Raw genomic sequence first — 144,179 nt, 5'->3', positions numbered from 1 at the left:
AAAAAATAGCTTGTACTAGCCCGTTACATGCTCGCCTTAGATAGCTAGGAGGGAGAAGCCGAGGTGGAGCCGTTCGACCGAAGTGTAGCTCACCTGACTTAATTCCTTCCAAGTGTTTACTTAGGCAAGGCCGAGGAGGCCTGTCGAGTTGTGGGGGAGTGGCTGAGAGGGGCCCAAGCAGAGGTGTAGCTTGCTTGGCTCCCTTCCTCCCAAGTGGTTGCTTAGGCAAGGTCGAGTCAACACTCCAAGGAGGTCGGGGTCTTGGGTCATGTCAAACCGCAAAGTTAGTCAGGGTTGACACCTTTACTCAATCGTGCTAAGTGTATAAGACCAAGAGGACATCCGCCACCGAGGCGGGTAGTGAGGTGTGCGATGCCTCGATCGTCTTGGTGTATTTTTGTTTGGCGAGGTGTTAATTTTGGGTGTTCTCCACTGGCCATGTGCCCTGGCGTCGGTCTAGCACGAACCCAGTTCTCGGGGGAAGCTACGCGCTTCGGCCAATCGCGAAGCCAAGGGGTCCTAGGAACTTAGTGAGAACACACGCTAAGCATTGAGCTGAAGAAGAACTTTTCTTTATTCATTCATCACTTGTCTATCAGAAAATATATTCACTGGTAGTACATCTGAAGGTTTTCTGAGTTCCACGTCCGAGGGATGGGTCTTCCACTTAGGTGTTTGAGGAGAAAGGTGTTGGGGCCAACGACTTGCTTGATTTTGTAGGGGTCTTCCCAGTTGGGACAAAGTTTACCCACACCTGACTCGGGGACCATGACTTTCCTGAGGACGCAGTCTCCCTCTTTGTAGTGCCTCTCTTTTACCCTCGAGTTGTTGTAACGGGCTACCCGTTGTTGATAGGCAGCCACCATTACTTGCGCTTGCTCCCGGGCTTCTTCTAGCAAGTCTAGGTTTACTCTAAGTGCTTCACTATTATCGGCCTCGTCCTACGCTTCAATTTGGAGCATCAGCTGGCCGATTTCTACTGGGATAACGACTTACGTACCGTAGGTTAGGCTGAACGGGGTTTCTCCCGTGGTTGTTCGAGGTGTGGCCCAATATGCCCAAAGTACACTACTTAGTTCGTTAGCCCATAGGTCCTTAACTCAGTCGAGCTTGGTCTTGAGTCCATCTAGTATAGTTCTGTTGGTGACCTCGGCTAGGCCATTTATTTAGGGGTAACCTATCGAGGTGTATTGCTGCTTGATGCCGAGGGAGGTGCACCACTCCTGGAACTTGGCGTCGTCAAATTGCTTTCCGTTGTCAGTTACTAGCATGTGGGAGAGGGCGAAGTGGCAAATAATGGTCTTCCAAAAGAAGCTTTAAATTACTTGAGTTGTGATGGTAGCCAGGGGTTCAACTTCTACCCACTTGGTGAAGTAGTCCACGATGACGACGAGGTACTTCCTGGCCCCCGTTGACTAAGGAAAAGGGGTGAGGAGGTCCATTCCCCATTTGGCGAAAGGCCAGGGGCTGTTGAGAGCTGAGAGGGTTGCGGCCGACCGATGGCATAAGTTGGCATGTCTCTGGCATTGGTTTCAGCTCCGTATCAACTCGGTTGCATCCTTTTGGAGCGTCAGCCAAAAACACCCTTGCTTTAGTGCTTTCTGAGCTAGGGCTCGCTTGCCAAGGTGGTTACTGCAAATGCCTTCATGAAATTTTCGGAACACATACTCGCTCTCCTCCTGGCGGAGGTAAGGCAAGGTGAATGACCTTCTGTACAACTTTACTTCCAGCAAGGTGTAGTGGGCTGCCTGACATCGGAGTTGCCTTGCTTCATTCCTATCGCCAAGTAGTCACTTTGTCAGTAAGAAGTTGATGATGGGGTCCATCTATGACGGTTCAGCCTCTATTGGAAGTACTTGGGCTTCTTCAATAGAGGGCCGAGGTATCTTCTCCACGCAGACAGTGCGGCAGAGGGCTACGTTCGAGGTGCTTGCCAACTTAGAAAGGGCGTTGGCTCCTGTGTTCTCGGCTCGCGAGACTTGCTATAGGGAGAAGCGCTGAAAGTGACGGGCTAGCTCTTGAACTTTGGTGAGGTATTTGGACATGCTTTACTCTCTGGCCTTGTACTTGTCGTTGACATGGTTCACCACCAATTGTGAGTCGCTGAAGTCTTTGACATGTAGGGAGCCGAGGTCCTTGGCAAGCTGCAAGCCAATGAGGAGGGCCTCATACTCGTTTTTGTTATTGGACGTCGAGAAGTCGAAACTTAGCACATACTCTATGACTACATTATCTGGGGTGAGGAGGATAAGGCATGCTCCGCTTCCCTTAGCGTTGGATGAACCATCAACAAAGAGTTTCCATTTGGGGTGGTTCTCATCCGTCGAGCGGTCTCCTTCAACATCTTTGGGGGCTTAGCGGAGGGCCTGGCTAAAGGTGCACTCTGCTACGAAGTCTGCTAGGACTTGTGCTTTGATGGTAGGCCTCGATCGGTACTATATGTCAAATTTGGAGAGCTAGATGGTCCATTTGGTCAAGCGTCCCAAGGTCTCGGGTTTGGTGAGTACAACCCTAAGGGGTTGGTTCGTTAGGACCGCTATAGTGTGAACTTGAAAATACGGCTTGAGATTTCTAGCCGAGACCATGAAGGCGAAGGCCAGTTTCTACACCTTGGGATACATGGTTTCTGTGTCACAGAGGACCTTATTGATGTAGTATATCGGCTTCTGCATGCTGTCTTCTTTTATCATAACTGAGTTGACTGCTTCGTCACTAGCCGACAAGTATAGATACAAGGTTTCTCCTACAGCTGGCCGAGCGAGGAGGGGAGGTGAGGCAAAGAAGGGCAAACAATGGTCAGCCGACTTCGACATGAAGCGGTTGAGGGCAGCCATTCAGCCAGTGAGCCTCTGAGTCTCCTTCATCGACTGAAGGGGTGCTATGTTCAGTATGGCTTGTATCTTCTTAGGGTTGGCCTCAATGTCTCTTTGAGTAATGATGAAGCCCAAAAACTTGCCCAAGGTGATGCCGAAGGCACACTTGTTGGGGTTGAGTTTCATGTTGAACCTTCGCAAAGTATCGAAGGTTTCGGCTAGGTCCGAGGTGTGTGCTTTGGCTTTCAGGCTCTTCACCACCATATCATTCATGTAGGCTTCGACATTTCTCCCCATCTGACTTTTAAACACCTTGTTGACAGGCGTTGGTAGGTGGCCCTTGCATTCTTGAGACCGAAGGGCATCACTTTGTAGTAGTAAGTGTTGTGCACAATGATGAATGAGGTTTTCTCCTTGTCATCTCGGTGCATATTTATCTGATTCTATCCGGAGAAGTGGTGTGTCTGGAAGCACGTCGTTAAACACTCCAGAACACTAGTTTAAATATTCATAATTTTTACAGTTTCTCAAACAACCACGAATGCAGTAAAGTGATGAGAACGGATAGTATCCATAGGGAAGCGAGTGAAAAGTCGTTATTTTCTTAAATCCGAGAGAGAGAATACAATTGGAAATTGCAGAAAATAAAAAAAAAATTATTAACACTAAAATTAAAGGTTCGAAATTCAAACAAGATAATAACTGAAATTTAGAAATTAACAGAGTATTGAAATTAATAAAAGAAAATAAAGAAAAAGTAATATGAAATTCATTTCCAGTGGCGGTAGCAGCAGATTGGCCAGACAGCTTGCAGAAACCCTCCTGACAATAACCGGACGTTTGTCCTTTCTACAACCATCAAGACACCTTAGCCTTGAACTGGGCAAATTCAAATCTGTAAAACAAAGAAACAAATAGGAATTAAATCTAACAAAATGATGAAATAAAAACAATAGAAAAGAAATAAAGAAAAAAAAAAGGAATTGTTGATTAGATCTAGTGGCGGTAGCTGCAGAATGGTAGAACAGCTTGTAGAAATCCCTCCTGACAAAAATTGGGCATCCTCCCCTTCTACAACCCTTGAACTCCTCAAGAAATCTTAGCCTTGTTAACTAGGTGAATTGACCAACACCTTCTATAGGGCTCTTGGGACCCTTTTTATAGAGAATGGTGGACACTATTGGAAATAGGGAAAAAGATGGGGGCGACAGCTGGGATTTAGCAAAGTTAGGGATGCCATGGGGTTTCTAATCGATGGCTAAGATGGTTTTGGGGTGATCCTATGGCTGAAAATAAAAGGAGAGGGCGCCCAATATTATGTAGGGCTAATATTTGGGTGCCCAGAAATGGAGGGTGTAGATTAAAACATCTAGGGTTGAGGGATTAAGATTAAAAGAATAGGTGGTGCCCTAGATTGAATGGTTGGGATATAGGATGGAGGAAGTGGCTGAGATTTGGAAGTGAGGGGCTGAATGGTGAGGATTAGCAGAATAGGTGGCACCCTAAGGTTTAAAAGCTATAAAGGAGAGCCCTAAAATGAGTGGTTGAGATTAAAAGAGGTGGAGGGTGGAGATTAAACATTTAGGGGCGAGTAGGGTTTGCTAAGAGTGAAAAAATTAGGTTAAAAAGGTTCCCTAGGGTTTGCTAAGGAGAGGTCTAATGCCAAAAATACCCCTAATAAAATAACCACTTTTGAAATACTCTTTATTGATAAAATAAGATGCCACTTGTTTGAGGAGAAGCTCTTTAGTCTAAGGAATACTCATTCCCCTTCTGTGGTTCTTCAAATCCAGATGGCTACTCACAATTTTTGAGACTAAAGGTGATTTGAATGGATTTCTATTGCATTGCCTATGCCAAGTTGAATAGTATCATAGATTAAGAGTGCATTTCAGTCTAACACGCCGACACTCAAGAAAATGGTTTAATCTTTTATCAGGATTCTTTCTTTATATTGTGCCACCTAGCCCAAAACCAATACTATATATATATATGTATTAACACTTTGAACCTTGGTTGGAGCTTGACATTTATTTTTTGGGTCATTAACCATCACCATTCAAGCCTTATCTTATATGGGGTTTTCTACATGAATCTTATTTCAGCATTCCATTTGTTAATTACCGTATCCATTGTTAAATTATTTTCTTACTACTTTGACACATGAATCCTTCATATAAACTCTTGATAGAATTATAATAATTGCATTGTTTAACTCATGTATAAAAAAAAAAAGTCCATTAAAAAAAGAAAAAAGAGGAGAACTATTCATTTCATGCACTAAAAAACCATCCTAGCTAGATAGGGCATAATTTTAACTACCCCACACTGATATGACCTTTTTTTGGTGTTTCCTAGCCAGCAGCCCTTAGTTGTTAGGTAATGTAGATATGACATGAACAGATGACTATATGAATCATAGAACTTGTGCTCTCAATCTCTTCATACTTTTCTAAAGGTGGGAAACAAGAAAAGCAAGAGTTTGTTGTCACCTATGCTATATCCACATGAAATGGCCATACGAGTCATAGTCCAATTAGTTGTAAAGCTATCCATGAGTTGCTTTGGAATCTATCTATATCTATATTATATGGAAGGAAAAGAGGGTGGCCAAGGGCCCTCTCACCTCAATGCTCACCTTAATCTCCCTCTTCTTCCATTCTTCACACATGTGGTTATTTATTTTTCTACCTAAATTATTAGTAGGGTAAATTTTTTAATCCTCCTCTCAAGTTTCGAACTATTGCTAAAACTTCCTTTCAATTTTGGTAAGTTCAATCACCTCCCCTATACTTTTTGAAACAGCTGCAAGTAGACCCCCTCTGTTAGAATCCTCTAATAAGAGGCATGACAATATCCAAAATACCCTTGCAATTACTATTGAGACTGGTTTGTACAGAAAAAATGCAATACAAGCTTTATGGACAACAAAAAAAGAGAATTTAAAGTTACAACTTTACCTTGAGCAATTGATATGAAGGGCGAGTTTGAAAAGTAAGTCAATTTCAGAAAAGAAATCGAAGGGTTTGGGGTAACAATTCATGTGAAGAGAAAACTTGGAAAATAAACATTTTGGTTAAAAGTAAATGCATAGATATTGAACATTTTCGTGCTCTTTTTAAAGTAAATGCATAGATATTGTGACTTCAAGGGAGGTGATTGCAATTTCCAAACTTTAGAGGAGATTTCAGCAACAACAACCAAAAACTTTAGGGGAGGTTTCAACAATTTATCCTTACTAAAAATATATGAAGTCACAATAAATCCCACTCAAGTCTTGATTTTTTCTAATAAAATCCATTGTTATATCTCTTTGAGCCCCTTTTGACTCTCTATATGATAAAGCAGGGGTATAAATGAGATGGATTGGATTGGATTAAAGGCCAACCTAAAACCAACCCCTGAATATGAACCACAGCCAGGACCCAAACCAATTTCAAAACCCACCAAATTTCTATTTAATCCCATTCATCATATGGGTTTAATTGCTAATTTATTAGACATTGTGGTAATAATTTTTAAATGCTTCAAGAACTAACCATTATGGTCCAAATTCCACAAGGCTGCCTTTGGTTGTGTCCAAAAACTTTGATAGAATGAAGAAATCTTAATAAAATCTTGAAGCAAACGTTTGGTTGGCTTAAGAAAGTGGGGTGAAAACGGTGAAACCTATAGCAGAATTTTCCTGATTTCAAAAGTTTCTTTGAAATGATAGTTTTTTTTTTCCCCTTTGGAAGACAATCTGAAAATGCAAAAAAAAAGTGAATGAAAAGTACAAAATTGGTGGATGGGGCTCACTTTCACTCTTTTTTCAGATAAAGCAACTATCACTTCTTTTCTAAAAGTAAAAAATCTTCTTTGTTCATTGGGAATCAAACACCCCTAAGAAAACTAAACCCAGGAATAGAATAAAGATAGTTTTGGGTCTTCTCAGCTACAGATTTCAGACCTTTATATAGAACCACTTTCCCCCACCTCTACCAGAAAAAAAGGGAAAAAGTGGCCTCATTTGTTGAGAGGCAACATCACTCAACACTGTCGTGCACTTATAGAATGACTTTACACTTGGCGGGTGGATTGGTGGGGCGAAAGGTTCATCCAACATCTCAGCCCCTCTTCATCTGCCATGTTACACCAAATGGATGATTTGTCGGGCTAAATGCCACCTCCTGCCTAAAAATTTTCATAGCTTCCATCCATAGAGTTAAATGCCAGAGTTAAACACAGTAGAGGCTACGGTTGACATTAGGGATGCAATTTGGGCCGGGTTATCCTCAACCCATTTCCAAAAAGTTGGTTGGGTTGGGTCAGGATGATATTCGGATCTGTCCCAGACACATTACGTTAATTGAATCGTGGTGGTTGAGTAACGAGAAAAATCAAAAAACCAAACCAAACGGAAAATTTTGATTAATTGAATTAGTCGGTTCAGATTTGGTTAATCAATATATATTTTATATTATTTATATATTATAAATTAATAAATATGTATTTTATATATTTATAATATAATATATTATTTATTATTTAAAATATAATATTATATGTATATATATTTCTAGTTTTTTATTATATGTTTATTTATAATATATATTATAAATATAAAAAACCAAAAAAAAAACGACGAATGAACTTCAACTTGATTTTGGATACCAGTTTTCAGGAACCGATAATACCGGTTCAATTTCAAAATTAAGCCCACAAACCATGAACACCCCTATGGTTGAGCACACGTGTTCAGGAGAAGCAACTCAGATTAGCGTCATAATTCAGTCACGGTTTTGACGTCATATAATTAACCAAGTGCATAGGAATCTCTTATTATATTATATTGTATCCCTATACTATCTAAGAAGTTGTAAGTTTGCTGCCCATATTCTAGCTTACTGCATTTGCCATTCCTTATTTTAATGACTTATTTTCTTTTTGTAGTTAAAGTTCTATTTGGAAAGAGTATAAACACAAGTATCTAAAGTGCAAAATCTTGTATATTATATTATTTTATATACATTTGTATTTTATATATTTGTATTTGTACTCCTTCCAAACTGAGCCTAAAAATTCAGTATTCATAGGGTATTTTAACTACAAAATGGAGATGAATCCTTAAAATAAGGAAGGCCAAATGCAGCCTAAGTGTGGTTCAATTAAGGGTATGTTCAGTTATCATTGTCTAGGTCTTACCCCAATCATATGGGACCGATAATATGAATCTTATTTTGCCATTCTCCATTTTCTTTTAACATTCCAAATCTGTTATCTATACCCACAGAACACCACTGTTGTATATTGGGAACATCTCTCTATAAATGAAAAATGAGATATTCCTAACGTGCAACTGTAATCTCCTGTGGATAGAAATGTGAGAACAACTTGTGGGTGGCAGATCCGAGCCCTCTGTTTAATGCCATCATCTATTGTTAAATTATGGGCACTTAAATCATTTATAGGTTACTTTGGCCATATTCTTTTTAGTCTCTTCTAGCCCTTCTAGTCCCTTCAACTCGCAATCACTTTCTTTTACATATGTTGTTGGTGGTTTTTTATGCATGTGGCCAAATCATCTTTATCCACTTTCTTTGATTTTATCACCTATTCAAAATATTCCTAAAATCTTTCAAGTGACTTGTGCTACCTCTTGCTTTGTAATCTTAAGTGCATTTTCATTTGCACTCCTAAATTATTAGTGGTTTTTAAACTGCTTGTTTTTAGAGTATTTATCCATAAAATGCAATTTTGCATTTAATCATTCATTGCTTTCATGAATTTCATGAATTAAAACAGCGTCATTAGCAAACAACATGCACCATATTCGATAGCTTAGTATCAAAAAGTGTTGTTAGTTATAACTTCTAAACTACCGATCCCCACATTGGTATGTTTGAAATTGTAAGTTGTAGAACACACCATACCCTTGTTATCAGGGGCAGAGCTAGGAATTTTTTTATTAAGGGGACCAAAATCTAAAGTTGATTGGAAGAGGGGGTAATAAATATCAAGGTTTTAAAAATCGACCTGGAAATGGAACCATTTTAGGTACCGGTTTCTGGGTCAGTGGTTCAACCATCCAAGTCGAACAATTCAGACGGTTTATATATTAGGGTTAGGGCAAATATTTTATATGAGATTTGAGAAAAGAGAACTGGAGTGGAGAAGAGATATCGACTGAGAAAGAAAAAAAAAAGAAAGAAGAAAAGAAAGAAAAAAATGAAGGAAAAAGGAAAAAAAAAAAGAAAATAAGAGAAAGGAAATGAAGGAGGGAAGAAGAACGAAGAGGGGGAGGATGGTTCGACATCACCGGCGACGATAATTGCGATGGTGATGGCGAAGCGGTGACAATAGATACAGATCTGAGATTCTATGCAACATCTTCTTCTTCTTCTTCTTCTTCTTCTTCTTCTTCCACAGATCTCAGACATGTTTCTATCTGCATCTTTATACTATGAACCGCTGTCAAACGAGTCAACGGTTCGACCGCCCGGGTCTGTAATTTTTTAACAAAGTCAATGGTTTTTGACCTAAGAAAAGGTTAGGGGTAAAACGGAACTGATTGTTTGGATGGTTTCTGGGCCGAATGGTCCGATCATCCAGGTCAACGATGGTTCAAAAACATTGATAAATATAAATGGGGCCACAGGGGGCAACCATTGGATGGAGAGTAGGGGAGGGGAAATTTTTACAAAAAAGACTATTACAAATGGAGATTTCCGGACCATAGGGGGGTCATGGCCCCTTGGTGGCTCCACCCCTGCTTGTTACGTTCTGTACCTTGGTGGCGTGCTGTATTCCAACAATTGAAAATAAGTGCAGTCTGTTCTGAAATATGAGAAATAAATTTATTTTAAAAAATTATAATATTAGTTTTGAAAATAGAACAAAAACGAAACCATTTTGACCACCAGTTGCTAAGTCAAATGGTCCAATCATCCAGTTCAAACTTAGGCCAAATGATTTTATTTCCAAAACCGGACCCGAACCCATGACCAATTCCTGGGTCAATCGGTCTGACTGTCCGGTCTGATCCAGTTTTTAAAATCATGTTTTGCATTTTAAAACGAACTATAACTTTATTCTAAAACATGTCATGGCTTCGAAGAATGTGTGACCTCTGCGGTGCATATTGGAAAATAAAAATTATAATGTCGCATAATTATGTATTTCCTAAATAACCATATAATTTCGTCCTTATACATATGCCAAGAAAATTAATGAACACAGATTCATTAATCTTTAAGTGTAAGACAATGTTTTAAAATCCAACCGGAGGCCAAACTTCTTTTTCCTCTGGATTAAATGGAGGTATGTATAAATATGTATTTTATTAATAAAAAATGTATAATTATTTTTTAGATATAATATATGTATATATAAATTTTATTTTTTATATTTATTTCATATTTTTTAATTCAGTTATAATTTCTTTTTATTTGTAAAAGTGCTGAAAATTATAATTTGAGGCTCAAAAGAGGGTTTTTTTTTTTACAAAAATAGAAAGATTCAAGGTGCCTTTGGCTCTTTGGGATGCAAAAACAAAAAAAAATCACCCCGATCAAAATCAGAATGCAAAGTTATAGCCTCCAAAAATTTACACATATATTGAATGTACAATTCAATTCAGTGATCCAGTCAAATAGGTCAATAGTTGAACCACCCACATTGAATAGTTTTTTACCAGATCAACATTCTTTGATCAATTAATAGGTTTCAACAGAACTAAACCCAAAATAAAGACTAAATGATAATTCAAACAATTCAACCAATTGAGTCAATGGCAAATTAAAAACATTGGTATGAAAAATTAGAACATTTTTAACAAAATAATATAACTTCAACCTGACCTAACTTGATCCTACTTGCACCCCTAATTAATTTATATGGACGGACGTGACATCTCCGCCAGCCTAAATGCCTAATCCACAGACCACAGGAATATTTCCATGGAGACAGAGGGCTGAGGTTGGAAATATCAGTCATCAACATCCCCACTACGGTACCATGAAATTTGAAATTTCAAACCACATGGCCCACAACACGTAATATTTGAACTCTTACGCAATCAAAGCATGGAGCGCTCACATTAAGTTTTGGAATGTTGGTTGATGACGAGGAGGAGCGTTTGGTGTGGAATCCACACCAAAGGACGTACGCTTAGAATGGATTTGGAGGTGCTTGCTTCATGTCTAAGAGCATCCAGACATGTTGCTGAGTAGGTCCCATCAAGAAGATTAGGTACACCAAAGTTCATCAATACATTTCCTAAATATATAAGGCTGTGTTTGGTTGCAATGCAAATAAATTTGAAGTGATGCAAAATTATGGTAGTGCAAATGATTTGAATGTAAAACTAATATATATGTATTTCAAATTTTAGCTTATTTTGTTTGGTTGCAGTATAAATGAAATAAATTAAGACATGAAGAAGAATAAAGTAAAATCCAATACAAAATTAAATAAAAATTTGCATTTTTTATATTTGCACTTAGAGGTGTAAATTATGTTGTGGGTGGCATGGCCGGCATGGCATGACGATTCGCAAGCGGTGCTAGGCCTGACAAGATCATGTGGGCCATGCTGGGCCTAGGGTTTTAGGTCCACTGGTCAGGTTGGCATGGCACGACCGAGCAAGTCGTGCCGCCCACGGCCCGTAACCCGGCCTATATATATATATATATTATTTGTATATATTTTATATATTTAAAATAGCTTTGGTCCGATGCATGGCCCAACCTAACCCAAGGCTCGGCCCACGGGCTAGCCCCTGTAACACAACATGGGCCTGCATTTGCACTCCCATGCATTTATTCTAATGCAAATAAAATGTTGCACTGCAACCAAACACAGCCTAAGTAACTAAACTGGATTCACCCAACCATGCACTGATTGTTTGTGTGGTCATATCAAGGTTTTAAATTTTAGTTACGTTAGATCACTTTTTTTTTTAATTTGGAATTTTGGGTTTTTTTTGTTGAAGTTTGATTTTAATATTAGAGGCTTTTATTAATTCTTTTATCTCATAAATTTTTCTTAGTTTGTATAATTAAAAATAATGACAAATAGAAGAATTTATCAAAATACAAGGAAGATACTGTATCATATGAGTTTGGTAAATAAGACCAAAAGACCAATAAAAATCTATAAAGTGGGGCAAACCATTAATTTCCCTTGATGTTATTCTATTATATTTTTAAATTATATTATTAGTTTTTATTAATTATTATGATAGTATATGTGAACTTTTACCAAAATTTTTTATTTCCTGTTTCATTTCGGTGGCTTTGTTTGAAATTGGATTTTAAATAAAACTATAAAACTTCACTAGACTCTAAAAACCATGGGCCATAGCAATATTGTAATCTAAACAAATGAGACAGGGAGAGCTTGAAGCCTTAAATGAAAGCATTATAGAAAGTTTCATTTGTAAGTCAGAAATAAAGGCATTATGGAGGGAAGAGAAGCAAGAATTTGTTGGTTTGATTTTAGTTGGATGACTTGTTTAAAGCAGCACCTCCAAGGAAGCTTCACTAATTTGTAGTCCAGTGCCAAATCCATTTAAACAAGCAATGGTTGATGAATCCAGTTTAGTTATATCTGGCTATTTTGGACTTCAGATTTGTTAAAATTTGGCATTATTTTGTAATATTTTAAATAATATATTATTAATTCTGATATTATATTTTGATTTTTTTTCAAAATAAATACATCCAAATTTTTGTATATTTCATTTTGGTGGCTATATTCAAAATTGGAATTTAAATAAAACTTTACAAAATTTAAAACATGGGCTATATGAGGCAGAGAGCTCATATGGAAGCATTATAGAAAACTTGATTTGTAAGTAAGTTTCAAAATATCACAACGTATTGATCGATAACATCAGTTTTCAGAGTCGCCGATACGCTAGATACAAGAAGATAGGACATCTGGCTACTATTGAAGATTAATACACTTAATAGAGATGTCCTAGTTCACTTGAAACTTGATTATTTCTGCATCTCTGTATTATTCATAGTTTTCCAACCGTTGTTGATCCAGATGGTTGGACTGTTCAGTTTAGGAACCGTTTAGGTAACTGGTTTCATTTTACTCCAAATCCGGTCTTTGGCCAAAAATTATTGAAACTGTCAATGACCCGTTGATTCAGGCAGTTGACCCATCGACCCATTCAACAGTTTTGACTATTTTTATTTTTAATTATTATTTTTTAAAATTTTTGTTGTCAAAACAAACTATCCATTCGAACGGACAATCGAACTGTCGACCCAAAAACCAATGGCCAAAACGATTCCATTTCTGGGCCATTTTTTAAAACCATGTATCATCTATTTGAATCACTTGATACATAAGTTTTGCATATTACGAATACTTTAAATCTTGTTTGTAAGTCAGAAACAAAGGTGTAGTGGAGAGAAAAAAACAAGGATTTGCTTGTTTGAATCATACTGAGATGACTTGTTTGAAGAAGCAGCTCTAAAGAAGCTTCATTAATTTGTATCCTAGTGCCATATCCACTTCAAACAGGAATTTATCAATACAGTGTACTGCCTTGCTTTACAGGATGGCTGGACTCACAAGGAAGTTGCTTCATTCAAAGGTAGATGTGCAAAAAGAGAGAAAGGCTATGATTTCTGGTGGTAAAGCTCAAAAAGAGAGAAAGACTAAATATTCTTTAAATAAAAAAAAAAAGAAAAAGAAAGAGTGAATATACATGCCTATATGGAATCATTCTATCACTTATAATAATTGGGACTCTTTTCTAGGGTATTTTGTCCCAAGTTATACCTAAATCAGTGATTTTTCCATGAAGTGAGTGGTGCAAATTATGAGATTGATTTGTTTTCTTTGATTGAAAACCTGTTCATCTTGAGCTTCTTCAGTGTTGGGTAAATCTACTGATTTGTACAGCTTAGACCAATGTGTTTTGATCTGTGAAAGTGATGGCTAATGATTTCCAAAAATCTGGAGATTAATATCTTGAAATAATAACTGAGTGGGGCATGAGCAGGAGCCTGAACAAGGATTCAATTATATTGCAGTTGAACTGATACGTGAATGGCTACATTCATAAGGAAAAATAATTACATACATATATACACATATATACATATATACATAAATAAACAAATGCTGACTTCAATAATTTGTTGATGCCATATACCCAATAAAGTAGAAAGGTGGACTCTCCTAATAATATCTTCTCTTTAATGATGATGGTGATGGTGATGATAATAACATGATATGTTTGGCCTATCCAGAAGAAAAAGAAAGAAAACTTGAGGGGATTTTAGCTCAGCGAATGTTTTAGATTGGTTGAAACCTTGTGAACCAAATTATCCATTAACATTGTTCTTGTTGGGAGATATTCCCAATACACGATTGGGATGTGCTGTAGAGCGCAGATGTTAATTCTGAACAGAAATGATGATAGAGGTGATTGTGGTAGCTTGAGCTTATTTCTTTTGAATGTATTTATCATCACATTTCTATAGTTTGCGTGCTTAGTGTGTTTTCAGGGGTTTGTTTTTTTAGCCAGGTTGCTAAATAGAAAGAAACTGAGGCTCAGTTTGGAAAGAGCATAAATATAAATACATACAAAATAAAATAAATGGTTTTACACTCTACATATTTATTTGTATTTGTACTTTTTCCAAACAGAACCTAAGGCTCAGTTTGGAAAGAGTATCTACACATTTGTATTTGTACTCCTTCCAAACAATCTATAAATTTTGTCTATACCAAAACTTGTTTTGGGGATAAAAGGGCCTCACATTTCTCTCTCCCATAAATTTTTAGACTTCTGATCTCCTACACAATTTAGGATTTGGGCTAAATTGTACACCAACCAATGAGAATTCATCAAAATTCAACCACAAACAGGGGGTTTGATTGGTCAAACTCTGAAATGTGAGATTGGATGGGTATGATACTAGTCATTAAATCTGTGAAAACCTTGGCTGTCCATGTTTGATAGCCTGTGCTGTGTATAGGCTCTCCATAGGTGACATTTACTGTTGCATGGAGCTCATATGGACTATTGTATCAATCATCGGATTTCCTGTTCACTATTCTCTACCCGCCTTGAATTGCAGCCGTACATCCTCACCTTGTATTGTAATATGTGTGGCTGCAGTGTACTGTGGGTAGAGAAAGTTATAGGAAATCCGAGTTCAATGTATCACATATCGCCATGCCTGTCTTCTTTTTAGGCAAAAATTAGATCAGACCAAATGATCTATGCAAAAGCCCTGATCTATTGTGTGAAACACGCTATACATAACCAATGTTCACGAGCAACAAACATGTCATTATTCCATACACATGTTGATAAGGGGTGATTTGGCCCACTAATCATGAAGCACCACATGGCAAGTTCGAATTGTTTGATGACACTTTGGTGCCATGTGGAGTAAGTTGGGTGAAGCCGGGATGGCCTAGACTGACCACCTGACTTACATCCCAACTTGAGAGAGACTAGCAACTAGTTCCACGATAGAGTGGCATATATCACCTCGGAGGCCGACACAATCTCCCCGACTTGGGTAGACAAGGACTTGAGTAGCTAGTAGACTTTCAGGTACCGACCCACCAACCTACGTGGCGGGTTGTCCTTATCCGGAGTGGCACGCTTATCGGTTCCGAGTTAAGCGATAGAATGTCACCTATCTGGCATAGATGACCCTGGTTCCTACACAATTCAAAGAGTCCAGACATGAATCACCGCCAACGTGGGATGAATGCACCTCGAAGATAATGGACTGATAAGACCCACCGCTCCCGGATATCTCAGACACGAAACACGAACCCCAACACCTATAAAAGGATCTCACCATTCCTTCACAATGTATGTATGATTAGTACAATTAACTCTCTTGTCCTCTCAAGCTCTCTGCTATTAATACTTTCATCGCTAGCTTAAACATCGGAGTGTCCAGTCTGAATTAATCACCTCAAATACTTTGATCTTTTAGCCTTCTTACAGCTCAATGTACCGACCCCATCAGCCCGTTCGTTGGAGCTGTACTCCAACAAGGCATTTGGTGAATTTGTGCAGCATCACGTCTAAACATGTTCACTTATGATTGATTACATAACCCACTACACAACGTGGCAAACAACTAAACATCAAATACAAGATCACTTATTATATAGGGTTGGCATGTATTCACAGAGTGTTCAATATCAAGTTTCCAACTTAATGAACAATTTGGATTGGCCAGAGTTCTTCAATATGTAGAAACAGATCAATTCATATCTGTTTCTAAATAACAAACAATGCTAGGCACATTATAATTTAAATCTTATGCCACTTGTCCTCAACATTTGGTGGCACAAATCTATGACATGCCTAGCGTTGCTTGTTCGTAGCAGATGGTGTACACACTATTGATGTCATTTGTTTGTCATTAGTTGAACTTGGCATTGGAATAAGTGTGATGACCACATGATTAGAAGTCGATTAGCATCACTTGGACAAATCATAAATACAAATACAAGGTGGCTTACTATAGGGTTGGCATGTATTATCGGAGTGTCCATTCTCCATTCTCAAAAGTTCCCCATGTGTACAGTTTGGATTGGTCATAGGTTTCTTCCACATGGTAGAAATGGATCACTCCTACTAACAAACAACACTAAGCACACTTATTCTCAACACTTAAATCATGGTTTTTAAAACCGATCTGAAGACCTTGGTCAGGGGTCCGTTATCAGGTCGGACAGTCCTGCAGTCCAACCGTTTAAACCGAATTTATTTTGATAAAAATTAAAAAAATAAAACAGTCAAAATCATGCGAATGGTTAGTTGTCCGGTTCAACGATTTACTGACCAAAATCAATAATTTTTTAAGAAAAACTGATTTTGAAGAAAAACGGAACCGATTACCTGACTATTTCCCAGTTTTCTCGATCCGATTATTCGGTCTGATCTGATTTTGAAAACCATAACTTAAATCTTGAGGACAAGGCACAAATCTATTATATGCTTAGCATTGTTTGTTACTAGCATATTGTGTACACGTGGTTTTTGAATTATCGTTGACATAAACGGTTAGATCATTCAGCCCGGAAACCATTCAGCAATCAGTTCTAATTCACCCCAAACTCGATTGTCAAATCATCAACCGTTCAACCTGATGAGCGGTCCATTTTCTGCTTCAATTATTTTTTATATTTTTTTTAAATTGTGACGGATTGTCCATTCGGACCAGACAATTAACTGACCTATAAATCGGTGGCCAAAATGATTCGTTGCGGATCAGTTCTAAAAATATTGGTGTATACACGCCATTGAAACCATTTACTTGTCATGAGTTGAACTTGACACTTGCAACATTGGAATAAGTGTGACGGTCGTCGCAGCTAGAAATGGATTAGCATCACCTGTAGCATTAGGTTTGTGCCATTTGTTCTCAAAATTAAGACAAATGGCACAAATCTATTATATCCCTAGCATTGTTTGTTACTAGCAGATGGTGTGTACAGCATTGAAATCATCTGTTTGTCATGAGCTGAACTTGACACCTGCAGCAGTCGAACAAATGTGGCGAGCACACAATAGAAGTGAATCAATGTCACTTGGACAAACTCAAATACAAGGTGGCATATTATAGGGTTGACATGTACAATTATAGTGAACACAAGGCTATTCTCAAATTGTCTCCTAGTTGATGGGCGGTTCGGATTGACAATAAAATTTTCCACGTGGCAAAAACCGGTATTGCTGTCTTACCCAGTATTTAGCTTACTTGGCAATTGAAGTCATTCTCGTCTTGAGTTGAGCTCAGCATCTCCGGCATCTAGGTTAGTGCCACAGCCACGTGGCCAAAGGTGGCATATTATACGGTTGACGTGTATTGCCAAAGGGGAGCCTGGGTCTAATCTCAACCTAATGAGCGGTTTGGAATGACTATAGCCTATACGGTTCTTCCAATCGGTAGAAATTGGTGGCATATTATAGGGCTGACGTGACTTCTGATTGGATTTTGTAGCCCCTATTACTCATCTTAGGAGATCCAGAATCTTCTATCTCACCCAATTAGGATTTTTTTTACTAATTTTTTATGTAGATTCTAAATATTTATTAATTTACCTAATTAGATTTTTTTTCTTCTTCTGAGTTATCAAATACTAGATTTCATCTTCGGTGGGCTTAATTCTAATTTTTTTGGTAAATTATTAGTTTTTGGTAACTCAAAATTAAAAAATAAAAAAAAGTTATACTAAAAATCATTTTCTCTGGTAAAGGAAAAAAATCATTGTTACGATGACGTGTCATTTAGTTATCCATACACATGGCCTCCACACATTTATTTCCCATTGTTGACGTGGTGTAAAGTGTAAACGATGCGTTGTATGTGGGTCCTACGTGACTCTCAGAATATCCCAGATCAACAGTACCGAACACGTATGGGTGGAAGTCACGTGCATTAATTATGCGCCTCCTTGATCTAAATTGTAAAGGTAACTCACGTGTCCCCAAGCCGTTAGATCCCGCGGTTCACGCCTTGGAAGGATCGCAGCCGTTATCATGATCATGACTCCATTGATTATTCAAAGATTTTCGGAACCTGATTGATCTCGAGTTGCTGGTTTTTCTCTACAATGACTTTTGAGTTTTGACCTTACGAGTCGGGTACGGGTATCCGTATTCATATATTCACCACGCAAAAAAAAAAAAGATGGTTGACTCAAAGTTTTTGTTATATCGGATCTGACATATATGGGTTATAGTTGGACTCGAACCCGATCCGTTGACCCCACTAGTTACGGGCCTTACGGCTGAGGCAGCTATAATTATGTCTTTTTTAACTTTTAAGAAACCGAACAAGGACAAAACTCGGACTTCTGGTGCGGTTCGGTTGCTACGACAAATAACCAACCCACCACGTCATCTTTTCAGCTTTAATTGTCAATAAAGTGATAAACTAATACCCCTGATTTACATGAGTGATAACTACAATCGCATTTGTGCAACTCTTGGATTCTTCGCCCCATATAAACCGAGTTACTTTTAAATTATAAAATTGCCTTTTTGACAAAATAATTACATATAAAACTTGTAATTTATATTATTTCAAAATCTTTTATTTTTTTATTTTGTTTTACAAAATCTCACTTAGTCTTGAATTGTGTTAAATTTCCCCGTCTCTCACCTATCACTGTTATAAATAGTGATAAATTTAAGAAATGAGAAATCAATAATTTGTCCTAAATTTTGAAATCTAAAAAAAAGTTATTATTAAAATAAAAGTAAAGACTAAAAACTTATAAAGACAAGTTAATTGATATTATCATATAAATATTTTCTTATCATATATATATATATATATATGAATAAATATTATATATAAACTTAGATAAACTTGCAGCTTCATGAGCCAAATTTCATGTTAATTGATCTCAGCTTAATTAACAACTGAGCTTATATACTGGGCTCAATCGTCAATTCGAAGCTTGATTCAATTTGTTTTCATAATTTTTTCATCAAAAACAATCTAAAATGGTTTTCTAGTAAATTTTAGAAATTTCAAAAGCAAATTTTGTTGCCCTGCTAAGAAAAATATTTTTAATGACCTGGCATGATTACCTGGGAGGGTTAAATTAAGCGTTGCCAGGTAAGAAGCTTTTAGGTTAAATTTAAAAAATAATAATAATAATAATAAATATTTTGGTTATTAAGCGGGGGGAAAGAGAAATAAAACTTAGTTAACATCGCGTCCGAGTCCGACAAACTCGAACCAGTCAAAAGACAGAACAAATCCGAGCCCTTCTCTTTCTGTTTCTACCAATTTAGAACATTTTCGGGGGCCGAACCGAACACCAGCTCTTCTTTCTCTCTCTTCTTGAAGAAAAAACAAACAAAAACAAACAAATCTAGGGTTTCAAAATTTCATTCGGTCCCTTCCTCTACCCTCCATTTTTTTTTTGCTCTCTCCCACCCTCCTCAAACGCCATTCCTGCGATTTCCCTCCGCGGTTTCAATCAAGAAAAGAGCGAGGGATCGTTGAGGTCTGATCGTTTGAAGGTCTGCAAATCCGAAATATACGAAATCATCTGCAATCCGAGTTTCTATTCCACATCCTTTGGTTTTGGATTCTTTTGGTTCTTCCAAGGTAAGTTAATTATGTGATTTCTCTGTTTTTTTTTTGTGGTAGATATTTCTGTCCTCTGGTGATAATGGCGCAATGCTTCGGGGGTTCGTCATTGTTTCTGTTTCAGGTAATCATTGGACCAGAAGAAGGGTGGGAGAGAGAGGGGAGGAGAAAATAATGGAGAGAATGATAGATAGGTTGACTGTTTTATTGCTTTGAATTTTTCTTGATAGGTAGGGTTTCATTTTCCTTCTGAGCGGAGAGCTTCTTGTTGGGTTGGAGGAAGGGAATACATTAAAAGATTCTGTTACTGTTAAGGAGGGATCCAAATTGAGTTTCCGGAGAAGGTCTTATTTTTTTCTGGGTTACTTTGTTAGGTGAGCTGTTGGTGATTGGATTGGGTTGTTTTCAGTTGGATGCTTGAATGTTTATGGATACCGAAATCCTGCCACATTCTACAGATTTTCTTAAATGCTGTAACTGTGGCTGTAGTTGCACATTGATCAGCAGCACCTGGCACCGCTCGGTGAAAAGGAAGTTTGAAGAATTTGAAGCCAGTAGTCGAAATGTTCCAACGGACTACTTATCTGTTGCTCGAGTTGAAGTTGAAAATGAATGCATTGCCCTACGAGAGGCCCTCAGCAGCCAGCAACAGACAATACAGGAACTGTACACTGAGCTGGAAGAAGAGAGAAATGCATCTGCTTCGGCCGCAAATGAGGCCATGTCGATGATATTGAGGTTGCAAAGGGAAAAGGCTGAGATCCAGATGGAAGCCCGACAGTTCAAACGATTTGCAGAGGAGAAAATGGCTCATGATCAACAAGAACTTCTTGCACTGGAAGACTTGTTGTATAAGAGAGAACAGGTCATCCAATCTCTAACATGTGAAGTCCAGGCATACAAACACAGGATGTTGAGTTATGGGCTTACTGAGGCTGAGGTAGAGGGCGGGAATGATGGATGTATTCATACTAACAGCATGGTTGAGAATCCTGAAACTCAGTTTGAATTTCCCCCATGTAACTACCCTCCTCTGAAATGCAATCTGAATGAGATGCATAGCCATCATGATCATGAAAATGATGTAGCAGATCTTGACAAATATGCTTTTGGTGAAACCCCTCGTGCTTTTCGTGAAACCCCTTGTTCTGTTCATGAAACCCCCCGTGCTCGGGAATTGCAGAATTTGGAGTACAGAATCTCTCAGTTGGAAAGAAATCCTAGTTGCAGTCATATTAATGGGGAATTTTCTGGCACAAGGAACATTCTCGAAAAGGTAGTGGTGGGTCAATCTCCCAGACGGCCAAGACATGCTGGGAGATTGTCTGTGGAAAGCTCAAATTCATTCTTTGGTTTGGTAAAGGAAACAGGACCGGATGGTGCTACAGAAATTCCACAGTTTGGTGAGAAGCATTGTTTACATACAGATGACTCCTTTAATATGAGAAAGGTTGATAATGCATCAGACCTTGGAGATGACATGAGTGACAGAATATATACCATTGATTCTATTCATCATGGAGTGTCTTACAATAGTGGTCCAGAGCCCAAAGTTGCCATTGGGATCTCTGAAGATTACATTACCACTCCGAGGGAATCATCATATTGGGCTGATGTAGGGGATTCAAACCTTAAGAATCTCTACATGCGGGTTCAAGCACTTGAAGCAGAAAGGGAAGCAGAGAGGGAAATGTCAATGCACGGAATGTACGATAAAGCACAAATGATATTAATCAGGGAAATTGCTGAACGTTTCTGTAAAGAAATGACATCAGAAAGAAGGGCAGTTGTACCTGTGAAGAAGCCATCTATCATTAGTAGCTTTTCCTTCATGTCGGTACTGAAGGTAATTTTGGGTGTCCTTGCCCATAATTGGTTCTACTTTTGCATGCTACAAATATTATTTCATGTTTATTTCATATCTCAGAAATGGATTCTTTTATCTTTATTGAATTTGTTTCTTTATCTAGCATGTAACTTTTATTCTTCTAAGAAGCCAATATCTAAGAAATCCCCATTTTTTTGGTACTAGGTTTCATCATTATTTGTTACACTTTCATGAGTTCATATGTTATTGCTTGCCTAGTAAAGATTTCATATTTAGATGATTATATTTAAGGCTAATAACTATGTTGTGTGTGTCCAAAATGGTAGATGAAGAACATAAAGCTGTTTATTTTGATACTTTTCTTTAAAACCACAATTCTTTTTTATTTTTTATTTTTTTTTGGGGGGGGGGGGTAAGAAAATGGGCTACACAATGGGGGACAGCCCCCCTCCCCCAAACCCTTTGACATACCTCCAACCCTGGGTGGAGGTGTGATCAATCCCAAGTCCCCACTACGATCATCCAGATGTATTTTAATGTCAATATTTCTGTGTATCTGTTTGGTCTTTTTGGGGGGTTAATTGGAAAGGAATTCTTGTTGGATTTTAAATTGATTAACGGAAACCTAAAGAGACAGATAGCACAGAGAAACTCGATCATATATTTTCCCTCAACAAGACTTATAAATCTCTCTCAGCAGTGTGGCTGTAAACAGATCACATGTACCTCCTCTGAGTTCAATCCAATTAAACAAATGTAACATCCAACTTTGATCTGAAATCTGATTGGATCTATGCATTCTCAAATTGAATCTGAATCCGTCAGATATGCCAGATTATTGGGTTCCATCCAAATTCAATAAACGAAACTTAAATAGATCAGCAACTTGAGAATGTTGAGTAAGAACATGAAATAAACTGAATAAAAAAAGAACACAAAGGAAAAAGAAAGCAAGGGAAAGATAACTACTTTCATTGAATGAAACCAAGGGAGATAGATAAAGAAAACTAGAGGAATAACAACAAACCATGAAGGACTTTGATAGAGGTGGTGATTCCTGTTATTTAGAAGGTAGAATAGAGGTGGATTCAAGGGTAGAGGAAGTTACTGAATTCATTGCTGTTGGCATTGAGGAGAGAAGGGAGGGTGCAGCAGAGATTGAAGATGCAGTAATGCCGTAATGGAATGTTTAAGGGGAGACAAAGATGGAGAGAAACACGGTGTTTAAGGATTTGATTAGATAGGAGCTTAATACATTTACAAAGGAGAGAACCAAAGTCATTGCACATCAAGCAGTCCCTAGTTTCAGCTTGAAGGCAAAAAAATTGAACCAAAACCCTATTTTCAGATTGGGAAAAAAAACAGCTCTACACATAAAAAGACACTAATGGAAATTTAAAAGACAGAAAAATGTGATCATCCAGGCTTACCTTTGATTGCGGATATCTAATGTCTTCTCTCAGCAACAATCTTCTATCCTCAACTCTCAAGCATAGGGTATTCAGACTTGTTCATGCCTTGCAGTAGTAACAGAGAATCAATGGTACCTTCTCTGGCTCATAAATCATAAGAGGTTAGCATTTGAACTTTCAACAACCTTCTTCAATCCTCAACTATTCAGTGTTACTTGTGCAGTCATAAAGAATCAACTGTTCCTTCTAGGGTTTGTAATTCATAAGAGGTTAGGGTTTGAACTTTCAATTGATTGGGTTGTAAAGGTAATAGCAAATGGTTGTTTACCCCTAATAATCTGAATGAGTATTATTAGGACAGTGGTTTGTGGAACTTTAACAATGAGAAAAAACAGTTCTTATGGCTGGGAAGGGACATAGAGATTCAGTACAGCTGGGTGAAGAGGAGTGCCAACTCATTTGCGGATGGGTTGGCCAAGCAAGGAGTGAATAGGGAGGCTGTTTTTTGGGCTAGTTTTTTATTTTCTTTGCTTTCCCTGTGCTTTCTGTTTTTTGGGGGAGCTAAGTTATTTTATCTTCTTTGTATTCTTTTCCCTCTATTCTCTTAATTTAATGAAATTGATGTTATTGATAAAAAAAAAAAAAATCTGAATGAGTATTAAATGCATTGTAGTGGTGTTTCTGTAAACTTGTAAGACCATTATATTACACATTTATAACATTATATTTTATTGGACTCATACTTTAATCGGATCATATTGGTTTACATCCAAATTCGATCCAATAATTAAATGGATCCTATTCACTGCATCCAAGTCTAATTCAGCCATATGTCTAGACTATCCGAGTCGAGATAATTGGATCAGGTGTCCAATCAGGCCGTGATTTTCTCCATTGATAGTCCTACTAAGCAGATATAGTTTCTATGGTTGTTTTCTCATCAGGGAGGAAAGAATTGGGGGTTGAAATGAAACTTATACCCCACAGTTATCCAGGAATTCATTTAATTGAACCTTGATAGACTCCAAAAGAACAAAACAGCTTCTTACCATATGACGGGTTGGTTACTTTGGGGGTGATATCTTATCACCTGTCTGTACCCTTATTTTCCATGATGTTTGCTGCATAAGTGAAATCTTTTTTTTTTTTTTGATATTTTATACTTACTAAGAACCCCATATTTCAATTTCATATTCACGTTTCTTTTTGTTGTTGTTGTTGTTATTCCCATCATGTTGGATATTTTCTTATCTTTTCAAACTTTGGTTTCAGTGGGTTGTCTCCGTTGTTTTCTGGAGAAGGAAAGCACGTAAAAGCAAGTAAGCAGAATATTATTTTGTTAGACTTGTGTTTTGTCTTCTTGAAATCATGCTTCTAGACAAACATGAATCCAGGCAGCATGTTTTTCGGCATTCCATGGAAAGCCATAAGCCAAAAGTTTTACAAGGTCAATAACAATAACCATCTGTTCAAGAACCAAAACTTGAACAGCAATGAAATGTTATGATTATGTCATTAAAACATACATTCTAGGATGGGTAAGAATCATCCATTTGGCTTAGTTTCTGAGTTCTGATCCAAGTAACAAGGTAAATGACATATCTTGGTGTCCAAAACTGGTGCGATTTGCTTGACATGGCAACTTGGTGAACTGAAATAGATCAGTTTTTCTGTCAGTACGTGTCAGATATGTAAACAAGGCAGTCTGGCAGGGCAGAGTTTCAGAAAAATTTGTGCCCTTGTTACATAGGACATGACTAAGCTTTTAAAGTGGAATACCAATTGATGGTCAAGTCTGGGTCAATGTGGAGGTGGTTCCATTGCATGCATGGGGCTAAACTAAATTGTTTCTTTTTAACTTTTGCAAATAGGTATACGTTTGGGTTGCCAGAGAACAAAGCGGGCTTGCTGATGCTTCTAGAAAAGGGACCTCGCATGAAGCAGTTTAGATGTCTTTCAAGGGCACCAATGTGAACAGGGCTCTGAACTGCCTTCATCTCCAGGCAAATCTACAAGACCCATGCTCATCTATGCAACACAAATGGGCAACAATTACAATAGTACACTTAAGAAATTGCTTTCTCATCTGGATTCTGATCGACTCCAGATTTGAAAATTTGATTAGATGTGCAATGTTCTTGATTCCTGCTTTATAGGTTTGGCGAATATGTTGTGGGGTTGATCAGTAGAGCATGGATAAAGTGTAGGTTGGGTTGCTTGCTTCATTTATAGACATAACTGGAGGTGTGCATGTGTGAGATACAACTCCTTGTACATTACAGCTTCATGTATGATTCTCCATTTGATCACGCTTGTATTTCTTCTTATTGAACCACAGCTTGAGCTTCATAACGGTTGATGCAGATTTGACTTTTCTCCGTTATTCTACGTGTTATTTAAAGTTTTTATTTAACATTAACATGGTATGGCAGAAGTTGGAAGAAGAGGAACAAGGGGCTCTTTGGGTTATTGTAACAAAGCTTTTGCCACGCTACCCAACCACAATACAAAATTGCTCCCCTGAAGACCTAGGAAAACAGGGTGCCGTAGCAAAATTTTGCTCCATCAAATGTTAACGAAGAAAAGCAAATCTTTTATCTGATGTCAAATTTGGGGTACGCAGCAGCAGTACAAGTGGACTTTTCAAAAGCTTAACGGATTAAGTGGAAATCCATTTTGCATTGTGAGGGTCCACGGTCCACCACGCCCACGCGTGATTACAATTGATTCCACCTGCTAACTTGCAAATGTGGCCTAGTACCATATTTTTCTTTGTTATTATTTTTTAATAAATACCAGCTACTTTTCTATGATTATATTGTGGTTTTGCCTCTTTTTTTCGACTAAGGCAGACTTGGTCAGAGTCAGATTCGTCATAGCTGAATGGGCTAATTTTTTACTCAACCCATCAACGGTCAAAAAGTTTGTTCTGTTTTTTCTTTTTTTGGGGTCATTTATACACTCCCTATAAAAACGGTAAAACCTACCCTATGGTTTGCACTTTATTAAAACACCCTTTTTTAGATCTATTTGGCGTGTCTTTCCGTGCGGTCTTTCGGCAGTTTACAAGGTGGGAAGATCGATTTTCGGTCTATTCCTGTTTGGTTCGTGAAAGATTTAGCCACCAAAAGACGGTGCATCGAAAAGATGCAAGAAGCCCATTTTGGGTTGATTTCGGAAAGCTTCAAATGAAGCTTCCCGTGTTTTTCACGTTTTAATCTCGTTCGAAAAGACACGAACAAACACATGGAAAGATGTGCATATGTCAAATTGTCTTTAGATTGTCCAGATCTTATGTTAAAAGCTCAATGCATCTTTTGACTGTCAGAGCTACAAGAAGATCTTCTAAAAAAGACACGTCAAATGGGCCCTTACTTAATCGACATTTCATCAAAAACTATTTGATTTCCATCTAAAAATAGTAACATGATCACCTAAACTAAGTGGAAAATGTTCAAGGGCATGAACCCATGGTTGTATAGAGAAAAATAGAGTGGTTGTACGTGTTTTAATAGGAGTAAATTATATTTTTGTTTTCAGTTTCTTTTGATTAAGTATGTGTTTTGAACTATGAACTTATTTACTAAATGTTTTATACTTGATTTGTTTGGAAAACCGAGAAAAGTAAGAATGAACTCGTTTATTGACACTTAGGCACCACATCAGCAAAATAGTGAATAAACGCCTACCTATTGGGAGAAGCGCTAAAATGAAGCTTCCCCCAATGGAAGGCTTGCATATAACCAAAGCCTACTTTTGCAAGTCCCTATGCAAACAGATTCACATAATGGGGGAAATGTTGAAGTGGCGCCTATGTGGTAGGGTTAAAACTGCCATTTTCCACTTTCAACTAATGGAAGGTTGATTAAGGCAATGTTCGGTTTGGTGTTCATGTCGTGGATGGGACCATTCTGGTTTGGTTCACGGCATGAACACCTGTTCGGCTGGCTCACAACCCAATTTAACAACAACGACAAAATATCGTGGTTAGGGCTCGTCCACAGGTAATTCTTTGATCCCCTTGCTTTCACACTCTCCCTGAAACCCTATTCTACTTCACATTTTACCATTGGAGGTCTCCACCACCCGTTGAAGCTCTCCACCGCTGCAACTCTCCTCCACCGGTCCAGCTTCCAAGGCTCCATCTTGAAGAAACTCACGATGTAAGTTTCTCTCTTTCTCTCTGTGTGTGTGTGTGTGTGTGTGTGTGTGTGTGTGTGTTCAGTTTTGTTTCAAGTGTTGTTCTTGACAAATGTTAGTTATGATCCGAAAATCCTATGTACTATGTTTTTCTCTTGATGCAATCCTTCTTTATTGTGCAAATAGTATTGTGTTTCCCTCTTAGTTGTTGAATGATGCTAAATCCTAAATAGCCGATCGTTTGTTTTTGCGTTCTTGATGCATCCATCCGGTTTGTAATTATTTTACTTATTTTTTATTTTTTTTTATTTTTAATAAAATATTAATTTTAAATATTTTTGTCAATAAAATATTAATTATTTCACTTAATTTTTAATGTTTTTATCAATAAAATAATATTTTTAAATATTTAAAATATTTAAAATATATTTTAAATTTTTAAATTAATTTACTATTGTTTATAAAAATTATATATTTATTGGTTAATATTAATTCATTGATGCCTTTTTTAATATATTTATCATATAAAATGCAAAAATTAGATATTTATGATTAAATGTGTAGATCATTCATGATGTATATGAGATACATGGAATCAAAAAGTGTGGTGTGGACCACCACACCTACAAAACGCCACTGTGAGTGTGGACTAGTTCAGTCTATACAGTTTGTCCACAGTTCAGAACAACTATGGACTATGGTGTGGTGTGGATTGGTCCCTACCACAAGGTGTGGTATGAACTAGTCCACACCCACCAACTTCTCATCCACACTACAGAACATCCCCTAAGTAAATTGATTGTAAACTGGGGATGTTTTAGTAAAACACAAACTATAGGGTATGTTTTAATAAATTCATGAAATTATAGGGATGTTTTAGTTAATGGCCCTTTTTTATTATGAGTAAATTGCTAAGTTTTTGACCGTGGTTGAAACTTTTCTTGAAGTTTGGCAATTGCAACCACCTTCCCTGGACTTTATATAGTTGCAAGTAGACCGTTCTATTAGAATCCCCTAAGAAGAGGCATGAAAATATCCAAAGTACCCATGCAGTTACCATTGAGGTAAGTTTCTAAAAAAAATACAAATTTATAAATAACAAAAAAAATAGAGAATTTAAATTGAAACTTTATCTTTGAGCAAGATATGAAAAGCAAATTTGAAAAAAAAAATCAATTTCATAAAAGAGGTTGGAAGGGTTTGGACTAGCAATTCATATGAAGAGAAAATTTGGAAAATAAACATTTTGATCAAAAGTAACTTGATAGGTATTTTGGACGTTTCATGCCACTTTTTAGATAATTCTAACCATGGGGATCTACTTGCAACTATGTCAGGAAGTTTAGGGGAGATGATTTCAATTACCATACTTTTGGGGAGGTTTTGAGCAACAACCAAAAACTTAAGAGGAGATTTAAGCAATTTTCCCTTTTTTATTTAATCATTCATGGCTTGTAGGCAACTCTGTCAAATTCAAACTGGACCAAAATGGTTGAACCAGTGTTGGATAAGATTCCTTGGTCCACCCTGGTCATCTAAACATTTTTAGTTTTTATTTGTTGAACAATCTATGAAATAAACAGTTAATCGGTGAGAAGAGTATGAATGGTAATGAGGTGGGGTGGGGTTGGGTTTTGCCTACCTTATCCCTGACCCCAAACTCAAATTCCCCGCCCTAGTTGGGGCGGGTTCGGGGTTGAGGTTGGGGCGGGGTGGACAAATACCATCCCTGCTCCATCCCCAATCCCTAAAGTTTTGGGTTTCCTTGAACCCCGATCAATGGTCAAAAAACTTACCTGAATCGGGGCAAGGCCCCATGGGGACAGATTAAATTGCCATCTCTAGAGATGGGGTCAGCTTTGTAGTTTTATGTTCAATCTGAGCCTAAAAAACATTGCTTGTTGCCTTGCTGGCACTTAACCCAATGGTGTAGTTCCACAAAAAAGAAAGATAATAGACTAGATGTTTTGAAGCATATGTTGATGCTGTTGATATCGATTTTAGATGCCGCAAGAAGTAGAGCTAACAGGGCAAAAGTAGTTGTTGATACCACTCAATGGTGGAGCTCTGTGGAGAAGAAATATAGGAGGAAGAGCACAAAGAAGCTTTCTATTTCCATTGGTTACCTTAAAAAAGGGAAAATTTCACTTTAATAATACCCTTGAACTTTGGGGATAGTGTCAAGTTAGTGTCCAAACTTTAAAATATGTCACTGCAATATTTAAACTTTCGGAAACTATCAATTCGGTCCCTGCCATTAGTATTTCGTTGGGTTGTCAGTCATGTGGTGACATGTGATCAACTTAAAATTTTTAATATGTTTGAAATACTCTTTAAGCATAATTGAGGACCATTTTACCCTTTTGAAATCAGTTTAATATTTCCCCAAAATATACGGTTGCCCCGCCGCCATCACCATAGTAGAAGTTGTGGACTTTCAATGGCCCAGTAGAGAGTATCACCTCCCCTCCACTACAAATCATGGCATGGTGGTGCTGCCAATTTTTATGCCGATAAATTTGGAAAGAGTACAAATGCAAATTTGTAGAGTGTGAAACCTTTTATTTTGTATTATTTTGTATGTATTTGCATTGTACATATTTGTATTTGTACTTCATCAAAACTGAGCCTCGAAAAAATTAGATAGAGTGCGCCTGCGAGAAAACCAGAGAGAGAATCTCACCTTTGTTTTTCCCACGCGGTAGTGGTATTTGGTCGATTGTCTACCATCTTCATCTTTTTGGCTATTTCTCGCCATTTTCTAAGATCATTCCATCCTCCATCACCACACACCAACCCCCCTGTTCTCAGTCTTATGCATCGGTTGAACAAAAATGACAACAATAGCCATTGGTTGAGGCTGCACTCTTCTTGGCCTCAGACAAAACTTCTATCCAGCATTTAATACAAACCTTTATTTCCTCTCACTTCGTCTTCTTTCCTTCCCTCTAGCTTTTCATCATCATCCACCATTCTTGATAGGTAATGATGAGGGCAGATTTGGCCCTCCAGTCACATCGTGACACATGGCATCTTGGAACAGCTGGATGATACATGGACACCACTTAAGCGATGATTTGGAGTCCCAGATCGTGGTTCGTCTTCACTCCGACTTAGTGTCTTCAACCACAACTTAGGTCGGCTAGGAGCACCTCGTCTAGGGCCAACCTGCAGCACCTTGTCACTGGCTGATGTGACATTGACACGAAGAGCGACCTCCCTCGAGGGCTTGCCGACCTGACTGAGGTCCAGGAGGCGACCTGCAAGTTGTGTTCGCCGACAAATTTGGTATGCATATCCCGACACTCCCAAGTTTCTCGAAAGTTGGCCCATGTACCGAGTGTTCCGGAGGATGGTCAATGTGCGTGGCAATTACCTCCGGGGATCTCAGACCGGTTAGGCAACCTCCCAAAAATCTCAGATGCGATACGTGAAGCCCATGCCAAACAAAGCCTATATAAAGGCACCAACCCAAATGACACAAAAAAGGTACGCATAATATCATCTGCACACTAGCACTCTAGCTCATTTTTAGCTCGCAATCTACCACAAGAATACTAACTTAAGCATTGGAAAGACCTCATCGGGTTAACTACCCCGGGTTCTCTAAGCTCACTGTTTTGCAAAACAACTAGTTCGTCACACTGCGAAGCTCCAAGTCATCCTCTAGAAGGGAGCATCCAATTCGTGTTCCATCAATTGGCACCGTTTGTGGTAAATGCTACAAGAAGCTAAGTTCTCACCTTCTAAAAGGTTAAGTCCTCATCTTCCATAAAACTAAAGATCTCACCTTTTAGAAATTAAAGATCTCACTTTCTAATTTCCATTTCTATGAACTCAAAGGAATTTTTGAGTAGCATCAACACCCAAAATGAATACCAATTAATGGGGGGCAAAAACATCTATGATGAACCTAAAGAATTCCCCTGTAACAATCAAACAAGTTCACGCCGAATATAGCATCCCCATTGCCCCAAATAAATGCCCCGCTACCGCATGTGAACACCCCTCTCCCCGCGGTAGAGCCATCAACAGTTCCCACTGGGATCGAAGCGCGACAGTTCCATGAGATGAAGCATGAATTTCTAGATGTGAGAATGGAAGCAGCTTGACGTATTCATGTCGATGCAGAATAGGCAACAGTAGAACGACCTTAACAACCAACAGTCTAGTGACAGGCACCTCGGAGTAAGGCTGTCCCCCCAGGTCGAGCCAGTCATGGTTCCCACAAGAAGTTGATGGCCAACAGACTAAGCGGATCTGCCGACTTTATTTTACCCTGGATAAGCCTCACTAGTCCTCTTTGCGAGGTCTCCCCTACAAATTGAACCCTTCGCAGCTCCTGTGGGAGTTAGTGGCCTACAAACTATGTGAATGCCCTTGCAGGTCGAGCCCCTCAAGGCTCCCGAGTGAGTTGGCGACCTATAGTTAGTACAATTGGCCCCGAAGGTCGAGCTCCCTATGGCTTCTTGTAGGAGTGGACGATCGACGTCATTATGAGGCTGATGTAGCACAGCCGTGGCCCCAAACTTCCGACTCACACCGACAACAACATTATGCCCTCACAAGGGGGGGGGCAAAACATGTACGCCGTGGTCTTGCAAGCACTCATCCAGGAATATAATTCCATGGGATGACGTAGAAGCAGTCATATGAGAAGTTACTATAAAATGACCACCCACTTTGGCAGAAAGGTCAAGCCCCACGTCGGCTAAATAACGATAAGGAGAGTGGACTGCGAGTCACTTCCAAAACTTAAGGGTTAAAGTGTCGAGCTAATAAAAGACATCGGCACCACATGAGACTCGATCGCTTCTTCGGCGTGGGCAAGACCAAGGATAAGGAGAGAGGACTATAAGTCACTTCCTGAGCCTAAGGGCTATGGTGTCGAGCTAACAAAAGATCTCGGCACAATACAAGACGCAGTCGCCTCTTCGGCATGGGTAGATAAGTCCTAGTCACCTCTTCAGCATAGGTGTGCTAAGTCCCAACTGCCTCTTCGGCATGGGCAAATAAGTCCTAATCGCCTCTTCGGCATAGGCGTGCTAAGATCTAGCCGCCTCTTCGGCATGGGCAAAATCAATGATAAGGAGAGTGGACCACGAATCACTCCAGAGCCTAAGGGCTAAGGTGCCGAGTTGATAAAATACCTCGGCACCACATAAGACCCAATCACATCTTTTGCATGGGCAAAATAAAAAACAGTTCGCATTCAACACAAGAAAGAGAACAAAGGAAAGACTAGTTCGTTTTCAGCACCATGACAGACACAAACTTAGTCGATCTCTTCACAGTAGACCTCCACCTCGGTTTCAAGCTCCACATCGAACTCATTGGCTACTCTTTTGAGAACCAGCTCTAAGGACGTTGCATCGAAGTTTACCTAGGTGGAGCAACCTGATAAAAGAGTCACACGGACCCATGATAAACTTCACTCTTGAGGTAATGATTGGATTGCAGAACCCTTTGAAGGTTCCATCCCTAATAAAGTAGATGTCCTCGAGGTACCTACTCCACCTCTCATCGAGTGGATGAATTCGCTCTCATGCCCTAATAATGAAGACGGCGAGTTCCTGCGTAAGGCTGCAAACACTTGGACTCTTCCGACCTGAGAAGCAAATTGGGTTGATGCTTACAACTACAAGCTTATCGAATCAATCATTCTGGACCAAAAGGAGCGATCTACTCCCTTCACCGAGCTACTTTTAGATCGGGAGTGGGGGGCAATTGATGAGGGCGGAAGGGAGCATCCAATTTGTGCTCCAAGTCATCCTCTAGAAGGGAAAATCCAATTCGTGCTCCATCAGGTAACATCACAACTCATAACCAGCTTCGACATAGGATGAATAGAAGACCCAATTGTATCATTGTCGATTTTATATCTAACTGAGCAGGGCAGTAATTGACAACGACCATACTTGGAGTTAAACCTTGGCTTTTAGTTAAATAGTGGGAATAGCGTAGTCTAGTAAATCTGCGACACTATGTCTTTGGCCGGAGTTGTCAAAGGTGGAAGTGTGGAACCACTGATTTTGTTCCAATGATTGGGTGTTGTATCTGCACTGGCGCTGTGTCTCTACATCGATATGTCTCTGGTGGGGCATTATGCCTCTGCTTGGCTGTAGAAGCCGACGTTAATGGCACTGCTCCCCCAATAACTCTGCCTTTGGCATTAGGCACACCGTCTTCAGAAGTGAAAGTCTGAACAGGGGATTCGTGGACGTTGACCTGGGCGAGTGCGGACAAGAACCCTTCTTGGGTCATTAGGTTTGGGGCTCCATAGCTATGCCCCCTCGTTCCAGTAACAAGACTTTGTACTTTTCTGATAAAATGGACCGCTGGCCGACAGAGAATACATTACGGGTTTAAAAAGGGTAATTTCTCTCCGATAATGATTTCCAAGATGAACTCATCGGCAAAGAACGTTGCAACTTTGAATATGACCTTTGGTGTTTGTTGTTAATAGAGGTTCTCGGTCTAAATCAATAAGGGTTTAAAATGGGTAATTTCGGCACTTAAAAAGTTTGAGTACTGCAGTGATACATTGTAAAGTTCGGGTACTAACTTGACACTACCCTAAAAGTTTAGGTACAAACTGATAAGGTTGCATGTTTTCCTTCATTTTTAGGGTTTTTGCAAACTCCTATCCTTTGATAGGAAAAGTGAGATGAAGTGCATGTATGCATCAAATCACGTTTTGCACCCTTCCTTAAGAACTTTTCCTCAACTTCTTATTTATTTTATTTTCTATGAAATCAAACATAACCTTAAGATAAGGGCAGGGCCATTACATAACGACTGAAGTTGCTGAATTGAAACACTTAGGGGGCGTTATTTTTTCGGATTTTGAGAGGGGGGAATGTTGATCAATAGGATTTTGGTTCCCACTGACCAAAAATCCCATGTTCTTTTTTCATATTTATGTGGGGACTAGGGAAAGTTTATTTTCCTGGGTATCACCCATCTCGTAGGTGGGTAAATAACTTTCCCACCTAGGGGAAAGTTGTCAACACTTGAATGAGACAAAAATGCCCCTTTTAATAAGGGGTCTTTATGGATAAAATGGTCATATTCTTATTTACATGAGAAATAAAAGAACATGGGTAAATGCAATTACCCAGGTAAGTGTTTCCTAGGAAAAACTTACCCAAGTTACCTGGGTAAGTAACTTACCGAAAAGCGAACTGGCCTTATTACTTTGTTTGTTAGTTGGTAAAATAATTAAATAATAATTTTTTTAAAAGTATAATGATTTAACCAACTTTACTTCCAGCCATTAAGGCTTAGTTTGAAAAGAATACAAATACAAATATATACAATATAAATACATACAAAATAATATAAAATACAAGATTATTTAACCAAAATAATATACAATATTATTTTATTTTATAATATAAAATAATATAAAATACAAATACAATATTTGTATTTGTACTCCTTCCAAACTGAGACTAAGGAACCTAATGCAACAAGCTTTTCAATTCAACAACTTATCCGTTACAAACGGTCCTTTACTGGACCAACCACTAGACTGAAAAGTGAATTTGAATAAAATAGCGTCAAGTGTGTCGAGTTCGGCACGGCTTATTGTTGTCATTAAGCCCATATTATGTTTGGACTTTGGCCTTTGGACTAAGCATCAAATATGCCGAGTTGGGCCTAGCCCAACTACATCTCGGTCCAATTCCAGCGCGTACAAAACATGTCTCCTGTTCGAAGTTCGAAGATCGAACTCTAAACAATGATGCTGTCGTTCCATGTTTTTCCTCTGCACGAACTGCAGCGGTCTCGAACAAAGAACTGAAGAAGAAGCGAGCGAAGCTGTGCTTAGGGTTTTGAGATGTCCCCGGTCATGGCGGTCACGGAAAATACGAAATGGTTAAGAGTTGCATTCGCCATTGTAGCTACAGCGTTTTCGGCTTCCGCAACTATTTCTGGTAACCCCCCTTTCCTTTTTGGGGTTAATGCTTTTCTTCGTCTGTTAAGCTCAGTCTTATCATTAGCTCCTTATGCATCAGTAATAATGCATAAACCTTGTATTGTCTCCTGGTATCGCAAGTCTTGCTTTTCAGGAGGAAATCGAGAGATTTGAATCGCAGAATTAGAGAGCTTGAGGCTTCTCTGAAGGCTTCATTGGAGAAATGTGCCGCCGAGAGGCAGGGCAGAACTAGGGCTCAACAGGTGTGTTTTCTATCTTCAATGAAAGAAACGTGTTTGACAATAGAAGGCACTGTTTACCTCTTTTTGCTTTCTGATTGGTGTGTAAAGAATAATAGTCTATAGAGAATCTATCAGAGACTTATTCATCTGTAAATTGTATGTCTGTGTTTATATAAAAGTTTAAACTCACCATATTAGAGATGAGAACCAAGTTTTCATTGCATCTCTTTTTTCTTGTTTGCTTTCGTTACCTACCTAGTAGTTAGTGGATTAGTGGGTTAATGTGAAGTTACGTTTATTAGACTATTAGTGGATTAAGGGTGTAAGTTAGTTGTTTAGCTTCTTGGATACTGTAAATTGATTGTATAGTTAAGTACTTAAGTTCATATTTTTCAAGACACCAGGGCGAGACTAGGCAACAGGGAGTGCCTAGCATCACCTAGGCAATGGATTTTTTTTTTAATAAAAATTATAAATCCTAGGGTAATTCCCTAGGTTCCATAACAACCAGTAACTACGTTTTACTAGTAATTATCTGTAGTCTTCGTAAAAATGATGAACTTCACATTAAAACATAGAGAACTAACATATTCATGAGAATAAAAAGAAGAAAGAATAGAAAAATCAGAAAATATAGGAGCATGCTTCTCCTTTTATCCTAAGAAAAGAAGAAAAGAAGGGTTGGAAGAAGAAGAAGAATACGTGATTTATCAAAAGAAAAAAAGAAGAATATGTATTGATTGGAGAAAATTTTAAGTTCTTCCTTGGTTATCAGTTAGGTTTTGAAGCCTTCAAGGGTTCCAGACTGCATATACTAACATTTTTGTTGATTGAGTCCTAACAAATACCAATACCAAAATAACAGTGGTTTAAAAAGGCGTGCCTAGGCACATAGGTGAGACACATTTTGGGGTATGTGAACTGGAGCAGAGTAGAACCCCCTATTTGCTAATGTTGTTCATTCATTCATTGCAATAAAATATCTTCTTAAAAGGCAATGAAAGTTATAAAATCATTATTTTTTATGTGAGAAATAAGAATTTCGGACCCTAACATGGACTTGTTCGGGCTTGCCTCGAGGGGTGTGGTTCAAAGGCGACTCATAGAATCAAGAATGCAATATGTTTTACATCACATTAGCTACTTGAAGCAATGCAATTAAGAAAAAAAGAGATTGTGGGTTTTATATGCTTGAAAATGCTTTATATGTTTGTTTATATTTTTAAATTTTCATTTGAATACGCTTTACATGTTATGTTTATGTATTTTAATTTTAGATAATAGGTTTTTTAAAACATTTATTTTAAAATTTAAGTTTATATTTTTTATGAACATTATGTTTAATACTTTTTTATTTTTTTGCATTTTTTTTTTAAATTTTGGCATTTTTTTGAAATTTCTGACTTTTTTTTTTTATTTTTTAGCTTTATTTTTTTTTGTAATTTTGTGCCTTACTTAAAAGGCATGTGCCTCAGGCGCAAATTGACCCTTGCGTTTTTTTTTGCACCTTGTGCTTTTAAAACACTGCAAAATAATAATATAAAGGAATTTTTGTTAGTAGCCTACTTATATAGGCCCTTTATAATCTTTTTCTCTTTTATTATTAAGTGTAATGCCCTTTTTGTTTATCTTTAAGTTGTGTGTTCCATACTTAATTAGGGGCACTTTAGTATTTGTACCCAACATTAGTAAATCTAGAAATATGGGTTGGCTGGGCTAAAGTTGGATTTTATTTTCTCTGATTGTTTGGATCCTTTTTCTTCTCTCCTTGCTCTTCTTCTTCTACTTCTCTTCTCATTGCCTAATCCTAATGCTACAACCTACAAGCTCTTCTTTTAAGTCTGAACCACTATTTCATATATAAATCCACAAAATGAATAATTTAGTTTAATAATGTCTATTTTATTATTTTTAATCAGCAACAGAAATTTTATTGCTTAAAAACAGAATTTACATAGGTCATGTACAAGCAGTACATAATATGATTTTATACAATGATAAATGGCACCACCCCAGTTCATACTACCTTACTAATATCCTTTTATGTACAATCATTCATCAAAAAGGACTGAGTGAATGTTCTGAAAATCATAATCGTATTGTAAATCCTAAGATTTTTTTTCTCATTTTTCTAAAAATTGTCAAAAATCCCTAAACCTCTCAAAAAATAGAAAAAATGACTTTGTACTAATTTTCAGCCTATAGACATAATATAAATAGGTAGTGGTAATAGTGAGTCTAGCAATTACAGTGCTTTCATACTATAATTGAAATTCATAATTTAATGTTGGTCCGTTGGATGAATTGCCCCAGTGGTGGTGTGGTTCCGAATCCCGCTATTATCAAAGAAAAGAGCTGTTGATTTGATGTTGTACTGTTCACTTAAAAGAGTAAAGGGGTGTCAGGTAGTGATTAATATAAAAAAAATGCCATAGTATGATCAAGTTCAACTTCAATTTGAGCAATAAAAAAACCAGATCTTTCATTGTATTGCTATTTGATATGATCATATAATATGGGCTCTACATGGCTTTATGTTCATATCTTCATGGCCTCAAGGCTCAACAAAAAAGACAACTTTGGGGCAACATAATATCCTATTTAGTTCCCTTATACAAAGTATACAAAAAGATAGCCAATAGCACCGTATAAATATATCATATGCCCCTAGTAAATCTCCTTTGTAATCAAAATGTGAAAAAAAAAAACTTAGCTATCATCTATCAAAATATATCATCATCATCATCAAGCTAAATGTTGTCTTCATCTTCTTGCTCCTTCATCTGGTGAAGAAACACGTTCTTCCTCTTCTTCATCTTGAAGTTAGGTTGTCCCTTTTTCTTATCCTCTTGTGTAGATCCCTAGGACCTAAAGGTAAAATAAATTATAATTATTTAAATAAAACATAAAGTTATAAATTATAAAGGTAATAAAATGAAACCTACCATGCTTCATTTATTTATAATTCCTTCAACTTTAGTAAAGCACTCTCCCATGTCCATCCATGTGGAATCATCAGAAAGGGAATGATCCTCCTTTTCAGTATCATCATCTAACTCCATGTCTCATCGGCAAATTGGATCAAGCTCTCATGACAGATTTGAAGTTAGTGATTGTATTTAACAAATACTAAATCTCTCAGCCTCTTTTCTTCCAAATGATTTCTCCTTTTTGAATGTATCTAAAAACATTTAAAATCAAGAATTATATAAATTCTTATCTACTCCCTAACATAAAATCCAATCTACTAAATAATAATAGAAATTAAGAATAGGCACATTACTTGCTTAAGTGTAGTCCAATTCTGTTCACAAGCCCTAGAATTCCATGTCAAACTAAGAATATGGATTGCCAATTTCTTTTAACTTTGACATGCAATCTCCATAATTATCCCACCATATAGCTGTTTTACAAAATTCTAATATGTAAATAACATAGCTGTTAAAATATTCAAGTTTAAAACATTAAAGTGGGCCACACCCACTATCAAATCAACATAGTGGGCCCCACTTATCAGTGGGTCTCACTGTTAAAATAATCAAGTTTAAAATACCAAAGTGGGCCATGCCACTATCAAATACCCATAGTGGGTCCCATTTATTAGTAGGGCCCACTGTTAAAATAATTAAGTTTAAAATATCAAAGTGGGCCTGGGCAATGTGCACTATCTAGTTAGTATAGTGGGTCCCACTTATCAGCAAGGCCACTATTAAATCAACATAGTGGGTCCCATTGATTGGAACCCACTATTAAGATAGGCAAGTTTAAAATACATAAATACCCAATATATAACCCCATAGTGGTTGGGTCCCATGACATATCCATTGATTGTGGGGCCCACTCATTGGTATAACCTATTGAGAGCCCAAGTTGATGGGCCTGCTTATACTTGTCATTGGGTCTAACCCTTGCAAAATATTTCTTTCACATAAAATTGAAATCAAAGGGTATTTCCTCTAAGGAATGTAATTAAGGGGTTTTAGTAAACATAGTTTATATTCTTATATAGGGAAACCCATACTTTGTTCAAGCTTGTTTTCTTTATCAAATAGTTTAGAGTGAGTTCATACAACATCCCAAGGAGAGGTGCGAGCTGCAGCCCCTCCTTGAATCTTACAAGTAAACTAGGAAAGAAAAGCAAGAATCACAACTGAGCCCAAAACAATTCTTCCCTATTTACCCCTTGCTTAGCTAACACATCTGATAAAGTATTTGCTGATCTCCCCATCCACTTTACAGTGACCAACATATTCCTTGTCAACCAACTAAATTTCTTTATTTCCTTCTTATAACGCCACATAGCCTCTTCAGGATTTTTCAACCAACCCACCACCACTTTGGAATCCCCCTCGATTGTTAGGTGTTGTACCCCCATCTGATTTGCAAATTGCACCCCTTGTATAGCAGCTAAAAGTTCTGCCCTGATGGAGTCCCCAATTCCCAAGGGACCTGAGTAGAGCAACAAAATCTCTCCCTTCTCATTTCTCAAAACACCCCCCGTTCCGGATAATCCTGGATTACCCATGCTACTTCCGTCAAAGTTCAACTTCAGTGAGTTTTCGGATGGAGGAGACCAGCTTGTAATTGATTTGTCCTTTAGGGATGAACACCTCGCTACTGCTGACCAACTTCTCCAAAAGTCATTAAAGGAGAATTGATTAAAGATTTCCAAGGTCTTCAGCCAAGGTATTGCCCTATTTAACACACAGTCTTTCAATTCCTGACTGCTCCTTTCCTTTTTTGAAAAATTCTAACATTCCTTTCTTCCCAAAGAGTCCAAATCAAGGTAACACGAGCACATCTCCACATAATTCTCCCTATTTTTGTAGGCCAATAAAAGGTAGAATGGTTGAAGAACTTGTGAACTTCTACTGGTAGACTCCAACTACTCCCAAACAACGAAAGTAGCCAAGCCCAAAGGTCTGCAGAAAAGGGACAAGATATTAATAGGTGGTAACAATCCTCACCGTGAGCTCTATAGAGGATACACCAATTAGGAGAAATACAGAGGAAAGGTCTTCTCTTTTGTAGGTTATCTAGAGTGTTTCCTTTCCCATGGAATACTTCCCAACAAAACACCATAATTTTTTGGGGAACTGGCCTGCACCAAATTTCTTTTGACGGAAAGGGTTGGTGAGTAGAAAGTTGAGAGATGGACTTGAAGAAAGAAGCACAAGTGAAGGTTCCATTGGGTCTAGGAGTCCAAACCCTCTTATCTGGCTTGAAGGGATCCAAACAAACCTGATTAAGACAACCGAGCATAGCAGAAAGAGAATCAATTTCATCATCCCTAAGTCCTCTACGAAACCCAAAATCCCAAGTAGGATCTAAGGGTGTTCCCATAGGTGAGACAAATTTTGAGACAACCTCTTTTTTGTACAAAGAAACAGAAAATAGCGAATGGAACAAATCCTTTAAAGGTGTGTCTCTTACCCAAATATCCTCCCAAAAATGAACAGTGTTGCCAGAACAAACTTCATACCTGATAAAATTGAGGAATTGAGGAAGGGTGTTGTGAATGGCCTTCCAAGGTGCTACTAGGTTAGTTTGCCTTGATACACCAGCATCCCATCCATTCTCTAACCTCCCATGAATGCTTTCCACCACCTCATGCCACAATCTCTCTCTTTCCAATGGCCATCGCCAACCATTTCCCTAACATAGTTTGATTTTTTCTAGTTACCCTCCCAAGTCCCAAACCCCCCTCTTCTTTATTTCTGCACACAATTTCCCAATTAACCAAGTGATCATTTTTTTCTTGTCCTGGCTCCTATAAGAAATCTCTCATCAACTTCTCCAGTTTCCTAACTTCCCTAACTGGTATCCTAAAAACAGACAAAAAAAAAGGTAGGTAAGTTAGCCAAGGTAGCTCTTATTAGGGTAATTCTCCCTCCTAAAGATACATAATTTCTCTTCCATGAGGCTAATCTCTTCTCAAACTTTTCTATCACTAGGGTCCAAAATCTACTCTCCCTAGGATTTGCCCCTAAAGGAAGCCCTAAGTATGACATAGGCTAAGCAGAGGTGGAACACTCGACACTCCGCGATAGCCTCGACCTCCCCTATCTCCAAATTTATACCCGCTATGCAGCTCTTCTCCAAATTTATTCTCAAATTAGAAATACTTTCAAATTCCTTGATTAGCTCCTTTAGGTTTGCTACCTTTTCGCTAAAACCTCCTTCACAAAAGATCATTAGGTCATCTGCAAATTGAAGGTGGGTGACGGGGACTTGGTGTCTCTCTATTCTCCAACCCCTAATGGCATCTTCACTGTCAGCCTTAGTAATGACCCTACTAATCACCTCAGCTACTAAGGTAAAAAGGAAGGGTGAGAGTGGATCCCCTTGCCTGACACCCCTGCAAGCTGGAAAAAAATCCCTCACCATACTATTTACTAGAATAGAGTAGTGACAAGTATTGATACACCAAAAAATCCAACTACACCACTTGTCCCCAAATCTACAGTTTCACATAACCTCTAATAGAAACTCCCAGTCCACCAAATTATAGGCCTTTTCAAGATCCAATTTACAAATGAAACCTCTCTTCCTAGACCATTTCATTTCCTCCACACACTCATTCGCAATTAAGATCTGATCTGTTATTTGTTGCCCTTGAATGAAAGCCCCCTGGGTTTCACTAATGATAGAAGGGAGGACTGTTTTGATCCTCAACGAGAGCACTTTAGCCAGAATTTTATAGATGCTTGTTACCAGACTAATAGGCTTATAATCTTTTGGGTAGTTGGCATCATTCTTCTTAGGTATCAAGGCCAAAAAGGTGGCATTAATTCCAGGGCTTATAATGTGATTGCCTGCAAACTCCTTAAAGACTTCAACTAAATCCTCTTTCAACACCTCCATACAGTCTTGATAAAAACCCTTTGTAAAGTCATCTGGATGTGGAGCCTTGGATCTATCCATTAGAAAGACACAACTTTCTTAATCTCTTCTTCCTCAAAATCCCTTTCCAGCCACTTTGCCACTCCATCATCAATTCTTGGCCATTCCACCCCTTCCACGACTGGTCTCTCACTCAAAGGTCTTCTATAAATCGATTTGAAGTGGTCCACAAATTTTCTGGCTATGTCATCCTGGTTGGTAATCACCTCCTCTCCTATCTCTAGCTTGGTCACAAGATCCTGGTTGGTAATCACCTTCCACGACAAGATTCTTTCTTTGTCTCCAACTGATTTCTTCCTTCAGTAACACCTCTTCCAAATACTTTTTCAATTGTCTCCTTAACACTCTGTCCTCCTCGGTCAACCCATTTTGCAGTTCCTTTACATCCATGTTTTCTATTCGAGAGATTAGGTACAATTTTTTCTCTTCAATTCTACCAAAATGATTTCTATTCCACTCTTTTATTTTGGCTCTCAACCTTTTTAATTTCTTATGAAACGTTTTTCACAAAATCTGGATGGGTGAGCCACATATTTTCGAATTTAAAAGGTTTGGGTCCTATAGAAAATGACTCAGTACCTATCTGGATAGGACAGTGATCGGAGGTGACTCTGGGTAATGCTCTAGCAACCAAGTTTTGCAAACTATTCTCCTAGACAAGGTTAAATAAGAATCTGTCCAGCTTCGAACACAAAGGAGTTACCTGAAGGTTGGACCAAGTGTAACTGGCTTGCAGCAGAGGTATTTCCTTTAGCTTTGAACACAAAGGAGTTACCTGAAGGTTGGACCAAGTGTAACTGGCTTGCAGCAGAGGTATTTCCTTCACTTCACATTCTTCAATAAAACCATTAAATTTCCTCATGCTTGTTGAAATTACCTGTTGGGGATTACTGGTTTCATCAGAGAATCTAATGACATTAAAATCCCCGCCCAGGCACCAAGGACCATACCATAGCCCCTTGATTGCATACAGTTCCTCCCACATCTCATTCCTCTCTCTATAGGAATTAGGGCCATAAACATTGGTTAAGACCCATACACACCCATTCTCTACATTCTTACACTTAATGGAAACTGAGAATATGCCTATCAATTCTTCCACTACTTCCACCACATCCTCCCTCCACAGTGTTACGATCCCCCCCGAGGCTCCCCAAGAAGGAGACGAGCTCCAACCTAATCCTCTAGACCTCCAAAAACTCCTCACCCATCTCCCATCTAATTCCATCATTTTGGATTCTTGTAACAGCACAATATCGGGTTTTTCCCTTTGGAGTAGGTCTTTGATCACCCTTCTCTTTCTTGCACTCCCTAACCCTCTTACATTCTAGCTAATAATTTTCTTCGAGACAAAATAGCAAAAACACCCATGAAAAGGCCATAATCTCCTCATTTTAGGCCCTTCCTCCTATCTCCTCTACCACTAAATTCTAAATCTCCCTCAATGTATGGGATTATCCTTTCCACTTTAGATCTTTTTTTCTTATTTGTTCTTCTTTCCCCCCCCTTTCCCAATTTCTCCATCCTTTCTAGCCAATGTTTGAGAAAGAATTTTACCCTTCTCACACTTATTTTGGCTACAACATCTTTCTATGAGTCCTTCCTTTTTATTTTGTTCCTCCATCATTGTACAGATCATCTCCCAAATTCTATCCGCCTCCCCCTTACTGCTTCCTTCCAACACCCTCTCTCCTCCTTTCACTATCACCCTCTCTCTTGCATCAGAAACTCCTGGATGGGAAGCTGGGATATCTGTCACAGGCATAGCAAACAAGTCGGTACCTAAAACAGAATTGACACCCATACCTGAAAGAACGGGGGTAGGACTAGAATCACTGGAAATGACTTGCTGACAGTCGACAAATGGTTTTAAAGCCGTTCCCCTTTTTGGACAAGGTTGTGAAGTAGACATGGTGAAAGAATCACTTCCTGACGACCTACCCACTTGGAATACCTTTCTCTGTGTTTCCGACACTGGAGTACCCGCATCCATCCTCACGGCCGATTCTTGTCCCTCTCCACTCGATTGGGCCCATTTTCTAAGTCTTTTCCTCCCACGTGACCTCTTAACAAGTCACACCCCGCTGTTTTAATGGTCGAACCAGCAACCCTCCCTGTCTGAGGTTGCTGGTTCAGCCCTCTCCCATTAGACACTGGTATATTTTTGTCTATTTCCCCTGACACCACCTGCGCAAAAGATCTGCCATTTGTCATAGCCTTTTCTTGCTTTCTACAGGTTTGACCTTCCATCTGCCCCAAAGCTTTTTGGCTTCCCAGAATTTGTTGGCCCTTTTTAGTGAAACATTCCTTCCCATTTGAATTAACCAATCTCACAAGTCCACGTAATGCTTCTTCTTCCTCCTTCTCCCCTCCTACCATACGAGCCTCCTTCCACAACCCTGCTTCAATAGAGGATGCTAGCCACACAGAGACAAAACTCTCATATGTTCGTACCTTTTCCTTTCGTGGAATGTCTTCTGGCTTCACACCACTTAGCAGGATTGCTACTGAATAAAGATCACCCCAGAAAGCTCCTTTCAAGATTCCTCCACACAATACTGCTATAGACTCTGCTACTTCTTATTTCCACAGATGAAATGGCAAGCCTATTACACGCACCACCACACCATCTTCGACAAATAAATCCTTGGAGTTGGATGTTGGATTCCATTTAGACTGTGAATGGTCCGAAATCAGCCTGAATATTGATAACTGATATTTCCAATTCATTCTCTACTGGATCTAGAAGGGCTTTACAGTTATCGAAGGGGGTTACTATGAAAACACTCTTCAGCTTCAACCTGGTTGCCAGTAAGTCAGCTACCCTCCTCTAATCATTAACCTTTTCCTTGGCTTGTATCACAAACTTACTATCCCACTCTTCTCTCTCTAGACCTCCCACCATTCTGCATTGGCCTTTTGTTTTTGCCATGACCACTGGCCCTTGTTCTACCCTGCTGTTGTTGAGATATGCCTTCTCCTCCCTTATGGAGGCTTTTTTATCATTTGCTACTCTTTTGCAACCAGTCAACTTCCCCCCATCCTTGGCTCTGTTTTCCTACTGGTAGACACACCAATTGCCTTCGTCCCTTACCAAAAAATTCAGCCAAAGCTATGAAGAAGCCTTTTCTATTCCTCTTACATTCAACAACATATCTTCTCCCTTCTAATGTACTAAAATCCTGCCAGTTTATCTACTTACCTTTTGAACAGGCTCCAGCTATGAACTCTCTTAGCCACTCGATCACTTCTAATCCTTCCAACAATATTGTACCCTTTTTCGCTTCCCTTACCTTCAGGCTTACCTTCCCCTTGATTCTCATCTCTTCGAACAGGAATTTTTTTGCTTCTATCTTCAAGGATCTCCTCCACTGACCTGCTTGCATGAACTCTATTCCCTTTTGATTCTCCTATCACAAGGATCTCTTTCAGCAATATTCCAGGGTCTCTTTATGAAAATAGTTGTATTGGGTTCATTTGTAATTTTTGTGCTGTTTTTTCTTAAAAGAGTGAGGCTGCACCTCACGCTTCCTTATGGGATTCTTGTAATAGTCATTTGTCCTTATTGTTTTCAATGAAATTTTATTGAACGTTTTGCTAATGAATATATATATATATATATATATATATATTTGATGAATAATAATAAATTTATTAATTCATAAGCTGATTTAGAGTTGTGAATTCATACAACATCTCAGGGAGAGGCGCAAGCTGCAGCCCCTCCTTGAATCTTACAAGTAAACTAGGAAAGAAATACAAGAATCACAACTGGGCCCAAAACAATTCTTCCCTATTTACCCCTTGCTTGGCTAACACATCTGACAAAATATTTGCTGATCTCCCCATTCATTGTACAGTGACCAACATATTCCTTGTCAACCAACTAAATTTCTTCATTTCATTCTTGTAGCGCCATATAGCATCTTCAGGATTTTTCGGTCAACCCACCACCACTTTGGAATCCCCTTCAATTATTAGTTGCTGTACCCTCAACTCCTAAGGGACCTGAGTAGAGCAATAGAATCTCTTCCTTCTCATTTCTCAAAGCACCCCCCATTCTGGATAATCCTGGATTACCCATGCTACTTCCATCAAAGTTCAGCTTCAATGAGCCTTCAAATGGAGGAGCCCAACTTGTAATTGATTTGTCCTTTAGGGGTGAACACCTCGCTACTGCTGACCAATTTCTCCAAAGGTCATTAAAAGAGAATTGATGAAAGATTCCCAAAGTCTTCAGTCAAGGTATTGCCCTATTCAACACACAGTCTTTCAATTCCTGACTGCTCCTTTACTTTTCTTGAAAAATTCCAGCATTCCTTTCTTCCCAAGGAGTCCAAATCAAGGTAGCGCGAGCACATCTCCACATAAGTCTCCCTCTTTTTGTAGGCCAAAAGAAAGTAGAATGGTTGAAGAGCATGCGAACTTCTGTTGGTAGACTCCAACTACTCCCAAACAACGAAAGTAGCCAAGCCCAAAGGTCTGTAGAAAAGGGACAAGATATTAGTAGGTGGTAACAATCCTCACCGTGAGCTCTACAGAGGATACACCATTTGGGAGAAATACAGAGGAAAGGTCTTCTCTTTTGTAGGTTATCTAGAGCGTTTACTTTCCCATGGAATACTTCCCAACAAAACGCCATAATCTTTAGGGGAATTGGCCTGCACCAAATTTCCTTTGACAGAAAGGGTTGTTGGGTAGAATGTTGAGAGATGGACTTGAAGAAAGAAGCACAAGTAAAGGTTCCATTGGGTCTAGGAGTCCACAATCTTTTATCTGGCTTGGAGGGATCCAAGCAAACTTGATTAAGACAACATAGCAAGACAGAGAGAGGTTCAATTTCATCATCCCTTAGTCCTCTACGAAACCCAAAATCCCAATTAGGAGCTAAGGGTGTTCTAGTGGTGAGACAAATTTTGAGACCACCTCCTTTTTATACAAAGAAACAGAAAATAGCAAAGAGAAGAGGTCCTTTAAAGGGGTGTCTCCTACCTAGATATCCTCCCCAAAACGAATAGCGTTGCTAGAACAAACTTCATACCTAATAAATTTGAGGAATTGAGGGTGTCGTGAATGGCCTTCCAAGGTGCTGCTAGGTTAGCCTGCCTTGATACACCAGCATCCCATCCATTCTCTGAACTCCCATGAGTGCTTCCCATCACCTCATGCCACAACCTCTCACTTTCCAATGGCCATCGCCACAACCATTTCCCTAACAGAGCTTGATTTTTTCCAGTCACCCTCCCAAGTCCCAAACCCCCTCTTCTTTACTTCCGCACACAATTTCCCAATTAACCAAGTGATCATTTTTTTCTTGTCCCGGCTCCCATAAGAAATCTCTCATCACATTCTCCAGCTTCCTAGCTTCCCTAACTGGTATCCTAAAGACAGACAAAACATAGGTAGGTAAGAGTGCTAGAGTGCTAGACACTTAAAGCGAGGTGATCCTCCATTGGTGTCTTGTCTCCCAGCCGTTGCCATGACAACTATGGTTGAGTTATGAATGAAGAAGGATTCTGTTTAGGAGGCCATAATTTTTGGTTAGCTAAAAAAACTATGTATCAGATGGCAACAGGATGGATGGTGTTTGATGGTAAAAGAGAAGATCAACTTTTTTGTTTTATTTTTATCAGTAAATAAAGATTCTATTAACTTCAATTGAGGTATTACAACAAGGTGGAAACTTCTCCACCAATAGATAACTTAAGAGTTTTGCCCAAAATAATTGTTGTCTAGATCCATGGGATTACAACAATGTGTCCGCCATCCCATTTGTTCTTCTCACCAAGTCACCCATCTAAAAACAACATTCATCTCCCTTGTTAAACTTTCTATTTCTTGGATTGTGTGCCTATAGATCCATGGGATTTGGGTACTACTTGTCCACGAAATGACCACTTATGAGTCCCCTGCCACCTCCAGGTTATGAAAACCGAATTGCTTAGCAAATTTTAATCCCTGAAGTATAGCTCTATTGCCAATGCATCATCACTATCCAAAGGTCCTGAGTATAAAGCCAACACACCCTTCCTTCTGAATCTCTAGAGACCCCTCCCACCCCAGTTCTTGTCTAATTGCCTATATAACTCCTATCAAAATTAAGTTTAACAAAGTTGGTTGCTGGTTGTCTCCACGCCATAATTACTCTTTCCTTGTTTTGAGCCAACAATGCCACTTCCTTCCACTTCCTCAAAATATCATTTAGAGAGAATTTGGAAGTCCTCCATAGTCTTTATCCAATGTGCAACTTTTGTTTTTATTCTGTCCAAGAGTTCCATTTCTATCCTACTCATCCTTGAAGATCCTCCCACTTCTTTCTTCCCAAATAGTCCATATCAAGGCGGCTTGCACAGCTTTCCACATCATCCTCGCTCTTTTATATGGCTGTCTCAAGAAGTTTGGATCAAAGAGACCCACGACATCCTAAGGAGGAGTCCACTTGCACCCATGGAGAGAACATAGATGCTCCCAAATACAAAGCACAAAAGGACACAACAAAAAGACATGGGGAATAGTTTTTTTTTTTTCTTCCTTCTCTTTTGTTTTCCTTCCTTGTCCCAACCAATCCCTCAGCAACCCTCTCCCCCACTTTCCCTCCTAGAGGAGAGGAGCTTCGACACTCACCAACCCTCACAGGATCTTTCTTTCTTTCTTTTTTTTTTCTTTTTTCATTCTTTCTTTTGCATATCCATAACTTTTTTATATGTAACAAAAGAAAGCAACACATGTGAGGAGAAGAAAACATATTTGGCCTTCTTTTCTACAAAATGTCATTGGTATTAATCTTTCAAAGGAAACTTCTCAGCAAAGGGCCTTGGTTTTGGGATGGATTGGCTTGCTCCACACTTCTTTCACCGGGAATGACACCCCCGAGGTAGATGGCTGAATTAAGAAATTAAAGGAGGCATAAGTAAAAAAAAATCCATTTTAAGAGATAAAGCACACCCTATTATCCTCTACATAACGATCCAAAAAAATAGTGTTAAGCTTGGCCAAGAGGGGGATGAGAGATTCACACTGCAATTCCCTTAGACTCCTTTTAAAACCAAAATCCCAATTTAAACTCGAGGTAGGGAATTTCACAAACTTAGAAATGGGTTCACATTTGTAATTGGAGAGTGCATAAAGCTCAGAAAATTGGACCTTTACTGGTTAAATTCCAATCCAAAGGTCCTCCCAAAATTTACTTTTAATCCATTGCCCACTTCATACTAGATGAGGTTAATAAAAAAAAGGATATACCTCAGAAATTGCTTTCCACGGAGCAGAAGGATTTGCATTTGGGGCTACCTTTGCATCCCAACCATTATCCAACCAGCCATGTATGCTTTCAATAACCTTGTGCCAGAGCTTGTTTCTTTCTAGGGGAAACCTCCACAAGCACTTTCCTTAGAGAGCTAAATTGTTTTGGATTATGTTACCTAACCCCAGCCCACCCTTCTTTTTAGGTCTACTAACATGTTCTCATTTTACCAAGTGATCTTTCTTTCTGTCTCCCAATTCCCACAAGAAATCCCACATTAGCTTCTCTATTTGCCCAACAATTTTAATAGGAATACGAAAAGTAGATAAGAAGTAGATGGGGAGATTGTCCAAAGTGGCTTTGATCAAAATAATCCTTCCACCCAAAGAAATGTAGTCCCTCTTCCAAAGTGCCAATTTTTTAGTGAATCTTTCTAGTACAAGCTTCCAAGGTTTCCACCCAAGGGGAATCCTAGATATTCCAAAGGGCAATTCTTGACTTCCCAACCTAAGACCTCCACTATACTAAGGACTTCCTCTTCTTGCAAGTTTAGCCCCACCAGACAACTTTTTTCCCAACCTAATTTCTCAAAGGATCTTACAGATCTTTAAGATTCCTAAGGATCTCAAGATTTGTTTTTGAAGGAATGGTAGGATCCATCTAATGGACGCCAAAAAGGTTGCGGAATGGGTGGGCGAATTTCAAAAATTTTCCTACCTTCTTCCAACTGGGAATCGTATTTCCTAAATTTAGAATACCATATTCAAGGATCTTACTTGAACCATAATCAAACCAGATCTGAACCAAAAGGTAAAAGGGAGGAATATACCTGATCCGGAGAAGCAGTATCTCCCAAAGTTGGTGTTCACGCCCAAAGAAGAAACCAAGATCCGCTCCTGCTGAAGATGACACACTTGTGGATGGAACGGAACCAGCAAGGTGCGTCCTACACACTGGATCCTTTGCAAAAATCCTCTGGAAACTCTAAACACCGAATCTTCTTCAGTCTTTCCTGCAAGACTGATGTCAAGAACTGATTTCTTGACTTCCTATTGCTGCAAAGATCGAATCTTGCAAGAGGGAATGGTGGCGGCAGGAGGAGAAATCCAGGGAGGAAGATGGCTGAACTGCTTCTCTTCTCTCTGGAGTATGAATGAGATCTAATCTCAATTCGCAGGGAGTTTTCTTTCACACAAACCCTGGTTTGAATTCTGATATGTTTATGTTGGGTTTCTCCTCTTTTCTTCTTGATTAAGAAACCTCCTAATTAGGAGTTATCCCAATCCAAATCTGTATTTGGATAGGGGATTATCTTAATCTATCTGCAACTTAAGTTAGTTTACTCCTAATCTTATCAGGAGGTTACCAGATTCAAATCTAATTTGAATTTGGTCTCCTGGAGTGGACAAGGTTAAAGGCCCAATCCTTTTACTAACATTAATCTTAGATTCGCCCCATAGATGGGTGATCATATCAGCCCAGCTCGAAATGGGCTTTTGGCCCATTATATGTTCAGTGTTTAACTAGTTTCCAATCTGCTGCCCAGTTGGGCTTCTTTGTATGGCGTGGGACCCAAGCATTGATCTACACACCAGCCACATGGGTTCGGCCCAACCTTTAATATAAGGCCCAACAGAATTCACTGAAAAACTCAGTAAACCCCTGAGCCCATCATATGGACCCTATGGACCCAACACTTACATTAAGTGGTCCCTGGGCCAAGCCATCTTATAAAAACCTAGGGACTGTGGGCAGGTGCAAGATTAGCCCATCAGGTACTATCCTAAATGGTCTTACACTTAACCTCTCAGCCCTTAATGATCAAGCACTGCCCGACAAGAGAGGACCTCTCCCTCGGCTGCAAGGAACAGTGCCGCACTCTCCACTCACATGGATCCTGGGAATTAAAACCATTTGCAAACAATTCGAAACCGTACATATATATATAAATATATTAATTTTGCAAAACAAAATTCCAACGATTGAAATCAACTGCCGACAATTTGGTTTACATCAGAGAGAGTGCATTCTCGATCATTACCCTTTGTCCGACAAAGGGGCTGATCCTGTCACTATGATCACCCACTCAGATGAATTCTCAGACTGTCCCAACATACCCAGGTTTTGATCCCCATCTAAGGATCTCACTAATTGACATATCAAAGACAACCCGATCCGACACCTAGTGAAATGTCATAATCGAGTCTAGGGGTCATGTGTAACTTTCCAATTTTGCCCATATGTCTCCAAGGTCCAGGGCAATACTGGAAATCTGGTCCGGTTCAAGGATTCAAGTAATCCCATACTACATGTGCCTCTGGTCTTACCCTGGTGGCTGAGACAGGCCATCCCAACACTTGGTGGCACACCAGTATCAGCCTTGGCAGGATAAATCTCCCCAGACTTATCCAACGGCTGTGAATATTTAAAACTAACACGAGTCTATAAGTGTCCAGTTTTAGGGTCTTACACAGAATTAAACCAAACAACATGAATCAAACATGCAATTTTATTTATTTCCACTAAATAACAAAAGTACATCAAATCGGATTGAAGCTAAGGGCATACAAAACTGTCTAACAGTTTCTTCACAAAATAGGATTGTGTCGTCTGCAAATTGCAAATGGGTAACTACAATCTCATTCCCTCCCACCCTCCAACCTCTAATTAAACCATTCAAATCCACCTTTGTGATCATTCTACTCAGAACCTCTGCAATCAAGGTGATAGGGAGTTGAGATGGTCTCTGAAGAAGGAGCTAGGGGAAACTTTGTTAAGAGAGGAAATAAGTTGGAAGCAGAAATCAAGGGAGAGGTGGATCAAGGAAGGGAATGGTAATACAAAATTTTTCCATGCCATTGCAATTGGAAGGAGAAGGAAGAGCTTGATTAGCTCACTAATGATGGGGGAGAGTGAGGTTACAGAGCAGATAGAGATTGTAGTGGTTTTCTCGGAGCATTTCAGATCTATCTATAGAATGCCTTTAAATGAAAAGTGGTTGGTTGAAGGTTCAGAGTGAAGACTTTGGGGAGGATTAAATGCATTTTTTGGAGAGAAGGTTTGAAGAATAAGAGATCAAGGAAGCAATTTTCTCTATGAATAGATCAAAAGCCCCTTGGGCCTGATGGATTCACCATGGCGTTCTATCAAGATTGTTGGGATATAATCAAAGATGATCTTTTTTAGAGTCTTCTGTGAATTCCATAGAAGGAGGGTAATCAATGCGGGGATGAACTCTACTTTTTTAGCGTTGATTCCAAAGAAGAAAAATGCTATATGGTCCGGAGACTTCAGACCTATTAGCTTAGTCACAAGCATTTATAAGGTTATAGCAGAAGTGTTGTCTTTGAGGATCAAGAAAGTGATCCCCCCACTGATTTCGCAGTCTCAACTCTTAAGGGGCCTTTGTGCAGGACAAGCAGATCATTGACCAAATTTTTATTGCTGATGAATGTATGGAGGCTCAAAAACGATTAAAGAGAAGGGGAGTGGCTGTCAAATTGGATTTGGAAAAAAGCCTATGATTTGGTGGACTGGAACTTCTTAATTGGTATTACAAGGAGATGTGGATTTGGAGATTGTGGTGTAAATGGATTAAGGGTTGCCTACTGCAGTCTACTCACTACTAAATTATTATTGATGGGACGGTGTATGATTTCTTTGAGGGCTTTAGGGGACTTAGACAAGGTGACCCTCTCTCTCCTTTTCTATTCACTTTGGTAGCTGAAGTACTAAGCAAACTGATCTCAAGAGAAAATTGCCTGCAATTGTTTAGGGGTTGGTCTGTATGGAGAGATAATATTTTGGTCACTCATTTGCAGTTTGCAGACGATATTCTGATATTTTGTGATGGAGATTGTAGAGAGGGGGTGGAAAATTTGAAGTTGGTGGTGAAGCTTTTTGAGAGAATGTCTAACTTAAGGATTAACTGGTTGAAGAGCTTAATGGTTGGAACCAATATTGATGAGGAACTTTTGAGGAGCTTGGTAGACTCCTTAGGTTGTGAGAAAGGTGAATGACCTATGAAATACTTAGGCTTACCTCTTGGAGATAACCCTAGATCAGCTAGTTTTTGGGCCCTAGTGGTGGAAAGGGTTGAGAAGAGATTAGTTGGGTGGAAGAGGAACTACATCTCAATGGGGGGGTGGAGGCTAACCCTTATCAAGTCTACCTTTAGCAAACCTTCTAGTGTACTACATGTCAGTGTTTAGGATGCCACAGGAGGTTGTGAGGAAAATGGAAAAACTTATTAGAGATTTTCTCTAGGAGCTAGGGGAAAAAAGAAGGACCACTTGGTCAAATGGGAAAAAGTGGTGAACTTGAAAACATAAGGTGAGTTGGAAATTGGTAATATTAAGATGAAGAATCAAGCTTTACTCAGCAAATGGTTATGGAGGTTTCCTAATGAAAATGAGAAGTTATGGCACAAGGTTGTGGCCGGTATTCATGGCATATCAAGCAATGGGTGGGATGCTAGATGTTTTTGTAGAGCTACCTTGGCTGCTCCATGGAAGGCCATCCATGATTTTCTTCCTACCTTCTTACTTCAAGTAGAAGTTCAGGACTGTTATCAGTCTTGAACCCTAATGGATTTCAGGTTCGAAAATAAGAAGAAAGGTAAAGAGAAGAGAGGAGGAAGAGGGAGGAGAAGCAGTAGAACACAAGAGTTGAAAGGAGGAGCAGAAGCTTAATATTCTGCCGCCGCCACTTTAATTAATATTTATAGGTTATGCTCATTACATGGAAAGGACAGATCTGCCCTTAGTCTTTAAATAACATAATAGAGCAAAATAAGACTGAAATAAATAGCAACTGAAACAACTAAATGACCAATAGCTAACCCTAGGAAGACTAGAACACCTTCTACCCTACGAACACAGTGGGACCGTAGCTATGGGGCCCACATCAGTGTTCTCTACACTCCCCCTCAAGTTGGGAATAAATGTTTATCATTCCCAACTTGGATAGATCCGCCTCTAGCTTTTTCCGTGGTACAACTCTGGTGAGGATATCTGCTAGCTGCATGTTGGAGGTGATGTACGGGAGACACACTTCTTGTGATGAGACCCTCTCTCGTACAAAGTGTCGATCAACTTCAATATGTTTAGTTCTGTCATGTTGCATCGGGTTGTGTGCTATATTAATAGCTGCTTGATTATCACAATACAACATCAGGGGCTTCTCATACTCAATACCCAACTCCTCAAGTAGTGATCTCAGCTACTCCGTTAGCCATTGACCTGTATAGACCTCTACCTTCATGTGGCCATTGTTCTTGAACAGTATACCTCTACCCAGGCATCTCTTCAAGTATGCTAGTATTCTTTCTGCTGCTAGAAGGTGCGTGGTTCTAGGAGAATGCATGTACTGACTGACAACACTAACTACTGGAACATAACCTTGTCTTCAAGTAGCTCCCCACTCTCTGCACCAATCCTGTGGTTCTGTTCAATGGGTGTATCCGCAGGTTTGACACCCAGCTTTCCAGTTTCTGCCAATAGATCTAGAACATATTTCCTCTGAGAGACAAAGATCCCCTGTTTAGATCTAGCAACCTCAATACCCAAAAAATACCGTAGTGTACCCAGATCTTTCACCTCAAACTCTCGATGAAGGAGCTGTTTGAGGGACTTAATCTCATGGTTGTCATTTCCTGTCACCACAATATCATCAACATATACTGCAAGTAGTCAGAGAGGACTCCACCCTCTTGATGAACAGTGTATGATCTGACTGGGCCTGTACATAACCGAACTTCCCAAGGGCTAGTCTAAATCTGTTGAACCAAGCTCTAGGTGACTGCTTCAAACCATACAATGCCTTATTGAGCCGGCAGACCTTCTTACTTGCCTCTGTATCATTGAATCCAGGAGGCAACTGCATGTAAACCTCTTCCTGCAAGTCCCCATTCAGGAAGACATTTTTAACATCCATTTGGTACAAAGGCCAAGTGTGGCTTGCTGCAAGAGATAATAGAACCCGAATGGTGGCCATCTTGGCTACCGGGGCAAATGTCTCCAAGTAATCTATACCATAAGTCTAAGTGAACCCTTTTGCAACTAGTCGAGCTTTGTACCCCTCAATGGAGCCATCCGCATTGTGCTTCACAGTAAATACCCATCTGCATCCAACTAGTTTCTTTCCTTGGGGCAAGTCAACTAGCTCCTAGGTATTATTTTTCAATAGGGCATCAATTTCAACTTGCATTGCACCTCTCCACTTCGGGACTGATAGGGCTTCTTGCACTGTTCTTGGAATAGGGACATTAGCAACGGAAGTGAGATAGGACATGTAGGAGGGAGATAGGCGATCATAGGACAAAAACTGAGATGCAGTGGGCTGTAGATGTGGTGCAATGCTGTTTTCCTTTACGGATGGCAATGGGAAGGTCAAGGTCATCTGCTGGGGGTGAGGTAGCAACAATGGAAGGAGTCTCTGTGGGCCCTGGGACTGTAATATCTGGACTTGGAGCCGCAGAAGAGGCTGGAGCTGGCCGAGACTGCTTATGACCGGGATCAACCTGCCTGCATCTCCTGTGGTAGATTCTCAACTCCCGATCCCCCTGGCCACCCTCGCTACTACAACCCTCATCACCCAATGGAATAGGTAAAGGAACAACCCCAAAAGTATTAACCCTGCCCTCATTGCACTCCCCTTGAAGAAAATGACCCAAATCTCCACGCTCACTACTCTCCCTCTGAGGAGAGACCCGAGAATAGTAGGGTGTCTCCTCAAAGAAAGTGACATCCATGGATACAAACTTCTTCCTTGAGACAGGATCATAGCAGCAATAACCCTTTTGAGTTTGTGCATAACCAAGAAAGATGCATTTGGAGGCCTTGGGTTCGAACTTGGAAGGATTGGGACCGAGAAGCTGAACAAAACAGGTACAACCAAATGTTTTGAGGGGAATAGTAAACAACTCCTCATTGGGGTATAGAAGTGAAAAAGGAGGTTTCATATCAAGAACCCGGGAAGGAACCCGATTAATAAGATATACCGCCGTAAGGATAGCATCACCCCAGAAGCGAATAGGGACATTGGAGGTAAACATAATACTTATAGCCACCTCCAAGATGTGCCTATTCTTCCTTTCTGCAACCCCATTCTGTTGAGGTGTATGAGGGCAAGTTCTCTGGTGGATAACCCCATGATTAAGAAGGTACGATGCCAATGGCTTAGCAAAGTATTCCTTTGCATTATCAGATCTAAGAACTTTCATCCTGGCATCAAACTGGGTTAGGATCATTTGGTGGAAGTTTTGAGTCAGGGTAGGAACCTCATATTGTGAACGCATAAGATAAACCCAAGAAAACCGAGTGTGGTCATCAACAAATAACAAAAAATATCTGTACCCACCCATAGAAGGAATGTGATATGGCCCCCAAACATCAGTATGCACAATATCAAAAGAACTATTACTCCTTTTATTACTCAATGAATAAGAGTTTCCACAATGTTTATCAAACTCACAACTTTCACATTTCTACTGAGACGACTCAACAGACACAAACAAAGTAGGAAACAGACTCTTTAAGGACCGAAAAGACAAATAACCCAATCGGTTATGCTTTGGCATAACCGGACTCACAACCTGAGAAACAAGTAACTTCTTATCCACTGACTCCTCCCGACAAGAACTGTCCCTGAGCAAATAGATCCCATTCGTCTCACGGCCAGTCCCAATCACCTTTTTCGTCTCCAGGTCCTGAAAAACACATTGGTCGGGGAAGAAAGTTACTGAGCAGTTCATATGTTTGGTAATACTACTAACGGAAAGAAGGTTAGTATCAAGTTTAGGAACATGCAAGACAGAAGACAAGGAGATAGTATTCGACAGTTTGATGTCACCCTTGCCAGAAATAGGGACAACAGAGCCATCAACAATAGATACTTTATCCCACTAGAAGATAAGTGATTAGTAGTAAACAATGATGGCAAGCTAGTCATATGGTCAGATGCACCTGAATCTATTACCCAATAGGGTTCAATAGTACCTGGAGCGGAGGCATGGTAGGCTGAGGCTCGAGTACCTGAATGTGCAAAGGCTGATGAGGCAGGGACTGATGATGACTGCGGTGACTGAGCTGAACTGCCAACTTCCTTTTCCAACTGTATTAGAGCAGCCCGAATTGCAGTTAAGGTCTCTAAGGGTGTGCCTCTTGTACTAGACGAGGATGCTGAATTAGTAGTCACAGCCACATGAGCATTACCCTTTTTGTTTCTCAACTTTGCCGGGACCAAATGTGGATGCAGCTTCCAACATGTTTCTTTTGTGTGTTTAGGTTTCTTACAATGCTCACACACCACATCCCTTTTATCTTCCTTCTTTCTGTCCCTCTCTGAATCACCCCCTGTTTTGGGTTTGACAGCTACCAAGGCAGGTGTAAGCGACTGAGGTTGCATCATGACTTTCCTCCTTGTCTCTTCACTGTGCACTAAGGAGTATGCCTGAGAGAGGGTCACACTATCTCTGGTCAAAATCTGCTGCCTCACAATATCATATTCTGAATTCAGTCCTGCCAGAAACTCAAGCACTCTGTTTGTCTTGATGTGCTTTCTATGGGTCTGAGCATCTTTGGGACTCTCCTACTCAAGAGTCTCTAAGTGATCAATCTCATGCCATAGGGACTTCAAGGTAGAGAAGTAGACCGAAACCGGTTTCTCTCCTTGTTTAAGGGTATTCACCTCACATTTCAATTCATATGCTCTGGCAACATAAAGGGATTGGGAGTAAGTTTCTTTCATCACATCCCATATCTCCTTGGCTGTCTTTGTCCATAAGTAATTTCGGCTGATATGATGCTGCATAGAATTACACAGCCGTGTCATAACCAAGTAGTTTTCTTGGACCCACTTGGTATACATAGGGTCTCCCTTGGAAGGTTCTGTCACATCTCCCAAGAGATACCCTACTTTGCCCCTTCCCCCAATAGCCATCATGGCTGATTGGGCCCATTCCAAATAGTTTGATCCATCAAATCTTACGGTTGTAATCTGAAAACCTGTCACAGAACCACCACCATAACTGCTGTTCCCAAAACTGCCTTCTGCCTGATTCTTAAACTCCATTTCGGTCAAGAAACAGAAGTCTCAAAATTAGGGTTACTACAGTCAAAACAGCACTTGGACTATCAACCACAATCACAAAATCAGTATAGAACCAATCTGTACTCACAGTAGATGTGCATGAAACAGGTATAAAACTGATCTGAAACCAATACCCACACACAACAGCAACAGTCCAAACTGTTTCCACGCCCTTAGAAGAGTTCGAAAACCCCAAAAGAAAACTGAAAAACAGTTTGAAGAACAATCTGATATGCTGAAGCCGAATTGAGGTTTTAATCAGTCTTAAAAGCAAATTCTCAGCCGTACACTCCAGACAGTACCGTACGGATAAGGCTTGTAGTAGGGTTAATATGAAACCCTAAAACTGATCAATGTTGAGGTGAGAACTATTAGGGTTTGCCACAGGGTTAAGACAACCCTAGAGAATAGAAAGATAAAACCCTAGAGTGGTTCGGCCGCCCTTGCTAGATAGGTCCAACTTATCTTCTCTGATATTACTTCTCTCAGAAAATAAAAAACTTACAATAGGATGTTGTTCGCTGCCTTCCAAGGTTACCCGAACCCTAGCCTTCTCTGATTCTTCCTGATCACCAACACGCTGCAACTGTGGCAATTCTTCAAACAACTGCTAAACCCTCTGGAGATCTCCAAGAACCAGTCAACGAACTCTATTTTCTCAGCTTCCAGCCTTAGATGGTTCTCATGTGATCGGCTAGACTAGACTCATATGAGAAACCCTAGCTCTAATACCAAGTAGAAGTTCGAGACTGTTATCAGTCTTGAACCCTAATGGATTTCAGGTTCGAAAATAAGAAGAAGGGTAAAGAGAAGAGAGGAGGAAGAGGGAGGAGAAGCAGTAGAACACAAGAGTTGAAAGGAGGAGCAGAAGCTTAATATTCTGCCGCCACCACTTTAATTAATATGTATAGTTTATGCTCATTACATGGAAATGACAGATCTGCCCTTAGTCTTTACATAACATAATAGAGCAAAATAAGACTGAAATAAATAGCAATTGAAACAACTAAATGGCCAACAGCTAACCCTAGGAAGACAAGAACACCTTCTAGCCTACGAACACAGTGGGACCGTAGCTGTGGGGCCCACATCAGTGTTCTCTACACTTCACATTAGGTATGACTTGGGCTCTGGTCAAAAAATCAGGTTTTGGGAGGATGTGTGGATTGGGGATACCCCTTTGGGTATTAAATTCCCTTCTCTCTTTGATATTTCCCGGTTTAAGGGTAGGCCCATTTCCAATTTCTTTACTCAGCATCACTTTTCTACAGGATTGGATTGGAATTTTGGCTTCACTAGAAACCTTAGATAATCTGAACTTTCCATGATGACTGATCTTTTGAGCTTGTTGAATTCAGTTTTCTTGTGTGAAGGTGGCTTGGTCCTAATTCTGTTGGGGAGTTCTCTTGCAAATCCTTTTGTTCTCTGGTTGCCTCCTCTTCTTCCTATTCTTTCCCAGTCGAGGAAGTCTTGTGTTCTCCCATTCCCCCTAAAATTAGTGCCTTCTGCTGGGAAGTGTTTTATGGAAGCATTAATACGTTTGATTTACTTCAAAGGAAGAGACCAAACTGGTGTTTGTCCCCCAACTAGTGTGTTCTTTGCATGTTGAATGGTGAGACTGCAATTCATCTTCTTATCTCTTGCCTGTTTATTAGCCATCTTTGGGATTGGTTTACTTCTCTCTTTGGATGGAGTTGGTCTTCTCCTGATAGGTTGGAGGGTTTGTGTAGCCCTACTAGCATTAGCTGTACAAAAAAGAGGGGTAGGACCTTGTGGAGATGTACTAGAGCAGCACTATTTTGGACTGTGTGGGAGGAAAGAAATGCAAGAATATTTGAAGAGAAGGAACGAAGCAAGGAAGCCTTGGTTGAAACTATAACATTGAGGGTAGCTCATTGGGCAAAAAGTTTGGAGCTGCTTTCAAATTTCAAAATTGAAGATTTCTTCAGAGCTTGGGGTACCATCACTGCATCCTCAACTACAAGACAAAGATCTGTTGAAGTTTGGTCTCCTGCAATAAATGGTTGGAAGAAGCTGAATTTTGATGGGAGATGTTTGGATAACCCAGGCCCCTCAGGTATTGGGGGAGTCATTAGGGATGAAGAGGGGAATATAATTGCTTTATACACTGGCCCTGTGGAGCAGGGTGATGTGGCAAGATCAGAGTTTTTGGCTGCAGTTTTTGGGGTTGAGAAGGCAAAAGAACTGGGTATTAGGAGGCTGATTATTGAGGGAGATTCTAAAACTGTGGTTAAGTGGCGGGTTAAAGGGGAAGGGGTGGCATGGCACTTGAGGAATGAATACAGATTTGGGACATAGAACACATGTTTTGGGCTCAAATGTGGTACTGATTTGAGACAGCTTCTATAGCTGGTTCCTTTCACAACTTCTTGTTGTAATCATGTTTCTTTCATAATTAATGAAAATTTTGCTCTTTTGCTGATAAAAAAAGTGAGATCTCCCCTTTCTGATGAAATTCATCGAACACCTCTTTCAAATCCTTTCCCAAGACCTCCCAACAGTCTTGAAAGAAAGCCATAGAAAAGCCATCTGGCTCAGGTGCTTTTGATCTTTCCATGAAAAACAGCCTCTCTAATTTTCTCAATACCAAAACCAAGTTACTCTATTGGCATAGTCCAGTCCAATTGCCACGAGAAGACTAGATTAAGTGGTTTAGAACTACCAAGTATAGATACCAATACCATATATGAGGTCATAGAAGTTGCATTGAAGTTGTTGATGCATTGGTTGAATAAGATGTGATTGGGAAATCCACATGCATTTCAAAGTAATTTTAAGCTTCCTTGGGACATTTAGATTACCTCTTACTTGTTATACATTGAAGACCAAGAAAAGAAGAGGAGGAAGAAAAGAAGTCCAATTAGAAAATATTGCATTTGCTTGGTTTTCCACTCCCACATATTCTGTCTTACCAGGGCAGTACTCCTCTACCTCTTAGCAGAAGGGTTATTGCTATTCATGACTGCCTCCTTGCCAGACCCTAAGCTTGTTGACACACATTACTGTCCATGATGATAAAAAGGATATTATAGAGCCAATCATGGGACTGTGTCTTCAGATTAAGGGAAGCTAGCAACTGCAATGAATTTCCTTAGTATGCTCAAAGAAGATTTTGGTGCCTTGCTTGTTTACATTTGAGAGAGTTAGATTGTGCCATCTTCAAATTCATATCCTTATACCATTATTTTTTTTAAGAAAAGTAATTTATTATTGTTTGACTATTATTTGTGTACCAAGAAACTATTCATTTCTTGTTTATGTATCATATTATTAATTTAAATAATATGATAAAATGATACTTTTTGTTTTGACACTGTAGGCTTTGAGGAAAGCATTGACAGAAAATAACTCTGATAAGTTTGAGACAACCTTTTATCCCATGACACCCATTGCGGTTGTGCAATCATGCTTCTCTACCAGGTATTTTGTTAATGAAGTTCTAGTAATACTTGTAAATTTCTTTTTTATCTGTCGTTTGACTCTTTTCAATATTAATTTCCAAATTTTTTCTATCAAGTCTATATACAGATATGAAGTTATACATATAGAAGCAAAAGAAATCATGAGGTAACGTTTTGGATAAAATGTTGGAATTGATAAATTATTCAGAAGATCAAAACCCATATTAGATTGGTCTGTCCCCTTAAATAAGTCTTAGGAAATAAACTTGCAATCCAAGGAAGTTAGTCATGTTTTTTTAGTTGTATTATTGGTATAAACAAATATGCAGCAGACTTCTGGGGAGTGGGAAAGTATAAGAAACCATCAAATTCCACTGGTATTCACCATAAGAAACCATCAGACTTATGGGGAGTAGCGAAATAGCTCTGCTACCCTCCCATGACGAAGTAATTGTGATTGTGAATGCGAATGACAGTGTTTTTGGTCTTTGAAATTGCTGGAAAGATGTTTGGTCGAGTGTTTTGTTAATTTTAATCCTAACGAGGAGTTTGTAAGAGCTAGGCTGACTGATGTATGGTGACCAAACTCATCTTTTCAGGTTAGAAAACTGAACACAGGCTTGTTGTTTATATTTGATAATATTGATGAAGCGAACGAGACTTTCGATCGAAAACAAAATCTGTTTTGCTCTCCCGAACTGAGCCTTGAGAAATGGAGCCCTTTAGTTGGAACAGTCAGATTTTGATTCATCGAGTTTGGTTTGGATCAACTTCTACGGCATTCCATTGCATGCTTAGAGTTTTCAAATGTTCAAAGCAGTGGGAGATGCTTGTGGGAGTTTCAGATTTGTTGATCGTAGAACGACTTCCTGGAGAAACCTCTCGGCGACTTGTATCTTGGTCAAGGTGTGTGAGATTCATTTGGTTCCTTCGTTTTTGACCCTCCGATATGCTGGAGAGAGCTGCGAGTTGAGATTGGTTATTGAAGGTTCCTATACACAGAGGTGGTTGAGTCTCTGTTACTACAAAAGAAGTTTAGGGAGATAGCTGAGTCAAGTGGAAAGATGAACAATTACTTCAATAAGGGAGACTCAAAGGTTGAAGATGGTCATTTTTGGTATTTCAGGCAAAGTTTTTTGTTTTGAGAATGGTGAAGCGGGTCCCAATGACATTAGATTTTGGGGGGAGGGAAGAGTTATGATTTAAGTAAGGCCTCTGATTATCGATTCTGTTTTAAGGGTGGTCCCACAGTTATTGAAGGTGGGCTCTTTTGGAGTGGAAAAGGACGCAACGGGACACGTGTACTATCAGTTGGATAAGAGGGAGGCTGTGGTCAAGGAAAGTGAGACACATGCAGGTCCTGAATCTGAAGGGGCGTTTTGGAGGATGAGGGTGTGTGGAGTTTCAAGCGAGAAGTTTTTAAGAAAAGCAAAGCCAGAAAGGTCAGTGGAGGAGATCCTTGAAGATAGAAGCAAAAAATCTCCTGTTCGAAGAGATGCGAATCAAGGGGAAGGTAAGCCTGAAGGTAAGGGAAGCGAAAAAGGGTACAATATTGCTGGAAGGACTAGAAGTGATCGAGTGGATAAGAAAGTTCATAGCTGGAGCCTGTTCAAAAGGTAAGCAGATAAACTGGCAGGATTTTAGTACACTAGAAGGGAGAAGATATGTGGTTGAATGTAAGAGGAATAGAAAGGGGTTCTTCATAGCTTTGGCTGAATTTTTTGGTAAGGGACAAAGGCAACTGGTGTGTCTACCAGCTGGAAAACAGAACCAAGGCTGGGGGGAAGTTGACTGGTTGCTCAAAGAGTTCTTAGCTCAAAGAGTAGCAAATGAGAAAAAAGCCTCCATAAGGGAGGAGAAGGCTTATCTCAGTAACAGCAGGATACAACAAGGGCCAGTGGTCATTGCAAAAACAAAAGGCCTTTGCAGAATGTTGGGAGGTCTAGAGAGGGAGGAGTGGGATAGTAAGTTTGTGATACAAGCCAAGGAAAAGGTTAATGATTGGAGGAGGGTAGCTGACTTACTGGCAACCAGGTTGAAGTTGAAGAGTGTTTTCATAGTAACCCCCTTCGATAACTGTAAAGCCATCCTAGATCCATTAGAAAATGATTTGAAAATATTAGCTATCAATGTTCAGGCTGAGTTCGGATCATTCACGTCTTCAAATGGAATCCAACATCCAACTCCAAGGATTTTTTTGTTGAAGATGGTGTGGTGGTGCGTGTAATAGGCCTGCCATTCCATCTATGGAAACAAGAAATAGCAGAGTCTATAGCTGTGTTGTGTGGAGGAATCTTGAAAGGTGCTTTCTGGGGCGATCTCTATTCAGTAGCAATCCTGCTAAGTGGTGTGAAGCCAGAAGAAATTCCACGAAAGGTAGAGGTACGAACAGAGGGGAGCTTTGTCTCTGTGTGGTTAGCTTCTTCCATTGAAGCAGGGCTGTGGAAGGAGGCTCGTTTGGTAGGAGGGGAGGAGGAAGAAGAAGCACTACGTGGCCTTGTGAGATTGGGTAATTCAAATGGGAAGGGATGTTTCACTAAAAAGGGCCAACAAATTCTGGGAAGTCAAAAAGTTTTGGGGCAGTTGGAAGGTCAAACCTGGAGAAAGCAAGAAGAGGTTATGACAAAGGGCAGATCATTTGCGCAGGTGGTGTCAGGGGAAAAAGACAAAAAGCTTCTAGTGTTGAAATGGAGAAGGCTGAACCAGCAATTTCAAACAGGGAAGGTTGCTGGTTCGACCATTAAAACAGGGAGGCGTGACTCTTTAAGTGGTCACGTGGGACGAAAAGAAGGGCCCAATCGAGTGGATCCCAAGGCCCATTATAAGACAGATGGGCCGAGGGTCACGTTAAGTAAACACGTGACTGGGAGGAGGGATGAGTTAATAGACGAGATAAAGCGTCTATCTTCTTCAACCCCTAACCCTTCCTCTCGACCGAACAGATCAGGTGCAAAAAAGTCTGAAGACTCGCAGTCTCGAGGCTCTGTACAGTGGGTCCCTTCCAACCTGGCGAACCGTCTCTCACCAGATAGGCGCAACCCGAGATACCTGAAGCCCAGTGATGAGAACAGAACAGGGCTTGAAGATTGGTTGAGTGAACAAAACAGCAATGACGATTCTGATAGAGACGAAACGCTAAGTCTGGGAAGTTTGTCTTCGAAAAGCAACAAGGATCTTCTTGAAACAGAAAGTTTGTATACAGAGTTGTTTTTAGAGGAAGAGACTGAAGAGACAGGTGGCGGAAAGACTAGGATTAGTGAAGAAATTGGTTCTAAAGCTGTGAAAACTCCTCCTCCCTTCGTCGAGGGAGCTGACCCTGAGTCTAATGAATTACAGGATGTTGGTGGAGAGGGACAAGAATCGGCCGTGAGGATGGATGCGGGTACTCTAGTGTCGGAAACACAGAGAAAGGTATTCCAAGTGGGTAGGTCGTCAGGAAGTGATTCTTTCATCATGTCTACTTCACAACCTTGTCCAAAAAGGGGAACGACTTTAAAACCATTTGCCGACTGTCAGCAAGTCATTTCCAGTGATTCTAGTCCTACCCCCGTTCTTTTAGGTATGGGTGTCAATTCTGTTTTAAGTACCGACTTGTTTGCTATGCCTGTGACAGATATCGCAGCTTCCCATCCAGGAGTTTCTGATGCAAGAGAGAGGGTGATAGTGGAAGGAGGAGAGAGGGTGTTGGAAGGAAGCAGTAAGGGGGAGGCGGATAGAATTTGGGAGATGATCTGTACAATGATGGAGGAACAAAATAAAAAGGAAGGACTCGTAGAAAGATGCTGTAGCCAAAATAAGTGTGAGAAGGGTAAAATTCTTTCTCAAACATTGGCTGGAAAGGATGGAGAAATTGGGAAGGGGGGGGGGGAAGAGGAACAAATAAGAAAAAAAGATCTGAAGCGGAAAGGATAATCCTAGACATTGAGGGAGATTTAGAATTTAGTGGTAGAGGAGATAGGAGGAAGGGCCTAAAATGAGGAGATTATGGCCTTTTCATGGGTGTTTTTGCTATTTTGTCTCGAAGAAAATTATTAGCTAGAATGTAAGAGGGTTAGGGAGTGCAAGAAAGAGAAGGGTGATCAAAGACCTACTCCAAAGGGAAAAACCCGATATTGTGCTGTTACAAGAATCCAAAATGATGGAATTAGATGGGAGATGGGTGAGGAGTTTTTGGAGGTCTAGAGGTTTAGGTTGGAGCTCGTCTCCTTCTTGGGGAGCCTCGGGGGGGATCGTAACACTGTGGAGGGAGGATGTGGTGGAAGTAGTGGAAGAATTGATAGGCATATTCTCAGTTTCCATTAAGTGTAAGAATGTAGAGAATGGGTGTGTATGGGTCTTAACCAATGTTTATGGCCCTAATTCCTATAGAGAGAGGAATGAGATGTGGGAGGAATTGTATGCAATCAAGGGGCTATGGTATGGTCCTTGGTGCCTGGGCGGGGATTTTAATGTCATTAGATTCTCTGATGAAACCAGTAATCCCCAACAGGTAATTTCAACAAGCATGAGGAAATTTAATGGTTTTATTGAAGAATGTGAACTGAAGGAAATATCTCTGCTGCAAGCCAGTTACACTTGGTCCAACCTTCAGGCAACTCCTTTGTGTTCGAAGCTGGACAGATTCTTATTTAACCTTGTCTAGGAGAATAGTGTGCAAAACTTGGTTGCTAGAGCGTTACCCAGGGTCACCTCCGATCACTGTCCTATCCAAATAGGTACTGAGTCATTTTCTATAGGACCCAAACCTTTTAAATTCGAAAATGTGTGGCTCACCCATCCAGATTTTGTGAAAAAAGTGAAGGAATGGTGGGGTGAGGAGGAGAGGGGGGTAAGATGGAAGGGGATCAAGTTCCATAAGAAATTAAAAAGGCTGAGAGCCAAAATAAAAGAGTGGAATAGAGATCAGTTTGGTAGAATTGAGGAGCAAAAACTGTGCCTAATTTCTTGCATAGAGAACTTGGATGTAAAGGAATCTCAAAATGGGCTGACCGAGGAGGACAGAGTGTTAAGGAGACAATTGAAAAAGGATTTGGAAGAGGTGTTATTGAGGGAAGAAATCAGTTGGAGACAAAAATCTAGACACAAGTGGATTAAGGAAGGCGATGGGAACACTAGATTCTTCCATGATTTGGCAAATGGGAGATGAAGAAAGAATCTTGGGACCAAGCTAGAGATAGGAGATGAGGTAATTACCAACCAGGATGACATAGCCAGAAAATTTGTGGACCACTTCAAATTAATTTATAGAAGACCTTTGAGTGAGAGAGCAGTCATGGAAAGGGTGGATTGGCCAAGAATTGATGACGGAGTGGCAAGGTGGCTGGAAAGGGATTTTGAGGAAGAAGAGATTAAGAAAGCTGTCTTTCTAATGGATAGATCCAAGGTCCGGGTCCAGATGGCTTTACAATGGGTTTTTATCAAGACTGTTGGGAGGTGTTGAAAGAGGATCTAGCTGAAGTCTTTAAGGAATTTGCGGACAATCACACTATAAGCCCTGGAATTAATGCCACCGTTTTGGCCTTGATAGCTAAGAAGAATGATGCCAACCACCCAAAAGATTATAGGCCTATTAGTCTGGTGACAAGCATCTATAAAATTCTGCTAAAGTGCTCTCATTGAGGATCAAAACAGTCGTACCTACCATCATTAGTGAAACTCAGGGGGTTTTCATTCAAGGGCGACAAATAACAGATCAGATTCTAATTGCGAATGAGTGTGTGGAGGAAATGAAAAGGTCTAGTAGGAAAGGATTCATTTGTAAATTGGATGTTGAAAAGGCCTATGATTTGGTGGACTGGGAGTTTCTATTAGAAGTTATGCGAAATGGTGGATTTGGGGACAAGTGGTGTAGTTGGATCTTTGGGTGTATCAGTACTTGTCACTTGTCTATTCTGGTAAATGGTACGTTGAATGATTTTTTTTCCAGCTTGCAGGGGTGTCAGGCGAGGGATCCACTTTCACCCTTCCTTTTTACCTTAGTAGCTGATGTGATTAGTAGGATCATTACTAAGGCTGACAGCGAAGATGCCATTAGGGGTTGGAGAATAGGGAGACACCAAGTCCCCGTCACCCACCTTCAGTTTGCAGACGACCTAATGATTTTTTTTGTGAAGGAGGTCTTAGTGAAAAGGTAGCAAACCTAAAGGAGCTAATAAAAGGATTTGAAAGTGTCTCTAATTTGAGAATAAATCTGGAAAAGAGTTTCGTAGCAGGTATAAATTTGGAGGTGGGGGAGGTCGAGGCTGTTGCAGAGTGTTTTGAGTGTTCCACCTCTGCTTGGCCTATGTCATATTTAGGGCTTCCTTTAGGGGCAAATCCTAGGGAGAGTAGATTTTGGACTCCAGTGTTAGAAAAGTTTGAGAAGAGATTAGTCTCATGGAAGAGGAACTATATCTCTTTAGGAGGAATAATTACCCTAATAAGAGCTACCTTGGCTAACTTACCCACCTATTATTTGTCTGTCTTTAGGATACCCGTCAGGGAAGCTAGGAAGCTGGAGAAGTTGATGAGACACTTCTTATGGGAGCCGGGACAAGAGAGAAAGGATCATTTGGTTAATTGGGAAATTGTCTGCAGAAGTAAATTAGAGGGGGGTTTGGGAATTGGGAGGGTAACTAGAAAGAATCAAGCTCTATTAGGGAAATGGTTGTGGAGATGGCCTTTGGAAAGAGAGAGACTATGGCATGAGGTGGTGGGAAGCATTCATGGGAGGTTAGAGAATGGATGGGATGCTGGTGTATCGAGGCAAGCTAACCTAGCAGCACCTTGGAAGGCTATTCACAACACCCTTCCTCAATTCCTCAATTTGATCTGATATGAAGTTTGTTCTGGCAACTCTATCCTTTTTTGGGAGGATATTTGGGTAGGAGACTCGCCGTTAAAGGATTTGTTCCCTTCGCTTTTTTCTATTTCTTTGTACAAAAAAGAGGTGGTCTCAAAATTTGTCTCACCTTTGGGACACCCTTAGATCCTACTTGGGATTTTGGGTTTCGTAGAGGACTTAGGGATGCTGAAATTGAGTCTCTTTCTTTGTTGCTTGGGTGTCTCAATCCGGTTTGTTTGGATCCCTCCAAGCCAGATAAGAGGGTTTGGACTCCTAGACCCAATGGAACCTTCACTTGTGCTTCTTTCTTCAAGTCTATCTCTCAACTTCCTACTCACCATCCCTTTCTGTCAAAAGAAATTTGGTGTAAGCCAGTCCCCCCCAAAATTATGGCTTTTTTGTTGGGAAGTTTTCCATGGGAAAGTAAATACTTTAGACAACCTACAAAAGAGAAGACATTTTCTCTGTATTTCTTCTAATTGGTGTATCCTCTGTAGAGTTCACAGTGAGGATTTTTACCATTTATTAGTATCTTGTCCCTTTTTTGCAGACCTTTGGGCTTGGCTACTTTCGTTGTTTGGGGGTAGTTGGAGTCTACCAGCAGAAGTTCACATGCTCTTCAACCATTCTACCTTTTATTGGCCTACAAAAATAGGGAGAATTATGTGGAGATGTGCTCGTGCTGCCTTGACTTGGACTCTTTGGGAGGAAAGGAATCTTAGAATTTTTCAAGATAAGGAAAGGAACAGCCAAGATTTGAAAGATTGTGTGTTAAATAGGGCAATACATTGGCTGAAGACCTTGGAAATCTTTCATCAATTCTCCTTTAATGACATTTGGAGAAATTGGTCACCAGTAGCAAGGTGTTCATCTTTAAAGGCCAAATCAATTACAAGCTGGTCTCATCCACCCAAAGGCTCAATTAAGTTGAACTTTGACGGAAGCAGCATGGGTAATCCAGGATTATCCGGAGTGGGGGGTGCTTTGAGAAATGAGAGGGGAGAGATTTTGTTGCTCTACTCAGGTCCTTTGGGAATTGGGAATTCCATCAGGGCAGAACTTTTAGTTGCTGTACAAGGGGTCCAATTTGTAAACCAGCTGGGGGTACAACATCTAATAATCGAGGGGGATTCCAAAGTGGTGGTGGGTTGGTTAAAAAATTCTGAAGAGGCTGTGGCGATACAAGAATGAAATGAAGAAATTTAGTTGGTTGACAAGGAATATGTTGATCACTGTACAGTGGGTGGGGAGATCAGCAAATACTTTGTCAGATGTGTTAGCTAAGCAAGGGGTAAATAGGGAAGATCTATTTTGGGGTCAGTTGTGATTCTTGTTTTTCTTTCCTAGTTTACTTGTAAGTTTCAAGGAGGGGCTGCAGCTCGCGCCTCTCATTGGGATGATGTATGAACTCACTCAAATTTGCTTATGAATCAATAAACTTATTATTATTCATAAAAAAAAAGGTCAGTGCTATCTCCCGACCTTCCAAGTTACCAATTGATAGGAGGATATACAATTAAGAAGGCTCATCCAGAAGTTAACCAAGAATTGATGCTAAAGCATTAAAAAAAACAAAACCTAACCAAGATCTAAAGAAGCCACCACCAACATGGATAAACCCCAAAAGAGGCCTGGGCTGGCACCCACTCCTACCCAAGCTGAGAAAATATAATCCAAATAAAACAATGGGATTTAACCCAATAATTCTCTCCCCCCCCTGCTCCTTCTTCCCTTTCCCCAAGAGGCACTGGTATCTTTTCTTATATTCGCAGTCACCACATCATCATAAAACTCCACCAACTGCTTCACTTTCCAACAGCCAGGGAGGCAATCCATGCTGTTAAAAGACTTGCTCGAATCAGTACTGTAATCGGATACTTGTTCCTCCACCTTGCTTAAGTGCTGTAACTTCAACTGCTCCTCTTGATCTTTGTTTGGTTCTTGAGAGGTTGGGATGAAGTCCACCAGGGTGGCTTGTTTGCATGAAAAGTTGTGGTTATTGTGATCCATGTTATGGTTGAGGCCTTGGGATGGATTGTGATGGTTTGACCCTTGCCTGGTCTGATTTTTGAAAGGTCTGTTTCTTTTTTTCTTCTCTTATTTTTTATTTGAGTTCTTGTCCTATTTAAGATTTTGGGGCTTCTTGTTTGCGTTTCTAGTGCAGGAGCCAACGTGCTAAATCTGGACATTTTCTAAAACTTTATGCATTTGTTTATGGTAGGGTTATGGTTGTAATTTGTTGGTGTTTTAGTTCAGATATGTACTGGTTTCAGTCCTAGAATAACAGAGAAGAGCAGAGGATAAAGAGAGAAGAGAGAAAGAAGAGAAGAGAAGAGAAGTAGGAGAGAAAGACTGGTGCGAACTAGAGAGAATAATCCTGTCTCTAGTTGGCCAGATATTATTTATAGGTTTCTAATTAAAATCACAAAGAAAGTTATGCCCCTAATTAAGTATGGGGCACAACACTTAAACTAGAATGTAAAAGACATTACACCACACTCTTAACATAAAACAAAATAACCAAACTACCCCCACAGCCGATTCTAACACTCCCCCTCAAGCTGGTGAGTATATGTCATATAGTCCCAGCTTGTTGCACATGTAATTCACTCTTCCCTGACCCAACCCTTTGGTGAACAAGGCTGCCCATTGACTTCCTGTGTTTACATATGCAATACTTATCACTCCACTAAGCATCTTTTTCTCTCACAAAGTGACAATCAACTTTTATATGTTTTGTTCTCTCATGGAAAACTGGATTAGAATAAATGTGGACTGCAGCTTGGTTGTTACAATACAACTTCATATTAGGTATTATTAGTGTATCCCATCTCCTGTAAGAGATTCCTCAACCATACTAGTTCACATGTAGTGTGTGCCATGGAAGGTACAATACCCTATAATGAACCTCCTATTAGATATTGAACCAGCCCAATCAATATCTGTGTAGCCTTCTATCTTAAGACTTACACTACTCTTGTATAACAAGCCAAAACCTAGAACTCCCTTCATGTACCGTGCAATCCTTAGAGCTGCATCTAAACGTGGAACATGAGGATTCTACATAAACCGACTTACCACACTAATTGCAAGCGATATATCTAGCCAAGTAATGGTCAAATAATTCAACTTACCCATCAACCTCCCGTACCTTCCAGGATCTTCAAACTCCTCACTTGCATCACTACTCAATTTGACATTTGGTTCCATGGATGTTTTAGTTGGTTTGGCACCCAACATACTTCCTTTTCTCTGTCAGCAAAAAACTTTCATTAATAACAGAGAAATTAAGTTACAATAGATAAAGATTGCAGAGGAATAAACTACAATCTCCAGCAATTAGTTACAATTCTGCCCAGAACAATGAAGATCTATTTGCCCCCTGTTTTGCTAGGGTATCTGCCATCCCATTTGCATCCCGTTTGACCCAACCAAATTGAGAGTTGAGCTTCCTTGCAAGTGTGTCAATTTCTCTGAAGATAAATTTGAGCTTCCAAGGTACTGATGTGATGTTTTTGCCCCAAGAGATGACCAATAGCGAATCTCCTATTTCTAAGTCTGTTGTTCCTATCTGCTCAGCCATCTTTAGACCTTGAAGTAGGGCTAGAGACTCAACATGTATTGAGTCACCAAAACTTATTGGTCCTGAGTAGAGTGCCACCACCACACCCAGATGATTTCTAAACACACCCCCAATGCTTGCCCTTCCTGGGTTGCCAAGAGAACTCCCATCAAAGTTCAGTTTTAGTTTGTTCAGTGCTGGTGGCTTCCATTCCATGCTTACAAGTACCTTGGGTACATCTGTTTGTGCTACTTCAACCCAATTTCTTAGTATCTCATTTGTGGAGTAGTTTCTGAATATCTCCATGGTCTTCACCCAATGTGCAATTATGAGTTTTATGGCTTCAATAACTTCCTCCTTTGTTTTGCTTTTTCTTGAAAAGATTCTTGGGTTTCTTTTCTCCCATATAGTCCATACTGTAGCTGCTCTTATTGCATTCCATACGCACTTTCCTCTTTTCTTTTGTTGACACGGGAAAGAGGGGCTGAATAGACTTACCACATCCTGTGGGGGAGCCCATCTGCATCCAAAGAGAGAACAAACAACATTCCAAATACCAGAAGTAAAAGAGTAGGATAATAGTAAGTGGGTTAGGGTTTCACCACATCCCAAACAAAGGACACACACATGAGGAGAGAGGCAATTGTTTGGCCTCCTTTTTTGTAGCACATCACAAGTGTTCACCTTCCCTAGGAACACTTCCCAACAGAAAACTTGTACTTTTGGAGGGATCGGTTTAGACCAGATTTCTCTCATTGGGAGGTTCATCCCCATAGGATCAATATGAGTGAGCAAACCAAAGAAAGATGCACAGGAAAATAAACCATAAGAAGTTGGGGACCAAACTCTACAATCAGCTATAGATTGGTCCAAGTTACCCTCTCAAGTGGTGAAATCAACAACACTAGATACTCATAGTCATTTTCCCTTAACCCTCTTCTAAAACCAAAACTCCAAGAGATCCCCGACTCTGAAAGCACACCAAGCCTAGCAATAGGTTTGTTTTTATGGTTTGATAAAGAGTAGAGGTCTGGGAATTTGATCATAAGAGGCACATTCCCAACCCAAAGGTCTTCCCAGAATAAAACTTTGTTGCCACAACCAACATCAAACCTGATAAATTGAAGAAAGGTTTTATATACCTCAAAGATTGCCTTCCATGGAGAGGATGGAGCTGTATTGGGGGCTAATTTTGGTATACCTCAAAGGATCTTGGTAAATTAAAATATTTATTTAGTATTTAGCAAAGAAAAAACTATCGGTGGGAAGTAGAAAGGTGAGATACAGAAACATAATTGAAAATGGGATGAAGAGTGCAACTGCATTTACCCTTTCGCAAGGCAATGGGAAGGTCAAGGTTAGAGAGAGGGGGTGAGGCTAGGGCGGAAACAATTGTCGGATCTCTCGACGGTGAAGAAATTGGAGGAGTCAATACATGTTTGATGCGTACATACTTGCCTGATGGATGGTCATTCAACAGGAAGCTACACTAGAGGCGAAGACTTGGTCACAACTAGAACAAGAGGAATGGGGTCCTCACAATGATTTAAAAGGTGCGCTTGAGGCGTGGTACAAAGGCGACTCATAGACTTGCTCGGGCTTGCCTCGAGGGGCATGGTACAAAGGTGACTCCTAGAATCAATAATTCAATATGTTTGACATCACGTTAGCTACTCGAAGCAATGCAATTAAGGAAAAAAAGAGATTGTGGGTTTTACATGCTTGAAAATGCTTTATATCTTTGCTCTTATTTTTAAATTTTCATTTGAATATGCTTTACATGTTATGCTTATGTATTTTAATTTTAGATAATAGGTTTTTTAAAACATTTATTTTAAAATTTAAGTTTATATTTTTTATTAACATTATGTTCAATATTTTTTGATTTTTTTGCATTTTTTAATTTTTTTTGGCTTTTTCTTTGAATTTTTTGACTTTTTTTTTTAATTTTTAGCCTTTTTTTTTGTAATTTTGCGCCTTGCTTAAAACGACGCACGCCTCGCCTCGCCTTGTGCCTCAAGCGCAAATTGGCCCTTGCGCTTTTTTTGTGCCTTGCACTTTTAAAACACAGTGTCCTCAACAGGAACTAGAAGTGGAGGTAGAGGAGGAGAGATATCCAACCCAAGGATAAATAGAACATACTCAAAGAACGTAACATCGGGACAAACAAAAGAGTGCTAGGAATTGGGATTATAACACTTAAAAACCTTTTTAGGTCTTAGAATAGCCAAGAAAAACACACTTAGAAGATCGTGCATCTAATTTCTCCATTCCAAATCCAAGATTATGAACAAAACACACATCCAAAAACCCTAGGAGTGAGAGGGAAAGGAGATAAAGTGGGGAACAAAATAGAGAAGGGAGAATGACCTTCAAGGATAGACATAGGCATCCGATTAATAAGGAGGCAAGATGTAAGCACAACACTCCAAAAAACTCGTGTTTTAAAAGCGCAAAACTCAAAAAAGGCATAGGGGTCAATTTGCGTCTAAGGCACAAGGCGAGGCGCATGCCTTTTTAAGCAAGGCACAAAAATAAAAAAAGGGCTAAAAATTCAAAATATGCCAAAACAAATTAAAAAAAATGTAAAAAATAAAAAATATTAAACATAATATTAATAAAAATATAAACTTTAATTTTAAAATAAATGTTTTAAAAAAGCTATTATCTAATATTAAAATACATAAATATAATATGTAAAGCATATTCAATGAGAATTTAAAAATAAAATCAAATATATAAAACATTTTCAAGCATATAAAACCCGCACTCTCTTTTTTTCTCGATTGCATTGCTTTAAGTAGCTAATGTGATGTAAAACATATTACATTCCTGATTCTACGAGCCACCTTTGTACTACACCCCTCGAGGCAAGCCCAAATAAGTCCACATTAGGTCTTAAATTCTTAGTTCTCACACAAAAGGTAGTGATTTTATGGTTTTAATTGCTTTTTTAAGAAGAAATTTTATTTAAGACCTAACGTGGACTTGTTTGGGCTTGCCTCGAGGGGCGTGGCATGGGGGTCCGGGAGTGGAGCCCTAGCCTAGCCGCTAGACACAAAATAGCAAAAAAGCGTCAATGTTTCAAAAGGCGCACGTTTGGGCTAAGGCGCAAAGCGCACTAGGCGTGCACCTTTTGAAAGGGGTGCACCTAGGATCTGGGCGGGGCGCTTACCCTGAAATGTGCTTCTCTTGTACGCCTAGGCGTGCGTCACTGCCAAAAATATTTGGGTACATTCATATGGTGCAAAAGGGACCTAGTAGTCTCTAAGAGATGGCGGTTCTCTCTCTCAGCCACCCCATTTTTCTGAGGGGTGTTAATACATGAGGTTTGTTGGATAATGCCATGTTTTTCCAATTATTGCTGAAACGGTGTATAAAAAAAATTCCTTGAATAATCATCAACAAAAGTTACAAATACTTGTAACCATTGTATGACACTATTTTATTTGGACCCAAATGTTCGGATGGACCATAGAAAAAGGACTCAATATATGACTATCAACCCTAGGATTAAAGGGAACACGGTGGTGTTTCCCATACTGACACAACTAACATTTCAAAGTAGAAAGATGACCCAATGATAGAACAATTTAAGTGACTTAAGAGACGGATGACCAAGCATGCAGTGCCACTAGAGAGGAGAAAGGGACGACTGAAGAGTTGTTGAGGAACCACCACGATCAAGATAATACAGTCCACCAGCTTTATGCCCTCCACCAATCTTCATCCCCTTTTTGAAATCTTGACACATAAAGAAGGGTAAAAGGTGATAGAGCAATTAAGAGACTTGGTCAATTTACTATCAAACATAAGGTTGAAAGGGAATTTGGGAATATACAAAACTGAAAATAAGGATAATGAATCTATGTCAACATTACCAATACCACAGATAGAAGATGTGGAGCCATTAATGAGAGTAACAGTTTGTGATGTAGAAGACTAAGAAAGAGAAGAAAACACACCTGGAGTCCCTATCATATGATCAAAAACTTTAGAGTCAATAATCCAATGAGAGAACTTGGATGCTAGACAAGCCATACCTGAGTGGGCAAGGGTAGCTGTATTCTGCTGAGAGGTAGCCTGGACTAACTGCTGATACTCATCACCTGGAACACTCATCATTTCCTAATTCCACATATCCTTTCATTTTTTTCACATATATTGCAGACATGGAATATGTACATTTATATTAAAGGTTCTGAAAACTACCTTTGCCTCTTATTATGCAGAAATGGGACACCAAGGCAACCTTTGCTTGTACCTCTTGCTAGAGCATGCTTGGCATTTGATTCAGGTCAGGTTCCTCCAGCAGCACTTGAAGGCCTAGGAGAATACTCTCATTGCTGGATTCTTTATGTTTTCCATTTAAATACGGATTTGGAAAAGCTGTGGAACGAACCAGCTAAGTCAAAGTTCAAAGCAAAAGTATGCAGTTTACTATCTTTTTCTAATAGATTAGTTAGGGTTTAGGATGCCTGATATCTTTTTCTTATATTCTTAAGAATTCTACAAAAAGGTTGCTGAAAGTGTTTAACTTGGATAGGTGAGAGTACCAAGACTGAAAGGTGGCAGGATGGGGGTCTTCGCAACAAGATCTCCACATCGACCATGCCCAATTGGGCTTACAGTTGCAAAGGTAAGGATAAATTACATGCATGAACTAATACATCTTGGATGTGAACACAAATATATGGGCATATTTAAATTTCCGTAAGCTTTCATTAGAAGATCTGCTAGTACCCACCAAATGGACCATGTTTTGAGAAGAAAATGGTTAAAAGCCTTTGGCAGTCAACAGTCAGATTCTCTTATTGGAATCCTTTATATAGGAATTATAAACATCTCAAGATGACTTCTTCTGTATCCTCAAAACTGGTTGAACCGCCCAAATGGCAAGACTTCACATGAACAAACTGAATGGACTGCAGTTTTTAAATGGTTCATAGTTTACTGCATCCCCACGAATTTATATTTCTACAGGTAAAGATATTAGATCAATGGGTTGCTTAGCAAGAGGAGCTGGAGTACCCTTCAATTGGACAAGGAGGTCAGCCAATGGTTTTGGCTAATACTTTGGCAAAGCAGGGGACCCTTAGGGAGAACCTTTTTTGGGCTGTGTTATATACCTTGGCCAAAACTCATGCTGTGAGTGATTGACATTGTATGTTCCTTATGCTGCTTTAACGAAGGTTTAATAAAAGTAATTGTTTCCAATAAAAAAGGCATAAATAATTTCAAGAAGTGAACAAAACCTGCTTTGATCTCTCCTTGTATGCCAAAAGAGAAGCACTTTTTGGGCTATCACTTACAGAAACTAAGATATCGTCACTTTCTAAATGGTCATCTTTTTTTTTTTTGATAAGTAATAAGATAAGTTTCATTATAGAGAATTAGTTCAGTTACAAGCTTCCCATGGAGAGGCACGAACTGCGTCCTCTCCTAACAGCAGGAAGAAAGACAAAAAGAAAACAGATTCAATCTACAATTGAGCCCAATATAAGCTTTCCCTGTTTACCCCTTGCTTTGCAAGACCATCAGCCATAGAGTTTGCTGATCTCCCCACCCATTGTATTCTCACTGTCAAGCTCCTTGTCAGGCAGTTGGCTTTTTTAATTTCATTCTTAAAACACCACACTATAGAGTCCGGGTTTCCCAGCCTCATTCCTCAGTACCCCTCCCACCGCTGACGGACCTGGATTACCAAGACTACTTCCATCGAAGTTTAGCTTCAAAAAGCTTTCAGGAGGGGGATCCCAAGTCAAACTCACTTTAGTCTTTCTAGATGAACAATTAGCCACTGCTAACCAATTCCTCTAAATATCATTAAATGATAATTGATGGAATAGGTCCAGTGATTTTAGCCATAGGATCACCTTATTTAGAATGCAGTCCTTCATCTCTTCTAGGTTTCTCTCATTCTCTTAGAAAGTTCTGGTATTCCTTTCTTCCCACACGGACCAGATCAGTGCTGCTCTTGCACACCTCCACATAATTCTTCCTCTTCTGTGCCGCCAAGGGAAGAAAGCAGGATCAAAGATCAAACTTGCATCCACTGGCCTAACCAACCTGCACCCAAACAATGAGAAGAGCCACTCCCATAACTCTGCAGTAAATGAATAGGATATTAGTAGATGGTTACAGTCCTCACCATGTGACTTGCAAAGGATACACCAAGAAGGTGAGAGACAGAGATAAGGTCTTCTCTTTTGTAGAATGTCTAAGGTGTTGATTTTCCCATAATGCACTTCCCAGCAAAAAGACATAACCTAAGGGGGAACAGGCCTACACCAGATTTCCTTAAAAGGGAAAGGCTGAATGGGGGTAGATTGAGTAATGGATTTAAAAAAAGAAGCGCAAGAGAAGGATCCATTTGGCTTGGGTGTCCAGATCTGTTTATCGGGTTCAAAAGGGTCTAAACACACTGTATCAAGTAGGCTTAGCAGATTTGTTAGGGACACAATTTCCTCTTCCCTTAGACCTCTACGAAACCCAAAGTCCCAATTTGGTGTTAATGGATTATTCATAAAGGAACAAAACTTTGACAAAGACTCCTTTTTGTACCTTGAAACAGAGAACATAGAAGAGAAGAGGTCCTTCAATGGAGCCTCTCCAACCCAAGTATCCTCCCAAAAAAGGACAATACCATTTTTTTTTTTTATGAATAATAATAAGTTTATTGATTCAGAAGCAAATTTAGAGTGAGTTCATACATCATCCCAGCGAGAGGCACGAGCTGCAGCCCCTCCTTGAATCTTACAAGTAAACTAGGAAAGAAAAACAAGAATCACAACTGAGCCCAAAATAATTCTTCCCTATTTACCCCTTGCTTAGCTAACATATCTGACAAAGTATTTGCTGATCTCCCCACCCACTGTACAGTGACCAACATATTCCTTGTCAACCAACTAAATTTCTTCATTTCATTCTTGTATCGCCACATAGCCTCTTCAAAATTTTTCAACCAACCCACCACCACTTTGGAATCCCCTCTCGATTATTAGTTGTTGTACCCCCAGCTGGTTTGCAAATTGCACCCCTTGTACAGCAGCTAAAAGTTCTGCCCTAATGGAGTTTTCAAATCCCAAGGGACCTGAGTAAAGCAACAAAATCTCCCCCATCGCATTTCTCAAAGCACCCCCATTCCGGATAAACCTGGATTACCCATGTTGCTTCCATCAAAGTTCAACTTTAGTGAGCCTTCGGATGGAGGAGACCAACTTGTAATTGATTTGTCCTTTAGAGATGAACACCTCGCTACTGCTGACCATTTTCTCCAAAGGTCATTAAAGGAGAATTGATGAAAGATTTCCAAGGTCTTCAGCCAATGTATTGCCCTATTTAACACACAGTCTTTCAAATCATGGCTGTTTCTTTCCTTATCTTGAAAGATTATGAGATTCCTTTCCTCCCAAAGAGTCCAAGTCAAGGCAGCACGAGCACATCTCCACATAATTCTCCCTATTTTTGTAGGCCAATAAAAGGTAGAATGGTTGGAGAGCATGTGAACTTCTGCTGGTAGACTCCAACTACCCCCAAACAACGAAAGTAGCCAAGCCCAAAGGTCTGCAGAAAAGGGACAAGATTTAAATAGATGGTAACAATCCTCATCGTGAGCTCTACAGAGGATACACCAATTAGGAGAAATACAGAGGAAAGGTCTTCTCTTTTGTAGGTTATCTAAAGTGTTTACTTTCCCATGCCATCTTTTTTGGGGGAACTGGCCTACACCAAATTTCTTTTGACGGAAAGGGTTGGTTAGTAGAAAGTTGAGAGATGGACTTGAAGAAAGAAGCACAAGTGAAGGTTCCATTGGGTCTAAGAGTCCAAACCCTCTTATATGGCTTGAAGGGATCCAAACAAACCTGATTAAGACAACCGAGCAACGCAGAAAGAGAATCAATTTCGTCATCCCTAAGTCCTCTACGAAACCCAAAATCCCAAGTAGGATCTAAGGGTGTTCCCAAAGGTGAGACAAATTTTGAGACCATCTCTTTTTTGTACAGAGAAATAGAAAATAGCGAAGGGAACAAATCCTTTAACGGTGTGTCTCCTACCCAAATATCCTCTCAAAAATGGATAGAGTTGCCAAAACAAACTTCATACCTGATAAAATTGAGGAATTGAGGAAGGGTGTTGTGAATAGCCTTCCAAGGTGCTGCTAGGTTAGCTTGCCTCGATACACCAGCATCCCATCCATTCTCTGACCTCCCATGAATGCTTCCCACCACCTCATGCCACAATCTCTCTCTTTCCAAAGGCCACCGCCACAACCATTTCTCTAACAGAGTTTGATTTTTTCTAGTTACCCTCCCAAGTCCCAAACCCCCCTATTCTTTACTTCTGCACACAATTTCCCAATTAACCAAGTGATCATTTTTTTCTTGTCCTGGCTCCCATAAGAAATCTTTCATCAACTTCTCCAGTTTCCTAGCTTCCCTAACGGGTATCCTAAAAACAGACAAATAATAGGTAGGTAAGTTAGCCAAGGTAGCTCTTTCATAGGGTAATTCTCCCTCCTAAAGAGATATAATTCCTCTTCCATTAGGCTAATCTCTTCTCAAACTTTTTTATCACTGGGGTCCAAAATCTACTCTCCCTAGGATTTGCCCCTAAAGGAAGCCCTAAATATGACATAGGCCAACCAAAGGTGGAACACTCAAGACACTCCGCAATAGCCTCGACCTCCCCTACCTCCAAATTTATACCTGCTATGCAGCTCTTTTCCAGATTTATTCTCAAATTAGAGATACTTTCAAAACCTTTTATTAGCTCCTTTAGGTTTGCTACCTTTTTGCTAAAACCTCCTTCACAAAAGATCATTAGATCATCTGTAAATTGAAGGTGGGTGATGGGTACTTGGTCTCTCCCTATTCTCCAACCCCTACTGGCATCTTCACCGTCAGCCTTAGTAATGATCCTACAAATCACATCAGCTACTAAGGTAAAAAGGAAGGGTGAGAGTGGATCCCCTTGCCTGACACCCCTGCAAGCTGGAAAAAAGTCCCTCACCATACCATTTACTAGAATAGAGTAGTGACAAGTACTGATACACCCAAAGATCCAATTACACCACTTGTCCCCAAACCCACAGTTTTGCATAACCTCTAATAGAAACTCCCAGTCCACCAAATCATAGGCCTTTTCAAGATCCAATTTACAAATGAATCCTCTCTTACTAGACCTTTTCATTTCCTCCACACACTCATTCACAATTAAGATCTGGTCTGTTATTTGTCGCCCTTGAATGAAAGCCCCCTGGGTTTCACTAATGATAGAAGGGAGGACTATTTTGATCCTAAATGAGAGCACTTTAGCCAGAATTTTATACATGCTTGTCCCCAGACTAATAGGCCTAAAATCTTTTGGGTGGTTGGCATCAATCTTCTTAGGTATCAGGGCCAAAAAGGTGGCATTAATTCCAGGGCTTATAGTGTGATTGTCTGCAATTTCCTTAAAGACTTCAACTAATCCTCTTTCACCACCTCCCAACAGTCTTCATAAAAGCCCATTGTAAAGCCATCTGGACCCGGAGCCTTGGATCTATCCATTAGAAAGACAACTTTCTTAATCTCTTCTTCCTCAAAATCCCTTTCCAGCCACTTTGCCACTCCGTCATCAATTCTTAGCCAATCCACCATTTCCATGACTGCTCTCTCACTCAAAGGTCTTCTATAAATCGATTTGAAGTGGTCCACAAATTTTCTGGCTATGTCATCCTGATTGGTAATTACCTCCTCTTCTATCTCTAGCTTGGTCACAAGATTTTTTCTTCGTCTCCCATTTGCCAAATCATGGAAGAATCTAGTGTTCCCATCGCCTTCCTTAATCCACTTGTGTCTAGATTTTTGTCTCCAACTGATTTCTTCCCTCAATAACACCTCTTCCAAATCCTTTTTCAATTGTCTCCTTAACACTCTGTCCTCCTTGGTCAGCCCATTTTGAGATTCCTTTACATCCAAGTTCTCTATGCGAGAAATTAAGCACAGTTTTTGCTCCTCAATTCTACCAAACTGATCTCTATTCCACTCTTTTATTTTGGCTCTCAGCCTTTTTAATTTCTTATGGAACTTGATCCCCTTCCATCTTACCCCCCTCCTCCTCACCCCACCATTCCTTCACTTTTTTCACAAAATCTGGATGGGTGAGCCACATATTTTCGAATCTAAAAGGTTTGGGTCCTATAGAAAATGACTCAGTACCTATTTGGATAGGACAGTGATCGGATGTGACCCTGGGTAACGCTCTAGCAACCAAGTTTTGCAAACTATTCTCCTAGACAAGGTTAAATAAGAATCTGTCCAGCTTCGAACACAAAGGGGTTGCCTGAAGGTTGGACCAAGTGTAACTGGCTTGCAGCAGAGGTATTTCCTTCAGTTCACATTCTTCAATAAAACCATTAAATTCCCTCATGCTTGTTGAAATTACCTGTTGGGGATTACTGGTTTCATCAAATAATCTAATGACATTAAAATCCCCGCCCAGGCACCAAAGACCATACCATAGCCCCTTGATTGCATATAGTTCCTCCCACATCTCATTCCTCTCTCTATAGGAATTAGGGCCATAAACATTGGTTAAGACCCATACACACCCATTCTCTACATTCTTACACTTAATGGAAACTGAGAATCTGCCTATCAATTCTTCCACTACTTCCACCACATCCTCCCTCCACAGTGTTACGATCCCCCCCGAGGCTCCCCAAGAAGGAGACAAGCTCCAACCTAAACCACTAGATCTCCAAAAACTCCTCACCCATCTCCCATCTAATTCCATCATTTTGGATTCTTTTAACAACACAATATCGGGTTTTTCCCTTCGTAGTAGGTCTTTGATCACCCTTCTCTTTCTTGCACTCCCTAACCCTCTTACATTCTAGCTAATAATTTTCATCGAGACAAAATAGCAAAAAACCCATGAAAAGGCCATAGTCTCCTCATTTAAGCCATTCCTCCTATCCCTTCTACCACTGAATTCTAAATCCTCCTCAATGTCTGAAATTAGCCTTTCCACTTCAGATATTTTTTTCTTATTTGTTCCTTCCCCCCCTTCCTAATACAACAATTATCCTTTTTCTTTTCTCCATCCTTTCCAGCCAATGTCTGAGGAAGAATTTTACCCTGCTTACACTTATTTTGGCTACAACATCTTTCTTAGAGTCCTTCCTTTTTTTTTTCCTCCATCATTGTACAAATCAGCTCCAAAATTCTGTCTGCCTCCCCCTTACTACTTCCTTCCAACGCCCTCTCTTCTTCTTCCACTATCACCCTCTCTCTTGCATCAGAACCTCCTGGATGGGAAGCCTGGATATCTGTTACAGACATAGAAAACAAGTCATTACCTATAAAAGAATTGACACCCATACCTGGTATGACGGGGGTAGGACTAGAATCACTGGAACTGAAGTGCTGACAGGCGGCAAATGGTTTTAAGGCCTTTCCCCTTTTTGGACAAGGTAGTGAAGTAGACATAGTGAAAGAATCACTTCCTAACGACCTACCCACTTGGAAAACCTCTCTGTGTTTCCGACACTAGAATACTCACATCCACCCTAACGGCCGATTCTGGTCCCTCTCCCCCAACATCCTGTAATTCATTAGACTCAGGGTCAGCTCCCTCGACGAAAGGAGGAGTTTTCATAGATTTAGAATCATTTTCTTCACCATTTCTAGTCTTCCCGCCACCTACCTCTTCAGTCTCTTCCTCTAAAAACAACAGCTCTGTATGCAAACTTTCTATTTCAAGTAACTCATTGTTGCTTTTCGGAGACAGACTTCCCAAACTTAACGCTTCGTCTCTATCAGAATCGTCACTGCTGTTTTGTTCACACAACCAATCTTCAGACCTTGTTCTGTTCAAATCACTAGGCTTCAGGTATCTCGGGTTGCGCCTATCTGGTGAAAGATGGTTCGCCAGGTTGGATGGAACCCACTGTAGAGAGCCTCGAGACTGAGAGTCTTGAGATTTTGCGCCTGATCTGTTCGATCGAAAGGAGGGATTCGGGGTAGAAGAAGATAGACGCTTAGTCTCGTCTACCAGCTCATCCCTCCTCCTAGTCACGTGCTTACTTAAAGTGTCCCTCGGCCCATCTGTCTTTTAATGGGCCTTGGGCTCAAGACTATAGGAACCCGACTTTAAAACCTTTACTTGAGTTGCCTTCTCCAGCCCACCACAAAAGGGATCCACTCGATTGGGCCCATTTTCTAAGTCTTTTCGTCCCACGTGACCTCTTAAAAAGTCACGCCCCCCTGTTTTAATGGTCGAGCCAGCAACCTTCCCTGTCTGAGGTTGCTGGTTCAGCCCTCTCCCTTTCGCCACTGGTAAGTTTTTGTCTGTTTCCCCTGACACCACCTGCGCAAAGGATCTACCATTTGTCATATCCTTATCTTGCTTTCTCTAGGTTTGACCTTCCAACTGCCCCAAAGCTTTTTGGCTTCCTAGAACTTGTTGGCCCTTTTTAGTGAAACATTCCTTCCCATTTGAATTAACCAATCTCACAGGTCCACGTAATGCTTCTTCTTCCTCCTCCTCCCCTCCTACCATACGAGCCTCCTTCCACAACCCTGCTTCAATGGAGGAAGCTAACCACACAGAGACAAAGCTCCCCTCTGTTCATACCTCTATCTTTCGTAGAATGTCTTCTAGCTTCACACCACTTAGCAGGATTGCTACTGAGTAAAGATCACCCTAGAAAGCTCCTTTCAAGATTCCTCCACACAATACAGCTATAGACTCTGCTATTTCTTGTTTCCATAGATGAAATGGCAAGCCTATTACATGCACCACCACACCATCTTTGACAAAAAAATCCTTGGAGTTGGATGTTGGATTCCATTTAAAGACTGTGAATGATCCGAAATCAGCCTGAACATTGATAGTTGATATTTCCAAATAATTAACCTTTTACTTGGCTTGTATCATAAACTTACTATCCCACTCCTCTCTCTCTAGACCTCCCACCATTCTGCATTGGCCTTTTGTTTTTGCCATGACCACTGGCCCTTGTTCTACCCTGCTATTGCTGAGATATGCCTTCTCCTCCCTTATGGAGGCTTTTTTTATCATTTGCTACTCTTTGTACTAAGAACTCTTTGAGCAACCAGTCAACTTCCCCCCAACCTTGGTTCTGTTTTCCTGCTGGTAGACACACCACTTGCCTTCATCCCTTACCAAAAAATTCAGCCAAAGCTATGAAGAAACCTTTTCTATTCCTCTTACATTCAACAACATATCTTCTCCCTTCTAATGTACTAAAATCCTACCAGTTTATCTTCTTACCTTTTGAACAGGCTCCAGCTATGAACTCTCTTAGCCACTCGATCACTTCTAATCCTTCCAGCAATATTTTACCCTTTTTCGCTTCCCTTACCTTCAGGCTTACCTTCCCCTTAATTCTCATCTCTTCGAACATGAGATTTTTTGCTTCTATCTTCAAGGATCTCATCCACTGACCTGCCTGCACGAACTCCATGGATTTCAAAGACTTTGCTTTTAGCCAAGTTGTCCAGCAGAAATCTTCTGTTGGCTGAAGATTAGTGGTAGTAAGAAAGCCAGAGTTGTTTGGAGTTGCATCCCTTTTGTGGTAATGTTGGGGTATTTGGAAGGAGAGGAACAATTGGTTGCAAGGTTTGGAAGATGGAGAGAGTAGTGGTGGATATTGGCAAGTTGATTATTGACTGAGTGCTTCCAGATTTCACACAACTTGCTAGATTAGGACAGAGTTACCATTACAAACATCATACTTGACAAAATTGAGAAACTGAGGAAGGATGCCATGAATAGCTTTCCATGGTGTTGCCAAGGTTGTCCGCTGTGATAATCTAGCATCCCACCCATTTTCTGAGCGACCATGAATACTACCCACCACCTCATGCCAAGGCCTCTCTCTCTCTCCACTGGCCACCTCCACAACCACTTCCCTAGTAGTGCTTTATTTATTTTTAATCAAATTTTCTAACCCCAGTCCCCCCTCTTTATTCTGGCATACCACCTTCCATTTTATCAAGTGATCCTTCTTACTTTCCCCTGGCTCCCAAAGGAAATCTCTCATCACCTTCTCTAGCTTCTTAGCTTCCCTAGGTGGTATCCTAAACATAAATAGGAAATAAGTTGGTAGGTTAGCTAATGTGGCTCTTATCAACGTGATTCTACCCCCCCCCCCCCCCCCCCCAAAAAAAAAAAAAAAGATATATAGTTTTTCCTCCATGAAGTCAACTTCTTTTGAAACCTCTCCACCACTGGACACCCAAAGTTACTTTACCTAGGGTTTGCCCCTAACGAAAGCCCCAAGTAGGTCATAGGCCAAGATGAGATAGAACACCCTAAGCTTCTTGCTATAGCCTCCACCTGACTATCCCGGCTACACAACTCTTCCCAAAGTTGACACTAAAATTTGACACCCTCTCAAAGTTCCTAACCAGATCCTTAAGATTTCTCACTTTCTCAATATCGTTCCCTTCACAAAAAATTAAAATATCATCTGCAAATTGGAGATGGGTGATCGGAGTACCATCCCTACCTTTCCTCCACCCTTTAATCACTTCTTCTTATCAGCCTTTGAGATCATTCTACTAAGCACCTCTGCTATTAGAGTGAAGAGGAAAGGTGATAGAGGGTCCCCTTGCCTGATACCTCTACAAGCTGGGAAGAAGTCCTTCACCACTCCATTAATCAGGACAGAGTAATTCCATGAACTCACACATCCAAAAATCCAACTGCACCACTTATTCCCAAAGCCACAATTTCTCATTACTTGTACCATGAAGTGCTAGCCCACCAAGTCATAGGCCTTTTCTAGATCCAACTTACAAACAAAGCCTTTTCTTTTCGATCTTCTCATATCCTCCACACACTCACTAGCAATTAGGATCTGATCTACTATTTGTCTCCCTTATACAAATGCCCCTTGGGCTTGGATTATTAGGGATGGGAGAACTACTTTCAACCTCAAAGACAACACCTTAGCCAAGATTTTGTAAGTGCTAGTTACCAAACTAATTGGCCTGTAATCCTTAGGTTGGATAGCATCTGGTTTCTTAGGGACTAAGGCCAAAAAAGTGGCATTGACTCCCGGGCTTACTATATGATTCTCGGCAAATTCCCTAACAGCATCACATAAATCCTCTTTCAAAATGTCCCAACAATCTTGGTAGAAAGCCATAGTAAAACCATCCGGACCTGGCGCCTTAGATCTATCCATCATGAACACTGCCCTTTTATCTCCTCTTCTTCAATGTTCCTTTCTAAATGGTCATCTTCCTATAATTTAGCCCTCTCTTATATATATTACCTATTATTATTTTTTTTTTGGATCAATAACACAATTCATTAATTCATTAATTCATTAATTATCACAATAACTATAGAGAGGAAGACAAATTTCTCATCTTTCAGCTACATCAAGAGCCCCAAAAGAGGAAACAAGAGAGGAAGAGAGAACAGAAAAAGAAGAAAAGTAAATCACTTCTTTGCCCAGAACCTGACATCCCTGTCCACCCCTTGTTTAGCTAGCCCATCAACAAAAGAATTAGCTGACCTATTTACCCAAGTGATTTTAACTTCCATTTCTTGAACCAGCCATCTGAATTTTCTCTTCAAATTACTATAACTCCATAAGCTGTTGTCTTCTTTGTTCAGCCACCCAATTACCACCTCCGAGTCCCCTTCAATTATAAGTTTTCTAATTTTCATCTCCCTAGCTTTCTGGACACCTTCCAAAACTGCGTGGGTCTTATCTCTGAGAGAGTCACCCACACCAATTGGCCCTGAAAACATGACAAAAACAACCCCATTCTCATCCCTGAAGACACCCCCAATCCTTGATTGTCCGGGGTTCCTTGTGCTACTTCCATCAAAGTTTAGTGTTATAATTCAGGTCTGCCTTAGAGTTCGGCCTGACTGAGTTCAGTTATGTAGAAGAAGGAAAAGTGATAAAGAAAGAGAGAAAGAGAGAATTCTGGTTCGAACTGAAAGAGTCAACCTATCTTCTCCCAGTCGGCCAGTAAGTATTTATATTATTATTAAAACATGACTGAAAAGACCTATGTGCCCTCACTTAAGTTAAGAGCACATGTTTCAACACAACATTACAGATCAGCAACATCAATCAAGGTATAAAGACAGAAATACCCCTACGCTAACACTCCCCCTCAAGCTGGTGAGTATATATCATATACTCTCAGCTTGTTACATATGTAGTCCACTCTTCCCCGACTCAAGCCTTTTGTAAATAAGTCAGCCCACTGATTCCCTATATTAGCATGTGTAGTGTCTAGCTCTCCATTCAGCACCTTCTCCCTCACAAAGTGACAGTCAACCTCAATGTGCTTGGTTCTTTCATGAAACACTGGATTAGAGGAGATATGAACTGCAGCCTGATTTTCACAATAGAGCTTCATTGGAGTGTTAATGTTGTACCCTACTTCCTGTAGAAGGTTCCTTAGCCACACTAATTCACAAGCGGTGTGCGCCATAGCCCTATATTTTGCTTCTGCACTGCTTCTTGCCACAATCGTCTGCTTCTTACTTTTCCATGTCACCAGGTTACCTCCCAGAAACGTGCAATAGCCTGTAGTAGACCGCCTATCAGACATAGAACCGGCCCAATCAGCATCAGAATACCCTTCTATTTCAAGTTTTCCCCCACTCTTGTATATCATACCGCGACCTGGGGCCCCTTTTAGATACTTCACAATTCTCAGAACCGCATTCCAATGAGGAATCAGAGGTTTTTGCATGAACTGGCTTACCACACTAACTGCAAATGAGATGTCTGGTTTGGTAATGGTTAGGTAGTTTAGTTTGCCCTCAAGTCGTCGGTATCTACCAGGGTCTTCAAACACTTCACCCATATCACTGCTTAGCTTGGTATTTGTGTCCATGGGTGTTTCAGTTGGTTTGGCACCCAACAAGCCTGTTTCTTCCAGCAAATCAAGCACATACTTCCTCTAGCACAGGTTAATCCCATACTTGGATCTCGCTACCTCTATCCCCAAGAAGTATTTCAGTTTACCCAGATCCTTTGTTTGAAAGTGATCCTGCAGATAAGTCTTCAGCCTGTTAATACCAATATCATCTACATACACCACCAACAGTATTTTTCCTCCCGGAGAGTCATGACTAAATACAGAATGGTCAACTTTGCACTGTTTCATGCCAAACTTCTTTACCACCTCACTGAACCTACCAAACCATGCTCGAGGAGACTGTTTAAGCTCAGCCCATATAAAATTTTTGAAAAATGGTAAACAATTCACTTATTTCTTTCATTAAATAGAGCCACATCATCCTTGAAAAATCATCCACAAAAATGAGAAAATATTTATATCCATTATATGACATTACTTTATAAGGACCCCAAACATCTGAATGAACTAAAGAAAAAGGACTCGACACACGGTTATCAACCCTAGAACTAAAGGGAACACGATGGTGTTTCCCAAACTGACACGACTCACAATCCAAAACAGAAAGCTGACTCAAGGACGGAACCAAGGACTTCAAGACTTTGAGTGACGGATGACCAAATCGGCAGTGCCACTGGAGAGGAGAAAGAGATGACTGGAGAGCTGTTGAAGTTCTACCACCACCACCGTCAAGATAATACAGTCCACCTGCTTCATGCCCTCCACCAATCTTCATCCCCGTCTTGAGATCCTGAAAGACACACATAGAAGGATAGAAGGTAATGGAGCAGTTAAGTGATTTGGTCAGCTTACTAACAGATATAAGGTTAAAAGGCAATTTAGGAACATACAGAATTGATGAGAGAGATACAGGATCTAGGTCAACATTACCAACACCACAAATTGAGGATGTGGAACCATTAGCAAGGGTGACAGATTGTGATGTTGAGCAATGAGATAAGGAGGCAAACACACCTCGAGTTTCAGTCATGTGATCGGAGGCTCTAGAGTCAATGATCCAGGGATTGGGTGTAGATGCCGGACAAGCCATACCTGAGTGAGCAAAAGTCGCCGTGTTCTGCTGTGATTGGATAAACCTCTCATATTCATCACGGGGAACACTCATCATCTCCTTCATGGGACCATCTGTGGATGTAGGAGGCAACTAGTCAGATGAATGATTCTCCTGTCTAAAGCTGGAACTTGAGTCACCAGTCGCGGCATGATTGGCCCAGGTTGAGGGAGGACCATGTAGATCATAACAATAGTTGATGGTATGTCCATCCATACCACAATGAGTGCACTTCCTCGGGCCTGAGCTACGTCCTCTACCACGAGCTCCCCCTGAATCTTTGCTCCCAGTACGACCACCACCACGATTATGAGTAGACCCACCATTGCCACTTCGGCCATATGCAAAACCACTACCACCACCACCACAGCCAGACTGAGCTCCCCGAGCTCCACCTCTACCACCACAGCCTCTCAATGCAGCAAAGGCAGATCTATCTGAGATATTAGAGTTCTCAGTAGATCTGATAGAAATCCTCCGAAGTCGAGCAAATACCTCTTCTAGGGACGGAAGAGCTAATCCCCCTAATATCTGAGCCCGTACTGGTTCATATTCAGACTTTAGTTCCACAAAAAATCTAGTCACATCAAGCTGCTCTCTCTGTTGTTGCTGAATCTTGACATCAGAAGTGAGAGGATGATAGACATTCAACTCATTACGTATGTTCCTCATGTTGGCATAGTACTCCTCAAGACTCTGATTGCCCTGTTGCAGATTAAAGTATTCTTGATAAAGCTGATAAACTCTGGTTGTATTGTCTTGCCCCGAATACAATTTATTCGCATGGTCCCACACATCTTTGGTAGTATCAAGGAACATGAAGTTCACACTAATCCTGGGTTCCATACTGTTCCACAACCATGTGATGATCTGAGCGTCCTCTTGCTCCCAGTCTTCATACTCGTGAGAGTCAGAGGAGGGTTTCTCCTCTCTGATGTGCTTTACCTTCTTCTTTGCCTTCAGAAAGACTTCAACGGATTTAGCCCAAGGCACATAATTCTCTCCATTTAACTTAATGGAGGTCATCTGAACATTCAGGTAGTCTGTAGGCACCATCACACTAGGTTTATAATCATTATTGTCTCCCATTATGTTATCACCAATTCTGCATACTTGCTGAATTCTATTATCACTGAGATCTGCACACTACACACCACTAGGTCACACCTGTCACACTGATTGCAGCACTAATTGTTGCTGGAATGTGTGCTCTTTACACCACAAACCCTAGATCACACCTTTCACACTAATTTCAGCACTTGTTGTTGAAAAGTGTGTTCACTACACAAACCCTACTCCTACAACTACCTGAAATCTCACCACTATATGATCATATCTCTTCCTTCAAAATGCACAAAGAAACCAGCATAAACCCTAGCCCTTACTGGCCGAAACCCTAGCAAATGGTCTGAAACACACCTCCTATTTAATCCATAACAGATGTCATGCACTGAAATCTCTTACCTTATCACTGAAGTAACACCCATGTGAGCAGGAGAGCAGTCCACACACAACAGCCGCTTCACACACAACAGCCACACACAACAGCCACTGCTCACACAGTTCGGCCCTCTATTCTTCCTCTACTAGGAGAGGGCGATCTCAGAAATCACAGCAACCGACCACATACGACCTGACTGGAGGCATAGAGACCCCAAGGGAAGAGGGCGATCACTCCTTTTCAGCCCTTTACTTTATCTCCAACCGAACACAGAAAAAAAAAAAGAGGAAAACCCTAGATAGGGTGCGTAGAGAATGAACCCTAGGCAAGCAGAAATCTAGGCAGATTTAACCTAGCTCTGATACCATGTTATAATTCAGGTCTGCCTTAGAGTTCGGCCTGACTGAGTTCAGCTATGTAGAAGAAGAAAAAGTGATAAAGAAAGAGAGAAAGAGAGAAAGAGAGAATTCTGGTTCGAACTGAAAGAGTCAACCTATCTTCTCCCAGTTGGCCAGTAAGTATTTATATTATTATTAAAACATGACTGAAAAGACCTATGTGCCTTTACTTAAGTTAAGAGCACATGTTGCAACACAACATTACAGATCAGCAACATCAATCAAGGTATAAAGACAGAAATACCCCTACGCTAACATTTAGTTTCATGAAACCCACAGGTGGGGGAGTTTCAAAGTAACATAAATTCCTTATTAACTAGTTCATAAAAAATGCCCCCTTTTTTATGAATAAAAGGCGCTTCTTTTTTGCTAGAATATTCATAAGTTCTCTACATGTTGTGATGAAATATGCTATCAGAAAAGCTTTAACATTAAAATTAAGGCTGCATGTGGCATTCCTTTTTTTAAGGACTTGTCGCCTTTTTGCAGTTAAACACTCATTGTTCATAGGGGCATTTTAACTGCAAAAAGGACATAAGTCCTAAAAATAAGGAGTGCCAAATGCGGCTGAATACTACATGGTAGTATGGTACATACCTACCTTTTTTGTTGATCCAGGTGGAAGCAGTGCAAGGACATATGGTTCTACTTTCTGGTGTAGATCTGGTAGATGGAACGGTAAGTTTCCAATTACTGCTAATGCTTTGTATCTTCCAACCTGTATTTAATCACTATGAGAATTCTACTCTTGTAGCTTCAAACAAAACAAATTTATATACAGTTTGAACTTCTGCTACAAATATGTGCTTATATTGTTTACATTTTTCCTATTGTTTTGCTTGTTTTGATCAACAGCCTGTGCTTGATATCAAACCTTATCTACCATACTGTGACAGTGTGCAAGAAGCAACAGTACCGAAGTGGGTAACGGTATTTCCTCTTGATTTTGTTATATGTGTATTTTTGCATGCATGATATGTGTAAAATATCCTTAATGCAAACATAATAACAATTTTTTTTGACTTTCTGGAAAGTAAAATTTATATCATGGAATTTTTTTTTATTTTAATAGAAAAAATACCACAAGATGATTCAGTTGGGCCCACAAGCCATAGTTTAGAATATACTTCATCAATAGGAGGAATGTCACCATGGCCTAACAACTACATTCTAACAATCTCAAAGTCTGGATTCTTTCCTGACAAGAACTCAAAACACTCAATCCTGATTCTCATTCTGTGCAGCATCTTCATCATACTATGAAGTAGCACTATACTATGAAGAAGAGAAGTCTTGAGCAATCTTTGATCAACTCCCAAGTCCCAATATCAAAGAAACCAGACCCAGAAAATGCACAGCCAAAGAATAAACAAAAACAACCCCTAGAAGGCAAAAAACTGAAAAGGAGGCTATATGTAGACAGATAAAAAAATTCACCAAATATTCCACCAAAAACTGTGAAACCAAAATTTAACAGTAGAAAAATATGTTGTGGATCACAACCAATCGATCCCAAACAAACAACTTCTTTCTGTTGTCCTCTGTAATTAGAAAACTCTATTCAGTAGAAAAAAATATGGGAAAATATTTTCCTTTCCAGATGGATCTCTGATCATATTATAAAAAAAAAAAAACATTTAAATCATCCTTGATTAAGGGTGTGCTCCCCTACACCAGCAGCCAATACCCCTCAACCACTCGTATAGAAATCGAGCTCAGAGCATTGTAGATGATTCCCAAAGAACACCATGCCCCTGTGACCTACTGCTCTGATACCATCTTTGATGAACTACATGTGATGTTGATGTATCTTATTTGTATAGTCCATGTTGTACATTATATTACTTGTATTCTTTATTCCTTTTTTCTATTTCAGCCTGTGTGGACATTCTTGTAATTGTACATGTTCTTTAATATAAAAGAGGTTCTTTGGAGTGGGGGTTCACTATTCTTGACACCCCTGAATGCTTTTGCTCTCTTTCTTGTTCGAATTGGTAGATTAACATGGTATTAGAGCATTTATTGGATCAACCTTTTCTAATAAGGGTTGAATTCTGTATTTCAGGTTAATTTATCTTTAATGAAAGTTATCATTTCTGATAAAAAAAAAACATGGTATTAGAGCATTCTGCTCTCTGATCTATTTTCTCATCTCTTGATCCTCACTAAAAGCAGTAATCCCATTGCCTTATTTGGATTTACCGCCATCTCTGTTGTGTGAATGAGATTAGGGATGTTTTGATCAACCCTAATTGTTGTCCAATTTGTTTTGCAAAACCAGCAGGAGAGATTTTATTACACCTCTCTTGGGATGTTTTGATTCTTCATCTCCTGCATTGTTCTCTCCTGGTTCAAAAAAACTTGTCCTCGAGTTTTGGAGAACTTGAGGATGGAAATTTGGTGTACCTCAATGACAAAAGGAGTAATAATTCCCATAGCTACTTCAACATACGTGGACTGTAGTCTGTAGAGTAGATGTCACACACATAGCTATAAATGGACGTTGAAAGCAATGTATGTCTGAAATACTGCCTTCCATAACTTTCATTGTTAAATAATCAATAACATTAGCTTCTTGACCACTTACATGACCAATCAGCCTACCTTGTGGTGAATCTTCCCCTTGCTTATCACTATGAACTTTCATATCCAAAATCTCAACTGCAGCATTTGGAACTTTTCCTTCAATCTCTAGTTGAGAAATCTCCATCTCTATGTGTTCAGCTCCCCTTGGTTCTTCAGCAAACTCTTGAACTTCTGCCATTATTGATGTTGGTGGGACTTATACCATGTTAACTTGTAATTCTTGAATTGGTTCTAGTTGAACTTGTAAGGCAAAGTCATGACTTACTTCCTTGCTATCATCTACTACAACCAGCACATTTTCATCATGCACATGAATTTCTTCAACTTTCTCCACTTCTATCTCTTCTTGATCATTAACCTCAAGTTGACCATGGGTGTTGGAAGTTCCTTCCTTAACAATTCTAATCTTTTCTTGGCCCGCACCCTTTTGATCTTCAAAGTTTACAATTTCTATTGGTTGAAATTCTTCATTCACAACTTTAGCTCGAGGATGGGCATCGACATGTAAGAAATCATCTTCTTTATCTTCAACCTTTTACTTTCTTTTCATTGGCTTCAAATTCTTTGTTGTAACCAGCTGCTTCTTCTCTATCTTGAGAGCCAATTGAAAGGCATGATCTAAGTCATAAATCTGAATTGTAGACAATTCATTCTTGATATCATCCTTTAGTCCATTTGTAAAACGGACTAATTTGTGCCTTTCACTTTCTGTAATGTCACATCTATTATATAATTCATCAAACTTATGCATATATTGAACTATAGATAGCATACCTTGCTTGAGATTAGTCAACTCCACATATAAATCATCATGGAAATATTGTGGAACTCACTTTTCTTGCAAATACCTCTTCATCTCTACCCATGTGGTAATAGAATATTCACCTCTATTTTCTAGTTGTTGCTCAAGAGTTCTCCACCATACTTTAGCAATACCCACAAGTTTCATGCATGCAAATCTAAATCTTTGTTTTTCAGACATATCATGCCAATCGAAATAAGTCGGTATTTCTTTACCCCCTGCTCCTTCCCACAAAAAAATCCCTCTGTAACTTCTCAATTTTTTCTGCCACCTTTGCTGGAATCTTGAGTCAAGAAAGGTAATAAGTCAGTAGGCTGGAGAGAGCACTCCTAACTAAAACTGCTGCAGAAGTTTTAGACCCTATTGGAAGACCCAGATACAAAAATGGCAGTTCCCCTGACACTCAAACACCGTAGCAAACTACTCCAGCTCCTCCCTCCCTATTTCCTCCACCCCAAACAAAGAGCTTTTAGCTAGATTCACTTTCAGTCCTGTGAGCATCTCAAGGTTAGCCAGAATAGCCCTAAGGTTCAGCATCTGGTCCACTGAAGCATCCAAGAAAATGAGTGTCGTCAGCATATTGAAGATGAGAAATACAAGGACCCTCATCACCCACTTTGAAGCCTTCAACCCAACACCGCTAGGAAGCCTTGACCATTAGCAGATTTAGCACTTCCATCACTAACACAAACAGCTGTGGGGAAATTGGGGCCTCTTGTCGAAGCCCTCTGGAGGCATGAAAGAACTCCGAAGAGATCCCATTGAGAAGTAAAGAAAATGATACAGAGGATATACAAGCAAACATCCATATTCTCCATTTCTCCCCAAACCCCATGAGCCTTTGCATCTCTTCCAAGAAACACCACTCCACATGGGTGTAGGCCTTCTCAATGTCAATTTTTACACACCGGCCCCGGTCTCCCACGGTCTCCCACTCCTTAACCTGGAACAAATGCACTCACTGGCCACCAAAACTCCATCCAGAATTTGCCTCCCTTCAACGAAAGCCATTTGGGTTTCTCCCACCACCTCTTAGATCACTCCCCTCAACCTTCTGGACAACGCCTTAGCCAAAAGTTTGTAAGGACTGTTAATCAGGCTTATTGGCCTGAAATCTTTTATGTTCACTGCTCCATCTCTCTTTTGAATCAGTGTAAGGAAGGAAAGTGGCATTGATTCTCCTGTCAATTTCCTTTTTGCCACAGAATTCCTTGATCATTTGAAAGAAATCCTCTTCCAAAAAACTCCAGCCAACCTTGACAAGATTGAATTTAAAGCATCTGTCCCTGGGGCTTTATCCCCATTTATCTTTTTTTAGAGCTTCTCTAACTTCAATCTTTATCTCTTTCTAGCCAGTTAACAGCAAAGTCGCTCAACTTTTTAGGCTCCAAGCTTCCTAGAGCCACCCATTTCCAGCCCCTCTCCCTGGATAGGTCCTTATAAAAAGCCATAACCTTACTTTGGATCCCTTCTCAAGTGTCCTCCATGTCCTCCCCTATCTCAATTCTCGTAATAGGATTTCTCGTCCTTCTGGCACTTGCAAAAGCATGGAAATATACTGAATTCTTGTCCCCCTCCCTTAACCAAATATCCCTCGACTTCTGCCTCCATCTTACTTCTTCCTTCAAAATAATTCTTTCCGATTCTCCCCTCAAACCTTCCCTCTCCAATTGTGCCTCCCTCATTAAAGCCCCCTCTTCTAGCCTATCCAGCCTTGCTATTCCTTCCAAAACCTCCGTTTTTTTTGCACTCCTTTGCCCCCAACACCTCTGGCCTTCTAATTCTCAACTCTTCTTTCAAAAGTTGCAGTTTTGTCACCAGCTTGTGGCCGGCTAAACCCTCCACTTGCATATTTCTCCACTTTTCTTCTACCCATGCCAAGAAGTATGGTTCATGTAACCAAACATTCTCAAATCTGAAGGGCTTTACCCTGTTTACAGCAACAAAACTTCTCAACATAACAAGTCTATGATCCGACATGCTTTCTATGAGCACCTCTTGCACCACCTAACCCACATACTCCTGTGAAGAAACTCCTTGATGTACCATTTTATTGTAGTCCTTATTGTATTGTTTTCTTATTTATTATTATTTTCACTTCAGCCCTGCAAGGGCCTCCTTGTAAATTCTCTAAATTGTGTTGCCCTAGAAGGGCCTCTTTGTTATTTTTGTAACTTTCACTTTCTATATAAAGGACCCTTGGGGTAGGGTCAAAGCATCCATTCTTCATCCCAGAATTTTGTGTTCTGCTCTGGGTCTGTTGACAACTCCACCCAATCCCCTAAAAACAAGAATCTATCCAATCTTCTAAGAATTGCTGGCACTTGTCAGTTTAACCATGTGAATTTCCCCCCACACAAAGGTGGGTCAATAATTTCACACCTGCTTATGACCTCCCCCGAACCTTCTCATCCCCACTCTTATCCTCGTGTTCCTACCCCCTTTCCATCTCTCCCCTTCTTCTTACCACATTGAAATCCCACCTATACACCAAGCCCTCGCTCCCCCCCCGAACCCTCTTAGCCTTTCCACCTCCTTCCAGAACTCGATCCTTTTCCCTTTTGAATTTGGCCCATAAACGTTTGTTACACCCCATAACCAGTCCCCATTCGCCTCCTTCAAGCATACTGAAATTGAGAACTTACCCACCATTCTTCTACTTTCTTCCAAAAATTCGAGTGAGTCAACCACATATTCTCAAATGTAAAAGGTCGAGGACCACACCTAAAGAATTCCTAGACAAGTCAGTGATTTAAAAGGCATGCCTAGGCACAGGTGAGGCACATTTTAGGGTATGCACCTCACTCGGGTCCTAGGTGCATGCCTGGTGTGCCTAGGTGTGCACCTAGAACCTCAGCCAGACGTGCGCCTTTTTAAAATTCTGCTTTTTTTAAGCCTAACGGCTAGGTTGAGGGCTCTACCTTCGGAACCCCGATTACGCTCCTTGAAGGAAGCCCGAACTAGCCCATGTTAGGGTCTTAAATTCTTATTTTGCACATAAAAAATAATGATTTTATAAATTTAATTACCTTTTAAGAGCCCCTTATTTGCTAATGTTGTTTATTCATTCATTTCAATAAAATATCTTCTTAAAAGGCAATTAAAGTTATAAAATCATTATTTTTTATGTAAGAAATAAGAATTGAAGATCCTAACATGAACTTATTTGGGCGCTTCGAGGGGTGTGGTACAAAGGTGACTCATATAATAAAAAATGCAATATGTTTTACATCACATTAGCTGCTTGAAGTATTGCAATTGAGGAAAAAAAGAAATTGTGGGTTTTACATGCTTGAAAATGCTTTATATGTTTGCTTTTATTTTTAAATTTTCATTTGAATACACTTTACATGTTATGTTTATGTATTTTAATTTTAGATAATAGGTTTTTTAAAATATTTATTTTAAAAGTTAAGTTTATATTTTTATTAACATTATGCTTATTATGTTTCTTGCATTTTTTCTTTTTTTTTTGGCATTTTTTGACATTTTTTATATTTTAACTTTTTTTTGTATTTTTCGCCTTGCTTCAAAAAGGCGCACACCTCGCCTTGCGCCTCAAGCGCAAATTGGCTCTTGCGCTTTTTTTTTGCACTTTGTGCTTTTAAAACACTGTGACAAGTGCAATGGGACAATGGTCTGAGGTCACTTTGGGTAAAGCTTTGGCTAACAGATCTCTCTAGTGATTTTCCCAACTCTTGGTAAATAAAAATCTAACTTAGAACATGACGGGGATTCTTGGAAATTGGACCACGTAAAGTGAGCATGCAAAAGATGGAGCTCCTTCAACCCACAACTATTAATAAATCATTGAACTTCATAATGCTAGTTGTGAGAGTCTGTTGAGGATTGTTGGACTCATTAGTGAAACGGATTACATTAAAATCCCCACCCAAGCACCAAGGACCCTCCCAAAGTCCTTGTATCACTAATAATTCTTTTCAAAGCTTCATTCTCTGTAATTGTTTTGGCCATACACATTTGCTAACACCCAAGTGAATCCATCCATTGTTCTAAATTTAATAGACACTGAGAAATTCCCTATTAGTTCTTCCATTGCTTCTACAACATTCTCTCTCCAAAAAGTGACAATTCTCCCTGAGGCCCCCCAAGAAGGAATAGAGATACCCATCTTATCCCTCTAGATTTCCAAACACCCCTAGCCCATTTCCTGTCAATCTTGGCTAATTTGGTCTCCTATAACAACACAATGTCTGGCCTTTCTCTTCTAAAAAAGTCCTTAATTGTCCTTCTCTTCCTTGCATTGTCTAATCCTCTCACATTCCAACTGATAATTTTCATGGACACTGCAAACGATGGCAACCCCCAGGTGATAATGACCCCTACTTAGGAACCTTCCTTCTCTTTTTTTTTTTTTTTATCAATAACACAATTCATTATGTAATTTCAATAAAAATTACAATTAGGAAGAGAACCTTTCTTATCTTCCAAATACAGTTTGAGCCCCAAGAAAGGAAAAAAAAAAGAAAGAAAAAAGAGAAAGAGAAAGGAAGAGAAGAATAAAATTACAGTTGTGCCCAAAACATTGACTCCCTCTCCACCCCTTGTTTAGCTAACCTATCAGCAAAAGAATTAGCTGATCTTTTTACCCAAATGATTTTAACTTTCATTCCTCGAACCAGCCATCTAAATTTCCTCACATTACTGTAGTGCCACTGAATCCCCCCTTCCACTGAATTCAATGTCTCCCTCTATGTCTGAAATCAATCTTTCTACCTTTGATCTCCTCTCTTTCCTTTGGCTTTTCCTAAGCTCTAAATTACTAAGTTGGACTCTGATCTATTTTGATTCCTCCATCCTTGCTGGATTTCCTTCCAAATAATCTTCTGAATTTTTGTATTCCTCAAGAAGGGCACAAATTTGTCCCTAGATCCTTTCTAATTCCTCCTCCTGCAGCTTTCTTGACCAAGGTTTAAAATGTCGATGTCGATGAAAATGTCGCTTACCAAAATATAGGACATATGTCGGAAATGTTGAGGGGAAATATTGTAAAAATTAGAGACATTGTGGAAATATTATGAAATTTGTGGAAATATGCAAAGATATTTTGTAAAATGTTAAAAGAAGCATGAATACATATTTCTAGACTATTATCTTATTCCCAACCATTATATAAAGCTAAGAAACTAAGATCAATAACAAATTAGTAAATGACAATTTATTGATTTATTATGCATTTTGATGTTTTTACAAGGTTATCTGATATTTTCTTTTCTTATTTTTAATTCTGATTTATTATAAATTCTAATATATTTATTTCACACTAGTAAATAGAAATACATTTATTCTGATTTTTTAAATATTAAAGTTATAATACATTATGTTTTACTATAAATTTAATAAACTGATTCTCCTTTTTTGTAGTATTAAGATTATGATAAATTCTGATTTCTTATAAAACTTAATGAATTTATTATGATTTTTAGTACTAAATTTATAATAAATTATGATTTAGTATAAATTTTATTAAATTTATTATGATTTTTTATATTAAATGTAGAAAATGAATTATTATAAAATTTAATAAACATTTTCTGATTTTAATAAATATTTTAAAAAATACTAACTAGTTAATATTTTATTATCTTCTTGAATCACATGTCTTCTTGGCTCCCCTCCCAACAACTCCTCAGTTTGCTTATAGGCCTCGAGATGGTCACAAATTTGAACCCAAATTCTCTCTAATTCCTCCTATTCTCCTTCAAATTCAACTGTCTCCCTGTCCCATCACATCTGTTACCCCCTGGCGCCACTTCCCCACCAATGGTGGTTCCTACCTGTCCAGGAGCTGAGATACCTGTTTCAGGTACAGATTCCACATTAGTACCACTAACTGATTTGACAGACATACCTGGGCATGTTGGAGAAAAGTTCAAAGAAGCTGTAGTTCCAGCGGCGGACAAAGAGTCTAAGGCCACTCCTGCTGTTTGTGAAAACTGCAGAAGTACATCATGTTCGATCAACACCGTTTTAATCTTGTTAGCTGAAACCAACTTTGACTGGTATCCCCAACCACTAACTCTGTGTTTGGTAGCCAGAAAGATTCCTTTACCTCTGTGCCTCTATCCAGACTAGTCTTACTCTAAGAGGAGCTGTTTTTGGTTCAGATGTACCCTGACCCTCCTCTGTAGATACTGCTACCCTGACCGCCGTATTCTGGGCAGATAGAGGTTGGAAAACATCCTCCTCGGTGTCCTTTGAATAAACTATCTCATCACCTTCAAAGTCAGTGTGAAAACTTCCTTTGTAAGAGCAATCCTTTGACTTTTGCAGATCTATTCTAGCGATACTGCTAACGTCCTCAGTTTCAGATTCTGAGAACGAGTCTTCCTTTGTAGACTCGTCTACCTCAAACGTTCCATTTTTCTCGCACCTGGACCTCTTTTCCCCTTTAAAGTTCACCACCTAATCGATCTTAGGGTGCTTCTAAACTTTGGGTTGCATCGTTCCAGCAAGAAGACCTGATTTTCTGTGCTTGGAACCCAAACCCAGGTCGTCATTGCCGCCTGGTTCCTGTTAACTGAGGCCAACCTGTTAGGTTGGATCGAGGAGGACGATGATGGACCATTATTAGCACCCATCATCGCCTCACAAGACTTGGTCAGGTGCCCTTTTAAAGTGGCATGCGCTTCACTTAAAACTGGACCCAGACCAAACTGTTTTAGCGGCCCATTTAATTCAGCTGGGCCATTCACTTTAAAACTGCCCGAGGCCCCCACTTGGCTAAAAGGTTAGTCCAACCCTATAACCAGTTCGGAATTAGAAGGTCGGCCCAGGTCCACCATTTGGAGTTCTGCCGACCTTGGGCTCTTCCTGTTTGAAATTTGAACACCTTGCGTGTGTTCATTGTCTTTAATAGCATTTGTCACCACCTCAGCATAGGACTTGCCAATCTGACCCACACTGTTTCCCAGCTTACCAAAACTAGCAAACTGCCCAATAACTTTCTTATTCTCCACTTGTTGCTTTGCCATATTAATGTTATGAGCCTTGCATTGCTCCCCAAGTAACCAGATTAGCTCTGTCTCTTCGTCTTCCTCCCTGAAACTTACCTTCCACAGCTCCACATCAATGGAGGTTCCCATCCACACAGAGTAGGAGATTCCATCTGTTACCACCTCTACCTTCCTTGGTGTCTCATCAGGTTTGACACCACTTAAGCTAAGTGCTACAAAGTGAAGATCATGATCAAAAACTCCCTCTAATCTAGCATTGCATACTGAGGCTATTGAGCAAAAATCTTCCCTCTGGGGGTGAATAGAAATCCTAGCACATGAGCAATAACACCATCCTCAATGTTTAATCTACAGAGTTTGAAAGAGGAGCCTGAAGGAATGGTATATCCATTACATGGACGCCCAAGTCTTGCGGAATGGATTGGGCGAATTTCAAAAATTTCTCCCATCTTTGTCGGGAATCGAATTCCCTATTTTAGAAAAACATATTCTTCTAGGATCAATCTTGAACCATAAACCAAACCAGATCTGAACCAAAAGGAGTAGGAGGGAGGATATACCTGATACGGAGAAACAGTATCTCCCAATGGAGGTGTTCACGCTCAAGGAAGGATCCAAAATCTGCTCCCACTGAAGATGGCGCAGTGCAGGATGGAGCAGAATCAGCAATGTTCTTCCAAAAGAACTTGACCCTTCGCAAGAATCAACAGGATGGCTTGTGAATACAGCTCCAATCAATCTTTTCCCCAAAAGATTGGTATAAAGATCAAATCTTGATTACTCCTAGAGAGAGTAGGAGATCGAACTACTGGAGGTGGCGACAAGAGAGTATTCGCAGGGTGCAGAATTCTCTCTTCTTGTGATTTCAGCTCTGAAGACAACAGTCTTAGGTTGCATGTCTAAAGGCTGCTGCCCCCTCCTCCTTTTATAGATTTAAAGGGATCAGCTCCTAATCCTATTAGGAGCTGCTGATCCAAATTATATTTGGATTAGAAGTCCCTCTAAGTGATAAGGGAGAACCCTTATCTTATCTGTAGATCAGATCAGCCATCTCCTAATCTAATTAGGCGGCTTCTAGATCTAAATCTTATTTAGATATTGGACTCTCTAAGTGGATAGGGTCTAGGCCCAATCCTATCAGCTGATCCATCTCAGAATTCGCCCCCTTTAATTGATTGATCAAATCAGCCCAGTTTGAAATGGTTTTAAGGCCCATTTAAGGTTATGTACTCGCTTAGCCTTCCAAACTACTGCCCAGTTGGGCTTCCTTGTATGGCGTGGGACCCAAACATTGATTTATACATCAGTCACATGGGTTCAGCCCAGCCTTTGTTACAAGGCCTGGCTGAATACACTGTTATGGACACTGCACCCCCTGAAACCCATCTTATGGGCTCTATGGGCCCAACACTTACCCTAAGTGGTCCCTGGGCCAAGCCACCTTGTAACACCCAGGGACTGTGGGCAGATGCAAGATTAGCCCATCAGGTATTATTCTCAATGGTCTTACACTTAACCTCTCAGCCCATAATGATCAAACACTGCCCGACAAGGGAGGACCTCTCCCTCGACTGCAAGGAACAGTGTTGCACTCTCTGCTTACATGGATCCCGGGAATTAAAACCCTTTTGCAAATCATTTCGAAACCATAACATATATATATATATATATATATATATATATATATATATATATATATATAAATATATTTTGCAAAACAAAATCTCAACAATTGAAATCGGCTGCCGGCAGTCTTGGTTTCCATCAGAGAGAGTGCATCCCCGATCATTACCTTTGTCCGACAAAAGGGCTGATCCTGTCACTATGATCACCCACTCAGATGAATTCTCGGACTGTCCCAACATACCCAGGTTTTGACCTCCGCTAAGGATATCACTGATTGGTACATCAAAGACAGCCCGATCCAACACCAAGTGTAGTATCATAATCGAGTATAGGGGTCAGGTGTAACTCTCCAGTTTTGCCCATCTATCTCCAGGGTCCAAGGCAATACTGGAAATCTGGTCCGGTTCAAAGGTCTATTAATCCTACACTGCATGTGCTTCGGGTCTCACCTTGGTAGCTGAGACAAGCCACCCCAACAGTTGGCAGCACACCAGTGTCAGCCTTGGCAGGATAAATCTCCCCAGACTTACCCAATGGCTGTGAACATTCTAAACTAACACAAGTCTCATTAAGTGTTCAGTTTAAGGGTAATACACATAAACACACCACAGGAACATGAATCAAATGTGTACAATAAATTCATAATGTACATATTTCTGATTGAAGCTAAGGGCATACAACTGTCTAACAGAGCCCACTTTGATACCGTGCAAGCACCTGCTTCTTAGTTTAAACTTTGTGCCGAGACTTCAACTTCATTCTCACCTTTGCAATCTTCCTCCAATCTTTCAGTTGGGCCAAGGTCTCAACCACAAACTTCCTTTCCGAGTCCTCTCTCTCCCCATTTATTATTAGTTTGCAGTTTCCTTTTCCCTTCTTTGCAACTACCAGGTTCATCTTCTTCCCTTCTAGCTCCTTGTAACTTTTTGGCACCTCTTTCTCCTTTGCTTGTATTTCAAACTTTCCTGGCCTAGAAAGGAACTCACCGAGCAGCCCTGCAACTTCCTTCCACTCTTGAGACTTTCTTCCTTCAGGGAACCATACCAGCTGTTTCCTTCCCTCCCCAAAATGTTCCTGAAGAGCAATAAAGGATCCCTTGATATTTTTTCTACATTCCACCTTATACCTCCTTCCTTCTGATCCAATGTTCCTGTAATTAGCTTGTTTTCCTTTGGAACTTGCTGTTATCACAAAATCCTTTAGCCATTCTATCACTTCTAGGCCCACCAGTAGGGTTGTAGCCTTCTTTGCCTCTTGAATCTTCAAGCTCGGCAGCCCTTTGATCTTCAACTTTTCAAACAGGAAATCCTTAGCTTCTACCTTTAGAGCTTTCCTCCATCTTCCTGCATCCATGATTCTCTCCACCTTCAACTCTTCATCTGCATATAGAAGATGAGAAATGTGTATCTCTTCCCCAACCACTTTGAATCCCTGAATCTGGGTTCAAATTTCAAGTGGTTATCTAAAGTCGAAAAAAGGGGTTCAGGATATCCACAATAATTGTGAAAAAGAGGGGAGAGAGGGGACATCCTTGTCACAATCTTCTATAACCCTTAAAGAAGCCATGAGGAGACCCATTGATGAGAATAGAAAACCAAGCCAACTGAATACATACTATTACTATACATCCATTTATACCAAGCCAAGCCCTAGGGAGTCATGGTCCACCCATGCACCAGAATCTCCAATGGTTGCACATACACCATCTAAGGTTTTTCCATCCCTATTGATAAAAAAAAGGTTTGCCACCCGCCCCCCTATCGGCCACTGCTTCTCTGATCACCTCTTTAATTCAATTAGCCAGAATTTTGGCCACAATTTTGCAAGAGATCTTGCTTTATTTCATTTGTTCCTTTCAATAAATGAAATATGTCTTGATCTACTGAAAACTAGTAAATTTATAATGTAAAATTCTTAGTTTTCAGTGATAGTTCCAAAAATATTGGCATAAAAAATATTTTGATCTGTTTTACCTATCAAAAAATATTAATATATAAAATAATTTGACAGAATGTTTACAAAAAAACATTGAAATTATTTAATTGTAGATCTGTTCCCTCATATTTCCATTTTGCAGTTTTTAAACTCTTTTTATATGCTTGAATTAATACCATGTGTTTGACACAGGTGGACAATATGTTAGCTGTAGCGTCTGTTAGCTTCTCTCAGGAGTTCTCATCCACTCTTGCAAATTGCTGGGTGAAAACTGTAAGTCCCCTGCAACTTACCCCCCCACCCTCCCCCCCCCCAAAAAAAAAAAACCAAGAAAAAAGAGAAAAAACTTGAAGGGTCATTGTTTTTAGTTTGATATTGTTAGTAAAATCAAATGCCTTGTTTCATCGTTTTGCTTTACTTATTTATGCTTAGAAACTGCTAAATTCTAATGTATAATCTTGTCATTTATGGCCTTCATTTAAGGGTTATTTCTTTTATCTGAGTAACAATAATAAATCTGTATAGGGTTGTAGATACTAGGCAGACTTGTTCAGTCTATATGCAAAATACTTGGATAGTGGTGCACAATTCAATGGAATCTTCTGAGATCAATGTTTTAAAAAAGGCGCACTTAGTCTCATATGTGAGATTCATTTAATGGGATGCACCTCAACTAAACTCAAGTGTGCCTCACCTAGCTCCTAGCTTGTTGCTATATTTTGATGTTTTAACTATGAGTTTGGTGTCAAATACATAATTTACCATATTATAGGATGTGCATGATAGATGGAGTTTAAACATGTATTATAAGGTATTGACACCATCTCTTTTACACAACCAGGTATTTTGTCAACCCATTCACTATGTCAACTAGGATCATTTGTTTTTTGCTTTTTTATCAATACCAAGAGAAATTTTATTAAAAAGAGGAAAAGATACAGAGGCTACCCCATTACAAAGATAGGCAATACAAGACAGGCAAACCAAGAAGTAAATCTTGAAGCATTACATCTGAGCCCAAAATTGGTGTACCCTGGTTACCCCTTGCTTTGCTAGTTGATCTGCAAAACTATTAGCCAACCTTGGCACCCACTGAAAGTCCACTTGCAAATTTGTCGATAGTCTTCTAACCTTTTTAATCTCATTTTGAAAGTACCATGGGGCCTTTTCAGTCTGTTTCAACCAGCTGATGGCTATTTTTGAATCTCCTTCAACTATCAGCTTATCAACTCCTATTTCAACAGCTTTTTGTATTCCAAACACCAAAGCATTCCATTCTGCAGTTATGGAGTCCCCTGGACTGAGAGGGCCTAAGTATAGTCCCAAGATAACTCCACTTCCATTTCTTATTACCCCTCATATTCTTAAAGGACCCAAATTACCCAAGCTGCTTCCATCAAAATTTAATTTAAGGAAGCCATTCTCCGTAGGGCTGCAAGTCGAACCGGGTTAGGTCGGGTTGAGGCCAACCCTAAGTTCTAAATCCCAACCCTAACCCTAACCCAACCCAACCTTCAATCCGACCAACCCAACCTTAACCCCAACCCAACCCAACCCAACCCGAAGTCAATTTCGGGTTGGGCTGGGCTCAGGTTGGGCCCAACCCAACCTTCTTCCCATCCTTTAAAACCTCATAAATTTCTCGATTTTAGATCTTAACTCAACTTTCACTACATATGTTAATCCTATGTTTCATTAGTATTTGCTTGTTGACGGTTTTTTTTGGTACACAATTCAGAAAAACAAGTGTTAGAAATAACCATAGTTTATCATGAGTTATGGCTTACGATAGATCTTTCTTGGGCGGCAAACAACATAGAGGAGATGAAGAATAAAATTTTCAAAAAAAAACATAAAATAATATTATTAAGGTTTTAATCTTTTTTATTACGATTAAGTGAATTGATTATCCTAAAAGAAATGCATGATACTATGTGGTGGGGGCTATACAAATATCATGCATCTAAACAAATCAATGTATGTTATATATTACATATAACATATATTTATACATGACATGTATGGGGTTTGGGTTGGGTCGGGTTGGCTAAGGGGTCAACCCTAACCCAACCCAAAGTAAAGTCGGGTTCATGAATTTCAACCCTAACCCTAACCCGAGCTTCAAACCAACCCAACCCAACCCAATTTTTCGGGTTGGGTTCGGGCCAACCTGGCCCAAGTTGCAGCCTTACTCCAGTGGAACCCATGATTTTACCAGTTTCCTCTTTGAAGATGAAGTTGCGATTATCTTCCAGTTTCTGATTACATCATCAAAACTAAAGTCCAAGAGCAGACTTGAAGCCTTAATCCAGTGTGCACCCTTACCACGATTCCTTCTACCTGGAGTGTTCCACCTGGGCACTTCTGGGAGGTGCGGCTAGGGTTTTCTGAGTAGACATCAATCTTTTTTGAGATCAGCAGCTTGGAGGAGACTGGTACGGCTGAACTTTCTTGATTATCTCTAGGACTGGTGCCATTTTTTACTGAAAAATATCAGTTTTTTGGGTGCAACAGAATTTTTTCCTTGACAATCTCTAATTATAGTAACAGACTTTACTGAAAAATATTTAGTTTAGGGCTCTGGGCATTTCAGAACTGTTTTTTGTGCTGGACTGCTATAAACTACTGAGAATAGATCAGCTCTAGGGTTCTAGGCATTCCAAAACTGTTTTTGTTGGGATGAATTGCTATTCAAACTCTTTTTCAGCCTCTTTTTTTTTAATATCTATGAATCTTGGTGGTGTGGTTTGCATGGAGGCAGTTGGGAAGAAACCAAAATTCTAATAATACATTTCAGATCACTACTGTTAAGTTTGATGGGACAGGTTACCTAGAATGGGCTCAATCGGCCATGATGGCCATAGGAGGAAAGGAGAAACTGGGATATGTAACTGGAGACACAATAGAAATTACTTATGGGGGAAAACTATCTAGTGATGACTTGGTTGTGCAACTCTATGCAGCCTCACATCAATAGAAATTACTTATGGGTGAAAACTGCTAAGGAAATTTAGGAGAATATGAAGGAAATCTACTCACAGCCCCTAGGACCTATGAGCTGAAAAGTGAAGTGAATAACCTTAAACGAGGGGAGAAACCTATATCTGTATATTCCTCCACTCTGAAATCTCTGTGGCATGAGATTGATCACTTGGAGACCATTGAATGGGAAAGCCAAAAGGATGCAACAACATATAGGAAGCTGGTTGAAACCAATAGAGTGTTTGAATTACTTGCTGGACTGAATTTAGAATATGACATTGTGAGGCAGTAGTTACTTACTAGGGATAGTGTCACTCGATCTCAGGCCTATTCACTAGTACATAGTGAAGAGAGTAGAAGGAAGGTTATGTTACAAATCCCATCCATGGAATCAGCCTTGGCAGCAGTGAAACCAAAGCCTATTGGTAATAAGGAGAAAGAAATAAAGAGGGAAGACAAGAGGGAGATGGTTTCTGATTATTGTAAGAAGCCAAAGCACACTAGGGACACCTGTTGGAAGTTGCATCCCTACCTTATCCTAGAAAAACTCAAGAATAAGAAGGGTAGTGCCGATGTAGATGTTAGTTCTGATGGTGCATCTTCCTCTACTACAAAATCTACATCCCTAGATGCCTTAGCTGTAGCCAGAGCCACCTTAACTCAATTAGAGTGTGAAGTTGGAGCCTTAGGATCATCCCAATCATCTGGATCATCTACTACTACACAAAGAAAAACGCTGTTGCACCTCGTCAACTGTCCATTTCATCTCTTAGTTTCTTTCTTATGACCACCTCTCACCATCATACAAATCCTTTTTGGTGTCCATTGCTGCTATACCCATTCTTAGAACAGTGCATGAAGCCCTAGAAGTACTTGAGTGGAAAGAAGCAATGAAAGTAGAGATGGATGAACTTATCAAAAATGATACTTGAGAGCTACTAGATCAACCAAGAGGGAAGAAACCGGTTGGGTGCAAATGGATATTTACTATGAAGTACAATGTAGATGGCTCAATTGAAAGATACAAAGCCCGACTGGTTGCTAAGAGATACGCACAGACTTATGGTATTGATTATGTAGAAACCTCTGCACCAATTGCCAAAATGAACACAATCAAAGTGTTATTGTCATTTACTGCAAACCTTTGCACCAATTAATCTCATCGTTGTTCTAGATGGATATTAAGAATGCTTTTCTGAACGGTGATCTCTAGGAAGAAGTATATATGCAATTGCCCTTGGTTTCTATGATGAAGATAATGGAAAGAAAGTCTACCGACTTAAGAAGACTTTGTATGGTTCGAAACAGTCCCCAATGGCATGGTTTGACAAGTTTAGACGTGCCTTGGAAAAATTTGGCTATATACAGTCTCAATCAGATCACACCCTATTTCATCCCTAACTCTCTTGGTTGTATATGTTGATGATATTATGGTAACAGGCAATTACAGTGATGAGATTAATTCCCTCAAGAAGTTACTTAGTAAGGAGTTTGAAGTGAGATTTGGCTGATTTGCGATATTTTCTAGGAATTGAAGTAGCTAGATCTAAGCATGGTATCTTCATTTCTCAGAGGAAATATGCCCTTGAACTCTTGGAAGAAACTAGAAAGTTGGAAGTTAAACCAACAGATACACCAATTAAATCGAATCACAGGATAAATGCAGAAGGTGAGCCACTTGAAGATAAAACCATGTATCAACGATTGGTTGGAAAGCTTTTCTACCTTTGCTTAACACAGCCAAATATTTCTTATGTTATCAGTATTGTCAGTTAATATATGTAGTCTCCCATAACATCCCATCTTGCAATTGAAAGGATACTTGCCTACTTAAAGAGGTGTCCAGGCAGAGGTATACTCTTCAAGAATAATGGTCATATGAAGATAGAAGTGTACACTAATGCATATTGGGTTGGTTATGTGGATGATAGGAGATCTACCTCATGGTACTGTTCTCTTATTGGAGGCAATCTGGTTTCTTGGAAAAGTAAAAAACTAGTGCTGAAGTAGAGTACAGATCTATGGATAATTGGGTGGCTGAAGTGTTATGGCTGAGATCTATGGATAATGGGGTGGCTGCAGTCTTACCTTGTAGCTTCGGAAGAGAAGGGAGTGGATGGAGGGAAGGCAACTGGCCAAAAGCTTGAAGACCAGAGTCAAAAAAACTCAGGAGGCAGCATCGATTGGTACCTCTGGGAGTGTAGAAGTGCAAGGCCATTTGAGTCCTGAAATGGTGGTTGCTTGCTCTTCTATTCATCGAAGAATATTGGTAGGAGTGGGGAAGGAGGAATGGAAGAAAAGAATGGTGTTAGTAGCTGATAAAGGGGTGACAGATTGGAAGAAGGTTCTGAGTACAGTTGCAGGAGAGATAGGTGCTGGGAATGAAGCGATGCTGTTCCCTTTTGCGGAGACGAAAGCCGTGCTTGATGTAGGCAACCAGGAACTAAGCTTCAAAGCAGTTGTGGTGGATGGAGGTCTGATACAGGTTCAGAACTGGAGCCCAATCTGCAATGAAGTCGAAGTTCAAGATGGATGTTTTTGGCTGAAGCTAATAGGCCTTCCGTTTAACCTATGGCGGGACCCTGTTCTTGAGTATATAGTGTAGAGTCTGGGAGGTTTTTTAGTGAAGGCTGATAGGTGTAACCTGAGTGCAGTGGAGTTACAGGTTGCTGGTGTTAGATACAAGAACTTGTCGAGGTTCTTTGATATTTGTTCGGACGAAGCCTGGTTCAAGGTGTGGGTGGCTTCAAAAATCGAACGGTCGTGGTGGGAAGGAGGTCCTAAGGTTGAAGATGATGAGATGGCAGGGTGGTGGACACGTGGAGGGAAGAGGGAGGATAGTGAAAAGGTGGAGCAGATGAAGGTTAAATCTGGGGTTACTATGTCGGTTAGGGAAAACCAAACAATAGGCAACCTATTTAAGGAAATTAATTCAAATGGGTTTGAATTAAACAAAATTAGGGCGGGCTCTTCATCTTATGCTGACGTGACAAAGAAGCAGATTGCTTCTGGGAGCAGAATGGCTTGGTCCAAGCCGGTGAAGGTGGTGGGTGGGTCAGGCGGGCTGAAGATTAAACCGGGACAAATTTGGAAGGAGCCACGTGACAACTTAAAAAGTCATGTGGGTGGGTTGGGTGGGTTGGAAAGTGAACCGGGCCACTCATTTAAGGGCCCACGTGACAACTTAAGTGGTCACACGGGCGGGTCGGGCGGGCCTAATACCGAACACGGGCCTTTTTCAAATGACCCACTTGATAACTTAAGTTGTCACGTGGGTCGGGGTAAGGAGACAGCATAGACCATTACTAGACAGTGAACTTGGTCTATCTTCGTCCCAAATGGCGAGAATGGATGGGCGACGCTCATAGCAGCGAAAGTTGGAAAAGGGGAACTTTCGGTGGGTCCCCCACCGGAACTGTGAGGAGGTTAGCCCCCATGCGACACTCCTCAGACAGGCCGAATCCAAGATATGCAAGGGAAAGAGCAGAAGAGAGGGAAGAGGCGGATGAAGGTTGGGTGCAATGCAGTGAGGAAGATGATGATTTGGACGAAAGCTCAGATGATGGTACCGGCATGGGCAGTGTAAACGACGAAGGTGGCTATGCCGGAGGTGACATGGATGGGTGGAATATTGCAAGCTTATTTCCGGGTGAAGGTTGTAACTAAACTAATTCATCTCCAAGACTCTAGAGTGTGCAAGGTACAACAAAAGGGGCAAATCGGGAGAACCTGATGCAGAACAGGAACTCACCTCCTAGTGGTGATTCAGGGGTAGAGAGGAGAGATCACCAGAGTGACCAAAGGACAGAAGTACTTTCCAACCAACTCAGGGAGATAGACGTTTACCAATCTCTGGAACAAGAGAGGGAGGCCAGGAACAGTCCTTTTCCAACCTTTCATCATTCCCAGGTAACAAAGTGAATTCGGTTTGTGCTACTAATGTGTCTCCTGTGTCTTTGGTTCCAGATTCCATCCTGACGCCATCTACTGTAGCCCATGAATATGCAGCCAAGCTAGATGGTGGGTTGTTCGAGGTAGTGGAGAAGGAAGTGAAGGACTGTGGAGAGGAGCGGGAAGGGAGGTATAGGAACGAAAAAGTGTGGGAAATCATTGAAAGAGTGTTTAGTGAAGTTGAAGGAATTCTGATTTGGAGGAGGGATGGGGAGGAAGGAAGAGGGGAGGGGTCAGTGGAGAGGAAGGAAAGGAAGGAGGGTAGAGTGGGAGAGGAATGTGGGGAGAGAACATGGTTGGAGGCAGGTAACAGGAGAGGGGAGTGGTTGGAGAGGAGAGAAGAGGGGTGGGACCAGAGGTGAGGAGGGAAGGGTAGGGGAGCATAGTTGGAGGGGAAAGTGCAGGAAGGATTGGGGTGGAGGATTCGGTGAAAGAGGACATGATAGCAGAATTTGTGGGGAAGATGGGGTGTAGGCTAGAAGATTTGAATGTGCTGAAAGGTCTACAGAAGAGGAAGAAGGGGATAAAAACAAAGAAGAGGAAGCTGAGTGAAGTAGAGAGACTGAAAAGAGATGTAGAAGGGGATAAGAAGTTCGGGGCAACAAGAGATAGAAGAAAAGGGGGAAAGTAGTGAGTAGGTAGAGAGGGAGTCAAGAAAGAAGTGGAAATGAAGATACTTAGTTGGAACATGAGGGGAATAGGGAGTGCAAGAAAAAGAGCAACAATAAAAGAGGTGATAAGGAGGTATGACCCAGATATTGTTCTGTTACAAGAGTCCAAGAGAATGGAGTTTAATAATAGTTGGGCGAGGAGTGTATGGAAAGCCAGGGGGATTAGCTGGGTGGTTGCTCCTTCGTGGGGTGCTTCGGGGGGGATTGTAATAATGTGGAAGAGGGATGCGGTTGAAGGCTTGGAGGAGATGATTGGGAAGTATTCGGTTTCCATGAAGTTTAAGCAGCAAGAGGATGGTTATGTATGGGTGCTCACAAATGTATATGGACCAAATGACTACAGAGAGAAAGGAGTTGTGGGAGGAATTGGTAGATGTTAGAGGACTGTGGGATGGGCCATGGTGTGTGGGTGGGGACTTTAATGTGATCAGATACTCGGAGGAAACCAATAAAATTAATCAGAGGGTGACAAAAAGCATGTGGAAGTTTAACAAGTTTGTGGATGCCTTTAAGCTTAAAGAGATTCCTTTAGCCCACAAAATACTTACATGGTCAAATCTCCAATCTAGTTCCATCTACTCTAAGTTGGATAGATTCTTGTTCTCTTTGGATTGGGAAGAACATTGGGGAAATTTGGTTTCTAGAGCTCTCCCAAGGATGACCTCAGATCATTGGCCCATAGTGATTTGTAAGGAGGAAAGGAGTGGAGGACCCGCCCCATTTAGATTTGAAAACATGTGGTTACTCCACCCTGGGTTTACCAATAAACTACAATTTGTGAAAGCAAAGGTCAAGGAGTGGAATCTTTTGGAGTTTGGAAGGTTAGAAGAAAGAAAGAAAACGCTGATGGACCAACTTGAAAACATTGACTCTAAAGAAGAAAGGGGAGAATTTGGAAAGGAAGATAAGTAACTCAGGAGAGGCTTGAGAAGACAGTTAGAGGATTGCCTGCATAAGGAGTGTTGTTGCTTGTGGTGATTGAGAGAGAGAGAGAGAGAGAAAGAGAGATACGGATGATAGAAAGAAGAGCAAACTCAGTGCTGGCAACCACCAATCTTCTATTTATATTAATCTTTATAAAAAAAGACAAAATTACAAGTATGCCCCTGGCGGCATATCCTAGGATAAGAACAATAAGAAAAAAAAGGAAAGGACTAGTAGCTGAAACTGTCCCACTAACATCAGTTACAAGGGACACTTAAGCCTTACAACACTCCCCCTCAAGTTGGGCTGAAGATGTCTATCATGCCCAGCTTGTCACATAGCTCATTGTGTCGCGAACATGGAAGTCCTTTTGTGAGGACATCAGCAAGTTGTTCCTTGGAGTTGACATAAGAGATACAAATTTCCCTTTTTTCCAGTTTCTCTCTTATGAAGTGCTTATCCACCTCAATATGCTTAGTCCTCTCATGTAGGACCGGGCTGCTGGCGATGTTTATTGCAGCCTTGTTGTCACAGTAAAGAGACATAGGATTATGAACAACAACTCCAAGCTCACCTAGGAGGTTCTTTAGCCAAAGGACTTCAGCCACCCCATGTGCCATAGCTATATACTCTAGCTTTTGTACTTGATCTTGCTACCACACTTTGCTTCTTGCTCTTCTAGGTCACCAGATTTCCTCCCACAAATGTGCAATACCCACTAGTGGACTTTCTATCATCCACGACTCCTGCCCAATCAGCATTTGTAAAGGCTTCCACCTTTAGGTGATTGTGTTTACTGAATAGTAGGCCTGTTCCTGGATGTTTCTTCAGGTATCTAAGGACTCTCTTTGCTGCCTCCATGTGTGGCTTCTTAGGATAGTGCATAAACTGGCTCAGAACTCCAACTGAATAGGCAATATCTGGATGGGTTATGGATAGATAAATCAGCTTTCCCACTAACCTTTGGAACTACTTTACATCTTTCAGAGGTTCACCAATACAGTCACCTAGCTTGTGGTCCGCATCCATAGGAGTGTCTGCCGGCCTTGCACCTAATTTACTTGTATCCCGTAATAGATCAAGGGTGTATTTCCTTTGAGAGACAAAGATACCCCTTTTTGAACAGGCAACTTCGATCCCAAGGAAATACTTTAGGAGTCCTAAATCTTTCACTTCAAATTTGGATGCAAGGAATTGTTTCAATTTCTGTATCTCTGAACTCCAACTCCCTGTAATGATGATATCGTCTACATACACAATCAATACGGCAACCTGCTCCTGACATCTCTTCACAAAAAGTGTATGATCAGATTGGCACTATTGGAACCCCATCTCTTGAACTACCATGTGAAACTTACTGAACCAGGCTCTGGGAGACTGTTTTAAGCCGTAGAGAGACTTCCGTAGCTTGCACACCTTGTTTTCACTTCCCTTGGCAGAGAACCCAGGAGGTTGAACCATGTATACCTCTTCTTCCAAGTCACCATTCTGGAAGGCATTCTTTATGTCCAGTTGATGCAATTTCCAGTCAAAGTTAGCAGCTAAGGATAGAAGAACCCTAATCGAGTTCATCTTAGCCACCGGAGCAAAAGTCTCATCATAGTCAACTCCATATACTTGTGTGTACCCTGTGGCTACTAGTCTTGTTTTGTATTTTTCAACTGCTCCATCTGCCTTGTGCTAAACTGTGAACACCCATTTTCACCCCACGGGTTCTTTCCCCTCTGGAGGATCCACCAATTCCCAAGTCTGATTTTTGTGGAGGGCATCAATCTCCTTCATGGCATCTATCCATTCAGAGTATTTTAAGGCTTCTGCAACATTCTTGGGAACAGTGATGTAGTCAACTGCCGATAGGAAGGCTCGGTACGAGAGAGAGATGTGGTCATAGGAAACAAAGTGGGTAATGGGGTGTTTGGTAGTGCAAGACCTGACTCCCTTTCGTTGAGCAATAGGGATGTCTAGGTCGTCCACAGTGGGAGTAGGGTTAGAGGTTGGACTTACCTCCTGGGATTCTGATGATGTCAGTTGCTCAGTGTTTGGCTGCTCCACATTTCTATCACACTGCTGATCTCTCCGACAAGTACGTTGGAAGACACAGAAGGGAGTGAGGTCCGGAATAGAAGGAAGAGACACCTGAACCTGCTTCTCCTCTTCCACACTACGGCTCTCCCCCTGAGGAGAAGGAGGGAAGAACGGCTCGGACTCAAAGAAGGACACATCCATAGACACAATATTTACGACTAACTGGGTCAAAACACCGATACCCCTTTTGAGAGGATGGGTACCCCAGGAAGACACAAGGAATGGACCGAGGGTCTAACTTACCTCTGGATGGAGACAAATCATGGACAAAGGCTCGACAACCAAAGACTCTCATGGGGATGGAAAATAAAGGTGACTGAGGGTACAGTAACTGATGAGGGGCCATGTAATTCAATACTCTGGAGGGCATGCGGTTGATGACAAACGCAGTTGTAAGTATAGCATCCACCCAAAACCTTTTTGGGACATTCATGTGTAACATCATCCCACGGGCTACCTCAAGGAGGTGTCTGTTTTTTCTTTTTGCAACCCCATTTTGCTGTGGTGTTCTGGCGCATGAGCTTCTATGAATAGACCCATGGGAGGCGAAGAACTCATTTAGCTCCCCATGGAAGTATTCCTTCGCATTATCGAATTGGAAGATCTGTATTTCAACATGGAACTGTGTAAACACCATCCTTTGGAAGTCTTTCACTATCTTTGGAACCTTGTCTCTGCTACGCATAGGGACTACCCATGTATAGCAAGAGTAATCATCAATCAATGTAATAAAATACTTATATCCACCCTTAGAGATTACCTTTGTAGGCCCCCATACATCAGAATACACAACATGAAAAGGAACATTTGATCTTTTATTGCTTGAATGAAAGGTTGTTCTACATTGTTTACTCAACTGACACGTTTGACACATGAACTCTGACACTAAACACGACTTAAATAAAAGTGGAAACAAACATTTTATTACTTCAAAAGAAACATGGCCTAAACGACTGTGCCACAACAAAATTTGACTCATATTTGATTGACTATGTGACTCTGAGGATGACACGGAGAGACCAGCTTTGTTGTCGAGAATGTAGATGCTGTCCACTAGGCTTCCTCTACCAATCGTCCTCCCAGAAGTTAGGTCCTGAAAAACACATGAGTCAGCAAAAAAGGTTACACTACAGTTTAAAGAACTTGTAATGCTACTAATTGAAAGCAAATTTATGGGAAGTTGAGGGATATGCAATACACAATTCGGGTTAAGGCCATGGGGAAGGGATATCGAACTTTGACCTGCAATGGAAGAAAAGGAACCATCTGCAAGTCTCACTCTATCCCTTCCTAACAAAAGGCTATAAGAATGGAATAGGTTAGGCTTACCGGTCATGTGATTTGAGGCCCCTGAGTAATCCAAGGGGAATCTGTGGGAGTGACATGGAATGCAGAAGCCACATTACCTGAAGTAGATGCAAAAGAGGTAGAGGGAGTACCAGTGACTGAGCTGTCCAATTGCCGCAATGCCCTACCATAAGATTTCAGATGCTCTCTGAATGAATTCATTATATCCTCCTTGGGGTCAGGCTTATTAGGAGGGTCCCAGGTACTACCGGCAACTCGTTCTTTTCAAGTGACCTTTATTCTGTTCTTGATTCTTTGCTCCCCACTTGGGTTTCCCGTGGATGTCCCAACAGGTGTCACGTGCATGTCGTGACCTTCTACAGTGGGTACAAAAGAGTTTATCTTTATCATCTGCCTTCTTAGGATCACTTTTCTTCCCTGTTGAGCTGTTATTCACCGCAGCCAAGGCAACTTGTTGCTCCCCCTCAGCTGTAACCATCACACTTCGCCTGCTTTCTTCAAATTGGACGAGTATACTTCATGTACTGTAGGCAATTCTTTGCTTCCTAGGATCTGCACCCTTAATGGTTCATATACAGGGTTCAGCCCTAACAAGAAAGCAAACACTCGTTGCTGAGAGATAGCTTCTTGTAGGCCTTAGCATCATCATTGTGCTTCCACTCTATGGCCTGATAATGGTCCAACTCCTTCCATATGGAGGTAAGAGCTGAATAATATGAGGACAAGCTACGGTTTCCCTGTTTACATGTTGAGGACTCAGCTTGTAGTTGGTAAATCTTGGCATAATGCCTTTGCTCAAAATAGGTAATTCTGGCTTGTTCCCAGATCTCACTGGCGGTGTCTGCCCACATAAAATTCTTTTTCACATCAGGTTCCATGGCTGCGAGGAGCCAAGACATCACCATACTGTTTTCTTGGTCCCACCTATCATGTTCAGCCGTCTCACCCTTGGGTTCTTTCACCCTTCCATTGATGTAACCGGCCTTACCCCTTGCTGTTACATAGAGTTTTACACTCTTAGCCCACTCCAGGTAGTTCAGATCGTTCAAGGGGGTAATTGGCATGGAAAAAACCATGGTTTCACCTCCCATACCTGTTGTGCTGCGGGTTGGGGTGTTCCCCGGTGAGGTCAGTTCATGACTTGCCATTGAATATTACAACCAGCCAGTCCAAATGCCACCTAACAGCACAGCCGCCACAACTAGAATGTGGCAACTCAGGGTTTACTCCTAGAATGTGAGCAACAAACTATTGAATATTGCTGAGAGCACAAGAACTACTGTTGAGCATAAGAGATCAATCACTACAACGTCCAAACAGAACAATAAATAGTCTAGTCATCGGTTCAGCACCACCAATACAGACATTACTGTCAGTCTGAATGTGGTTCCCCCACTCTAACCATCCAATTATTCAAATTAGTAATCATACAATCAAGGCATGAGTTCTATGCCATTGGATAAAGAATACTAAGATAAACTGAAACAAAACCACACCTCTAGATCAGAACCTGCTAGGGTTTCATTGCACCATCAACACCCTCCTTCGATTAGGGTTTCAGCAGACCAGCACCATCCCACGGCTAGACACAATTAGGGTTTTTCAGTAACTGTCGCTTGGGGCCACTAGGGTTTCAGCAGAAGTACAGCCGCAGGACTTACTAGGGTTTCTGCAAGCACAGCCACCAAAGAAGATTGAAAACACAAGTCGCCACTAGGGTCTTTTTTTTCTTTTTGATACAAAAGTAGCCACGTCCAATCCTCTTTAGAAAGGTTGATGCTAGGATAGTAGGTCTTCTCCAGCCCAGAAATTCCGCTCTGATACCATGTTGTTGCTTGTGGTGATTGAGAGAGAGAGAGAGAGAGAGAGAGAGAGAGAGAGAGGTACGGGTGATAGAAAGAAAAGCAAACTCAGTATTGGCAGCCGCCAGTCTTCTATTTATATTAATCTTTATAAAAAAGACAAAATTACAAGTATGCCCCTGGCGGCATATCCTAGGATAAGAACAATAAGAAAAAAAAAAGGAAAGAAAGGACTAGTAGCTGAAGCTCTCCCACTAACATCAGTTACAAGGGACACTTAAGCCTTACAACAAGGAGGAAATAAGCTGGAGGCAAAAATCTCGATGTAAATGATTGCAGGAGGGAGACAAAAACACTAGGTATTTTCACTCTTTGGCGGATGGAAGGAGGAGGAACTTTATCTCCAAATTGTTAGTAGGTGGAGTTGAGTTAACACAATAAGAGGAGATAGTTGGGGCTTGTGTGGAGCACTTTAAATCCATTCTTAGAAGGCCGGTAAGTAGAAGAGTGTGGGTAGAAGGTTTGGATTGGCCAGATGTAGGGGTGGAGAACAGGAGAAGGTTGGAAAGAAGATTTGATTTGGAAGAGATTAAGGAGGCTGTCTTTTCTATGGATAGAACTAAAGCTCCAAGGCCGGATGGGTTCACAATGGCTTTTTATCAGGACTGTTGGGATATTTTGAAAGATGATCTTTTGTTGGTGTTTGAGGAGTTTTTCAGGAGAGGAATTATCAATCTGGGTGTGAACTCTACATTTATAGCTCTGATTCCAAAAAAGAAAGATGCCTCCCACCCGAAGGACTTTAGGCCAATTAGCTTGGTTAATAGCCTGTACAAGATCATTGCTAGGTGTTGTCATTGAGGTTGAAGGAGGTTTTGCCAGACACCATCGCACAAAATCAAGGAGCTTTTGTGAGTGGAAGGCAAATCACTGATCAAATCTTAATTGCTAATGAGAGTGTGGAGAACTTTAAGAAGGCTAAAAAGGAGTGGTCTGTAAGTAGGACTTGGAAAAGGCTTATGACTTGGTGGACTGGGAATTCTTGAGGAAAGTTTTGATCAAATTTGGGTTTGGTGGTAGATGGTGCAATTGGATCATGGGTTGTGTCTGGAATTGTCATTATTCAGTGCTAGTGAATGGGACAGTGGTAGAGTTCTTTCCGGCCAGTAGGGGTATAAGACAAGGAGACCCTCTCTCATTTCTTGTTCATACTAATTGTGGAGGTCCTGGGGAAATTGATTCACAGAGCAGACTCGAGGGGTCTCGTTAGAGGTTGGAGAGTCGGGAGGATGGAAACCCCCCTCACTCACTTACAGTTTACTGATGACACGATTCTATTCTGTGGAGGTGGCAATGTGAGCTTTATTAGGAACTTGAAGTTGGTGATACAACTATTTGAGCAAATGTCTAACTTGAAGGTGAACTTTGAGAAAAGTTGTGGAGTGAATATGGAGGAGGGAGAGATCAGGGAGAGTGCAGAAGTGTTGGGGTGTGAAGTGTTAGGGTGGCCATTGAATTACTTAGGGTTACCATTAGGTGACAACCCTATGAGGGAGAGCTTTTGGAACCCGGTGGTGGAAAGGTTTGAAAAATGATAGGTCTCTTCGAAAAAGAATTACTTCTCTCTTGGTGGAAGAGTTACATTGGTTAAGGCCACGCTTGCTAATTTACCCATCTACTTCCTATCTGTGTTCAAAATCCTAGTGAAGGTATCTAACAGGTTGGAGAAGTTGATGAGAGACTTCTTGTGGGAGCCGGGAGAGGAGAAGAGGGATCATAGAGTCAGCTGGGAGGTAGTGTCCAGGAGTAAAATTTGTGGTGGTTTGGGGCTCGGGAATGTTAGAAGAAGGAATATGGCTCTTCTAGGGAAGTGGTTGTGGAGGTTCCCCTTGGAGAAGGAGAAGGTATGGGCTAGAATAGTGGCAAGTATACATGGGTTGGAGCACAATGGTTGGGATGCTGGAATCAAAGCTAGGACCACAAGCTTTTCTCCTTGGAAGCCATTCACAATCTGCTTCCAGTATTCTCCCCCAATATCAGGTATGATCCTAATTTTGTTAACTCCATAAAATTATGGGAATAAACTTGGGTGGGGAATGCCCCTCTAAAGGAACAAACTCCGGTAACTCCATTCACAATCTGCTTCCAGTATTCACAATCTGCTTTTCTCTTTGTATGCTCTATCTGATCTTAAAAATGAGCCAGTTTCATCCTTCATTACCTCGTCCTCTTTCAATTCTGGGTTTGGGTGGAATTTGGGTCTCAGAAGGGCCTTGAGGGATTCAGACTTTGCTAATATTTTGAGCCTTCTTGAACTTCTTGATAATGTTGTCTTAGACCCCACAAGGGCGGACTCTAGAATTTGGACCCCTACACCCACTGGCTTCTTTTCTTATGCTTCCTGTTTCAAAGTCCTAAGCCAGTCCACCAGTCCTGTAACCCCCCCCCTTCCCTGTTGATGAGGTTTGGTGTAGGGCAATCCCTCCTAGGGTTGGTAGTTTTTGTTGGGAAGCCTATATGGAAAGATTCAACACTGGTGATCTACTCCAAAAGAAGCGACCTAATACTTGCTTGTCACCCCATTGGTGTGTTCTATGTAAAGCGGATGGGGAGACTGGTTTTCACCTACTGGTATCATGCCATTTTGCGAGGTCAATTTGGGAATGGGCTTTTTCCCTCTTTGGGTGTAGATGGAACCCTCCATCAGATCTGCAGGGCCTTTTTTCCCCTTTTGTCTTCAGGTGGCGTAGGAAAAGGGGAAGGACCATGTAGAGAGGTTTGAGGGCTGCAGTATGTTGGACAATATGGGAAGAAAGAAACTTCAGGATATTCTCAGCGGCTGAGAGAGGGATGGAAGAACTAAAAGCTATCATTCATTTTAGGGCTGTACAGTGGCTGAAATCTTTGGAACTATTCACAGGTTACACAGTGGATGACATGTTGAGGAAGTGGGGTGAAATAGTAAAGTGCACACAGACCAAATCAGTAATGAGTTGTCTTGGACACCTCCACCTGCTGGGTTCATGAAATTAAATTTTGATGGTAGTAGTAGGGGGAACCCTGGACAATCAGGGATTGGGGTGTCTTTAGTGATGAGAATGGGGTCATTTTTGCCTTGTTCTCAGGCCCAATTGGAGTGGGTGGCTCCCTTAGAGCTGAGATCTTTGCAGTTATGGAAGGAGTCCAGAAAGCCAAGGAAATGAATGCAGACAGCAATGGTTTATGGAGGTACAGTAATCAGAGGAGGAAATTAAGTGGCTGGTGCGGGAGATGGAAGTTAAAATGTGCTGGGTCAAAAGATCAGCCAATTCTCTAGCTGATGGTTTGGCTAAACAAGGGGCAGAAAGGGATTCAATGTTTTGGGCTAAGTTGTAATTTTTTGTCTCTACCTATTCTTTTGTTTTCTTGATTGTACTTGGAAGATAAGTGTGTTTGTCTTCCTTATGTAACCTCTCTGGTGAATTAATGAAATTGTTATTGATCAAATATATATATATATATATATATATATATCTGTTTGGGCCTTGTCATGGGCTTGTTAATTGGGCCTACATTAGTTACTGTTATATTCCGTTAAGTAGTGTCTTAGTCGGCAGGGGTATAGTAGTCCTTGTAACCTATTTTATGATAGAAACCTATAAATATCAAATCTGGGCAGCAGAATAGTCTCTCCTCTTCTTTTCTTCCTCTCTCTTCTCTTCTGTCTTTCCTTTTTCTTTCTGTGTTTTCCTACAGAAATTGAACTAGAGTACAGGCCAAAGGTGATCAATATCAGCCTTCTTGATTCACACAAGTAACACTAATTTGAGGATAGGCACCATCCTGGTCTCTTTCTCTGTAATAAATCACAGGTATTAATTACACCATAGAAGACCTCCCAACAGAAAGCACCTAACTTGGGGGGAATAGGGCGACACCAAATTTCTTTAGAAGGAAAAGGCAAAGGAGGAGAAGAGGAAGTTAAAGAGTGGAAGAAAGAGGCACAACTAAAGGTCTAATTTGAGGATAGGCACCATCCTGGTCTCTTTCTCTGTAATAAATCACAGGTATTAATTACACCATAGAAGACCTCCCAACAGAAAGCACCTAACTTGGGGGGAATAGGGCGACACCAAATTTCTTTAGAAGGAAAAGGCAAAGGAGAAGGAGAAGAGGAAGTTAAAGAGTGGAAGAAAGAGGCACAACTAAAGGTCCCAAAAGGATGCATGGTTCAAAGAAAACCCCATCGAGGACTTGAAGAAGTTTTGAAACAAGGTCCAGTTTTTAATCTCTCACGTTCCTTTGCAACCCCAAGCCAACCAAAACCAAAGGGGGAAGGTGAGTGGGTCAAAAATTCTGAAACCGATTTGCCTTTGAGAGGAAAGGGCAAAAATAGAAGGAAAAGACTCCTTCAGGGGAGCTTCACCCACCCACAGATCTTCCCAAAATTTAACTTTATTGCCTGAATTGAGATCAAACATGGTATGAGGAAGGAAAAGTGTAAGAACTTTGTGAATGGCTTCCTATAGAGAGGCATTGGAAGCCCCACTCGAAATTCCAGCATCCCAACCATTCTCTAAGAGCCCATGAATGCTAGTCACTACCTTGTGCTACAACTTTTATGTTTCGCACGCAAATCTCCAAAGCCATTTTCCAAGAAGTGCTGAATTTTTCTCTTTTAGTCTCCCTAGTCCTAATCCTCCCATCTCCTTCCTTTGGCACATTATCTCCCATCTTATTAAATGATATTTCTTTGCATCCCCCTGGTTTCTACAAGAAGTCCCTCATCAGTTTTTCTATTTTTTTAATAATTGCTTGGGACGTGCGAAACAAAGATAGGTAATAAACAGGGAGGTTTGCTAAGGTGGACTTAATGAGTGTTATTCTTCCACACAACCAACTTCTTTTCAACTTCTCCACCACTAGATTCCAGAAATTCAAAGATCTCAGATTTGCACCAAGAGGGAGTCCTAAGTACTCAATGGCCACTCACTAAACATACATCCTTGGCCCGCAAATCTAATTCCTCCGATTCCAAGTTGATCCCAGCCACCACACTCTCATTTTAAGTTAACCTTTAAATTTGCAACTTTCTCAAAAAGACTCGCCAACAATCTCACATTCCTTGCTCCCAACCCATCTTCATGTTCACAAAAAATGATAATGTCAGCTGCAAATTGTAAATGGATTAGCACTACCCTACCCTATCTCTCCCTATCTTCCACCCCTTTAAAAGTCCCACTTCATCAACTTTTGAGATTAACTTGCTAAAAACTTCTGCTAGGAGAGTGAATTAAAAGGGGGAGAGGGGATCCCCTTGCTTTAGACCCCTTAAGGCTCCAACCACCCTATTAACCAAGACTAAGAAATGGCAAGTTTGCAAGTGCCCTTTTATCCATTTTCACCACTTTGCACCAAAACCACAGTTTACCAATGCTTCAAGCAAGAAAGCCCAATCTACAAAATCATATGTTTTCTCCAAGTCCAATTTGCACATCACACCCTTCTTCCCAGATCTCTTGAAAGCTTCAACACACTCATTGGCAATAAGTATCTGATCCGAGATTTGTCTATCCTTAATGAAGGCCCCTTGGAACTAAGAGATAATTGAAGGGAGAACCTTTTTTTAACCGCAAGGAAAGTACTTTAGCTAAAATCTTATAAAGTCTGGTCTCCAAAACTGATCAGTCTAAAGTCCTTGGGATGGAAAACTCCTGATTTCTCAGGGATAAAGGCAATGAATGTAGCATTAGCACCCCTGCTGATAATCCCCCTATAAAAGAATTCCTCAAAAACTTTCATCAAATCCCCGCTCAACCATTCTTAACAGTCTTGATAAAAGGCCACAGTGTAACCATCAGGGCCAGGAGTAGAGAAAATAGCATCCTTTTCCTCTTTCCTATCAAATTTTCTCTCCAGTTTCCCTTCTCAAAGAAGAATCCAAAATTGGCCATTCCAAGCCTTCTAGTTTCCATCATTTACAACACTGGCAAGTCTGGCATGCTGCACCTATTGTAGAATGTTGGCACCCAAGATTTCCCCAGTCTTTAGAGTTTGGATTTAACAATAGTTTTCTTAACATTCATGTTGTTTTGCCTGATCAGTTACTTACCTAATGAAAAGAAATTGCTTAATTTATTGCCAAAAATGATTTTGATCTAGTTCAAGTGATGTTAGAATTCAATCCATAATAATCAGCAGTTAGAATCTTATCTAAGATGGGCCACCCTTAGGAATACAACTCCAGTTATGATTACAATAAATAGTATCTCCTAAGAACCTATTTGTTTTTGTTTCAGGAGAAGAGATCACTCTATGAATCACCTGGTGAGTTCCAAAGCCTGATCAAGGAGGTACTCTCATGGGATATAAGGTCTCTGTCTCAACGAAAGCGACCTCATGGTTGTCTCTTGAAAATGGAAAATCATGCAGTGAGCAATATGAACCCAGAGTTCGAGAAAGACCAGGATGAAGATCTTGGTTATGAGAATGAACAAGGTTCAATTTCTTCGAGCAATGTGATTTATCACCTGATATTGGAAGGATTGGATATTTCCTACACAATCGATTGTGATGGTAATGCTGTAGTAGAGAAAGTTACACCTTCAACCAACACCCAAGACAATAGTCGAAGATGTTGCAATTACATGATATGGAGGGACAAACTTGAACCCAAGACAATAGTTGAAACTGCTACAAATACATGATGTGGGGAGACAAACTTTGTTTGGTTTTGGGACTTTTACCATGTTAATTATGACTATGCTATTCATATCAATTCATCACTGAATGACCAATATGAATAGTACTGTGATTCTTCAGGGAATTAGCATGCCTGCTCAAGGATCATCTCTAGATTGACATGGCAAGCCAACCAGTTTTGTAAAAAGTGATTTATATTGACCTGTTGATTTCCCAGCGACCTAGAAAAGGCCCAACCCCCTGAATTAAGCCCCAAAGGTTGAGTTCGGCTTCAGTCACCGCAAAGCCTGTTCGAACAGCTTTTATAGCTTTGCATTGGGAATATTTCCATATTTAATGAGTTCAGCTTCTATCTCCATACTTGTGTACTTTATTTTATGGGGAGATATTCCCAATGCAAGGTTGCAAGAGGCTGTTCAAACGGTGTAAGCATAAGTTTGCACTGACCGAAGCCAAACTCGTGTTTTATTTTATGGGGAGATATTCTCAATGTATTGCAAGAGGCTGTTCAAATAGTGTGAGCATGGACTTGCACTGGCTGAAGCCAAATTTATGTTTTATTTCATGGGGAGATTCCCAATGCAAGGTTGTAAGAGGCTGCTCAAACGGTGTGAACAGACAAGGTTAAAAATGTAATAAATGGGTCATTGGCCCCCTCAAAAATTGAACTGAAATGTTAAGATCACTCTCAAACGTTTTTCCAATTCCCAAAATTAAAAAATGTTTATTTTTTCTTAAAACAATCTGTCATGCTATTCATATCAAACATTTCCGCTGGCTCTGCCATTGTTGATGAGGCGTTTGATATAATGGCGTTGCACTGTCATTGCTTGTGGGTTAATAAATACAAATTTGTTAGGGAGATTTGTATTGGTCAATCGAAAATGCAACACAATGCCATTGTACCTAACATCCTCTTAAATTATGAAACAACATCCATTTGGACCATCCGTTCAGTTTTCTACAAAAGCATTTATTCCAATGCTTACTCGGTGGTTTTTCATCATCACCCAAGCCTCGTCATACTTATCAAGGGAAGAATGTTCCCAATGCATGGCTGGGATATGGTGTGGAGTGCGTTGTTTGGGAAACCAATGTGAAATCATCTCAATCATATCGGGCTGGCTACATGAATCCTATTCATTTTTAAATTTTAAGCGTTTAAATTTTCTTACCCATTTTTTTCAGTAAAAGTGATTTTATTAAGAATATGATAATGGATTTAGTACAGAGAATGAGTAGCCTCGGCTACCCCAATAACCTTTAAGGTTCCACCTAGGACTTGCTTTACATTCTTACACCTGAGCCCAGAAACATAGTTCCCTATTAGCCCCTTGCTTTGCTAGCTGGTCCGCAAATCCATTTGCTGCTATTAGAGCCCACTGATATAATATTTGCATATCTTTTGTAATATAAATAATTTTCTTGATCTCAGTTTTGAATACCCATGGAGTCTTCCCATCTTGCTTTAGCCAGCTTATAACTACTTTGGAGTCCCCATCTACCACCAATATCCGAAGACCACTGCTTTGAGTTCAGTTGTAATGGAGTTGCCCCTACCAATCGGGCCCGAATACAGCCCCACTATTGTCCCCCTATCATCTCTTATGACCCCACCAATTCCAGCCACACCCGGGTTGCCAAAGTTGCTTCCATCAAAGTTTAGTTTGAGAAACCTAGATTCAGGAGGATCCTAACTTCTTAGGGCCTTTTTTTTTGCAGCTGACAAGGATGCTACAGTCCTCCAGTTCCTATGTCATCCATAGTAAAGTCTGAAAATAAGTCCATAGTTTTCACCCATGAGATTACTTTTATCATAATCCCTTTTATCATCAATTCCTTGCATCCTTTCTTCCCTTCAAAAATTCTATGGTTTCTTTCCTCCCATAACATCCACAATACTTCTACCCGTGTGCATTTCCATAAAGTTCTTCCTCTTCTTTTTGGCCATCGGAAGGTGGAGGCTTCAAACATTCTTCCCAATCTCACCAGGGTATCCCACCTACATCCAAAGAGAGAAAAAAACCAATCCCAAATGTTGTTAGCTACAGGACATGAATTAAATATATGAAGAGCAGTTTCACCATTAGATTCACACAAATAACACTAATTAGGTGAAAGGCACCAACCAGGCATCTTCCTCTGCATCAGATCACAAGTGTTAATTGTACCATGGGAGACCTCCCAACAAAAAGCACCCACTTTAGGGGGAACAAGGTGACACCAGATTTCTCAGACTGAGAATTAGACCCCAGGGTGACTAGAGGTCAAAATTTTGAAAAATGACGCACAACTGAACACTCCAAGGGGATTAGGAATCCAGATTCTAGTATCTGGTTTGGTAGGACCAATGAAAATCCCGTCAAGCAACTAAACAATAGAGGAAACCAAATCCAACTCAGAATCTCTCACATTTTTGCGGAGACCCAGATTCCAAGCAAAACCAGATTGTGAAGGAGAAGGGGATAGGAAATCAGCAACCGGATTACCCTTAAGGCAAGACAGGTCAAAAATTGATGGGAATAAGGTCTTTAAAGAATAGTCACTCACCCATACATCTTCCCAAAATTTAACTTTGCTACCTTAATTGAGATCATACCTGACATGATTGAGGAACAATGGTAGGATTTTGTGAATCGCTTTCCAAGGAGAAGTGCTAGAAACCCTTCTAAACACTCTAACATCCCAACCATTTACAGAGAGCCCATGAATACTAGTCACAATCTTGTGCCACAACCTGTCTGCTTCCTGTGGGAACCTCCATAACCACTTTCCTAGTAGAGCCTCATTCCTTTCCTTCAACCTTCCTAACCCCTAGCCTCCAAACTCTTCCCTCCTAGATATTGTCTCTTCTTCTCTTCTGGTTCCCATAAAAAGTCCCTCATTCTTTTCAAACCTTTTCACAACTGGACTCCAAAAATCTATGCTTTTGGGATTTGCACCAAGGGGGAGGCCTAAATACTTGAGTGGCCAATCACTTCTTAAGCATCCTAATTCCTCAGCCCACAAATTAACATCTTCTTGTGCTAAATTGATCCCTGCCACCTAACTCTTACTACGATTCACCCTCAGATTTGTCACTTTTTCAAATAATTTAGTCAACACCCTAAGATTTCTTGCTCCTACCTCATCTTCAGCCTCGCAAAAAATAATGATGTCATCCGCAAACTGTAGATGAGTTAACACCACCCTCTCCCTCCCTACTCTCCAACCCTTTAACACCCCCATATCCTCTACCTTCAAGATCAATCTACTAAAAACCTCAACTAATACGGTGAAAAGGAAAGAAGATAAAGGGTCCCCTTGTCTCACTCCTCGTCAGGCACCAAAGAAATCCTTGATTGCACCATTCACCAATACAGAGAAGTGAGAAGATTGTAGGCACCCTTTAATTCATTTGCACCATCTTGCTTCAAACCCACACATCCTTAAAGCCTCAACTAGGAACTCTCAGTCCACCAAATCATAGGCTTTCTCTAAATCCAGCTTGCACACAATGCCCTTCCTTCCAGCTTTCTTGAAATCCTTCACACATTCATTGGCAATGAGTATCTGATCTGAAATTTGTCTCTCTTGAATAAAGGCCCCTTGGAATTGAAAATTGATTAAAGGGAAGGGCTTTTTTAACCAAATTGAGAAGACTTTTGCGATGATTTTGTACTGACTTGTCACCAAGCTGATTGGCCTAAAATCCTTTGGGTGGCAAGCACCAGATTTCTTGGGAATCAACACGACAAAAGTGGCATTTACCCCTCTATTGACAATCCCCTTATTATAAAACTCCTCGAAAACATGCATTAAATCATCCTTTAACCACTCCCAACAATCCTGGTAGAAAGTCATAGTGAAACCATTAGGTCTGAGAGCTTTAAAGCGATCAATAGAAAAGATTGCTGCTTTCACCTCATCTACCTCAAATCTTTTTCTCCAAACTTCTACTCACATCATCTTCTAGGGCTGGCCAATCAATTCCTTCCATCTCCCATCTTCCTGAAAGAGGCCTTCTAAAGATTGATTTAAAATGATTCACCAAGACCTCAGCAATCTCATCACGATTAATTATTGTGCGATCCTCCAATTCTAACATAGAAATCAAATTCTTCCTTTTTCTCCCATTCGCAATCATGTGAAAATATTTTGTGTTCCCATCTCCTTTGATCCACCGCACTCTTGATTTCTGCCTCCAAGTCATTTCTACTCCAAGGAGTGTGGTTTCCAACTCTTAAATTAAACCTCTCGTCTTTTTCCCCTGCACTCAATGAGCCAGATTCCTCCTTATTTATTTCTTCAATTTTGTTTGCCACATTCATCTTCCTCTCTTCTATCCTCCCGAATTTACTATGATTCTATTCCTTGATTTTTCCTTTTAATTTCCAAAACTTCCTATAGAATCTCACCCCTTTCTAAACATCTTGGGAGTCATCTTCTTTCCACCACTCCTCAATCTTTCATACAAATTTCGGGACCGTCAACCACATGTTCTCAAACCTAAAGGGCATAGGCCCATCCCCACCTACCCCTTGTCCGGTACATATTGGCCAATGATCTAAGGTGACCTTGGGTAGTGTCCTGCCCACCATGTTATTCTAGTGTTCCTCCCAATCCCAAGAAACAAAAAATCTATCCAGCTTTGAGCACATCGAATTCTCTCGACAATTAGTCCAATAAAATATGTGTTGACCAATCCCAATTTCCTTTACTTCAAATGTATCTATAAAGCAATTAAATCTTTTCATGTTGGTGGTAACCGTTTGCCTTGGATTATTAGATTCAACGGTATGTTTGATCACATTAAAATCCCCCCTAAACACCATGGGTCTTGCCATAAACCTCTCACATCTGCTAGTTCTTCCGACTCTCATTTCTATCCCTATATGAATTAGGCCCATAAACATTTGTTAGGACCCAATTAAACTTATCATCTATATTCTGCAGTTTTATTGACACTCAGTATCTACCTATCAATTCCTCCACACATTCCATTGTATTCTCATTCCACATAGTGACTATCTCTCCCGAGGCCCCCGCACGATGAAGCCATGGTCCATCCAATGTCTCTACCTCCCCATACACTCCTTATCCACCTTCTATCAATCTCTTGTGCCTTTGACTCTTGGAGCATCACCACATCTGGCTTTTCCCTCCTTAACACTTCCTTTATGAGCCTTCTCTTAGCATCCCTCCCCAAACCTCTGACATTCCAACTTATAATCATGGGTTTCACCATCACTTCACTTGGCCCTACCTTATCTTCTTTGTTTCCAGCCTTTCCTTCCACCTTTCCCACCCTCTTCTCTCCCCTCCTCTCTATTTTTTTCAGCTCCCTTACCTTCCTTTTTCCTACTTTCCCCCCCTACAGGCATCTCCATCTTCTGAGCCCTGTCCAGACCTAAACAAGAGATCTTTAAACCCAACTTCTCAGCCCACTTTCTTAGTGATATTTCCTCATCAAAGTCACCCTCCCCATGAACCTCAACTTCCTTCCCACTACCTCCTGCCACCCTCATTTTCCTTATAGGGTCCACTCTAGTTTCCCCTACTTCTGCTACTTCCCCCATCACATCACTTGCTACCCCCTCATTATGGGCACCTTCAACATTTCGGGGCTCTCTATGACCTTAGTTCTCGATTGAAGTGTTTGCAAGGACAGCACAATCACCATTATTAACCAAAAACGAATTCACACAGTTACCTTGGATACCTGGTAAACCTAGGGTGCAGTGTTATGAGGACTCAGAGATGGCACAAGGATGGTGTCCCCTGTCCCCAAGTTAGCAGGTGTTGTTGGTTGGTCAGTGTCTATCTAAATCATGTGGCCTTGGTCTAGGTTTGGCACCTTGACCCTACTTGGTGAGTTAGTGTTTATCTCCTGGCTCGCATCATTCTCTAATTTAAAGCACGATTCGAGTCTGGATCTCCTACACAATCCTTCCTGTACATCAAATCAGAGAGTGCCAATTCAGCACTCTCTCATGCTTAAATTTCACATGTGCAAGTTAGAGTAACAGACGTTTCAAACATCCTCCCTGTTTTTAGTATATTAAAATTTTAAAACAAATAAAAAATAAGGGTTAGGGTTTCTTTTTCCTATTTTATTCAAATAAAAAACAAGAAAATTAAACAATCGAGGTAAGGGATTTAATTGACCTTTCTCTGTTAATTTTAATACGTAGATAGACAATAAAAGATTCAAAAGAATAGAGAATCTATCACCAGTCATAGTTTTATGTTAAGAAGGCTAACCACCTATTTGAAACTTTATATAGTTGATCGTTTATAGTTTTTTTTGGGATTTGCATAGCATTCAATATTGTTGTCCACAATCATGACCTCATACATTTACTTTAATGTCAATAGTCCTTTGTTCCTTTAAAAACAAATTTCGTAATTATTAATTATTTAATCCTCGATTTTTGTTTTACATGTCAACATAAATGTAACTTGTGTAGTAGGTTTTTTTGTACTGTATTGTACCTAATACCTCTAAATTATAAGATGAACATGTGAAAGGAGCTTTTCACCTGTTTGTCTTTTGTTCCAACTTCCACCGTTCTCTAATAATACTTAATCTGACCTTTCATTGTTTTAATGATACTTATCTGCAATCTTCATTGTTCAGTACTTGTGTCTTTAGTCATTAGTGGGAAAATTTTCATTGAACCTTCTCTCAAGGTTTGATCTCCAACCCTCACTGTCTTAATGGTACTTAACTTGTAATCCTCATTGAACATTGCTTCTATTCACCTTAATTTATGTGAAGTTTTAAATTTTTCTTATTATTATAATTGTCTTCTTGCATTTATAACTTTAATCCTATTTACTTACAAATTTAATTTAGAAGTTATTTGCTTTCTTTCAAATTAAATATTAACTGTTAAAGTAAATCCTATTGTTGTATCAAAGATTATGGAGATTGGTCCTCGTAGGATGATTTTTTAATACAAAGGTGACAACGAACATTCTACTTCTAGGTCATTTGAGGTACATGAAAGGATTAAGCCAATTGACTTGGGTAAGGGAGAATGCACTTTTGATTATTTAACTACAAATAAAGAACAACAAATCATGGATGCAAGCATGCATAGCCTGGTTTTTCAATCCATTGGTGACAAAGAACATATCACTACTACTTTACTTGAGGCACATGAAATGGGTAAGGCTATTGATTTTGATAAGGGAAAATATGTTGATGATATGGCTACAAATGAAGAGCAACAAAGTCTGGATGCAAGTATAAAAAAGAGGCTCAAAAACAGATGTGCTCATATTCCTAATGAGTGGACTCCAAAAGTTGGAATGGTGCTTAAAACAGAAGTGAATCTTATAATTTTTATAACAGATATGCTGGAATTGTGGGGTTTAGTGCTCGAAAGTCAAATAGAAATCTTTGTCCTTTTATTGGACGAGTGAAATTTAGAAAATATTGTTGTGCTAAAGAGGGGAAGCACCTACAAGATAAGCGTAAGCCCAATGTTATATATCCTAGGCCAGAGACAAGGTGTGGTTGTAAGGCTGAAATGAAAATAAGTCTTCGAGAATATTCTTGTTATCATGTAGTTGGTTTCAATGAGACTCATAATCATTTGATTACAACCCCTACGAAATCACATATGTTGAGATCTCAAAGAAAAACTACCAAGGAACAAGGTGCATATGTTAGAAGGGTAGATGATTCAAGAATAACTCCAAAAGCATCTATGGAATCAATGGCCAGAGAAGCCAATGGACATGAAAACATTGGATTCACTTCTATAGATTTGAAGAATTACTTGTGTTCATATAGGAATGGGAATATGGAAAAAGGATAGGTAGGTAATATTTTACAGTATTTCCATGATAGATAGTCTGAAGATTCATCTTTTGTCTATGAAATTCAATTAGACCAAGCTGAATTAGTCACAAACATATTTTGGGTAGATGCACAAATGATTATAGATTATGCTCATTTTAGTGGTGTTGTGTGCTTTGACACAACTTATAGAACAAACAATGAGAATCAGCCATTCGCACTTCTATGGGTGTGAATATAAGCAATAAATCATTTTCAGTGTTGCATTAATATATGATGAAACTACAGAAACATTTGAATGGTTGTTTAAGACTTTTATGAAAACAATGGGTGGAGAAAAGCCAAAGACTATCTTGACTGATGATGATGCAGCTATGGCAAAGGCAATCAGTTCAATATTATCACAATCACATCAAAGACTATTTTTTGATATGTTTCAAAATGTCGTAAAACACCTTAGTGGGATATTTGAAAATTTTAGGACATTTTCTAAGGAATTCAGCAAATTTGTATATGATTATGAAGAAGTGGATGAGTTTGAAAATGCATGGGAAAGTTTGATCACCAAGTACAATCTTCGAAAGAATGACTAGTGCAAAAAATATATAGCAAAAGGCATAAATGTGCTCAAGTGTTTGGGAGACAAACATTTTCTGTTGGTAAAAGTACAACACAAAGAAGTGATCGTTTGAATAGTTGTTTAAAGAGTTATCTTAACATCAAGCATAACTTGTTAAGATTTTTTCGGCATTTTGAGAGAGTGGTTGTTGACAGGCGGTATGAAGAGTTGAAAGCATAATTTTCAACAACACAAAGTGTTCCAACTTTGTCAGTGCAATTAGATATATTGTGCTAAAGTACTATAACAACTAAATTGTAGCATTGGTGAAGATCATATTGTGTCTGAAACAATAACTAAATATGTAGGAATGTATTTGGAACAAAACAACACAAAGTTGCTTTTGACTCAACAAATGATTCAGTAAGTTGCAGTTGCAAAAAGCTTGAATATGTAGGGATCTTATGTGGGCATGCCTTGAAAGTGTTCAGTCTTAAACACATTAGGATGATCCCCTCATGCTACATACTAAAAAGATGGACTATTGATGCAAAAAAAAAGGTGTTGATGCTTCATGTGGCTCTAACATTAGTTTGGAGAAGAACACAAGAACAACAATGCGCTTATAAGGAATTGAATCGTTTGTTTACTCAAATAGCAAGTAGAGTTGCACAAGATGATGATGTTTATAAAATTGTTGTGGAGTCTTCAGAAGACATATGCATCAAAGAGTTTGAGAGCATAGGTCAGTGAAACTATTAGCTCTCCTACAAATCCTAAAGGAATATGTAAGGGTGTTGGTGGAAATAATATCATTTATGAAGGAACCACATCAACAGTAGTCAAAGGAATTAAACACAAGGTGAGTGCAATACGCATTCTTCAAAAAGGCCCAAAAATGCTTTAAAAAAAGGCTATAACAAAGAGAACAAAAAGGAAGAAGAAGCAAACTAATGATGAATGTTCTATCCAACAGCTCATACAAGTATTTTTAAATTCATTAATAGAATGCATTTTTATTTTACTTTTTTTTACTATTATTGATTAAACTATTACAATGTAGAAACTTAGAATTGGAGGTGATATAACTAATGTCTCAAAGAAGAGGACAAAAGTGACAAAGGTAAAATTTTTATATTATAGGATTCAAAGTTTGATTATGAATTTGAGGAGCCATTTTCATCTAGACAAGTATTTCTGAGATTTGATTATGAATTTGTTTTTAGTTTTGATAGTAAAATTCTTATATTATAGGATTCAAAGTTTGGAAAAAATAATGAGAATCAAAAAAATGCTCTCCATATTCAAGTATGACGTTGTCCGATTATATTACATTTTTTATTCACTTGGTTTTTATTCTATACCAACTTTAGTCTTTATAATTGGGTTTTGTGTTTAATGAAAAGCATTCAAGTGAACAAGAATTTGCATCTCAACATATTGGTCCAATTCCAATGACAATGAACGTTGGTTTGCAAAATGTTTGTATCACTGATTAGCTATTTTGGATAATTGTAATTAAAGTATGTCTTATACATTTTTTTGGGGGATTTTTTTGATACAACCACAAAATTATTTCATGTATAGAGAGCCCAATTCTTTCAATAGTGATTATACATTGTCTCAATTATTACAGGTGAGTGGGGCATATGGATGGTTTAGGACCACTATTTATTTATTTTTTATTCACATGTTTTAATTAATCTCTCTTATGGGTTTCATATATTTTGGTTTTCCATTCACTTTTTTATATAGGCACAATTATCTGGTACTGTTTTTGGGGAATTTATTCATACTAACTCTCATACAAAGCATGTGAGGATCTAAGTGTTTACAGCTCTTATATTTATTTCAAAATACATGTTTTTCCATTCGTAATATGATCTTCATTGTATTAACAGTGCTTTGGGTTTTCAGGTTGAGCAATTATTGGGGCTGAGAACAAGGAAGAAAGTAACAAGCCTCCAAATATATTTGAACAAATATTTTTTGTTTAAACTTGAAAATTGATGTTTTATTTAAACTTTGATACTTGAATTTCGGCTCATGTGGAGCAATTACTAGAATATTTTTTGAACACTTAGGCTGATATTATGATATTTTAATAGTGGTTATAGATGGAGTTCAACAAAATGGTTAGAATTCATTTTATGCTTAAACATAAAGAGGGTTGTATAATTGTTCATAGATGTAGAGGTATTTATATTGTAATTTTGTCTAAAGTTGCAAAAAATGAAAATCATTATTTACGTTTATCTTGTGTAAATCATAATAGGTATTCAAATGATTGTTCATTCTATTGTGAATATTGGCCAATCAATACAACATAAACCTGATCCATGTAATGTTGGAAAATCTAGGTTGATCTTGGTTGATGAATAAATATCTAATGTTTTCCTCCATTAGGGTTGATTTGGGTTCATCAATGTTCCCTTAACGGTTGTTTTTCCTTTATATGCACATGACCATGCCACTATGAGAAAGATTGATCACTCAATAAAAGCAAAAGGAAAGTGCCTTATCAATGACTTCCCATCAACCCACTATACCTTTAACCAAAATGGTAAAAATTGATTAATCATGTTCCATCAAGGGACCAAGATCATTAGTACATTCATCTTGAATTTTGTCAACCATAAAACAAATCAATTCACAACGCCTCCTAATTTTCATTAATTTATCATCAGCAACTGTAATTTCAATCTTATAAACCAATTCATCCCTATTTAAGTTTAATTTGTTTCTTTCGCTTCATTCTGGATCTTCTCTACTGCAATGGTATTTAATTGCCTAACTTAGACAAGTAGTTTGGTCTGCCAATCGACACTTATCTCCGATGGATAATCATTTTTGGGATAAGTAGACTGCACTCCACCTCAGAAATCTGAAATTACAGCCCCCTCCTAGTCTACTAGTAGCTCCCCCCTATAAATCGCATCTTGCACGTGAATTTGGCATCGATCCATGGTCAGGATTCATCCCACCGGTATGGTGGGACTCAGATTTTTGGGGTGGACTGAACAATAAAAACCCCATCCTTTTTTGTCTGACATCTTTCTTACCGGCTCAATTCCTTCAGTATAGGAAACTTATCTCAGCTTGCCAACATAAGCCTCTCCATAACCAATTCACTGGAATCCTTCCCCATGATATAGGCAAGTTGGAGAGTCAAGAACTTCTTGATCTGAGTGAAAACCAGCTGCAAGGAAACTTTCCTCCCACCATAACCCATTCGAAGAACCCAGTTTACTTCTATGTTCATTCTAACAATTTCTCTGGTAGTATATCTGAATATTTTTGGACTCATATCTCTAAGGAATGTGAGCTTCTTTTACAAATTTGTAGAGGAGGACAGCTTAAATAATTCACTACTAGTGCAAATATATTTGTTGGGTCCATCCCCCAAATAAATATACGGGTGATAACCGATTGTCCGGCATCTTATCAAATAATTGGATAGTGTTCAAGTCTCTGGTTCTTCCGTGTGTCCTGATAACACGATATCAAGTCAAATCGCAAGGGTGATTGGAAGGTTGAAATATTTGCAATAGCTTCATCTCTCTTCAAATCAACTGGAAGGAGACATTCCTGTGGGGATTTTCAGTTCATATTCACTTCTATATAAACTAAACTTGAGTAACAATCGGTCTTTTGGGCACATACCAGCAGAGATAGAAAGGTTGTCATTTCTACAAATTCTGGATTTGTCATAGAACAACTTAAGTGGGCCAAAACCAGAGGAACTTGGAAATTATCAAGATTAATATCTCTGAAACTCACTGATAACAAGTTGAATGGGACAATTCAACTCCGGCTTGGGAAGCTAGTAACCTTACAATCTATGCTTAACCTCAGCCAGAATTTACTCACTAGAGAGATACCACCACAGCTTGGAAGTAGTAGTAGTAGTAGTTCAACAAACAAGAACAAAAGCATTGGGCAGAAGAAACTGATATTGTCGATAACCATGCCTCTTGTTGTCATTATCATAATTCAGTTGATCTGGTTTGGAATTTTCATCCGCCATTATACATGCAAAGAAATATATTGTAATGAAGAAGAAGACGGGGAATTAGCTTTCAAGGATATAGTAATGGCCATTGAAAATTTCAATGAGACATACTGTGTAGAGAAGTGAGGACAAGGGAGTGTATATAAAGCTAAAGCAAAGCTTCCCGGTGGAGATGTTGCTCTAACAGAAATTTGAAACATTATAAAGATGCATGGATTCTACTTAAACAAGGGGTTTGTGTTTGTACTGTACGAGTACCTGGAGAGGGGAAACTTGGGAAGTTTGCACGAGTGGTAATAGATTTTCTGTTCTTTTGAATCTTTTATTGTCTATCTACATATTAAAAGTGAGAATGACTGTTCAATACACCCTAAAAATTCTTAGCCTCACGGGTGGGTATTGGTGTTTTAGGGTGCGGGTGTTTGTCATTTTGAATTATGTAGCATTGCAGTAGAATTCAGAATTCTACACTGTAGTGCAATGTACTTTTCCATATATTAAAATTGACAGAGAAAGGTCAATTAAATATTTTGCCTCAATTGTTGACTCCAGTTGGTTATCAGTCTCATTCAAAGAGTCATCTCAGCTTCACGTTTAATTCTCGGAAGTTGGAATTTGGAATTGGAACTCTTGTCCTCGATTATTTAATTCTCTTGTATTGTATTTGAACAAAATAGGAAAAAGAAACCCTAACCCTAAAAACAACGAGGATGTTTGAAAAATTTGTTACTCTAACTCGCAAATATGAAATTTATGCATGAGAGAGTGCTGACATGGCACTCTCTAATTTGATCTTCAGGAAGGATTAACTGTGCAGGAGATCCGGACTCCTCCAATTCTTCTAGCTTCAACTTGCAATATATTGCCTCTTATTTATGCTTATCTATTAAGCTTGAAATTAGAAAAAAAAAAAACCAGTTGATTTTCCATGTTTTTCACAAAATACGGGTTTATTGGCTCTGCATACCTTGACAGTCTAGAAAGGCCAAAATTGCTTCAAGAGTTTTTTCAGGTGGGTCGCACCTTGCAAGGCCAAATGCCATAGCCTGGAATCCCTCCTTAACGGGAATTCATATCTGTGCCCCACAGCACATCGCCACCCTGTATTGGGAACTTCTTTCCATGATAATATTAGAAATGATGATATCATCATCGGGAGATGTTCCCAATACATGGCAGGAATATGCTGCGGGGTGCAGATCTGAACTCCCCGTTCCAACAAGTTCAAATGCAAAGGATAGAAATTACGATTCAAAACTCACTCTGACCTGTCTGAACTTGAAAGGTGGGATCTCCCTTCGAGTTTAAGCCTTCAATTGATAAGAGCCTTAACAAAATCAGTCCTTTTTAAACTATTTTTTGGCTAAAATATTGAAGTAGAAAGAATAGAATCACAGTTCTGCTTGAGCTTTTACTGCCAAAAATCCTCCACCCCATCTTCAAACAGGCAAACAATGAATTAGAGAGATGGATCAAACGATTGTATTGAACAAAGTTTAAGGTATGGAAAATGTAAGGTGTATCGCAGAGGCAAATTGTAAGAAATATCTCGGGATACACTTAGCATGGATATGAGCAAAAAATCAAGATATGCACGGAATAGCTATAGAACTCAAATAAACCATAAAAAGCATCAATAATAGTAAATATAAGTAATTCAAGTCTCAAATTATGGGGATTTATAGAATGGAAAGAAAAACACTAAATATAAATCTTAAAGATGATATATATATATATATATATATATATATATATATATATATATATATATATATAATAAAAATCACATGCTTTAATCAATGTTCCCCACAAGGAAATGTATCAAAATTAACATATTTTTTATATCAAAATCGACATATAGGAATATATATAAATATGCTTTTAATTATAAGCATAAAATTTAACAAATTGTTCACAAAACTTGTTATCTCAACTTCGTAAATCCAAAGCTCCAATCTTTTAAAAATACAATTCATGAAACACTAAAATAATGAATAATAAATTAAGGATGATCAAGCATTAGAATATACCTTCAAAGCCTAGACTCACCATGGTTTTTGAAGCAAGGTGCAAAATTTAAAAAAAAAAAAAAAGATGTAATAAATTCAAAAATAATAAATATAATAATGCAAACTTAAAATTTAGAAATTAAATGTTTTAAAAATCCTATTGACTAAGTTTAAATACATAAGCATGACATGTAAAACATATTCAAAGTAAAACTATAAAAATAGTATCAAACATAGCATATAAAGCATATTTGCATTCAACAATTCAAGCATGTGAAGCTTCTAATATCTTTTTTTTTCACTTCAAATAGTTATTATGATGTTATATATCTTGCATTATTAATTCTACAAACTACCTTTTGTACCAAGACAAATTCAAATAAATCCATGTTAGGATCTTAAAGTTTTGTAGTTTTAGTTATCCAAACTAAAAAATAAAATGTATAAAGGATGAGAAAACACTAGAAAAATAGATCCAAAGATGCCATTAAGAATTTAATTTTTTGAAGATCAAAGTCATTTCTTGCAATATTATTTTTCGTTTTACAATTTGAGTCCTACACGTGATATACAAATATACTTCAGTATCAACAAAAATAAATCAATACCCCATTATCAAATGTTCATCAAATATTGGGGCCTTCCTGATACAGGGAGTGTATCAAGTCAGGTCATGGTTCAGAGGGTAGCCAGGACTTAAACCAACCCCTCTAAACCAGTTTTGAAAAAAATAAAATAAAACATAAAAAAGCACCGATACAGGCCAATACGCCCGACCCTATATTGATATTTAGAACCTTGCCCCCATTTTCCATGCATTCCATGTATTGGCTACTCACTGGAACCAAGGTTTAAAATATCACAATAGGCATGATGCACACAAAAATTGTGGTTCATACATTTCAAGCAAGGGATACTTTTATTTCAAGTTCAAAGTGTCAACAGGGAGAAAGTTGATCAACAGGGAAGTTAACTAATTCTCCAATGTTCTTTTGCAAGGGAACTTAGGGTCCGCAATTATTGAACTTTTCTTCTAAAAAAGTTTTAGACCACTTTTCTGAACTGTTGACACTTTGAACTTGAAAATGCCCCTAGAATTTTGATTAGTTGCAGGTCCAAGAAACAAGGTTAGCATAATTTGATGGTAATGGAATATAGATTAGTGCAATAGTTAAAAAAATGATTACATTGCTAGCTGCAGTAAAATAACTTTCACCAAAAACTACTAGCACATACGCATGGGCATGGGCATGATTATGTTAGAAACGGGATTTGCCACAAATGCAGAAAATAGGCAGCAATGCAGAAAGGCAAACAAAACTGCACTTAATGAATACAGCAGTCCAGTCCCCTGTGATAGGTGTGCTCTATGAGAATAGAACATTATAAAGGCAAAAGTGAAGCTGTATAAGAACCATTGCAGTATTTCAGCCCTCTTAATGAAGCAGATTGCAAACAAGGAGCAACAACAGCTTCTGGAACATTGAAGGTATTGCTTTCTGGCAAGCTTTTACATGCCTCTGTTTTAGTATCAGTTTTCTGGCAGCCAGTATCAAGTGCAACATTCAAGCCAATAGAAATGGCCTCAGTTGTAAAGCTGCAAAATCACCAAAGGTTAAATAAGAAACACTATAGATGAAAATTGTCATTATATCAGGGGCCAGAGGGGTTCAAATAATATTTCATAATAAATACGCATTAGATTCCTTTTAGTCAAAATCATTTCCATTAACTTGTCCCACCCAATATTCTTACCAGAAAATGATTAGTAAAATCTAAATACTTATTTCCAAAACAAGTAACAAGTCAATCTACGCTGTGGAAGCAGAAGCTCCTAAGAAACTTTATTGGTCTGACAAATTCCGGGAGAAAGGCCCCAGAATCCAAGGTGTCCCAGTGTGTGCTTAGGCAAAACCTTGACCTTGTATTGTCTCAGCACAATAGAAGGGAATAGCTTTTCAGGTATGCAAAGTAATTTAACCTTCAAAAATTGCTGCCCAACCTATGATCTTAAAATAAACAACCAATTTGTTAACCCATATCATACATGCTTTCATGAGTGCACACAAAACATACAAAATGAGTTTCTTATCTTTTACAATCTGACACAAAAGAAAATAACAGAGATAATGGTGACCAGATTTGACCATTATCCATAGATAAATGGTAGTAGGGATATACATAATTAGATTCTTTTTAATTCTTCTATTATTCATCATTTACATTTTATTATATAAACAAACAAGCTAAAGAAAAAAAATAGTCAAATATGACCAGAATTCTTAAAGTATTATAAGATTCTTAAAACAATAGGTCAAAGAAGACGACATTTCTAATAACATTATTTACATTATGCAACTACAAACTATAGCCTTGTGCCATTACAGAACCACTATTTACAATTGTAAAATCACTGTTAAATTCATGGCTCCTAAGACCCCAAGGATGAGCTACTACCCCATAACATGCAGCATACTTAGACAACCTAAACAACCTGGCATCCAAATTAGATAAGTAAACAAGGCACCCATCAGTGAATTCTTTCTAGATAGCCCAACTATTTTTTCAAGTAATTTAATGCACCAAAAAATGTAAGAAAAATAATGTACTCTAACTAAATAAGAGAAAAAAAAACTTGAGTGGTAATTTAAAACAAGCAATTTGTGCAAATAATGCAACAGTTTATATCTAGGGTTACAGTAATTCTAGTGTTTTAAAAGCGCAAGGGCCATATTGCACCCAAAGTGCAAGGCAAGCTGCCAGGCATGCACCCTTTTGAAGCAAGGCACAAAGATGAAAAAAAATGGTAAATTTTTCAAAAAATGCCAAAATTTTCAAAAACAATGCAAAATATTAAAAATAGTAAACACAATATTAATTAAAAATATAGACTTAAGCTTTAAAATAAATGTTAAAAAACCTATTATCTCAAATTAAAATACATAAATATAACATGTAAAACATATTTAAAATGAATACTTAAAAATAAAATCAAGCATAACATATAAAGCATATTTTTTTTATAAACATATAAAGCATATTCAAGCATGTAAACTCTTGATCTCTTTATTTTTTTCCCGATTGCATTACTTCAATTTGCTAATGTGATGTTAAACATTACGCAGTCCCGATTCTACGAGCAACCTTTGTGCCAAGCCCTTCAAGGCAAGCCC

At 39.7% G+C, this 144,179-nt stretch overlaps 3 protein-coding genes and 1 pseudogene across 5 annotated transcripts in view; 3 read left to right on the top strand and 1 right to left on the bottom strand.

Moving 5' to 3' along the window:
- Positions 1-19,532: 19,532 nt before the first annotated feature.
- On the top strand, positions 19,533-25,526 carry LOC148871437 (myosin-binding protein 7-like). Of its 2 annotated transcripts, none has more exons than XM_088972897.1 (4): positions 19,533-19,921; positions 20,028-21,749; positions 24,416-24,462; positions 25,015-25,526. In XM_088972897.1, the coding sequence occupies exons 2-4, from the start codon at positions 20,325-20,327 to the stop codon at positions 25,115-25,117; spliced, it is 1,575 nt and encodes a 524-aa protein (XP_088829023.1). In that variant the 5' UTR covers positions 19,533-19,921; positions 20,028-20,324; the 3' UTR covers positions 25,118-25,526. The 2 variants fall into 2 exon arrangements, with proteins under 2 accessions (XP_088829023.1, XP_088829024.1); XM_088972898.1 differs by having other exon boundaries at positions 19,596-19,921; positions 20,278-21,749.
- A 9,375-nt stretch (positions 25,527-34,901) lies between these two features.
- LOC148871436 (tRNA-thr(GGU) m(6)t(6)A37 methyltransferase) lies at positions 34,902-126,824 on the top strand. Of its 2 annotated transcripts, none has more exons than XM_088970654.1 (9): positions 34,902-35,223; positions 35,346-35,467; positions 62,023-62,123; positions 76,722-76,917; positions 77,036-77,128; positions 92,926-92,985; positions 93,163-93,237; positions 106,426-106,506; positions 126,235-126,824. In XM_088970654.1, the coding sequence occupies exons 1-9, from the start codon at positions 35,127-35,129 to the stop codon at positions 126,640-126,642; spliced, it is 1,233 nt and encodes a 410-aa protein (XP_088826780.1). In that variant the 5' UTR covers positions 34,902-35,126; the 3' UTR covers positions 126,643-126,824. The 2 variants fall into 2 exon arrangements, with proteins under 2 accessions (XP_088826780.1, XP_088826781.1); XM_088970655.1 differs by having other exon boundaries at positions 35,011-35,223; positions 35,359-35,467.
- Positions 126,825-133,702: 6,878 nt separating this feature from the next.
- LOC148871435 (protein FAR1-RELATED SEQUENCE 5-like) lies at positions 133,703-135,738 on the top strand (annotated as a pseudogene).
- A 6,396-nt stretch (positions 135,739-142,134) lies between these two features.
- Positions 142,135-144,179, bottom strand: part of LOC148871434 (downstream neighbor of Son) — a 15,805-nt gene continuing 13,760 nt past the window's right edge. Inside the window, exon 15 of the mRNA XM_088971261.1 lies at positions 142,135-142,603. Within this exon, the coding sequence (XP_088827387.1) occupies positions 142,390-142,603 (214 nt within the window). The 3' untranslated portion in view covers positions 142,135-142,389. The remainder of the gene's footprint in view (positions 142,604-144,179) is intronic.

Source organism: Nelumbo lutea, chromosome 2 (genome assembly GCF_056320005.1).
Source record: "Nelumbo lutea isolate HS-2025 chromosome 2, American lotus-T2T, whole genome shotgun sequence".
Taxonomy (NCBI): domain Eukaryota; kingdom Viridiplantae; phylum Streptophyta; class Magnoliopsida; order Proteales; family Nelumbonaceae; genus Nelumbo; species Nelumbo lutea.
The sequence above is the reverse complement of the archived record's forward strand: the minus strand, read 5'-3'. Positions and strand labels throughout refer to the sequence as shown.

Coding starts and splice junctions, on each gene's coding strand:
- LOC148871437 (XM_088972897.1), top strand. CDS start 20,325: ATGTTTATGGATACCGAAATCCTGCCACATTCTACAGATTTTCTTAAA. Junction 21,750..24,415: donor CCTTCATGTCGGTACTGAAG/GTAATTTTGGGT, acceptor CTTTGGTTTCAG/TGGGTTGTCTCCGTTGTTTT. Junction 24,463..25,014: donor AGGAAAGCACGTAAAAGCAA/GTAAGCAGAATA, acceptor TTTTGCAAATAG/GTATACGTTTGGGTTGCCAG.
- LOC148871436 (XM_088970654.1), top strand. CDS start 35,127: ATGTCCCCGGTCATGGCGGTCACGGAAAATACGAAATGGTTAAGAGTT. Junction 35,224..35,345: donor GGCTTCCGCAACTATTTCTG/GTAACCCCCCTT, acceptor TGGTATCGCAAG/TCTTGCTTTTCAGGAGGAAA. Junction 106,507..126,234: donor CAAATTGCTGGGTGAAAACT/GTAAGTCCCCTG, acceptor TTTTTGTTTCAG/GAGAAGAGATCACTCTATGA.